The 132,299-nt window shown below is 33.5% G+C and overlaps 5 protein-coding genes across 5 annotated transcripts; 3 read left to right on the top strand and 2 right to left on the bottom strand.

Moving 5' to 3' along the window:
- Positions 1-1,550: 1,550 nt before the first annotated feature.
- Positions 1,551-74,122, bottom strand: LOC123664682 (protein Wnt-5b-like). The gene is made up of 8 exons (XM_045599191.1): positions 74,061-74,122; positions 64,728-64,929; positions 21,050-21,306; positions 16,577-16,757; positions 9,076-9,187; positions 6,924-7,026; positions 2,745-2,902; positions 1,551-1,993 (listed from the first exon to the last, which is right to left on the bottom strand). The coding sequence occupies exons 2-8, from the start codon at positions 64,841-64,843 to the stop codon at positions 1,796-1,798; spliced, it is 1,125 nt and encodes a 374-aa protein (XP_045455147.1). The 5' UTR covers positions 64,844-64,929; positions 74,061-74,122; the 3' UTR covers positions 1,551-1,795.
- On the top strand, positions 32,750-33,526 carry LOC123664684. Its single transcript, XM_045599193.1, has one exon. The coding sequence runs from the start codon at positions 32,869-32,871 to the stop codon at positions 33,235-33,237; it is 369 nt and encodes a 122-aa protein (XP_045455149.1). The 5' UTR covers positions 32,750-32,868; the 3' UTR covers positions 33,238-33,526.
- LOC123664683 lies at positions 35,540-36,167 on the bottom strand. Its single transcript, XM_045599192.1, has one exon. The coding sequence runs from the start codon at positions 36,140-36,142 to the stop codon at positions 35,681-35,683; it is 462 nt and encodes a 153-aa protein (XP_045455148.1). The 5' UTR covers positions 36,143-36,167; the 3' UTR covers positions 35,540-35,680.
- An 11,746-nt stretch (positions 74,123-85,868) lies between the features above and the next one.
- On the top strand, positions 85,869-87,834 carry LOC123664574 (F-box/LRR-repeat protein 14). Its single transcript, XM_045599100.1, has one exon. The coding sequence runs from the start codon at positions 85,869-85,871 to the stop codon at positions 87,198-87,200; it is 1,332 nt and encodes a 443-aa protein (XP_045455056.1). The 3' UTR covers positions 87,201-87,834.
- A 25,005-nt stretch (positions 87,835-112,839) lies between these two features.
- On the top strand, positions 112,840-122,667 carry LOC123664740 (odorant receptor 67c-like). Its single transcript, XM_045599232.1, has 7 exons — positions 112,840-113,440; positions 114,010-114,187; positions 114,743-114,839; positions 118,698-118,802; positions 119,384-119,472; positions 120,510-120,576; positions 122,296-122,667. Exons 1-7 carry the CDS (start codon positions 112,840-112,842, stop codon positions 122,347-122,349), a joined length of 1,191 nt encoding a protein of 396 aa, XP_045455188.1. The 3' UTR covers positions 122,350-122,667.
- The last annotated feature ends 9,632 nt before the right edge of the window (positions 122,668-132,299 follow it).

The raw sequence follows: 132,299 nt of genomic DNA on the forward strand, positions 1-132,299 counted from the left end.
AGATCTTAAAAAATGTTTATATAAATACGAAAACGGAAAAAAGAAAACATATACAAGGAACGGAAAGAATTTTGCCTTCTGTCTATCTTACTCACCGTACAAAAAGTAAGTGTGGTATATACTGTGCGACACGGTCTATCTATTAATTATTGTTATGAGCTAACTAAGAGAATCAAATTTAAAACGATTCCCATGTCATCATTCCAGCCTATTGCAGTCCACTGCTGGTCATCAGCCTCCACAAGTTCGCGCCAAAAATGCGTGAACTTTGTGTGTTGCCCATAGTCACCACGCTAGGCAGGCGGGTTGGTGACCGCAGTGCTGGCTTTGTCGCACCTAAGACGCATCCCATGTAGGAATATTAATCTTTAAATTGAATACTATAACTAATATATACAATGTTGATCATATAAATTTTTAAATAAGTTCTCTACTTTCTACTTTATCGTTCACGGTTTTTAATTAATGTTATTTTAACAAATTTTTCTATGTGTTAAATTACATTATGTGTCATTTCATAATCAAAAAGTTTCATAATCAAAGAGTCAAAGTTTTTGGTTTAGTCTCTAACGCAAGGATCTTAATAACAGTTGGGATAAATCTTTAAATTTAAAATTTCCCCATCATCACTGAGCTTGAAAAATCAAAATATCAGTAACACAAAACAGCAAACATTTTAAATAGTTTACATCTTTTTAATAGTAGGTAGTGTAGTCGTCCAGTTATATATGTAATACTAATTTTACTAATGTTTTTAAAAACACATAATCCTTTACGTAAGTAGGTTAAATCCAAAAATAATATAACTTTATAAATTATGATTATATTTATAAATTTTAATAAAATACGGCAAGACAGTAACGGTTGAAATTTTTAAATGGTAAGTAATGACTATTTATTGCCATTCCAAAAGATGACATAAATTTTAAATGTATGTTGCCATATCTCACTAAAATCTATTACAACTTACCGCTATTTCTATACAACGTGTATGTTTAAACGATTTTCATAATAATTTAGGACCTTTTGAAAATTATATCACTTAGTTAAAAACATAGAGATACAGGACATAAGATTTAAATTTTTCGCAAATTTAAAACTATGTAAGTCTCAATAGGACCAGAAAATTAATAAATATCTAACAATGTGCTATTTATTTTATTTACACTACAAAATCTTAAACACATGCATTTCTTTTCTTAAAATTATCCTTTTTAAGTTAGACAGGTTTTTAACAAGATTCTTCTAAATGTATTAGCCTCATCTCACGCATATGGCAGGTTATCTAAGGGCCTGATTCACAGGCTGGTGATAAACTTATCTGAATATTGTAGTATCCAGAAGATAGAAGTTTTGATAATAATTTCTATTTCTATTTCATTTGTCCGAGGTATCTTTTAGCAACCAGTTAATCCAAAAGTTGTAGTTCATTATTTGAAGTAAAACAAGCACTAATAGCCAGTTTTATCTCCTGCTGACAAAACCTTATCAGAAACATATTTATTAGAAAAAAACGAGTGTGCTTTAGACCATACGACTGAAGTAAAACCCCTTTAGTAATAAGCTTGCACTGTGTCTTAGATATACGAAACGTAACTGGTTTATATGAGAGAAAGAAAATATCTGCTCACACGTCTCTCTTGCTCCGTCACCCGATCACCCTTTTCGTATCTCGTCACGCATTCACCGGCTTACTCGCTAAGTCAAGCGTGCTTAAAGAAGTTTTACTTCAAAAAAATATCAGAAACTTGTAAAACAGACCTTATGAAATCTAATGTCAATCGGCGAATGTTAATTATTTACAAGTGTACACTTCTATAGTTTTAACACAAGTATTGCAATCGACTCTGCAGCACCAGTGGAATTTGCACTGGCAGTGCTCCTTGACCACGATCTTCTTGGTGTTGTAGCCTCGTCCGCAACACATGACCGCGCATCCGTCTATACCAGCTGAGGTCCTGTTGCACTCCCTACCTGTTGTCCCTAGGGATCCCTGGTTGAGATAAAATATGTTATTTTATAAAATACTGTATAGTTTTGCATATGGTTTTATAGTTTGATTGCAAAAGGACATGTTATTAGAATAAAAAGTGCTTTGTAAGGATATTGTAGTGTTCAAAGTATGATGACATATATTAAGATAGAGTACGCTACGCTTCAGCCTGTAATATCCCACTACTGGGCATAGGTCTCTTTCCCCATGTAGGAGAAGGATCAGAGCTTAATCCACCACGCTGCTCCGATGCGGGTTGGCGGATATATTCCCTACTATCAGTAACGATCGTTATCAGGTGTACATGATAACAACCGGGACCGACGGCTTAACGTGCTCTCCAAGGCACGGTGGGGAGACCCACAAGGACTGCACAAATACCCAGACCACAGCAAACACCTGTATGTCCAATACAAATGTTTATCATGTGCGGGGATCGAACCCGCAACCGCCAGCGCAACTGTATGGTCAGTACAACACATCTCGAGAGCGGGGATCGAACCCGCAGTTGCTAGCGTAGTAGCATATTACTTTAACCACTAAACCTAAACATCAACACTATCTAAACTCTATATTTAGTGATTTATTTTATAATTTATATGCCAATGCAGACAGAAGACCACTTCTATACCCCCAAGATCGCTTTTCAGCGATAAGGCAGCCCTTTCCACCTAACGGTACCGTGCAAATATCTTCTATGTAATATTTTTGTTGTGGTGTACAATAAAGTGTAGTATTCTATTTCATTTACCATAGATTCGTTCCGTACGCAATAATTAGGCGAGTCCTCCAAGTAGACGAGATCCTGCGCAGTGGGCAGGCTGTAGTTAGGGTTGCTCAGGCGAAGCTTGCCGCGCCTCGACACCTTTACCTCAGTCGCGCCTTCGTATTTATCACGCAAGTAGTCTCCTATTAATTAAAATTAATTGTTATAACTTTTATTCGTATTTGATAAAATAAAAATTACAAACAAGAATTATATATGTCTGTTTTTAATTTCTTTGTATACCTACTCCGGTGTAGAGCATATATATATATATATATATATATATATATATATATAAATATTTACTAACGCCCCGCTCGCGGCTTCGGTTCATTGTTTATGCGATTCAGTGAAAATATTCTAGTGAATTTTTTTTTCGAAAACAGTTCAATTTGTGACTTTTATTCGTTACAAACATTCATAAATATATAGCGTTAAGTGAGACAAAAAGTTTTTTTTAATCTCAAGTTTCTTAACTTAACTGACGTACAAAAATGGATAGCTTGTTAAATAAATATTTCAAAATAATTACTTAATTAATTTTTATATTCACTAAAACATTCATAGTAAAGTGTTATACTACATTCGGTTTATAAAAATAAATCTTACAAATGTATATATATAGGTTTACAACGGATTTCAGAATAAAGAGACGAAAATTAGTACGAAACACGATTATTATGATTTTAAAATATCTTATTTAACTAAAAATCATTACTCGGGCGATTCATCAAAACTGTTCTTGAAGACTTTAAAATTGAACTCTTTAAGAGACAGTTCGTAAATAATACAAAATCGTTAAGATATAAGTAAAAAATTAAAAGAACTAAATAAAATTAATCTGTAATATATATTATAATCTGAATAGCTGCAGTCGCAAAAGGTAAAATTCGGTCGGAGAGGAACTCACAACCCCTAAAGCAGAAAGCAGAGTCATTGCAAACTACGCCAACGTACTAGTCAAAGATTAAGTATTAGTACTCTGCACTACCTACTATTGAAATAATATTAAATCTTCTTTAATTATAGACTAAGGAGTATCATTAGCTTATAGCGATAATAAATACACGTTTTGACCATTCTACGTCGCCGGCGGCATACGATATTATTTATTAGACCACCCGCTAGATGTCACTGTTAAGACTTAATATCTTTTAATAACAACCTTTAGGAAGATAGTTTCTGTTATAACTAGTAATTATTTATAAATTACGACTATTATGTTTAATTTTCACTATTATTTCAAGTTAGCTTTTTATATTTCGTTAGTTGAGGAGGCTTACGCGCTTTTACCTTAATTTTTAAACATTTAGATTTAAGTCAAGTAAGAGGCGTTAAAAAATAAAAAAATATATAAGAACATTCTCAAATTAACTTATTTTATTTTTAAGGTGTAATATTTTTTTATAGTTGATTTGAATTAAGAAATTTTAAATTATGCACCAACCCCACTGGAGCAGAGTGTTCGGACTCATACTCACTCATACATACTCACACAACATCACTCGGGGAAAGAGGCGAACAGGAGTGGGATTTTACAGGTTCAATCAATCAATCTAATTGGACATTACGTGAACAATAGACAGGTTAACTTTTACTTCTTGTCTTTAAATAATGTCTGTCACTGAATGTGGCCATATAGTAAATATTTTTTATTGAATTAATATTATTTTAATGCATTTAAGAAAGAAACGAATCAATAAAAAAGAATAACTTCATTTATATAAATTGTTGGTTAAAATATATACATTAATACGTTTTATAAATAATTCTTTAAAAAAGATATTTAGGAAAGTAAGATAACGAAAAGTATTATTCTATGAGTTATCAATTTATTAATATCACATATATTAATAAAACAATCACTAGGTATCTTTTGAGAAATTTAACATTCAGATTATCCACAATTTTTATTCATAAAAGGCTTACAAAATTAATAACTCTACGAGAAATATTCATTCAATATGATAAAATTATTAATCCGCCATTCACAGTAGCAAGGTCTCGTAAAATACGCAGTCAGATTACGCTCTCAAAAGATATGGTAAAGTCGGTAAGGAACGTAAATAACTTAACTTATGTCGTATTTAGTTCATAGCTTTGGCTTAGCGTTGGCGCGTAGTGCCTTCTGTATTGATATGGTTATCTCAATCTATAAATAATCTGTATTACATACGTACTTAAGCGGGAAAAGAAAACACAAATGTCAGAATGACAGACAATCGTGTTATTTCCGCGAAATATATTTATTTTATAACTCTGCGAACTGAAAAATAGCTTTTTTGTTAAATTCTACGCGGACGAAGTCGCGGGCACAGCTAGTATGGAATATGAATTTGAATGACTTTCTTGGCTTTTTTACAATTTATTTCATTCAAAGTAGCCTAAGTTAGTCCTTATTACATCAGCTATCTGCCGGTGAAAGTCCTGTCAAAATCGTTCCAGCCGTTTAAGAGATTAGCCGGAACAAACAGACAGACAGAAAAAATTGTAAAAAATGTCATTTTGGTATATATACCGTGTTACCATCATACGGATGTACATATATATGTAGTAAAACGCCGAACGGTTATTTTAATATTACGAACAGACACTGCAATTTTATTTATTTTTATAGATGAAAGTCTAATAAAAAATAACAAGAAAAGCGATTGTTTTAGAACAAGACAATTTTATTTTTATCTGCTTGCTTCTCTATCCATGTTTAGACGCATCTTATGGATACGCGATTTATATATATTTAACATCTGGTATATCAAACTCTTCGTATCCTAAGCTATCATACATAACCAATTTACATTATACATTCAAATAGTTAAAAATCATTGACAAACCGATATCATACTACATATGTCCCTGCGGGAGTAAGATCTGATAAAGTAGGTACTTTGCATTACTCCGACACTTAATTTACATAGATGAAATTTATTTGTTAATGCTTCTCTATAACTTCTATATTTAGTATATTCTAACAAAATATGATAAATACCATAAATCTTGCCACAAACATTACAATTTTGGGTATCTGTCTTTTTTATTCGGAATTCATTCATTGTAATATTTGCATACCATGGTTTTACAGGACACACGATTGTTTTGTACCATAATGATGCCTTAGTCTTTTGGGATAAGCGAACTTTTATATTTCAAACTAGCGGTGCTCGCGACTACGTCCGCATGGAATAGTGACTTTAGATGTTCAACGTGATTCTTTAAATTGGCATAACTTTTTTATTTATGAACCAATTAACATGAGACAAACACTAAATGTTAAGCTAAACTTGCCACAATAAAAGCCGCATTCAAACCGGACAAGCCGTTTCTGAGATAAGCGTGCACAAGCGCACAGATAAACAGACAAAAATCTAACAATCATTGTTTTGGGTGCTAAACAATCAGATAAAAAAGATTCATAATTTACCTAAAAAAATGTAGTGACAGAAAGACATTAAACGAAAACCCCATGGGACCTTAACCGTTCAGTGTAGAAATTAATTTCACATGTACCAGGACAACATGAAGCGACAGGAGGATTAATAGGTCTCATTAGCTTCTTAATATCAGATAACGGAATACAATGGGAGATCATTTACTCGGTTACGGAATGTTACTTTTGGTATCTGCTTTGAATGGTTCTTAATGGAGTGATTTGTATGTGAAATGTATTGGATACGATTTATTCCAGACCTATTGGCAGGGGTTATGGCAGTTATATCGGAAATATAGAATATTTATAATAGTTATCAATATCTTGGAAAGGGAAGAGTTTTAGGGTATTTTTGTTTGAAAATTTTGTATTAAGTTAAGCTTCGTTAAACTTTACATGAAGAAATAAATAATAAGTGCAACAAAAAGCGATGCAAGCATCTATAATCGCTTCCCATGTGTATTTTTTCGCTTTGGCACTACTTTCCTGATGCGCACAGCTAAGGAATGGAACTCGTTGCCCGCGTCTGTGTTTCCCGAACGATACAATCTGGGTGCCTTCAAGGCCAGATTGAATAGGCTGTTATTAGGCAGGCATGCCCCACCTTCGACCGCATCGTCACTTAACATCAGGTGAGATTGTGGTCAAATGCTTGCCTATTTGTCATTAAAAAAAAAAAATTGGAAGCATTACCTATACACATAAGGATAACCGTTTAAATAATTTATGAAACATACCGATTTCCCTGAATGAGGCTAGTTGCTGCCAGCAGGTGATGAGACTACAGGATCCAGACACACCGTGGCATTTGCACGTGACCTGCGACTTCTTTATGACCGCCTAGTATTGCAAAAAAAAAGAAATTGAAATTATTATTATTAGGTGTTGTTATTCTTCTTATTTTGCCCTTAATGTATCTTTTATTAACTTCAAACGTTGACCCCACATACATTATATAAAAAAATATTATGTCAAATTAACTTATATGGTAAAACCGGGAGAGATGCCGCAGTGGGATAGATGCCTCATGTTCTAAAAACCTAACATCCCGAACTCACAAATAAAAATTAATCGCATAAGTAGGAGTCGAAGACACCCCGTACCTCGGATATCCACAGATATTCGTGTGGCAAGGACGCGTTTGGATCGTGTGTGTAATTTTCTCCGTGGCGAAATTTAAAAACACGTCAAAGTTTTAAAGGTTAGTATTTAAGGTTGTATAATTTTATAAATAGTAATAAATTCCGTTATATTTTTTATCACGTCTATATACTGGGTCATTGAGTCTGCATATAGTTGTAAATAGATGCTATTTTGTTTATAATTTATTTAAAAAATACGTGGGCATCTATCCCAATCACAAAGGATAGTTGCCCTGATTTTTTGAGGTATAGGTGCCCTTACCATATACAGAGTAAGTTTATATGTATAAATTTTTTTTGTGTCTGTTATGTTTTTTATGTATTTAGGTATATTTATGTTTGGATGTTTTACTGATTCTAGCAGAACTATGCCACGAAAATATAAAAGAAAGGAAGGAATGCGAGCTCGAATATGTTCTTGGACTATAGAAAACCTACAGTCAGCTGTCGATGAGAAAGTATGATTGTGCAATGTGCATGTTGACACTTGATATGAATATTTTAGACCAACAATTAAGAATTTATACTTTTGTTGAATAAATGCTTGTAAAATTTAATTAAATTATATATATATATATATATATATATATATATATATATATATATATATAGTATAGTCTGTGTGATATAAAAATTATATTCTAATTATAACAATTAAAACATATAAAAAACACAAAAAAAATTTCATTGCTATGGCCCATGTTTCTTGGAGACAATCGATGTTTTAGGAGTAGCCTAACCTAGCATTTGGTTTGGTTTTTCGTTTACACGGTTTAAAGGGCATCTATCCTACTCACTATTTTCATGGTGAGGCAACTATCCATACAGATAGGCATCTATCCTCAAAAAAAGGGTTCACGAAAAGCTAATTTCTGCTTAATCTGCATTGGCTAGGTTGAAAAAAAATAGTCATAATTCAACATAAAAGATTGAGCTAGCTATATTAATAAAAATTATTCGTATAAAAATAATATTTTTAAAATTAGGTGGCTATTTCAAAAAGTGAGGCATCATCCCGGTTTTACCCTACACTCGTTTTATTATGACTAAGTTACCACTTAAGGAGGTAGCGTAATAAAAAAATTTGTAATCTATGAACTATTTAATTATGCTATAAAGGTAAAAACAAAAACTGTTACGTTTTTCAAAATAAATTGTGACATATTTAATTCATAATGTTGTTTAACCAATATTTTGAGCTCGTTAAAGAGTGGAATAATTGGTATTGTATGTCATAAATGATATTGTATAATTATATGCTTATCGTCTGATATTAATAATTTTTGCGAAAAAAGTAGTTTGATTGAAATTCATTTTGATGTAACTAATATGTGCTGTATTTTCTTTTTTTTGTTTTTATTTTTATTTTTTATTTCTTGATTCAATGACGCGTGTGGTTTGTCTATGTAAAGTTAGAAAAAAAAGTTAAATTATTGTGTGTACAAAACTGTTTGTCAACTACTTACGGACGTAGTAGTTAATTTAATACGCATTATTCTGAACAACTGAACAGACTGACAACTAAATTGACAACTGACTAGACAACTGAAAGAGTATTCCTTAGATTTTGGTCACATTTTAATGAAATCACACGAATGAATTATCAAAGTCAGTACACCAAGTAAAAAGTTATGAAGCAAAATACACAAAGTTCACTTTAGTTGAGAACTCCCTCCTTCTTTAGAAGACTGTTAAAAATAATAATATTATACTCATGGTAAAAAATTGTATAATATATTTGACATACTCTCCTGCCAGCTTCGTTATTATGCCGGTTCATCAGCTGCCTGCCTTGCTCCCGACTACCTCGTTTTACTTTACGTTCCCGCTCTCGTATGTCCACAAAGCCTTCGGTGAACCTGTTGAAACATTTATTTCATGAGAAAACGGCAAGCTCGATACTGGATCGATTGATTTAATTAAATACAACCATTTTTAATTATAATATTTTATTACAAATAATTAATTTATTTACGTAATCTGCAGCAGCAATAAATAATAACACAATTGGACAAATTAGTTCTGGGTTTCAAGTTTTTAACTTATTTAGACCTGTTGCCTACTTAGTCAAAGAAGTGAACCTAGTCATGATGGTTCTGATTTGTTATCTAATAAACAAAATACCTAGGCAAATGTATAGAATAATGTTTAAAATAACCTTTTTTTATTTGCTAAGCAAATAGTATTTAGTATACACTATTTACTCTAGTAAATCATTTCAGGTTTTAAATAAATTTGTTCAGAAGTTTTGATGTGATGCAAGATCGGTACAGTCACATAATTGTGTTTGCTCGCAAACGAAAAAAAACCGACTTCAATTACATCGACAAGTAATACAACGTAGATCGACGAAAAAATAGTCAAGCAACTACGCGTTATCAAAGATTACTTAAAAAGTAGTTATCAGATCTCGATAAAATTTATATGTGACTACATGATAAACATCAGCTTTCGATTAAATTAAAAATTATCAAAATGGGTACACCCAGTAAAAAGTTATTGCGGATTTTCGAGAGTTTTCCTCGATTTTTCTGGGATCCCATCATCAGATCCTGGTTTCCTTATCATAGTACCAAACTAGGGATATCTCCTTTCCAACAAAAAAAGAATTGTCAAAATCGGTACATCCAGTAGAAAGTTAAGCGGTTATAATACAACGTAGGTCGACGAAAAAAGCGTCAAGTAAAAACGCATTATTAGATATAACTCGAAAAGTAGTTGTTAGATCTCAAATAAATTTAAATGGGACCAATTGGCACACACCACCTTTCGATTAAAACAAAATTTGTTGAAATCAGTCTACCTGGTCAAAAGTTCTGATGTAACATACATAAAAAAAAAAAAAAAAAAAATACAGTCGAATTGAGAACCTCCTCCTTTTTTGGAAGTCGGTTAAAAAGAGGCAGAAAAATAAAAATTTAAAGATTCATTTAATTTATAAATATTCTGTAATTTTAATTTAAAAAATCCAAACTGAATTGGACCAGTTTCAACTTTATTAAGATTAATGCAATATGTTGGTATTGGTGTATGGTCATTTCTAGTATGGCCTGATTAAGGTGGTTACAACAAGAAATTAATTATTATGCCATGGTATTGAAATCCAACGAACTGCGCCATAGCGACCCAGCCTATTATAATACTAATAAAAATAATATATGTTCCCTTCGATTCAGTACGACACATATCTTCTAAAAAAATAATTAAAACTAACTCTTTTTTAAAACTTGAATTAGTTCTTTACCGACACCAGTTAATTTAAGTTACAAGTTGAATTTTTATTAAACTTTTCACTCCAGTAATCAGACACAACTAATGTCATTTAGGCCGAGTTGCAAGAAACAAAATTAAAATTTAAGTAGAGGTTAAACTAATTTAATCACAAGAAATTCATACATTTCTTGCGATTAAATTAGTTTAATCACTACTTAAATTTTAATTTTGTTTCGTGCAACTCGGCGTAAATCTATATAATTAACTACTACAGTAATATATTTAATATTATTAGAAAATAAATAAATAAAATCACATAAAGATCACGTTTCTAAACATTTTAGCTATTATATTTCATTAATTTTTGTCATAGTAATTTATGATAAAACTAGGCAACAAATCTTGAAAACTGTTTTTATAGTATTGTATTTAGTTTTTACAAATACTTTTAAAGTTTTATAAAAATGAAATAATAATAATAACATACACTAATCTAAGTAAAAATGAGAATAGTATATTATTTTAGTTCCCTAATTATATTTTATATACATACGTATAAAATAAGCTCAACGTAGTGTCATTAGGCTAGAAGACTTATAAGTTTCATAAGCGCCTTATAACTTTATAAGTTTCTCTATCATTTATACTGCTCCTGGTACATCACAGTTCCAAATGGGAAAGGCAGGAAAATTGGAAAGAGATAGCAATAAAACGAAAGCTACCAATAAATAGAGACAGCTAAAGTTTTCACATTTTCATTGGGTTACGCCCACTGCTACGAAAGCTCTACGTCGTATCGATTAGTAGCCTGTTTACTTAATTTAGAAAACACGGCCTTGTTGTGATTGAAATAGAATTTAAGTTCCTTTGTATGATTGATGATACCATTCAAATTTATAAAAATGCGATGAAATAATAGTGTTTAGGATAAGGACAAATTAATTTATTAAAAACAGTAACATAATAAACATAATGCTTAAAATGCGGTATTTCTTTCCATTGTATATCTGAAGTTGTAGAAAATATCTTTAAAATAGTTAAGATATACATGTTAGCGTGATCCAGATTAACTATCCTCAACGGTTTATGTATTCCTGGTCGATAGTAGCGAATTTAAGCATGGTTAACGCCGTTTAAACCCGGTTTATCCGGGTTTAAGAAAAATCACCGTTCTTCGTTTACTCATTTTAACCATTACAAAGTGAACATACTTTGTTTTCGGAAAATGAGCATTATTTGTCGCACTTGTTAAGTGGTAGTCCCAAAACGAATACAATTTTGATTTAATTATTGGCTAAATTTAATTTAATCTATTAGACTTCATTTTCAGGCTCGAAATGGGTTCTATATATATACCTTCCTTTTCATATTTTACCATCCAAAAAAATGTTCATGGTAAATACAAGTTACATTATATTTTTACTATCCGGTATAACGGTTTTACCATAAATTATACATTATATTTTAAAACGAGTTAAATCATAAAAGTCACGAAATCTACGTATCATTTGAATTGCTTCACAAATTCCTTCAGACCTCTCGCAATCTGATGCTCGCCTGGTGAGAAAAATATTCGAATGCGGGAAAATCTTCTTTATGAAGTAAAGACGGTATTTCTCTCGTGGTCGGTCGGTATCCTTTGGAACATTCCTCACTCAAATTCCAATCATTCTTTAACCTCCTAACAATTCTGCGGTCCTAATTGAGAAAATTCAAACAACTGAAATATCGGAAAAGCTTTTTTAAAGTATTCGCGATAAAAATCTTAAAAAGCAGTCCAGTTTCCTTTACAGGTATTCCCCAAATACTGCTTAGTACGAATCGTATAATATAATTTAATATTAATTGGCTCATTCATACTCCATCTACGTTATGGAATCCTGGTATTTGAAGGCTTGAATTTTCCCAAAGCCGCGTGATCGTCCGTAATTTAATAAAACCGAACGTAGTCCCTCTTCGAAGCTTGATAGCGTACTGAATGAAAACAACTTGGTCTGAAATAAGCTCCTGTTCACAATGCAATATCCTTACGGTTTCTGCTCTCCCAATAATACAACCTTAAAAGTGTGGTGGCGCCTTAAATTTGCATCCCCTTTAAACGAAATAAGAGAGAAAATGCTTTAGAAAATTAAAACAAAAAATATTGCCCCTTTGTTGAGTCAATTTACTTGTAATTAGATTTTGCCGCAACTTATTTTGATGTACCTAAATTTTTTTTCCGCACGCTTGCTTAGGGAGTAAGCTGGTGAATAAGTGACGAGAACGTTACGGAAAGTGTGATCGGGCGAGGCGAACGGAAGTTAACAGGGATATAAGTTAGTGAAGGTAGAAAAAGAGAGATTTACGTTTCGTAAGTTTTACTTCAGTTGTGTGGTCTAAAGCTGACTCGTTTTTTTAAGAATATGGATCATCATCATAACTTCAGCCTATCGCAGTCCACTGTTGGACATAGGCCTGCCCAAGTTCGCGCCACACATTCCGGTCTTCCGCAATCCTCATCCAGCCTACACCGGCAACCTTACGTAGATCATCGGTCCATCGGGCCGGAGGACGTCCCACACTGCGTTTGCCAAGACGCGGTCGCGGAAGAATATGGATGGGGAGTACATATTTTGAGCGAAAAATATGTAGATATCTATTATTCAAATAATTAAAAAAAAGACTGTTTTTATGGCCCGTTGGTGGTTAACAACGACGAAATAATGTTATTTCCTCCATTGAAACAGTTTACAGTTTTCACTATGGGAGTAGCAGTAATATGACATTTGTCCTCTTGTTTATTTAAGAATTTCAGCTTAAAATAACACTACTTATTATTGAATTAGTTATTTCTAAAAATATATCTTAGATCTACATAAATAAAAATAAATCTGACCAAATTGACTGAACCAAATTCTTTTTGGCAGTTTCACGGTTTGTTTTAAAGAAAATAAAAAAATTAAAATTATTGTCAAGAAAAAAATTACAGTACTATGTTTGCCGGGTTAATGTAAATTTCTATTTATATTAACCTGCTGACAAAATCTCTCATCTCATTGGCCTTAGTCCGTCTATTGCAGACGATTTAGACAGTGTCAAAAAGACACTGTGTCGCCTAGGTCACTTTTCAGGAAAACGCAGAGTTGCCTAAGCTCTGCGCCACCCTCTCGACCTCACTGGCTAGGCCCACAAGAACGACGAGTAGATACGTGTGGAGCCAGTTCAGCTGCGGGAGTCTCTCGCATTTTAGACCTATGCCACAAATGATTGACGCAGACCCCATTCCGGGTTTCAAATGAATTTTTCCTTCTCCAGGACCCTGACGATTTTAGGCTTTAAGGTTTATTCTTCGGTCGCCTTTTACGACCCCCACGGGAAGAAAGCGGGTGGTTCTACTCGGCCGACACCACACGCCATACTAATGACAAAATCTATTACTTGAGTTGTTATAGCTATTTATAAATACTGAACTTATGTTTTATTTATTTTCGAATCACTAACAGGTTTTTTACTCAAAAAATATTATATTTTGAAAGCTTCACTTATCTTCTTTGTACATGCTTATACGTATGAAGAAATAAATTATAGGTGCCTAATTAAGAAGTTATTTAGTTTTATTCAACTGCATGTGATTTGTGTTTAGGGGACAGATAGACAGACTAACCTTTTAATTGTGGGTTTGGCCTCTGCACTCACTGTATAAATAGAGTACTGTAGAGACAATGCTTCGACGGCCAATATAAAAAATTGATATTTCTTCTATAAAAAAAAAATACTAAAACAAGAGAGAATTTTTTTTCAAAATTAGAGAAGATATTAAAAAAACTTCTTCCAAGCTTAAAACTAGTGACTTTAGGGGGACGAAAATATATTTTATGCTGCCTACTTTCTTTATTTTTGTTCAACAGAGCGCCACGGTTGAACATTTGAATGAGTAAAAGAATTTTCTTAAAATTCCATAAAAAATATGTTTTTGTACATAATATGATTCGTTCAAACATTTTATCAATGTTGTTAATATTGAAATTACTGAAGTGCGGTAAGTACCTTTTTAAAAAATATTTGATCAGATTGCATTATTTTCACATTTTCAAATTAAAATCTCCGCCATAACTGTTTCCAACGTTTAAACTCCTGTATGCGTCTGAATTCCTGGTGCGATACCTGTCGTCAGCCATGACTTGACAATCGTGAAGCGATTCTGACAGCGGAAGCTTTACTAGAATTTAATTATTTAAATAGAAAAATTATTGCGAGTCATTATTACAAAGATTTGTAGGTATTTCTTATTTTCGCCATCTTGTTCCCATACGTACAAAATTGAAAAAAGGGTACACGTACGATTTTTACATAAGATTTATAAACACTTTATTGTTCTATGGCTAAATATCATTGCCATTTTTTTTTAAATTGGGGTCTTAAGGTATATTAAAAAAAACCGTTACACCTGAGAAGAGAACAGGTGCATTTTTTACCTGTCTTGCGTTTCACCTGAGTACTAGGATATAAGAAATTTGCAGGATGTGTTTTTACCTTTGCACACACATTTTATTAGTACAGGTACACGCACACTACGGTTACACCAAGATTTGTCCGTCCAAAACAATTTTGGTTACGTTATTTAGATTGTAGTCACCAGGACATACATTTTCATTGGAACGAGAAGGTAATATTCTCTTTCTCTCTGTCTTTTTCATTAAAAACTCATAGGGAAAACCGCTACCTTGCGCCGTCCCTGTTTCACACAACGTCGGTATCTTTACCGTTGTAATGTAGAATGAACGTATTTATAGGTGTGACTGTGTGAGTAAGAGCGACAGGTAAGATTTTCCTTCTATACCTTACTGATCCCCTAGTAAGCAGGTACGAGGTAAGACAGGTGGTTTCTCCCGGTTGAAATTTTGTAATTTGGATTGAGAAAAAAAAATTGTTGTGTAAATAAATATAATAATAGATAATAAGAATGATTGTTTTAATTTGTTATAAAATTTGAGTATTGATGCATTGCTAAAATCACTAACGTCCGATAGGGCTATAATTTTTATACTTTTGCAGGATTTCTGTTTACGAATGTGAAAAATTAAAGTAAAAGAAGTGACCAGTCATTAAATACGTTTAAATTCAAACTTTTTTTGTTAGTTTTTAAATTTTAAAGAATTAATTATTTAAAAGATTAATTTTGTATGAGTAACATAAAAAATATAGTATTTAAATGGAATTGTTTCTTTTTTTTGTCTTAAAATATTTTATTGTTGCTTTAACCCTATTATGAAATTAGACACAAAATGTAAAAAATAATAATCTGGTGACAGGAAAACATAAATCATTAGCGGTGGTTTCATTTAATAGATAACAAAAATATTGAAATATTTCTATCTCTATTGTTTTAGAAATAGTGTAGTAGTCTAGTTGAAACATAGTTTGAGCTACAAGGATAACATAAGTAGAAAGATATAAAGCTAGACCGTAGTTTCACAACAAGTAAATTTTAGTATCAAGAGCTTTTATAGAATCGTGGAAACATTTTTTTTTCTTTGAAAAGTTAATGTTAAGTGAAGTAAAATTCATAATTTGCTCTACCGTAAATAAAAAAATTAGAATTTTATTTGTGTTTGAATGTTACTGTGTTTAAACTTTTTCATATTTACGTAGTTTCGTAATTACATCCAAATGTTTATTCCAAACTTCTGATAAGAAATTTAAAATAAAAAATTGTGTGTCAGGTCCGTCACGAAACTGGAATTTACTAGTTAAGAACGATTGCTGTGTTATTTATAAAATAAAATATTATATTAAATAATTTAAATTATAATTAATTAAAAAAAAATCTTAACGTAATTTGACGCTTGCAACCTATGCTGTAAAACATCACTAATTGTCAGCTTCGCTGAGCGTCAGCGTCAGTTTTTTCACATAATTTTACTTCCCATACTTTTTTTACACCACGGACTTGATACACGGGCTGTATGTTGTAGATATTTATTTATTATTTATTTATCTATTTATATATTTTTCCTATAACTCCAATAATATTCGGTGCACGCAATATTGCTTACTTGTAACCATACTCGAGGTTATCCCCGCAACCTCCCCACACCCAGTCGCTGTGTAAGTGCCGGGGCCTCGCCGCTCGGCTGCACCCACATGACGAAAGCCGACCATCTCGACAGGCACGGGATATAGCAAGCGATACTCCCGCTGCGGTGATGGCGTGAGTGAATGCAGTTTCCCTTGACGCTACAAAAAAAAAAATAGTGTATTTCAAACCATTTTTGCCATTTCCAAGCTGTAGGTCTTTTAAACCTCCAGTACAGTACACGTTTCACACTTAATGGCATCTCATAGAATGTAAATTCTGTGCTGGAGTCCCGAGACATGTGCAAAACAATCTCGAACGTCCAGACCACAACAAAAATCTAGTCTAAAACCAATATTTGTTAAGTACGCGGATCAAACCCACGACTGTTTGTGTATCAACTAGTGATTGTGACCACTGTCTGATAATACTTCGTCAAATAAAGTAACGAGTAACGTTGTTTAATAACAAAACCATATTTACTTAAGCTGAGACATTTTTATCACATTTTAATATTTAACAATATCGACTTTTTTTCTTTGGAAACAAAAGAAAACCTATACATATTATTATGTTATGTAACAAATGTTTTAACTAACAATGTAATAACAAAACTGCAACTTCGTCGGCTTGATCCTAAATAAATAAAAGAATACTTGTAAAATAAAAGCTAGAAACGCTACTATAAATCAGTTGGTGTCGACCGGTGCTACTGACATCGCTCTGAGAAGATTTAGAGCTTTCAACTACAACTTGAAAGCTCTAGGTGAAGTTAAACTTTGCACAGATAAAAAATGGATAAAAGTTTCGAATTGAATAAATTTAAAAAGATTTACAAAAGTATAATATTTTTGTATTCTGGTAAAAGTTCAACTCGTTTTATTCTTATATCTTCGGAAAGGAATATCTTGGTTAGACAACGTAAGTGATTTACAATTTACGTAAATCATAAAAAAATCAGTCTATTGTGTCAAATGATATTGCGAGGTAAATGAATTGTATCAATATACTTTTTTTTTTAAATAGAGATTATCGAGATTAAACCAATTCTTTATTGTTATTATTAACTATTGTTATTAATGTGAACAGACCCTCTATAAAAAATAAAGATAAAAAAACTATTGTTAATATATTTTATTATTTACTTACCGCCTTGGTCAATCAATTTCGTAATCTTATTAATATGTTACTAATTTTAATTACAACGAAATTTCTAACAATAGTAAGGAGAGCATATAATATAATCCTACCAAATAAACTTTGGGTATAGTTATATCATACTTATCATGACGACGACCGCTCTGGCCTAATGGTGCGTGCACCGTGTCCGCAGCACCTAAAGGCCGACGGTCGCGGATTCGAATCCCGCTTGGAGTGGATATTTGTGTGTATACAATTATTTATTTCCGGTGTGATTGTTAGTCCTTGTGGGTCTCCCTACCGTGCCTCGGAGAGCACGTTAAGCTGTCGGTCGCAGTTGTTATCATCTACTCTTGATAGCGATCGTTACTCATAGTATATATCCGCCCCATCGCCGCACCGCAGCACGATGGATTAAGCTCTGATCCTTCTCCTTCGCGCGGAAAGAGTCCTATGTCCAGCAGTGTCATATTACAGGCTGAAGCATATGTCATAAACTGGTAGAGTACATTGACCTAACCGAATACTTCTAATCTCATAGTTGTATTTAAAATCGATATCTATATTTTATAAAAAAGAGAACTATCGTGAGTAAATCTGTATGGATGGAGTATTTATATTTGACTTATTTTTATCTAATCAAACAAGTGACATTAACCCCTTTGATCTTCTGTTAAGTTGAGGTACTTCTCCAGTCAGCGTGCTACAGATTTTAAGCAAGGTATTGTCTGCTGTGTTTTTGCTTGTTAAAATAATCCATTGCCATAAGTATAGTTCCACTAAAACATTTATATCAATGTTTTGATATCTATTAAACTATCTTCACATTTGCATGGGCTTCTAAAGATGAAAACTATTGTTTTCACACTATTTTCACCCAAATTACAGAAAAAAATTGCTAGTTTAGATATGTATGGTAAATTGATAGCAATTTACTCGTATACAAACAAGTTTCATGAATATTTTAATAATATAGGTCAAAAGAAAGTAATACAAAAGAAGCAAAAATAAAAGAAACGAAATGTCCCTCTATGACGTAATAAACGGCTTTTATGATATTTTTATTGTCCTTCATTGCAAACGATTGCCTCGGCCTCCATTAGCGCATGTTTATGGATCTTGCTAGTAAATAAAATAAATGTTACCAATTATTTTACATCCACATATAGTCTATTTCACGTACGATGGGTACGGTGACACATGTCAAATTAACTCTATAGTGAGGTGACCATGCATAATTAATTGATGTAATTCGATTATCGAGTACAAATGCGGTTAACCTTTAATCGACTATATAAAAAAAAAATTTAACTGCTTATTAAAAATTAATCATCGCTATAGTGAATAAATAATATTTTAAGGGTGGTGTTAAACGCGAGAAATGAGCTATCGACAAACCATTAACACAGCTCACGTGGCAAATTATTAGTCGTTCGCCTTTACCCTCCGGTACTTTAGTCGAAGAATGAGCAGTGTCGTCTGTCCATACTTTGCCAACAGTATGATTGGCGTTCAAACATGTCTAGTCAAGGAATACTACGTTGTTCCAATCCGTAATGTTTTTCGCCTTTTCTAAGAATGTCTCAAAGTTTTCACGCACTTTTCCGTTTGTTAACTTTTTTTTTTATTTTATGGAAATCCAATTTTATTTAAAAGTCGCCATAACGATGTCACACTCCCATTAAATAATTTAGCACCTTTCAAAGACATTAATTATTGTAAAACTGTGGGTAACTCATTTCTCCGCTAACAATCATATTCAACCTCAACGACCAAACATTTATTTCCTTTGCCTCTTTTTGGGAGTCAATAACTTATTATCTTCCATATTGGTGTCACCATACTTTTCTTTACTTATTTTTGACACTAAGCTGTGTGGCTACGGCAATAAAGAATATAGCCACCAGCGTCTCTTCCCGTGAGTGTCGTAGGAGGCGACTAAGGGATAACACAGTTCCACTACCACCTTGAAAACTATAAAGCCGACCGATAGCGGGATAACCATTCAACTGCTGGCTTTGAAATACACAGGCCGAAGACGGGCAACAGCGTCTTCAGTGCGACAAAGCCAGCCCTGCGGTCACCAACCCGCCCAGCGTGGTGACTATAGGCAACACACATAAGTTCACGCCATTTTTTGGCACGAGCTTGTGGAGGCCTATGTCCAACAGTGGACTGCGATAGGCTGAAGTAATTTTTGACACTGTATTACGCTTAATTTCAAGTGCCTGTGCAACTCGATCCACTATGTGGTTGACAGATAGTAATGGACCGCTATTTTCTCACTCCCTTTCAAAGTATTCCCGAAAGCGGACAACCAATTGACTGTTTGTAACGGTCTTCTTTTGTTCTTTTCGGCATTTTAGAGAACAGTACACACACACACAAAATGAATAACTAAAAAAATAATAACAGAACTTAACAACAATAAAACAGCAACAAATACAACTTTAGCAACTGGCAAATCCAAAACACGGGAAGCATACAAGAGAGAAAGTACTGATTGAGATATCTCGAGTCAGTGAGATGACGCGATTCACAAGATAGCCGTTACGATTATTTATTTTAGCCGATTACTACGTGTCAATCCCTATCATTAAACGTTTCGTTTCATGCCTGTAATTTTAAGTTATCATTTTTTCTGTACCTTTTTTATTTTGTTTAAAATGTAAAAACGCATATATGTATAAATACAATTTCAATCTAATCAAGCATTATTATTTGCTTTGGAAACTAATTGGTGATTTTTAAAAATGTATATTTATCCGATTTGTTGAAAATAGTGAGCGTGTATTGGAACATATCAAATGTCACCGTACCCATCTTATGTGAAATAGATAATAGTCGATCTCTTTTTATCTTCTAAATTTGTTTTTGTTATATTTTTTTCTGGTTTACGTTAGAAATTATAAGGGTTTTATATAAAATAATGAATATGTTTATAATAGTAAATTAACCCAACATTAAAGCCCTAATAGTAGCCCTTAATTTGCCACATAACAAAATCACAAAAACACTTAGATCAGAACAAACTTCGTTACGGCCTTTACAAAGTTTTGTAACCTGCGAACACTAGCGCTTTAGCTTGGTACCGTGACCAGGGCGCCATCGTTAACGTGTCGTCTTATATATGACTTTAGTGTCCCGCGATTTCGCTCGCGTTGTTATATATCCTTATCCTTCTTTGGGAAATGGGCTATCCAACACAAAACGAATTTTTCAATTCAAACCAGCAGTTCCTGAAATTAGTGCATTTAAACAAACAAGCTCTTCAGCTTCATAACAGTATAGATATTAGTAGAATTATCCTTACCAATTAATGTCAAAGGTCCGAAAACAGTTTCATCTTCCGTCACAGTACAATTCCACCTTCGATTCTGGAATTGATGTTGACATTCCCTAATACCTTGCTTCACCCCCGCTCCAACAGCTGGCATGTGGTCCTTATGACGCCTGCACACTCGCCTTTGTCCAGGAGTCAGGCCTCGTAGCTTAGCACACATTCTGGACTTGTCAGAGAAAAGATCCGTCTGATTCGTCCACTCTTCGAATTCGAGTAAGCCCATGTTGCTGAAACAAAATACGATTTTATTATGATAAGTTAATAAAATATATTTTTAATTAATTTTTTATCTAATGTATAAAAATTCTGTGTCACAATATTTGCTACCGAACTCCTCCGAAACAACTTGACCGATTTTTATGAAATTTTTTTGTGTATTGGTCGATAGTTTTGAGAATGGGTCGTAGGCTATATTTTATTCCCCTAAGTGTTGACAGTGACCTTATCCATATCGCAAAACAACGTTTGCCTGATCGGCTAGTATCAATATAAAGTAATAAATATGGTTTACGAACACATACAATCGACTGTTTCTTAGGTAGACCATTTAAATTCTTTGTTTTGTAATTACCGATATAATAAATATATAATGCATAAAATATATAATATACATAATCCATTCCTAAGCCGCTTTTACAATGATTAATTTACATTTTTGTTGCGTTAGATATTTATTGAATCTCATTATAGAAACAGGTCGCTTTACTCGTATCTAGTATCTCTATGTTAAGAATGTAGATACGTATTATAGTTATCTTGGAAGACTTAGACGAAATGAACTTTTAAAAGTCGACATGTACTTGACCTTATCTTTTTTACTAGACCGCTTTGTTAACGTCAGACATTTTATGGTAGACATGGTTCATAATACTAGTCACTTGTTTCGAAATCGAAGATATGGGCCCTAAAAATAAGAGATTTTCTGAAACTCAAACAAACTCAATATCTCAATCTGCTTTCAAAACTGCAAACTATGGCGCAATATTAAAATTCCTCATTTTTTGTAATGTAAATAGAGTTACCTAAGTATACCTACTTATTATAAACCATAACAGGTCTAACATTATACATTGTAGACATTTTAAAATATTTTTTAACTCTTTGATGGAAACTCAATATGTAATTCTTCTTCACTAGTCTAAGACCTGGTCCAATTAAATGAAACTCGAAATGTACCCAAAAGCTTTTAAGGTATGGCTCATCTTAAGCCGGCTTAGACACTGCAACTAAAGGAATAGTATTCGATAACCATATTGGTTTTACGTTAATTACTTGGTCTTATACTCGTATTAGCATAGTAGTCAAAAATGCCGAACGCAAATTTTATTGCAAATATTTAATTTCTACATTGGTAAATATATTTGCACGTATATTTTAGGAGTGTCAACGAAAAATCAAGATTCGTTTGTTTATTAATTTAAATAAAGAATATTACATTTTTTTTTTAGCCTAACACATTTATACTTAAAACGAAATAAGTGAAGTTATCAACTTGTTTGTTACAATTACCATCTATCTGATTAATTTGCCGCTTTTTTGTAACTCGAACGAGTTTTGCCCTTTTCCATAAAAGTTAGTTTCATGATCAATTTTCACGGATTTGGATTATTCCTGAACTTTTTGTTAACCTTTTCTTGCTCCATAAAATAAATAAATAATTTGTTGTGATATTTAGTAATTTTAATATTCTAATAGTTGGACATTTTTATAGCTATCCCTAAAAATAGTAATTTACTTTTTATAAAATACACACTTAAACAGCGAAATATAAAATATAACTATTCATGTATGTTGTAAATATTTGACTGTCATTGTGATGAGAAACCTTTTATAAACTTATACTTAAAGTTATTATGTAGATCGTTACGAACTCAGGGTCCCGTTCACTAAACGAACATAATTAGAAGGCTGGTGGTAAATCTGACACTCACTACGCCCGTAATGTCTCATAAACTCTGTTACAAGAAAGAAGGAACTGGAACCGTATTAGATTTTCAAGATAAGAGTAGGTACTATCATAGTATTATTTCAATATTAAATATTAATTATTTTACTTACTTTATGCCACTAAAATCTAACGATTAAAAAAAATACATTATTTAAATTTAGATATATTTATTTAATCTGATACCGAAAATCGTATTAATTTGTTCGTTTTTAATTCGAAAAAAACGCTTTTTTTATTAGTAGATGTTGAGCCTTAGAATAAATATAAGGATCAAACTGGTAAAGAAACATTGAAAATACAGTAGCTGTGGTTTTAATCATAGCGCAGGTTGAGTACCTACCTCTACTTTTGTCTCCGCTGCTTCAGTAAAAATTTACTTTTTGTGTTTATTATTCTTAATCACTAGTTTCATTGCTTACATTTAAACTTACATATATTTTTACATTAACGAAAAACATTATTATTATTCCTTTCATCAACACATTACAAGTGTCAATTAATGTCAAAACTTTATTCTTAATCTTATCATAGGATACTTTAATGAACACAGACAATAATTATTTTGAAGTAGTCTGTATTCCTTATATTTAAAAAAAGGTTCGTTAACGTTAGTTTAACCTCCTTATATAAAACCTATTTAGAGATTTTTCTAAGACCGTTTCTGGTTCATGGTGTCCGTTGACCAAATGAACATCATTAGAAGCCACTGCAAATCCGATACCGACAGCTCCGTAACGGTTTACCAATTATGTTATTAAGTAACTGGAGCCTGATTATGGTATTCGAGATGATACACGGAATACTTCGAAGTTCCATTATTTTGGACCACAATAAGCTGACCAGCCGATTTTGGTACCATGTATATTTCAAGCATATTGTTTTATGTGTTTATACATTAATTCAAACTTTTCGGTTACTTGTACTTATTTATCTTCTATAATCTTCATAATTCTTATATAACACCTACAATCTTGAAATTTGGCAAGTAGACTCCTTATAGGACGTAGACATCCGCTAAGAACGGATTTTACGAAACTCGACCCCCAAGGGGGTAAAACGGGGGTTGGAAGGAAGTTAAAATGTATGCTCTATAGATGGTGAGAAGGTGTCCAAATAATGCACCGTAATCTATATATATATATATATATATAAAAGCTAAGGGGGTTTAATTGGGGTTGACAGTTTGTATGAAACATATACAGCCTGAAAATAAAACTAAAAATGTGGTGTATAGAGAGGTTTTATAAAAATAACTATTAAATTATACTAATTGTACCTTTTAAAAAGTTACTCAGTTTGATAAGCATTTCAAGTGAATGAAATAAAAAAAAATGCGTTAAACATCTTAATAGTAATGTATATCTTCATAACCACGCGGACGTAGTCGCGGGCAACAGTTAGTGTATTACAAAACACAGTCCCCAAAAGTGTATGTGATCGATTCGCTCAAAATCTACTGAACGTATTTTCATGCGGTTTCACCATTGAAGAGAGGGCTCCACCATTGGCAAGAGGAAGGTTTACGGAACGGCTAAGCCGATTTTGATGAGAGTTTCACTGGAAGTTTGTCGGAAAAACTTTGTGACAAACTAATTTCAACGCGGGCGAAGCCGCGGGCACTGCTAGTTTATATATATATGTATGGCCAAATTTAAATTAATGTTATTGATTTGTATAAAAATTGTGGAGATATAAAAAAATTGTCTGTTTCTGTAAATTACTTTCGTTCCTACACACACCCACCTTATTTAGTTTAAATAATTAGGTCATAATAATATTATGTACATTACAGACTTGTGAATATGACAGAAATGCTGTGTGGTTACGGCAGTAAAAATATATAGCTACAACCTCTCTTTCCGTGGGTGTCGTAAGAGGCAACTAAGTGATAACACAATTTCACTACTACCTCGGAACTTAAAAAGCCGACCGAAGGCGGGATAACCATCCAAATTGATGATGATAATGAATGATGATGAATGATATTAAAATAAAATAAATGATTTTTATTATTTTTAACAATGACTTTCCGTAATTATACGAAATGAGACAAGCTTAAAGTCGCTCAAAGTGCAATGGAATGGGCTATGCTTGGAGTTTCTCTCAAAGATAGGATTAGAAATGAGACTATCCCCAAGAGAACGAAAGTAATCGAAATAGTCCACAGAAGTAGCAAGTTGAAGTGGCAGTGGGCTGGTCATCTGTGTCGCAGGACCGATGGCCGTTGAAGCAGACAAGTCCTGGAGTGGAGACTGTATCTTAGCAAACGCAGTGTGGGACGTCCTCCGACCCGTTGAACCGACAATCTACATAAGATTGCCGGTGTAGGCTGGATGACGATTGCGGAAAACCGGGATGTCTGGCGCGAACTTGGGGAGGTCTATGTCCAGCAGTGGACTACCATAGGCTGAAGTGACAAAATGAGAAAAAGACAAGAGACTGTGAGTTGTATTGAACGAGGAAAATATAATCTAGAATATATCTCAGTATTTATATTAGTATTATATGTTATCTAGTCGAATGAACACTCTCGTTCAAATTGATAACGTAAGTAAACACTTAAACACTTTGAAACAAATTACATATCTAGATTTCTAAGTAAAGATGAATCATAAGAAAGAATTGTATTTTTTATTTTATTTTTTTATTTCTAGAATAATCATAAAGACTAGTATTACCAATATATATTCAAATATTTTACAAGAATTTTTAGTTATTTAATTAGTAAATTATTTTTACAAGCTAAATGTTACTTTAATTTAATATCATATCATAGATTACAGAAATCATAATGCTTAAAAACTTTAAATACGTTGTTTAAATGTTTTTATGAGATGAACAAAAAAAAAGCCCGAAGTTCGGTACAAAACTGTTTGGTGTATAAAATAACTTCCGCTTTTATTTATAAAATTATAGTCGTATTCCCATTCCATGATTTAAAAAACTTAATTTTATATTATCTTATTATTTATATTTTTAATTTATTCATACATCATGGCATCAATGGCTTTCACTACTGCCAATATAGTACAGATGGCTTAGATATAATATGCTACCTTACGTACAGAATCTTAATAAGTGGTACTTTTGGTAAGATCAGATAATTTCCTTATTAAGACCGCGAAACGTAGATCTACAATTATTTAAGGAAATAAGACAACATATAAAAATAGTATAGGCTCATAGCATATTGATTGCGTGGTTCGCATAAACAGATGTGAGGGTCAAATTGATAACCCATTTTTTTCTTTAACTAATAATATTCCATTTACCGATGTTCTCTTATTACATTTTTCTAGCATTAATATAACAATTTTATTATATATATAATTTTTATATTATTTTAATTTTTAATTTGAGATTTAACTCTTCTTAAGATAAGAGGTAAACCTCGTATTTATTTTTTTATTAAACGGTAATAACATCTTTTGCAACTTTTATAAATTAAAATTATTCATTGTTAATATAATATTAATTATTATCAATTAATAAGAAATAAGTTATTTTTTAACTTAATTTGGCAAGCGGTAATAAAGCAATGCTTTTAATTTTTTTTTTGATATATTTTTTATAAATTACTTAATTACATAATTATGTTTTAATTTTATGTTTGGATTTCTGATTTTGGATGTTTTAATTTCTGGGTTTAGTTATTGTTGATTTCATTTTTACTTTCTGCTTCTATGTCTATGTATTACTTGTTAGTGGAAACTTGTATATGCTCTATCTTATTGTTTTTCCTTATTTTATGTGATATTGATACTGATTGTTTTCCAATACTCATAGATAAGTAAAACAATATTTAGAATGTACCTTATGTATAACAGCAGCGTGTACAGTCCGTCTGTTTGATGGTAAACGGTTACGGTAGCCTACAGAAGCCTGCAACTCTAGGAGCGTTTCAAGAGCGTTGTCGACCCTTTTATTCATAAACATGTTTTCTTTTTGTAGCGTTTTGTATAAAGTATGATTGACTTTGATTATTAGAATTAGTTTGAAATTATAGCTGTAGATGATGCCATTAACTTATGAAAGATCGTCTTCTATAACTATCTTCATATCCATGTCAGACTAATATAACTAATATTAATTAACAGTTATTCACTGAATCGTGCAGAATATTTTAAATTTTAAATTGTTTAGTCATATGAAATAAAATTATATTTTGTTAAAATGCTAGTCTCTTGTATAATAAGACGTTGATAAATCAAAATAAAATAAAAAAAAACATGTATTAATGACGGAAATAAATTAACACACAAAAATGAAATTGTAATTAATTTTAATAAATAAATATATTTAATTTATTGATAAGAAATTAGTTAATTAACTTTAACTTAATTTGGCAAGCAGTAATACAAAAATATTCCATTATACGGACTAGGGCATCATAAGTTATTGGTATCTTCCGTAAATTGTAATAGTGAAGTTGAATCCGTGATTTCTTTGACTCTTGAGTTTTATCTTTGCGAAACGTTGTCCAACACCGCCGGAAGAGATAGCCGGGTATCCTCCATTCCCATCGATGTAGTGATCTTTGATGAAAATGGCTTTAATATATGCGAAGTTCTGTTGTCCTGGTTGTGGGTATTCGATGATACTGGTCCTCACTATTAGGGGAAATCCATACTTGTACTCGTTAACTTTAAAAAGAACCACGTCACCGTATGAAGCTTGCCCTATGGCCAGATCATGGCTCTGGCAAGAAGAAGCAGCAATGAAACACAGCAGGAATAATACTGTTAAAGCACGCATTTTGCTTTCGTTCGTTCGTTTAACACTAACCTGATAATTGAGAACGTATTGTTTTATATACAAAAAAGACGGTGTTATGCGAGAGTGAAACACGATTGTTAATTTATTATTATTTTTTATATTAATTAGTTTATTGATCGTGTACCCAAATGTATTTTTATTTTTCTCTATTATATTCAACATTTCAATATCCTATTTAAAGGAAAGTTAAAATTTTTGAATTTCACATGCGCTGTATATATTAAATTTGGCCCTTAAAACTTCTTCTTACTTATCTACCTGTAACAGCAATCCATCTATTCAAATACCATCTTCGCAACTCAACCCTCAACAGAATTATTTCATTGAATACAACTTTAAATATGCAAGTATTTATATTCATTTTCATATGAGTATCTACATTCACGAATGTATGTATATGTATACCTATACCTACACAAAACGACATGGTTTCGTATATTCAACGACAGCCTTTGTACACAGTACTATACTTTGCTTTGGTTTTTATTTTATGTAATTTTTATTGTTTTCATCCTTCTTTTCGATTTGTAATAATGAACACTTCTTTAAGATAATGCAAATAAATTTAAAAATTTGGTATGATCTTGCATGAAGCGATCCTTCAATGCAAATATTGTACAGTTCGCTTCATATCCATCATGAAGATATGTCATATGACGCTATTTCAGTGCCACACTCAGTAAACACTCGTCATACTTAGATTTTACATGCATTAAGACGGAGATTCCATGATATTGTAGGAAGAGTAACAAAAGCACATTATGTATATGTCAATTACTTCGTGTGACAATTTATTCGTGTGTTAAATATTGCAACTGTATTATTATTGCATGTTAAGAGGAAATTCTTACTTTGAGACATATTTAAAATACATAAAGAGTTTTTCTGTAGTGTCGTAAACGTTTAAACTAATACTTTGTTACATAGAGGATGCATAGAGGCACTACGAAACTGGAAATCTGAGATCGGAGTCAGTCAGTCAAAGTAACAATTGCATGTAGGAGAAAAAATATTTTCACCTAGGTTCTGAAGCTCATATTTTATAATTAATGCTAAGTAATTCTAGTTGAAAATGTTAACGCTAATGAACTAGAGTTATCTGATTACTATAAGGATATTAAACCCACCACAATTCATAATTATACTCATATATCACGGGGTTTTGTTTAATCTAACGAGTTACGTTAAATTCTATGAGTTTTAACTCTTTCTCTATAACAGTAATTCTTAAATGGTGGTCTGCGGACCATATGAGATCCCTGGAACTCTTGGAAGTACCCGTCGAGGTTCGTAAAGACTGGACGGGAGTGAGAGTCACTAGGCTCATTTGTTTGCGGATTCGTTCATTGTTTTTATTTGTTTAATTTTTAATTTTAAAATTCGAAAACAAAGAAACTGTATATAGAAGTACTCCAGATTTTACAACAACAAACAAACTGGTTGTAGTCCGCGGCAAAACAAATATTTTGTTAGGTGATCCCTAATCAATGAAAGGTTAAGTCTTTATAAAACAAATTTATTTTAAAAACAAACAATTAATCTTATGAATCAGTGTTTATGCAAATATATTATTTAAGTCGATTCTTCCGATAAAAATATTACTCACACGCAAGAAGCGATTGCGATGCTTCGGGGATTTCTTGAAATTAATCTGCTATCCATTAATGATGACCTTTGAAAGTCGTTAATGATATAGAACTGAAATACAAAAGTAACGTTCTCGGGGATGCCCTAAGTACATTCATGTAGAGTGCATATAAATTAGGTAACATTTTAAAGCTACAAAAATAACTTGTTTTATCACAATTTTGTTTATGTAAATACAAATAAACCGTTTGTTTCAAATAGTGTTATGAAGTACCAGCAAAGATACAAATTGTTAAAGCTATTAATGTTTGGTCGAAATGATACATTCAATATCGTAATTCCTTTATAATAATAATAATAATAATAATATATATATTAATACGTAAAGCAAAACCTTTGCACAACTTTGTACACCACTTTACGAAAATTGCTCGGACGGAGGAGTATGAAATTTCGCACACTTATAGTTTATAAGAGAAGAAGTGCAGAATGTTAATATGTTTTTAAAATTATGCATATAAATATATTAAATAAAAAAAAACATTACACACACTACCACGTATTTGACTCACACACGCATATGTATAATATCAAATCTTTTGTTGACTGTCAAACTCTGTCGTCAAAGTGAAATTTTATAAAAAAGGTTCTTTATTTTCATTATTTTTTGGTATTCTTTAATATAAATTTTCAATAATGTCCGATTTTCGACCTCTGGGCGACCACTAGTATTTAATAAAAGCCTCACGTTCGCTTTCAACGAAGCCCGAAGCCGGAGTACTATTTAAATCATGTGTCCTTTTCACCGAACAAATGGGGTGATCTGTGGGACAAATACACACATGCACAAACGCCCACACCACAAAAAACATGCAAAATTGCATAGTTTATATTTGTCATGTGCGGGGATCTTATTCATTTTTAATCTTTACCCGTACATAGATTTTTTTTTACAAATTTTCCTCTGCGTATAAATTTCAAAATATTACACTCATTCTGAAGATTTAATTTTTGTGGCGTACTACATACCCTTATGTAGTGTGTGTATGTAGAGTACTGCAAAGCCTTTTCAGATAAACAAACACTACCATAGGTATGTAAGGAGGCACCTAAATATTTGCATATATGTATTCTTACTATGAAATTGAAGGAAAAGAGGTGCAGGAATAAAGGTAAACGAAATAATTGAAAATAAAATTTTTCCTCGATGACGTCGACCTCAAAGACCAAACTTGAAGGTAACGCTTAATGTATTTGTGTGTTATCTTCAGCGATTCCTAAGAATTGTTTGCTTTAGTCTAATTAATTATGACATAATATCATAAGACAATGTCAAGACCAGATCGAGACAAATTTAAATTTTGACCTAAACAAGCTTACGTAACGATCAACATTTTTCTTGTTTACGACAATCTATTCATATATCTTACAAGTAAGAATTAAGAAGCAGCCGAATATTAAAATTAAAACCAGATTTTTTTTAGATTTTTTTTATAATTTTTTAGCCTTGTAAAAAATAGAATGTGTTTTTTTATTTAAAAAATTATATGATACAAATTGTAGACAAGATTTAATCTGTTCAGTGTTGTATTTAACAATTTGATTCTTTATTTAATATTATGTACGTGTTGTTATACATATCTATTGTCAATTATTTCTATTTGTATTTACAATAGTCTTAATTTAAATATCCGCCTTTTGGATCTGTGTACAAGGGTCTGACCAAGAAGCTTATACAAAACATCTTCTTGGGTCTGACACACACAGCGCTATCTCTTTTTCTCGACTCTGTTTAAGACGAAAGCTATCGTAGTCTCCACAAAATAAATTCAAAATTACCGCCATCGTTACACATGTAGTAGTAATTATACCGTCACGTTTGTCAAAGAAGTTCGTAATCGTGTTCGTAATCTTTTGTGTTCCATAAAGTGATACAAAACAATCAATACGCACACCATCATCATCATTACAGCCTATACAGTCCACTGCTGGACATAGGCCTCCACAAGTTTACGCCAAAAATAACGTGAACTCATGTGTTTTGCCCATAGTCACCACGCTGGGCAGGCGGGTTGGTGACCGCAGTACTGGCTTTGTCGCTAATACGCACACACTGAATAGTAAATGGAGCGTTGATATTTCACTTAAGATCGATTATTTACTTTATAGTTTTGTACTAGTCATCTCACGTAGTTTTTGACAAGTCCTTGAAGTGATTTAATGACAATAATCTTTAAATGTACTTAACATTTGAAACAAGTTGACTCGGCGAACTTCGTATCGCCATATTTATTTTATAGCTATATTATTAGGGTCGTGTAAACCTTCTTCTGCGAATACAGAATACAAAAAAGACGTATTCAATCAGATGCAGTGGGTCAAAAAAAAAATGTGCGTGCCACAACAATTTATTTTTATTAATATTGATTTTGTTACTAACATAATATATGCAACGTTTTATTAAAAGTTCTAGAAAAAGACACACACTACAGACAAGTAGGTATTATGAAATCATTGTGCTATTGACAAAAGGCAGTTAATAATTATTATTTTTAAGTTATTACTAATTCTAAAGATCTAATTTTGTCTAGAAATACGTTTAAGAAATATAAATTATATAAGCATTATTCTTTGTATTACTTACGTGTGTTCGTACGTACTAGACATTCCTCCCGGTTTCACTCGGTTTGACTTCTAAATTTATCGACGACGAAAAAATAAAAATTCTAATTTCTTTTAAAATATTAATATAAATTACAGGAATATTGGTTATCATACATTATCTTATATGGTATAATATATCTCAAATGAAATCAAATCAAAAATAACTTTATTCAAATAGGCCTCAAAAGCACTTTCGAATTTTCATTTTACAAATTAAAACTTTTAAGTCATTAATATTTTGAAAAGTAAAGCTACCACTAATTCGGAATGTAGATTCTGCAGAGATGAATCGGCAAGAAACTCCGCAGTTATTTTTTTGAAAATAATATATATACAATATATATATTTATAACTAGATCAGCAAACAAGCGTATGGCTCAAGTCTCAACTGATGGTAAGCGATTACCGTAGTATAGACGTCTGCAACACCAAAAGCATCGCAAGCGCGTTGCCGACCGTACCTCCATTCCTCCAGGACCTCTTAGGTTACCTTACTCACCAACAGGAACACAACACTGCTTGGAAACAGTATTATTTAGCTGTGATCTTCTGTAAGGTTGGTAATACCCCAGTTGTGCTGCTCCATATTTTGAGCAGGAAATTTCCTGCCAGACCTCAGTTACAATGTAACTATGTTGACTAAACTACATATACGGAATAATTATCAATTATGATGACATCACGCATCATTCATAGAATATTACATCTTCATAGATACCTGTTAATTAACTTTGCAAACAAACTTTTGGTCCAATATATATTCTAAACATCGACATTAGTATCATCAGCACTCGCATCGGCAGTCGTTTCGAAAATGTCTCAAATATTTATCATTTCGTTATTTTTGTTGATTGTTCAAACACGTTCTTACGACTTACTACTCGGCTATCCAGATACAAATTCAAATATTATCTACAGCAAAGTACACCAAGAAAATCCAGCGATATGGTATAGATCAGAAACGTTCACAGTCAACTGTTCAAAGAGTGAAGTGATCAACGCTATTAAGGTACTGGATTTAAGAGATGACCTTATGGGAGAAGTTTATTTGAAATCTGGAGGTATCGGACAGAAGTTTGTGACGCTCGAGTTAGACAGTCCAAGCATATTCCGCGGCTATAACTTCTACGTCGAAATTTACGCGATACAAAACAATGAGTTTATGTTTAAACACGGCAAGTGAAAACTTAATTTACTAGCAGTTTTGGCGAACTTGTATTGCCATACTTTCTTCGTAAATATTTATAAATTTTTTTTATACAAGCTGTGATCTGGCAATAAATAATACAAAAAAAAAGAATGTTTGAATTTGGTGCTGTCTTTGGGAAGTTATGCGCGTACGTACATTTCAACGAGTCATTCTTATTTATGTAGACAATATTTTGTATTAATATTGTTTCAAGTTTAGTGTGTTAAAACGTTACGTATTCGTGTTAATGTGTTACTGATGTAATAAAATTACTTTTGTGTTTCATGATCTTTCATTTATCAATAATATATATATTTAATGATAATGTTATTGTTTGTTATATGTAGCGTGATATGTGTGATAACTGACGTACCAACTTTGAATTCTAGTGATCTTAATTTGTATATCTATTTGTCACGTCTCTTTATATCGTTCCGTGATGTTTTTTCTACAAATCTAAGGAAAAATACAAACGTATTGTAGATTTAATCCATCATTTTAATATTGATTAACATGTTTTATTTTACCTTGAAGTAATTGAAATAACGTGTTTTATTTTATTTGACTAGTTCTAAAAATAAAAATAGGAATTACCCGCCTAATTTTTCCATTTCTATTTTTGTAAAGATATTTATAAGTTATTACAATTGTATGTGGACTCAATATTTTTCAGTCGTTATATAAAATAAATATACGTGAAACAAAGGCGAAATTTCTTTTAGCTGACTTCTTCTTTCTTTCTTTTACTATATGGTAAGAATAATTTGCATATTATTGAAATCTAATTATTAAAATCTAAACGTTTAACTGAATTTGTGTCTAAAATATTTCTGTTGAATTATTTATCAAATTACCGAAACACAAAAAAGAAAACAGTAGGTATTGATTTAAAACGTTAAAAAGATTCGCATGACCAGCATTATAATATATGTATGTATATTAATACTCTAAGGTTTAAGATGTGTGCTTTCCCTTTTTAGAAAAAACCTCACAATAACTCCATATAAATTATATGTCATTTTATTACAGTACCTGGGTGACCGAGCTTAGCTCGGTATTTTTAGTAAATCGTGTTTTTTAGAAATCATATTTAAATACGACTTACATATTGATAAAATATGAATAATATTTTCGATTTTACCGACATAATAATAAAAAATATGAACTGGCTATTTAAATAAAAAATAACGAGTGCAATTAGAAAAAAAAGGAAAAAAATAATCAATCATGGGGATTTAAACCGTGGTCTTTTCGGTCGATTTCCCACCTTACAACTTTATTGACGATTGCGAAATATACCTTCGTATTCTAACGATATTGCAGCCATTTTTTCATTGCCTAAAAACAGGGATAAAACGGTATTTTCTAAAAATGAATCCTAGGCCCTAGCTACACCGATTTACCTGCCCCGAAATCCCCTGCATACTAAATTACATGAAATCGTTGGATCCGTTTCCGAGGTTCAGATTATATGACTGACCCGTTGGCGCAGTTTGTAGTGACCCTGCTTTCTGCTCCGAGGGTTGTGGGTTCGATTCCCACCCGGAGTCTGGGTGTAATATAAATATTTATTTATATATTTATATATGTATTATTTATAAGTATGTTTATCGAAAAAAATATGTAGCTATATACCAGTCGGCTGTTACCTATAACACAAGCATTAAGTTGCTTACTTTAGGAACAGACGACCGTGTGTGTATTGTGTAGATATTTATTATTATTATTATTATATACATACAAGAATTGCTCGTTTAATAGTATAGGGTTTGCTTGCTCTACCGGCATCCACCGCTAAACAATTTAATTTATTTAAGACGGAAGGTTAAGTATGCTTTAAAAAGAAGGAAGACCATTTTTTTCCTCAAATCAACGCGGGTGAAAGCGCGAGGCCTAGCTAGTTTTGATTATTATTATAATCATTTGCAATTTATATGAATGCTTTTGCATACGTAATTGTTTTTAAGCTCAGAATAACTAAATAATACTAATCAAATGTTTAAATTATTTATAGTTATTAAATAAGGAAAATGAATTCAAGGTATGGCGTAGTTTATTACGCATTGTTGTTGTTGTTCATTTACGCTCCATTTCAATTAATTTGTCCTTGTGAACACGTAAGCGGTAAACAACTTAACCATACCCTATAAAAAACTAAATAAAACAAATTTAGAAATGAAATAAATTGATATATTAATTTATACCTTACAAATACTTATGAAATAATATGAAAATATTTATGAATGTGTGAATTTAAATCTTATAATTGGTATAAAGATAAAAATAAAATCAAATAAAAGTTTCAGTACATTTTATTCAATTTCAACAATTTTAATTATTTAATCGTTTTATAATTAAATATATTCAGATAGACCTTACCAACTTTAAACAGAGTATTTGTACGTTTGGGCACATCACAACTAATTCTGCATTAAATTTAAGCGTATATTTCGATCTGATAGTTCAATCCGGAACCTCTTTCACTTATTAGCTTGATATTTGCAAACGGGAATCCTATTCCACCTCGGTTTATTGAAGGTTCAGCCAAACCGTTATCCAAGTCCCTTATTACTATGCCTTTTATTTTCTGATCGCCGACTGGATATTCGAAATAGATCTCTTGTTCTCGTTTGAAAAAAGGTATAGCAGCGGACGATACAGGTTTTTCGAAGACTTTTCTTACGATTCCATTGTAATCGCTTACTTGTCCAACTATAACACTCTTTGATGCCACGATCGTTAGAAGCGCACATAGAAGGAATATTCTAAGAAACATCTTGATCAGTCTTGGTTTGATGTTGTAATGTATGTTGTGCACACTCAGTGAATGAGTGGCCGAGAGACGGCGCGAACGAGTGAGGTCGCATGAGTAACCTGAGGCTATCGGCACGTTGTACATGGTGCTAAGTAATACTATTTATTTAAGATACTTTTCTTTGGCTTACGTTCTAAAATATATAAAAAATAAATCTGTTTCTTCGCTTATTATTTTAAAATTAATTATGGTTTAGAGAAGGTATTTTTTGTTTGACTGTAGACAAAATTTAAAAAAACATTATTAATACTTATTTATTAATACTTTATTGCACAATACATTAAAGAATTGTACAAAAGGCGGGCTTAATGCTAAGAGCATTCTCTACCAGCCAACCTTAGGACGTACTAGAGCAGAGGTTGTAGGTGTGCAAAATCTGGTATTAGTAAAATTTAGATAAAGAAGAAAAAAAAGGGAGGAAATATAAAGTAATGTTAGTGGCTTAGTATATACATACATGAGCAAATAAATTCATATATAACCATATAAATAAATTCATAATATAACCATATAAATAAATTCATATATAACCATAAAAATAAATTCATATATAACTATAAAAATATAAACATACATAAACAGATACAACCTTGCATACATACATAAACATATACATACATACATACATACAGACATACATACACACATACATAAATGCCTACATACATACATAAATGCCTACATACATACATACATACATACATACAACATTGTTCATTATAAATAACATCAGCTGATAGTCGTAATCGTTTTGTAAACTTTCCTTAATTCAATTCAAATGTTTAACTAACAATCACAGATCGACGTCACAAATAGAGAAACACGTTAAAATAGACATATTCTCAGAAAAATCGTGACCATACTTTATTGCACGCCTCCAAGGAGACTTTGTTTTTATACCAAATACACAACAAATTATAAATTAAATATCGTTCGACGTATTTTTTCACAATATAATAGTAAAAGTAAACAATTAAATAAATATTAAGTTGGATGCGAAAATTTTGGATGTACGGATGATAGCAAAATAACGTGAGATCCACTTTACGAAATAAGCTGTTTTTTTTATTATGTCAGGACACTATTACCTAGGAAACCTATTGAATATGAAGGCTGAAAACTTTTCAAATTTCATAATAATTATTTTAACTTTTCTACCACAATTTAGGATTACGCGTGTTATCATGGCTTAAAATATAATGTTTCAAAAGAACGGACCAAAATGCCCCCAGAATATCCCACTCGTGTTCCTCTCTGGTGTACCCTGAAAAATGGTAGAGCAATTCAATTATTTAGGGCATATAGTTACCACTTGTATCAAGGATGATGCAGATACTGAGAGGGAGTGGAGGGCACTGTCAGTTGGAGCGAACATCTCGGCTCAAATGTTTGCTCGTTGCTCAGCCCAAGTAAAGATACTCGTAACACTTTTTAGAGCATACTGCACCTTGTTGTATACGTGTAGCTTGTGGACTGACTACACAAAGAAAAGATGCAATGACCTCCGCGTCCTCTAAAATAATGCATTCAGGATATCGTTGGGGCTGCCCCGATGCTGCAGCGCCTCAGGCATATTTGTAGGCACAAGAACCGACTGCTTCCACACCACCATGGGTAAGCGATGCGCATCTTTTGTGCGTAGAGTAAGGGGCAGCCCAAATAGTGTAATCTGAAGATGATCGTGGAGCGTTTTGACTGCTTTTACCTCCGGCATTGCTGGAATAGATACCTTGCGATACAAATGCCGGAGCGAAAGCTTTAAGTATTAATTATTATTTTTTATTCATATTTGACATTGTGTTATTGTAATTAGTTGTTTTAGTTTTAGTAATGAAATTATTGTTAAAATTATTTATTTGTAAAAAAATATAAATACTTAATAAGTGTTCTTGATGTTTATGATAATAATAATTAATAAATAAATTTTGACTACATGCTGTATAATCATATAAATTTTTATGGTTTTTATATAGCAAATATGAATTGCTTTATGTTCTTGTGTAAAGATATATATCATTATATTATAAGGTCGTGTATATATTTTTAACATAATGTAACCCAAGCTCAACATGGTAATTCACATTAGCTTATCAACGAGGACGGAGGCTGGGCAGAGGTCAGTATCAGAGCCATTTGGTAAATTAGCCGAATATCGCCCCTACACCAGCGAGATAGACATCATTTGACGATTAATTTGTGTAATGCACTACGCGTCAAGTGTGAGGTACTCTCTTTACATTGGCAACCGTTTGTGACTTGTGTTACAATTACTTGATTAATTGTAATACACTAGGTTTTGCTTCGTGGCTTCGCCCTCGTGTTAGTGTGATCTTACCAGTAGGTAATATAGGTTATAGCAATCTGTTGAAAGAAGAATTTTAACGATTTTAAAATGCCTGTCCTTTTTGAGTTTATTTTATATTATTTATTGAACCCACCAGTAGCAACTACATCGATACAGAGTAATAAATGTAAAATGTAAATACAAAAAGAAATTTAAAACTAAATGTGCTGCCTTTTAAGGTGAATAAAGAATGCCTGGCAACCCAGTAGTTCGTCCAGGTAAATAATAGGCAACCCAGCGGCTACTTATTCTACTTATTCTATACACTTCATACTATCAAGTCAGATTAAAATTTTCTTATTATCTTGATGTTGCAATTTTTAATAAAAATATTTCTTTTAAAAATAGTTAAAAATGATCAGTCCAGGGCTTATTTTAGGCAACCCACTTTTCTAACTAACATTTATCTATAATAAAACTTTTATGTAACTAGGCAACCCGCCCCAAATCCATCCAATTTCACTTACAAGATATACACAGCACTAATGTTGCATAATACGTCAGCTGTATAGCTACAGATATACTGCTATAAGCATGTTGGTGACGCGAATGCACGAGATATCCCCCAACCAAAACGCGTCTAACACGCACAACACAAAGCAAAAAGTGTCCAATGCGGCTACAGAAGTTTTCACATCAAAAAATTTTTAAAAATTGAATTAGAATAACAAGAATTTTCTATTAACAATAACAAACTATTATAATAATATTATTACAAACACACAAAAAAAAACATTAAAATATAAAATTATAAAAATATAGAGTTAATTCATTATAAACAAACAAAAATCAAATCTTTGCTTTTTATTAGTAATGATAGTATAAATTATAAATGTGTTTTTGGTATATTTTAGTCGTGCAAGGTTAACGGTAATAGCCCCAGGAAATTCCCATTTTAATTAGAGGAAATAATTAAAATTCACAAGAATAAAATAATAATTATAATTGCGTCTTGGCAAACGCAGTGCGGGACGTCCTCCGGCCCGTTGGACCGACGATCTACGTAAGATTGCCGGTGTGGACTGGATGAGGATTGCAGAAAACCGGGATGTTTGGCGCGAACTTGGGGAGGCCTATGTCCAGCAGTGGACTGCAATAGGCTGAGCTGCTGCTGCAATTAAAGGAAAATCTGACAAAACCTATCTTAACTGCAATAATGTTTATTAATCCAAAAAAGAAAGCTGTTGCTTTAATGTTGTAATTTATGATTGATATAGAATGATATTTTTAAAAGTTTAGATTTTTATACTGTATGATCGCTGGGGTTACACATCTCATCTGTTAGATTTATTGACGGAAAAGACGAATCAGTGTGAGCTAAAATGAATCACCTTATAAATCTTAGTCCTTGAAAACCTCCTCTTTTAATAGTTTTAATAGGAGAAAGGTGGGAACTTACCATGCTGCTACTTTATTATGCTGTCCCAATGCGGGCTGACGAATAATTTCTCCAACGCGAGTAACGATATCAATCTGATTGATGTGTATTGATATACAGCATGACTTAATTTATAAACATATACACTCAGACTAACAACAAACAGTTGTTCAAATACAAATACATACGTATGTATGTATTTGTATTTGAACAACTGTTTGTTGTTAGTGTGAGTGTTGTATACATACATATATATACCCTGAACGGGAATTAAGTGAGTAGCCAAGAACGGATCTTTTGATAAGCCTGGATTAAGGGCTCTCACAAGTTTGTATGAAAGTCCTTCATTTTTTGTGTTACATGCTTTAAATTTCACAGAAAGATCGTTACTAGTTAGTAGACGTTCAATAAGAACGCATATTGTAACAGAACTGTAATAAGGCGGTCGAAAGGCTTCCAAAAAGTTTGTATGAAAGTCCTTCATTTTTTGTGGTACAAGCTTAAATTTGGCTTAAAGATAGTTAGTAGTTAGTAGAGGTCTACTAAGAACAAATATTTCTACAGGGCATTATTAAAGAGTTCTAAGGGCTCTCGAAATATTTTATAAAAGTATTTAAATTTTTGAAAGGTTATTTAGATTTAATTTAGAAAGATTTGATTTAAAGTTGACAAAGAGGTAGTTTATAGTTTGTAAATGTCAGTCACTCAGACACTTCAGCCTATCGCAGTCCACTGCTGGACATAGGCCTCCATAAATTCTCGCCAAAAATGGCTCGAACTCATGTGTTTTATATTATTATCTTTTTTAATATGTATTTTGCCCATAGTTACCACGCTGGGCAGGCGGGTTGGTGACCGCAGGGCTGGCTTTGTCGTACCGAAGACGCTGCTGCCGGTCTTCGGACTGTGTATTTCAAATCCAGCAGTTGGATGGCTATCCCGCCATCAGTCGGCTTTTTAAGTTCCAAGGTGGTAGTGGAACTGTGTTATCCCTTAGTCCCTCTTACGACACCCACGAGAAGAGAAGGGATGGCTATATTCTTTACTGCCGTAGCCACACAGGGTATGTAAATGTCAGTCAAAAACAAATTTTGCGACAAGGCCGCATTAAGAATATCTAAGGGCTGTCGCAAGTTTCACGAAAATCATTCATTTTTTGGGTTACAAAGGCTATAAGTATACTTGGTAGACGTCCGCTAAGAACAGATTATGAAAAATTATACATCTAAGGGGTTAAAATTGGGGTTAGAAGTTTATATAGTCCGTCGAGTTCGTCATTTTTAAACTTGTTATACATCTTTGTAAATATAATCCATTTCTACACGAGTAAAGCTGCGCGTAACATCTAGTATATTAAAATACTAAAATTAGACCATTGTACTTGTAAATTACTATCTGCTTAGTGTTTATGTATTAAGACTACCAGTTGTAAAAATACTTTATATATTTTGTAGTTGAGATGAAAAGGTTTCTTAGAAATATGTAAATGTTGATTAATTTATTTTAGTTATATTATACATACGGTTTTTTAATGATTATTTACATAAATTTATTTTTTTAAATGTACGTTAGTGATCTCGTCTTTCTTTAGATAATTGATAATGTAGGTACTTAACTTTTATAAATTATTTTTTATCGATCACGTTTCTCTTAATAAAAAGAGATAAAATATATACTTCTATCGCTCGACTATCACTCATAACAAACATTATACACGTTATCAAAATTTATCAGACACGAATTTTCACTTTGTTGATTTACGTACACGTGATAGCGTTACTCGTACTTTTTTAAAATATAAGTTAATTTTCAAATTAAACCAAAAACAAAATCGAAGGCAGCTAATTTGACAGCCAAATGTCGAGAATTATTAAAATCATAATATTTTCTCTTATTTTTATCTGTGTTAATTCTGAAAGTGTTTACGACGGTGTAAGAATATTTGGTGATGTTTTGATCCACAAAAGTGAACATGTCAAAATACCATTCTTCTTCATCAGGACGTCAGATGTCGCTTTTCCGAAGTACTACGAAGACAGTGACAACGTTATTACAGCCATACATATTATAGACAACTCTGATGACGGCGGTTCTGCTGAAGTCGACTACGGTGGTGTTGGTTTTAAATTCGCCAATGTTCATTTAAGGAGCGCGCTATGGGGCGGCTTTAATTTTACAGTTGAAATTTATGGTATTAAAGTCATTGATTAAAGATATTTTATTGTTAATGTAATATAGCAAGCTATTACCAATGGATATGGACATAAAAAATATAGTGGTCTGATGTATTTGTACATTTAAGGGTCTTACAGCAATGTTCCTGGTCCTGTCATTTTTTTTCTATATTTATACCAAAAGTAAACGTATGTAACAAATGAAAGAGAATTAAAGTACTAAACGTACTAAACGTTCACATATTACACTAGTGTATTATTTTGTGAATAAATTTACAGTTGTAACACAAATGAATGTAAATGTATAATGAAAAATGAATCTGTCTCTCTTGCACGTGTGAGATCTAACGAGTGAGACAGAGAGGGAGATAATTTTTTATACATATAAAACATAAAAATTTAGAAGAAAGAAAGAAGAAGAAAGTTTAAAAAAAAATGAAAACAAATTCCTGAGCATGACTGAAACAGACGCTCATTTAAAATTAAGATAACACAATTGTTGTTTCAACTTGAGAAATTTATAATTCTTAGTTCATTTTTATTTGTGATGTCATGTATAAATGAAAAAGAATTTTGTAAAACGTATTTTTTCCATTTCAATGTTAATTTTGTTATTTTAAAATATATTGAAATTTTTGTTATGTAAATATTATTTTCTTCTAATTACTGTTGTAAAAAAAAACAATTTATATAACATTTAAACTCTGTTAAAAACACACCTCATAAAGAAACTTGGAATAAAAAAAATTAAATTTATTGAAAAACTACTTTAATTTGGGTACTTTTGTTTAAAATAATTTATTTATTTTAAATCTTTTAACATAATTATTTAGTTAAAAAATATTAAAATAAATGCTTTTGTAATCATTAACTAAGTTTAGCTAATATGCTTTTTTATTGCTATATAAAATTATTATAATAATTTAAATGAAGAATAAATATTTGTTGATAAAAACCTTTAGACAGTTAATAAATATAAAAGATTCCCTTGTATATAGACGAAGCACTTATTACTAAATGTTTGTCTAGTATACTTATTATCAACTAGCTGTACCTGCGACTTCGTCCGCGTGGAATTTAACAAAAAAGTTATTGTTCAGTTCGCAGAGTTATAAAATAAATAAATTCTTAAAATAAAAGAAGCCTAAGTTACTCCTTACTATATCAGCTATGTGTCAGTGAAAGTCGAGTGAGATTAGCCGGAACAAACAGACAGACAGACAGACAGACAAAAATTGTAAAAAATGTTATTTTGGTATATGTACCGTGATTACATCCATATACATTTAGTAAAAAGCGGTTAATTTAATATTACAAACAGACACTCGAATTTTATTTATTTGTATAGATGAATAATACGAAATAATAAACCATAGATTTCAATAAAACGATAGACGTTTGTACGAAAAACTACTTAAAAGATATTAACTAAGGATTCAGTTTTATTTTTTTTTCTTACTTGACTCTTATCTAAATATTAAAATTACTTAGCTAAAGCTATTAGTTTTAAGGAACAACTATTTTTGTACTTTTACACATAAAATTTTATAAAAGAAAATTATTCGTTTTTTTTTTTCATGCACGTGAAATACAAGCCAGAGTGTAAATAAAAATGACAAATTTGGGTCATACAACATAGTTTTAAAAATTTAAAATATTTCACAGTTTAAAGTATGTGCAAGACTCAGCAAAAAATCTTGCACAAATTCTGGAAGCGTTCAACTAGGGTGGAACCTCAACTTTACATGAGTGAGGTAGCCGGAGCTCTAGGGATGCACTATGTTGACAGCGGGAGGTAGAGTCATGTAACGCACATTTGTTAATATTTGGTTGAAAAATATTTATATAATGCGTGCTAATGACTAGCCCGTTGACGCAGTATGTAGTATGCTTTCTGCTCCGCAAGTTGCGGGTTCGATTCCCACCTGAGTCTGGGCTTAGTACTTGTATTGAAATATTTATGTATGTATTATTTTCATATATATTTATCAAAAAAAAAATAGCTATAGTAGTCGGCTGTTACCTACAACACAGGCATTAAGCTTACTTTAAGAACAAACGACTGTGTGTGAATGTAAAAAATCATTTGTATGCTTTAAAAACAAATGACTAATTGATATAACAACGTTCGTGATTATGCTAGTCGCTTTATGCAAGCATTTTACACCATAATCTTTTAGATATTTAATGCCCTTTGAAACTGCTATCTTAGGAAGATACCTTAATTTCACCAAACCCAGATCAGGATCCGGTGCTGATCAATTTTAATAAAAAGAATAAGACGAGCGCCTTATACATTTTAAAGCAAATTGATTGGTAGTAAACGAATTGCCTACCAAAATTCTTATCTGAAATATATTTTATTAATAATATTAAAATTATTAATTTTATTAATATTATATTAATATTTATTATTAATATTAATCTGAAAATATATCGTAAGAAAATGTATTCGTTACATTTCATTCGTTCGTTTAAGAGTTAGTATTTTCCTACATTTAGGAAAATGGGAAAAGTTAAGAAAACGATGTGATTATTTCACCTTCACGTGCTTGACTTTGCAAATACAAGACAACTTTTGTCAAATCAGACTAGCGTGTTTCGCTAATAATCGTGAAATATAGTAATCCAACTACGTTATGTTATAAATGCTACATTTTGTATCTGGAGGCTGCTGAAACTATCTTTAATGACATATATTTTTATTTTATCTCTCATCATATTGAACCTAACTGTTGTTATAAGCTGTTCTTAGCGGAAGATATGCTTAATCTATTTTAAGAGTTAAAATCGATAAAAGATCAATTTAAAGTGAAAAAATAATAAATTATGTACTGCCTTCGAAACTGGGTGTATCGAGTATTATATTTATCGCCCCAATAAGAAGCTGAGAGCGATTGAATTCTACAGATTGACTTTCTTAACTTTATTGAATTTATGAGAGTGGTTAAAACAACTTAATGTATTAAAAACTCAGAATATAACTAGAAGAAACTATACTGTTGGCTTATATTGTTTTGTGATATTTTATTAATCCATCAATTTGACTTATCTTGTATAAAAATGCTTTCTGGTTACGGCAGTAAGAATATAGCCTCCCCTCTCTTCCCGTGAGTGTCGTAAGTGGCGACTAAGGGATAACACAGTTCCACTACCAACTTGGAACTTATAAAGCCGACCACCGATGGAGGGATAACCAACGTGGGCAGCAGCGTCTTCGGTGCGACAAAGCCAGCCCTGCGGTCACCAACCCGCCTGCCCAGCGCGGTGACTATGGGCAACACACATTTTTGGCGTGAACTTATGGAGTGATGATGATGGTGAAAATGCAAAAAGCGCGGAACACTTGCACGAATAAGTGAGAGTATTTAAATGCTACACGGTCAGTTGATGCGAGCTATGGGCGCCGTCATTTGTCTTGGCTGCTGTGTCATGCGCTTTTCACTTTATCTCTACTCCGCGGTCAGCTGTTTAACTTTTTAATCTCGCAAAAGAAAAAAAAAACAGACTTGAATTATATCGACAAGTAATACAACGTAAGTAGACAAAAAAAAATAGTCAAGTAAAAACGCGCTATCAAATATTACAAAAAAAGTAGTGATCAGATCTCGATCAAATATAATTGGCGTACAAGACAAGTATCAGCTTTCGAATAAAACAAGAATTATCAAAATCGGTATACCCAGTGAAAAGTTTTTCGGTATAATACAACCTAGGTATATTAGATATAACTCATAAAGTACTAGTCAGATCTCAATTAAACTTAAATGGGACCATGACACGCAATACCTTTTCATTATTTTTTTTTTTATCAAAATCATTTCAACCAGTCAAAAGTTTGAGATAACATATATAAAAATAAAAAAAAAATACAATTGAATTCAGAACCTCCCCTTTTTTAGAAGTCAGTAAATTAAATAGTGTACGTCATTGTTAAAAGTTTTATAAAAACAGTCGTCCTGTGCCTCTGATATCTACTGAGTGACGAAATAGCGGTAATCTAAAAGTGATTATCGCAATAAATCCTGTTAAAATTAAAGTTATATGAGAGTTTTGTTATTTTATAGTTGAATCTATGATTTGAATAGTATTGTTTCTTTGATGAGTTCATCAACAGCTCCAAATAGTTCCATATTTGTAAGGTGAGTATAATAGGCCATTACAAAAGTAAAGTTGTCCTAATGAGGGCCTATCAAAGGGTGGGAACCGGTTCTCTGTTTTTGAATATTTCGAAAGCTTTCGTTTGTTGAGAGAGATATATGTGAAACAAAACATTCCGATTGATTTATTGTGTTCCTTTGTTTTAAGATTCGATTAAAAAGTTAGCAGTTGAAGATTACTCTCTCGAAAAATATTATACTATTTTAATCAAACGATTTATTTATATTATTTATGTACATTGTTTAATGATCAACAGTACGACGTTTACTGTACACGTTACGATAAGATACACGGTGTAACTTATATCACGGTCAAGCAACAAACAACACACTACAATCTGTACGGCTAATGCAATGCGCAGCCAGCTGCGACACAACACCAAGGTAATGCCCCAAGAATATTGGACAAACCTAACTACCTGCAGGCAGACCAAGGAAGCTCTTCCGACGATCAACCCGGATTGTCCCGCAAACTTCGCGGTTATGGGAGAGCCCAGCTCCGACTACTGGTCGGGGCTTTTACCGGACATGCCTTGCTTAACAAACACTTACACAATTTAGGTGTTACAGACAGCCCCCTATGCAGAGCGTGCATGGAGGCAGAAGAAACGGCCTTACACATCCTGCTGGAATGCGGCAGTGTGGCGAACTACAGGACGCTACACCTCGGGACACCGAGGTCGCTCCGGGAAGTCGTCGGCAACACAAGGGGTCTGCTAGGCTTCCTCAAGGAGCTAGGCTGGCATGAATAAGGTCCCCAGCCAACCACGCAAAATAGGCGCACTGAGACGTCGAGTTGCGGAGAATAGTCCGTGAAGAATCAATCAATCAACGGCTAATGCAAACAATTTTTACGTCCGAGACCCAACACGCGGCCGCTAGAACAGATGTGTCTGCCTACTTCGCCAATGCGACGCGGATAACAATTCTGATCTGCAATAGATAGCCTTACATTGCACCTATCTGTCTACGTCACTTGTTTTAATTGGTATCAGATAACACCGAAAATATAATCGATAATTTTTCCTCATATTAACAAATTTAATTAAAACAATAATGCCAATAAAGTCGATTACAAGTCAATCAATCTGAATGAAATATTAAATATAATAAACAAGAGTTTACTATGTGTAAAGGTTACTTCATAAAAGTAATTTTACTTTTTCATTATTTTCTCGTGTGCTTGTCTGTGCAGCCAGTGACAGACACAGAAATTTATTTACCAGAATTGAAAGAACAAAATGATGCCAGTGATAAAGATATAAATGGTGTAATAAAGGGATTGCTTTTTGGTACTGTTAAGAAATATTTCTGTAAAGTTAATATGAAAGAAGGTGAAGGTGAGTTATCAATGTAACCTGTCAAATATTTTGAAGTTATTATGTACGTTTTTTTTTATTGTTACATAGAGCAACGGTGAGTGTTTCTTCATAGTGACGTATTTGGGAGTTCCATACTTGAATGTCCAAAGGGATTCACTACTCAGACATCGTTTTACTGGAATAGTTACCAATAATATGAATAAAATAAAGTTAAAACTCAACATAGTTACAATAAATCCTTTTTTTAGTTTACACGTCATTTTTAAATATTTGTGTAGGTAATTACGATAATAAGGAATCGTTTTAAGTTATATGTAGTATTTAGTCAGTCAGTCAGTTCAGCCTATCGCAGTCCACTGCTGGACATAGGCCTCCCCAAGTTCGCGCCAAATATCCCTCACCCAGCCTACACCGGTAATCTTACGTAGATCGTCGGTCCAACGGGCCGGAGGACGTCCCAAACTGCGTTTGCCAAGACGCGGTCTCCACTCCAGGACCCGTCTGCTCCAACGGCCATCGGTCCTGCGACACAGATGACCAGCCCACTGCCACTTCAACTTGCTAATTCTGTGGGCTATGTCGGTTACTTTCGTTCTCTTGCAGATAATCTCATTTCTAATCCTATCTTTGAGAGAAACCCCAAGTATAGCCCGTTCTATTGCACGTTGAGCGACTTTAAATTTGTGGACCAGTCCCTTCGTCAGTGTCCACGTCTCGGCTCCGTATGTTAACACAGGCATGACGCATTGCTCGAAGACTTTTGTCTTCAAGCATTACGGAATCTTCGAAGTGAATTCGAAAAGATGCAGTATTCAATGTTCTTTCATTATATAATATATATGATATTTGTATGATTATATAGTCATATCTATTTATAAATATTATTTTACGTCGCCAACGCCGTCTCTATCTTTTCTTTATCTATTTCGGTCCTAATTTGATAAATGTTTAAGATTAATTGAATGAACGTCAAACAGTCATTTAAGCATATAGGTAATAATGTACGAAGCCCGTCTTATCGCTAAGTAGCAATCTCTTCCAGAAAACCTTTATGACCAACCAATTAGCTATGGTATCCGTTGATCATTATGCTGAGTTTCTTTGCCACATTTATAGCATGGAAAAAAAACGCCGGTTGCTTAAGATATAAAAAGTAATGTTGCTTTCAGAATCTGACTTTCTATTATACGGAACAAAGTCTTGGACGTTTCCTGCACAAGACGTATCACTTACCCTGGAGTATCCTTCGAAAAATGTAAGTTAATCTTTAATCCTTAGGGTTTTTTTTTAATTTCATTCATAAATGTTGAATTAATTATATTTAAGGTAAGGTTAGATGTAAATTTTACTATCCTCTTACACTTGAAAAATGTTAGTTTCCTATATTCATGTGTGTGTAGTCTGACGATAAGTTCATAGAACTAGCTAGTGAAGACGTAACGCTACCGGCTTTACGAGAAAATTGATATTGTTACGTGTTAGGGTTCGAAGGATTTGGAGAGAAAGACCTGCTGACTCTTTTCAAGACTTTATTCACTAGCACTAGGTCCAACACAAAGCACTAGGTTTAAACACTAAGCACTAAGTTCAAACACTAAGCACTCACGATGTCCTCAGTCGTAGCCAATGTCGTAGGTTTCGCTGGTACCACTCTTGATCACTAGTTTTCACTCTTGAAGTCGCCTCGAAGATCGCTCAAACTGAACTGTACTCGCTCGCCTCGCTGCGGCTATTTATATCGGCCGAGACGAGGCCCAGACCATTCTGGAAAGTTCGCGCATGTACCCGGTTTTCGAGACTATACTTCTATATAGTTCCACAATAGTACCTCTAACGCCATCTAGTATTGAGTAGAGAATTTCATGTTATCGCTGTCTTTGTGTGGTTTCGATGGTTACCGCTAGATGGCGCTAGTTTCTTTGTGTGTTCGTAACACTACTCCCCTCTTAGAGATGCTCGTCCCGAGCATCGTTGTTACTGCCATGGTAACGCGCCAGACGGTCTATGTGTACCACTTTGAATGTCCCTCTTGGTTGCTTTTGAATCCTGTAAGTCACATCATTCAGTCGGGTAACCACTTTGTATGGACCCTCCCACTTGGTCTGCAACTTTGGAGATTTCCCTTTCCGGCGGGTCGGGTTATGCAGCCACACCAGTGACCCTTCCTTGAAGCCGCTCGTGTTCGATTTCCGGTCGTATCTGGTTTTCATGTTCTCACTTGACTGTAACCCATTTTCCCGAATCAAGGCGTGTATATAGCTCATTTTTTCTCTTAAATCGCTGACATAGTCTTGTACGGTATTTGGTCCCTCCGGTGCCCCTCCAGTCAATAGGTCTACTGGTATTCGTAATTCTCTACCGTAATTGACATACGCCGGGGTAGCTTTTATGCTCTCATGCTCGGCGGTTCGGTACGACAGAAGGAAGAGCGGTATATACTTGTCCCAATCTTTTTGTTTATCGTCTACCAATTTCGCCAAATGCCTCTCAAGGGTCTGGTTAAATCTCTCAACCATTCCGTCAGACTGTGGATGATACGCGGTGGTCCTCGTCTTATGCATGCCCAAAATTCTGCACACTTCCTGGAATACTTGCGATTCGAAGTTCCTGCCCTGATCGGAATGGATTTCTAGAGGCACGCCAAAGCGACATATCACTTCTTCGACTAACTTAGAAGCGACTGTTGTAGCTTCTTGGTTTGGTATGGCGAACACTTCGGGCCATTTGGTGAAGTAGTCCATTACGACCATAAAATACTTGTTTCCCGATTCCGTTACAGGAAATGGTCCCGCTACGTCAACTGCAATTCGTTCCCACGGCGCACCGATGTTATACAACCGCAGATTCCCACGGCTCCTGGTCTGTGGTCCTTTTACAGCAGCGCAAGTAGTACATTTGCGGCACCAATCCTGTACATCATCTCGACAATGTAACCAGTAAAATCGTTCTCGCACTTTTGTTAACGTCCTCTTGACACCTAGATGACCTCCTGATACGCCATCATGTATTTCACGGAGAACATCTGGTACTCTTGTTCTTGGGACAATTATCTGAAGGTGGAACTCTCTGCCGTTAGTCTTCTCCCATTTCCGGTAGAGTATTCCGTTTTGAAGTATCAGACTGTCCCATTGAGCCCAGTACGCCTTAGTGACAGCGCCAGTGGGTGCAACCTCACTCCAGATTGGTTTTACGTCACCCCGTTTCTTCCATGTGATGATGTGCCGAAGGTCGTCATCTTTTTCTTGAGCTTCCCTCATAGCATCATTCTCCCAGATACCCAAAGGACTTGTTCTTGTTAGCTTTAATGTGACTTCATTAGATTCTTGCTTAACACAATGTTTGCAGTCTTCCGAACACTGCCTTCGTGAGAGTACGTTGGCATTCCCATGCATCTTTCCACTGCGGTGTTTCGTCTTGAAGTCATACTCCTGATCCCGGGCAGGAGGCGAAGCCCTTTGCTTCTTCAGCTCCTCTATTTGTTCCTCGATCTTTTTCATCCTTGCTATCTGGGTCTTCTTTTGCGGACAGTTGAGCTGAAGATGGCCCCTCTCGCCGCACTTGTAGCACATGACTCCAGAACTTTTCCTCGTAGGAGCCTTAACTACCTTGACTTCCTCAGAGACCTCGCGGATCTTATGGGTCTGCCGTATGTCATGGCGAACAGCCTCGACCTCCAAAGCATGTGCCAATGCTTCCTTTAACGACGTATGGTGACGAAGCCTCACTGCAGCTCTGACCTCCAGGTCTTTGATTCCGTCGACAAATGCTTGAACAATATTCGTGTCTACCATCTTGGTGTCTGCTCCTGGGTGTGCCTTCCTGACGAGTTTCTCAATTTCCAACGCCCACTGTTGTAGTCCTTCCTCTGAGCGTTGGACTCTGTCACGCAGTTGGGCACGGAACACGTGCTCCAAGTGTTGCTCCCCGTATCGGGATTCAAGTGCCTCCATCAAGTCTTGGAACCCGTTTCCTGTATGTGGCAGTGTTTCCAAAACCGACAAAGCTTGCCCTCTGAGCGCAACAGTGAGAGCGGTCAGGCATTGCTCTTCCGTCCATCCGTTGGTAGTAGCAACAGTCTGGAATTGTCGACGATAAGCGTTCCACGAAGTAGTGCCGTCGTATGGAGGCACTTTCACTTTTGCTCCTTGCCCCACTCCGGTAGTTCCACTAGACATCGTGATTCTCATGGTTTCAAGGCGTACTACTCTCTTCTGTAGTTCAGCGAGGCCGGTTTTCACATTTTCAAGATCCAATCCTAACCCGGTAACTCGTTTTTCCACTACGTCGACATCTTTTCGAAGCTTAGTCACCGCGTCACTAACATCTTTTACAGCCCCAAGCGTTTTTTCTTGGAGCTCTTTTTGTTGCTCTTGTAATTCTTGTAAAGCACCACGAATTTCAGCCTTTTGTTGCTCTTGTGATTTTTGCAAAGCACCACGAATTTCAGCCTTTTGTTGCTCTTGTGATTCTTGCAAAGCACGAATTTCAGCCTTTTGTTGCTCTTGTGATTCTTGCAAAGCACCACGAATTTCAGCCTTTTGTTGCTCTTGTGATTTTTGCAAAGCATCACGAATTTCAGCCTTTTGCAGCTCCATTAATTTAATTAAACTTGCTAATTGAAGAGCCACTTGAGAGTCTGTAGAAGTTACGGTGTCACTGGTGGGCGCGGTAAGGTGGACGGGTCCGGTGGGCGGGGCTTGATACAAAGTGGGCGGGGCCTGAGCCTGAGTGGGCGGGGCCTGAGTCCGAGTGGGCGGGGCCTGAGTCCGAGTGGGCGGGGCCTGTGTCCGAGTGGGCGGGGCCTGAGCCTGAGTGGGCGGGGCCTGACTCGGAGTGGGCGGGGCCTGGTGGGCGTGGTCAGTGGGCGGGGCATGATAGGCGGGGTCAGTGGGCGGGGCTTGGTCCACGGTGGGCGGAGCTTGGTCCCCAGTAGGTGTGGCCTCCGCAGCTCGTTGCGCCCTTGTCCTGACGCCCTTGACGTCCTTAAAGTCTTCTCTCGGAGTTAATGGCATCTCCAAATCCCACTTCTGACACCAGTTGTTACGTGTTAGGGTTCGAAGGATTTGGAGAGAAAGACCTGCTGACTCTTTTCAAGACTTTATTCACTAGCACTAGGTCCAACACAAAGCACTAGGTTTAAACACTAAGCACTAAGTTCAAACACTAAGCACTCACGATGTCCTCAGTCGTAGCCAATGTCGTAGGTTTCGCTGGTACCACTCTTGATCACTAGTTTTCACTCTTGAAGTCGCCTCGAAGATCGCTCAAACTGAACTGTACTCGCTCGCCTCGCTGCGGCTATTTATATCGGCCGAGACGAGGCCCAGACCATTCTGGAAAGTTCGCGCATGTACCCGGTTTTCGAGACTATACTTCTATATAGTTCCACAATAGTACCTCTAACGCCATCTAGTATTGAGTAGAGAATTTCATGTTATCGCTGTCTTTGTGTGGTTTCGATGGTTACCGCTAGATGGCGCTAGTTTCTTTGTGTGTTCGTAACAATATAAATATCGGAGAGAGCTCATAATAGAACATTTTTTTTCTTGTTATGAAAATGTTTTTTCCGTGTTATACCACATAGAATACACACGCAGTATTAATAATTTGTTTTTTTTTTTTATTTTAGCTCAAAAATAACAAGTTCTTTAGACTCGACCACATCTTGACAGAGTTCAAGGTACTGTTTTTCCTCGATGGTAATGACGGCAGAGGATTTATTTCTGAGGGAGGAATGTTACAGGTATTTACAAGCGTTCAAATCAGATCATAGTTAAAAAACCACTCACCAATCATTAAAAAGATGTTACGAAAGAATAAATTAATGAATGAGTCTTTGCAATATTATCCTTTTATCTCATACATCTCTTTAAAATGAGAGAATTGAAAATTATTACAAATTTTCTGTAGAATTAACAAATTCCACAGAAAATAATTGTTTTTCCACGATAAAAAGGGATTCCAATTCAATTTTAAATAACATTTCTTACCACACTAGTATATCGCTGATTGCTATAAAAATTATTCATATAGAAAATTTTCGTCGGTACGATTTTTATTGTATAAGTTTATATATTTTACAATTTCCTAACTAACAAAAAAAAAGTTGGAACAAAAGTTTTAGTGTTAATTTTTGTCTATGTCACTCGGTGACAAATAACATTCTCCTGATAAAAGAATTTTTAAAATTGGTTCAGTAGTTTCGTGTTTATTCATTATTACAAATCGTTAAAAATTTTAAATTACAATTTTTTTTGTTAAAGTTTAAAATAAAGATAATATAGATGATATGAGGTTACTGATTATATCAAACTTTTTATTGTTTTTTTCAGAAGAACATAAAATTGACATTCGAATTCAGAAACATCACTAGTCTATCGTACCAGTTCTACTTGTACGGTATCCCAACGAGCTCCTACACTGAAAACAACTCAAAGAATTTTTATTTATGTTAATAAATATCTTAAGCAATTAATATAAGTATAGGCTTTGATTTTGAGTTTGATGAAGTAGAAATAACCAGTTACTGCACTTTCGATTTTTGTAGGGGTGTCAAATTTTCACAAATTTTTTTATTTATTTTCTCAAAGTATACTGTATTTACATTAAAAAAATTTGCTATTGTACCCATAGTACATTTGAAGACTTTCATTACTAATTACACCAGAGTTTATTAGATAATAGAACTAATTACACCAGACTTTCATTACTACTAGGGTGGCAAACTAATGCTAATAATGATGTTCGCCTGATGGTAAGCAGAAACCTTTCAAAGGACGCCATCATGCCACCCCTGATCCTCTCCAGGAGCTCTGGCTTACTCACCACAAGATCACAACAGTACTAGAGGAGAGCAGTGTTATTTGGCTGTGATCTGAAGGCTGTAAGGTTTATAGTCCAGTCGGTTTGGTCCGGATTTGAAAAAATTTGCTACTATACTATATTTTTACTGTTGAAACGCAAACCCAAATTCTTCGTTCATAATGATTTAAATTCTGAAGTGACTTTACATTCACCGTCACATTTACAATATTAAGAAGAACTCGTAAAATGTTTAATTTATGGGCAATTATGTGTAGATATTAAAACATGGGGCGGTCTTAATACTTTAGTCGTAAAATATAATGTTTATAATTATTAAAGTTAAGTTTAATTTAAAATAATTACCATTTTTAATGTGCAGTCCTTGTGGGTCTCCCCACCGTGCCTCGGAGAGCACGTTAAGCCGTCGGTCCCGGTTGTTATCATGTACACGATACCCTGATAGCGATCGTTACTTACAGTAGGGAATATATCCGCCAACCCGCATTGGAGCAGCGTGGTGGATCAAGCTCTGATCCTTCTCCTACACGGGGAAAGAGGCCTACGCCCAGTAGTGGGATATTACAGACTGAAGCGTACCATTTTTAATGTCAATTTTGTATATATTAATCTTTAACGGTATGTATTTAAGGGGTTAGCCCCGGGACCCGGTGGTCTGAAATTTCGAAAAATCTTTTTTTTTTTTAATATTTCAAAAGTATAGTATTTCAAAAGTATACAGTTAAAATTTGGTGATGATATTTTCAGTATTTCAAGTTGTAAAACTTATTTAAAAGGTCAGCGCAAATGCAGTAGGTGCTTCGGTTTCTTTACCTGAGTTGTACTAAAGGGAAATATTTTAGTTTTGAGAGCTGAAAAAACTGGAGAAATTGAAGAGTTCAAAAGGACTAGGATATATTATATGGTGCTCGAATAACTGATTAATCGTAAGTATACGTTCAAATCCAATTTTCTTGAGAATTTCCTTGACTAAAATTTTAAGCGCGTTTATTTCAAAATTACTTTTTTCTGCCTGGCGAGCGGCAACAACAAAACACAAACTACTCGGTGGACTCGTTTCAAATTTTAATATGCTATTTAATATACTAACTACTGTACTAAAGAATGTGGCTACGGTACTAAAGAATATAGCCACCCCCTCTCTTCCCGTGGGTGTCGTAAGAAGCGACTAAGGGATAACACAGTTCCGCTACCATCTTGGAACTTAAAAAGCCGACCGGTGGCGGGATAACCATCCAACTGCTGGCTTTGAAATACACAGGCCGAAGACGGGCAGCAGCGTCTTCGGTGCGACAAAGCCAGTACTGCGGTCACCAACCCGCCTGCCCTGACTATGGGCAAAACACATGAGTTTACGTTATTTTTGGCGTAAACTTGTGGAGGTCTATGTCCAGCAGTGGACTGTATAGGCTGTAATGATTTAATATACTAACAGCTATCGCAGGACGAAAAATAATATGTTTTCGTTGAATATTTTTGGAACGAAGTTCCTTCGGCAGGCTTGACATTTGGCTAGGCGACCGAACTGAGAAAAATGTGATACTAAAACCGTAAGAAAAACATATAACGGAAGTGACGTAATATCAGTCACACGACTGTATAATATGACGTTTGTAAAACTAAAATATTACTAGTAAACTTTTTAAATTATTTATGTAATTTTATACTGTCGACAAAAATAAATGAAGACATATTTTTTTATTTCACTTAATAGTTTGAATTATTATTATTATTATTTTGTTTGATTTATTTTATTTTACGGTATTTTTTCTCTCTAAAATACTAAATTTCCTAAATACTTTTATGTACTTAATTAAAAATCAATCAACAAATTTAAAAAAAAATCAAGAACTAGAAAATTATATAAAATTCAACATTTTTTTTCAAATTGTGTTGCTTCTATTATTTTTTTACATGCAAAAGGTGACTAAAAAATCGAAATTTTCGAACTACAAATTTCAACAATCCGCCGTTTCTTCAAACATTTTTTTTTAAATATCTCGCGCCACCCTGGTTTTTTTTTAAAAGACTAACGTCACATACATAATTACTTTTAAAAACTTTTTTTTTGTTTGTAATACTGACTTTTGTATACTTAAATAGTAATAAAAGAGTCCTTTCAAAGTTTCAAAAGTTTTGGTTGTTATTAAGATATATAAAAATAAAAAAATAAATGTAAAAAGTCATGTAATTCTGAGCTTCTAGACCACCGGGTCCCCTTATGATATAAGTAAGACCAACCTTCAATAAGTTTCCGGTTCGTAATATTTCATCCAACATTAATCCTGCTATCGAGAATTTGATAAATTTAAATTTTCTTTAAATATTTAGCTCAACATTATCTATCAGTATAAAAACAGACTATATTATCAACACTACAGCGTGTTTTTTATTTATTTTGTAGGTAGTTTTTATACGTGACAAAATAAAATAAAAAAACTTGACAAGTACTCAGACCGCAGACCATAATAAAAGAAAGACCCGTAAAATTAAAACAAACACTGCGAGTTTACAAATTTATGATTTACGTTAAAAATTAAATTTAATATAATTTAAAAATTCGACATAAAAACTTTACCCTGCTAATCGTAAATCTCATAAATTCGTTTTTATTATTTCATAGCACCTGAGGCTCAGTCTAGACGTGTAATAAAACCTAGGCACATTGCAGGTCGATACTACTTTTGGCGGATTACACGAAAGAGTTTGCACCTGCCTTGTAATTAATTAGCGGTAGAACTTTAAAAGATTTGATGGTTTAACTTTTAATATTACTTTTTCAATTTCAAACATCAGGAACATTTTTTAATGTATCCACTCAAATTGAAATATATTTTTTTAAGTTGTAGTGGATGAATACTTGATGTCATTACAGTTTTTCAAATATAAATTCATTAATTAAATTTAATTAATTCAATTTACATAATTTTAAGAGGCAGAATTAAACCTCAGTACAAATCGACTCTAATTATTTATCTATCTTTATATATGGTATATATACCGTGTATATATACCATACCGTGCATTTAGTAAAAATCGGTTATTTTAAGATTACAAACAGACACTCTGATTTTATTTATTTGTATAGCTAGTCTATAACAACAGAACCTTAATAATGTTCAAACTTATAATTTAAATTAATTATAATCGAATTTCGACCACTAAAAAGTTTCAATTATCTTCTTGAATATCTTAAAACAGAAGACAAGGATTAGTCCCTGAAGCATATATACATCTTAGCTCAAAATATTTGGTAAATTTTGTTGTACGTCAAAAATATTGTAAGAAGGTAGAATATTTTCATAAAACTCACTTAATCACATTAAAACATTCTTTATTTTCGTTACAAAATCAGTTTTGACAAATTTATTTATATGCAGGTACATAAATCGTTTTCAATATTGAAACTTTACATAGGACTCAAATTATTTTTTATATTCCTTATTAAATGTATTTTCTATTTTGCACGCTTCCAAGGAGGCTGTGCTCTAACAAAATTATAAAAAATACGGGAAGCGTCTACCTTCCTACCTTTCCTTCTAGTTATCGTTTGTAATCAACAAATTCTACCTACAACGCTGCCTGGTTGCATATTTTACGCCTCTACTCAACAGATGGCATTGCCAGTACCCTATATATTTTTTTATGTATGTTCGGGGATGATTTCGTCGCTTATGAAAGGAGATTTCCCAAGTATGGCACTATGATAAGGAAACCAGAATCTGATTATTGAATCTCATAAAAATTGAAAGAAACCCTCGAAAATCGTAGTGACGGCTAATGCGTTTGTTAATTTGTTTCGTCTACTTACGTTGTATTTACTTGTCGATACAATTGAAGGCCGTTTTTTTTCGTTTGCGAGCTAACACAATTATTTTATTTTTAAATAGGTAAAAAAGGAGTTGATTTCTATTGACTATTTTTGGTGCTCATTATAGTCCAATAATATTCAGGAATCGGAAAATACACAAGAAATCTATAAAATGTATATTATTATTAAATTGTAAAATTACGATTCAAAGTGCTTTTTACCTTACACACACACACACACTCAGCCTTTAATATCCCACTGCTGGGCACAGGCCTCTTTGGGATCAGAGCTTAATCCACCACACTGCTCCAATGCGGGTTGGCGAATATATTCCCTACTATGAGTAACGATCGCTATCAGGTGTACATGATAACAACCGGGGCCGACAGCTTTTTGATAATGTTTCATGAAAGATTTGAGATTAGATTGTTGGTTGTCTGGAAAGGTTGTCTGGAAGAAATCGCTTACCTAGCGATAAGACCGCCTTTGTGCATAATATTGTTTTGCAAATTTTATTTTTAAAGATGTATGTTATGTTAGCTTGTAATATGCACAATAAAGTATATTTCTTCTTCTTCTTAGATTACTTCTCGTGGATATTAATATGGGGAAGATAATTAATATTAATTGTAGACTTGTTTCATTCAAATCACTTATTTGATGATACAGACCCCAAAAGGTAATTATTTTTTTACACACACATGTACGTATTCGAAGCTACAAATCGTTTGATTGAAAACGATAAGCTTGTAAGCATATTTCAAGCTATACATATCATGACGCGCATGTGTGTCATCGTAGTAAAAGATAAATACAGCTCATGCCCAATAATACAGACTTAAAAACGTCCAGTCGTCCGTGACTCAACGGTTCGTTTAATATACTACTCATTTACATGTGCAAACGGCACAGCTTTGACACTTCAAAAGCTTACTTTTTAAGTTTTAGTTGGTAGTATGAAAGGGGAGGGGAATTCGTAGAAATGTCATTATAGTCCAAATTATTATTTGATTATTTACTAAAAAAATGACTGGCAACAAACATAATACATAATCCCGTGCATATTCCGTTTTAAATATAAATTAAGTATTTTTATCTGATTACACTAAGCGTTTCTAAAGAAAGAGCTTAAAAAGTTGTATAGTTGCTACAGCTGATTGTACTACCTATTTTGTTTGTGTTGATTTACCATCGTCTTTGCGTAAAGGTACTTTGTCTATAGGAAGTTCTATTTGTAATTCTTGGGCTTCACCTACTTGGATTTGTAAGGAAAAGTGTTTGTAACATCCCCTTTGTACTTTGTTTAAATTGATATAAATTAAAATTAGTCTCGGAAAGGTATGTACGCGCACAACTTCTGAACGACGGAACCAAATTGTTTTTTTTTTTATCTTCGTTTTGTGGTTGTGTAAAAGAAAATTATAAAAAATTCGAATTTAATATGGAATTAAAGCGGCACGAAGTTTGCTGGTTCAGCTAGTCTTATATAAAACCAATTACCACTTTGTACTTTGATACAAACGATGATTAATTAATCGCTACACTTGCGCCTTTCATTAAATACGTAGCAATAATTCTTGGACGCAATACATCTGCATACAATAAAAATCAGGTTTGTTTACAACATTGATAAATACAAAGGCTATACGCTTGTTTGTGTGTGACCCAAGGAGAAAATATTATATGCCACATTTAAAGCCTACTAATTAAGTTGAATATGTGTGGTACTAGCCGGCTGATCATTGTACGACCCCCCAACGGTAGTCCTTACTCTACCATCAGACAGATTGACGTGTTCATGTCTAGAGTTGTATAGGGTTTTTTTCTTTCTATAGTAAGATCAGAAAGTCATAAATAGTAAAGCTATTAAAGATATGGTACATAAGTTACAGTTACTGTTTATATATACTCCTCCCGGCCGATTACGGCCACGGCGACTGCATTCAACTCCGTTTTTGTCTTTGGTGTGCTCGCGCGTGGCTTATGTAGCCAATTTTTTGTGTAAAAGTCCTCGCACACTGCGGACACGCTAGCACACCGTTAACATAATTATAGCTAAAGGTCGCTGGTGGTCGGACCTTTAGTTCATCTCGCTTGGCGTCCAGCTCATAGAGCCGCCTATCCTCAAAGTTCTGGACGCTAGCTTTAACTAGCGCCCTCCACTCTGTCCGTCCGGCTGCCTGCTGCTCCCATTGCAGCGGGTCGATGCTGCAATTTTTCATATGTCGCTTGAGCACATCTTTGTACCTGAGGAGTTGACCGCCATGCTTACGCTTGCCTTCCTCAAGTTCCGAGTAGAAGATGCGCTTAGCGACTCTTTGCTCCGCCATACGCGACACGTGTCCGCACCACCGAAGCTGACGCCGCATAAGATAAGCCTCAATGCCATCCACATTGGCTCTTCGCAGCACTTCGGTGTTCCGTACACGATCAGACCATCGAATATTGAGTATTTTACGTAGACAATTGAGGTGGAATCGGTCGAGCGTTTGTATATGACGGCGGTACACGGTCCATGTTTCGGCAGAGTAAAGAATATTGGGCAGCACAACAGCCATGTAGACGGAGATCTTAGTCGCCAGCCTCAGATCATGGGAGCTGAAGACTTTCGCATCCAACTTGCCGAACGATGCAGCAGCAGCGCCGATTCTGCTGTTGATTTCCGCATCTAGGTCACATTTAGATGAAATTGTGCTCCCCAGATAACGGAACTTGTCGACCTGCTTCAGCTCCTCCCCACCGAGTTTTATAACCAGTGTCTCATGACCTTGTATGTCTAAAGACATTATTTCCGTCTTTTTGACACTGATTTTTAAACCGAATTTTCGGCACGACTCGTCGAAAACGGACATCAGCAGCTGCAGGCCGTCTGGGGACTCTGCAACAAAGCATAGGTCATCGGCGTACATCATTTCGGTGATCAGAGCATGCGACACTTTGGTGCGGGCCTTCAGTCGAGTCAGATTAAATATACCGCCGTCCGTACGGAAACGGATGCGGACCCCTTCAGAGGTTAATTGTATGACCTCCTGTACTACAGCTGCAAAGTACAGCGCGAATAGTGTGGGTGCTAAGACACATCCCTGTTTCACCCCACAGGTAACTGCGAAAAAATCGGACTGGTCATCGTTGACAGCGACACAGCACTCCATGTCGTCATGCAGAAGTCTCAGGAGCCTCACAAACTTCTCTGTACACCCGATCTTCGCAAGTACAATCCAGAGGGCTTCTCGAGGCACACTGTCAAAGGCCTTCTCAAGGTCAACGAAGCAGAGGTATAAATTACGACCTTGCTCTCTGCTCTTCTCCTGCAGTTGACGTACAGAGAAAATGGCTTCACACGTACCTCGTTCAGGTCGGAAGCCAAACTGGGTCTCGGGCAAAAGTTGTTCAGAAAGCTTCATAAGACGGTTAAGTAGTACACGGGCAAAAACCTTTCCGGGGACCGACAGAAGTGAAACACCACGGTACGAATCGCAATCGGACCTGTCACCCTTGTTCTTATATATGGCCCTTATGCGTGATACTTTAAAAGTAGATGGGACCTGTTCTTCTTTCCACATACGATCAAAGTGTTCCCAGATAGCCAATTGCAACTCATCACCACCGTGCTTAAGCAGTTCTCCTGGTATAAAGTCAATGCCCACCGCACGCCTATTTTGCTGTTGATTGATGGCAAGAGCAATCTCCTCACACGATAATGGCTTATCCAGCTCAGTAAATATTGGGAGTTGAGGTAACGAACGAATGTGTTCCAAGTCAGCAGCCCTGTCTACATTCAGCAGAGTGCTGAAGTGTGCCGCCCAACGTTCGAGTATTTCCCCTTTGCTTTTAAGAAGACCTTTGCCGCTAGCAGGCTTAATAGGTACTTTTGCAAAAGGGGTCGTACCTATTAGCTTTCGAACCTCACCATAAAACTCTCCAACCTGGTTAGTGTCAGCGAGCCACTGAATGTGATAAGCCTTCTCCCGCCACCATTTATCCTTTGTTTCCCGAGATAGTCGCCTAAGCTCCAGGTCACTTTGTCTGATCTCCTTAGCGCTCGCACATCGGTTTGCTCCACGGTGTTGTCGGAGAAGACGTCGGTGTTTGCCGATCGCCGCCATCAGGACTGCGTCATTCTCATCAAACCAGTCCTCGGACTTTCGGACTTTTTGACCTAAAGTAGATGTAGCGGTATCTAGAATATGAGAAGACAGGGCATTCCAGTCATAATCAACTCGGCGAACATCTTTGCTGAGAGATGGTAATCCAGCGGCCAAAGTGCGAGCATACTTTTCCCTCGTCACAGGATCCTTTAGCCCGTCCACGTTAAAACTCGCATATGGCTTAGGTTTTCCAAATCGACGAGGATGCTGGAGTCGGAGACGCAGCTTAGTAACAACAAGCCTATGATCAGTCCAGCAGTGGGCACCACGCATTGCGCGGGTGACTTGGACCTGGGAAACATCTCGCTGCCGCACGATAGCGTAATCAATTAGATGCCAGTGTTTAGACCTTGGGTGCATCCAGGTGTTCTTATATTTAGCGGGAAGCCTGAACATTGTACTCGTGATGGCAAGTTGGAATTGTGCGCAGAGACTCAGTAATAGCTGTCCGTTGCTGTTCATGCACCCGACCCCATGCCTACCCAAAACCTTGGGCCATGCATCGTAGTCCCGTCCGACTCTGGCATTAAAATCACCCATCAGAAGAATCTGCTCTCTAGGCCTTACGCTTTTGATGCATTTTGCAAGTTCCTCATAAAACTTATCTTTAATATCATCAGACTTGTCTAAGGTAGGTGCATAGACGCTGATGACATTCAGATATTTGTCATTTCCAAGATGTAGACGCAGTGTGGTAACGCGATCCGAGATGTGAATAGGACACTCTTCGAGTTGCTTGACAAGCCTGTTTTTGATCGCAAATCCAACGCCTGACCGTCTCGGTTCTGAGACAGCGAGTCCTTTCCAAAAGAAAGTGTACCCGCCACCGTGTTCCACCAGTTCCCCTTCTTCCGCTAAATGTGTCTCGCTGAGGGCTGCCACATCTACATCGTAGCGAAGAAGTTCTCGGGCAACAATTGCGGTTTTCCGTTCTGGGCAGACATTTATATCGCGATCAAGGAGTGTACGCACGTTCCACGCGCCGAAAGTCATATTTGTTGTTTTTATATGCTGGTTGCGACGTCGACCGCGAATTTATCGATGCGGAGGCAGCCACGGCTGCTGCCGTCCTCAAGTGGTAGGGAGAGCAATTTTTAGGGCACCTTTTCTAGCCCCCTCCCAGGCTGAGCAGGGAAAGCAGTGCTTCCCTGAATAGGGCTGCTTTGTCACTCCAGGTGCTGCCGAACTCCCTCTGTCTCCCTATGTCAGAAGCAGAGCGACCACGATGTTTTAGAAACACCCCTGGAGCCGCCCATGTGCAGGTCTCAGACAAAGCCCGCTCTGCATCAAACCGGACCTCTCTACCTCGACCCATCGCCATGGGACTTTACGAAAATCGGAGTCCTTACTTCCGGAAGCAGTCAAGTGCGCAGGAGATATTTAGGTGCACAAACGTTTGCGCAAACGCAGGTGCACACACTCGTCTTCCCCCTTCTTTGTCCGGTGGAACGGAGAGACCGATACGACCGGAGAAGGGTTCCGATGATGTGTCTGGCCAATGGTAACTCTACGCCCTCTACCATCGCCCTAAGCCGTCCACCAGGCTTTGCTATCCCGCCGGGTCCACCTGTCTCGTTGCATATCTGCTGTGAGTTGCCTTCCCCACCGAGATAGTCTTTGTATGTCGAGCGGGAGGGAGCCGCTGCAAGGAAATCAGGAAGGAACGGTTTGGATCTTTGGAGTGGATAAGGGAAGGGATACTACTGCCTCGGATGAATGCGATTGAGACAGTAGCAGCTCGGGGAGCCGGGGTCGCGTACCCGTATAACATACCACAACTGCCGGGCAGGCCAATTGGGATGAGTATCCCCTGACGTTACTGTTTACTAAATATATAAACATAAATATGATCTTTTAACTCTAGATATTATTACCGAGCGCTTTACAATCTTTCGACATTTTACAATATCACTATATAGGTTTATTTCCTGTGTTTAATGATTTTCTTCAACTTGTTACAATTCTCCTGACATGCTCTATAATTTCTTATTATTTAAAATCAAAGTAGGTATTAGAGTTAGCACATTAATATTCACAATTACATGATACGATAGAAATATTACACCGAATAATATAGAAATTAATATTATATTAGGTACAACCTTTTATTTACAAAGACATTATATTATTGTAGGTTAACGCGATCACTATTCATATTTAAATTTATATTTTTTCGGGTGCTCACCACATGTATTGTTTTGTTAAGGTCCCTATATTTTGCCAATGTTTCAATCGCCATGATCACGGGGAAACTGAGGGGGGGGGGGGGGGGGTGGTAAGTAAGCACCCGAACAAATATAAATTTAATAATGTAAAGACATTTTTTAAAAGAAATGATTGCCATTAAAATTTTGCAAACAAAAAGATTGCATATTACTCGATAAAAAAGTGATAGTTTTGTAATGAAATCAGACTGAGAATGAATGAATGAAATATAACACTCGTATTTCAAAATTATCACATGGGGTTCGTAAATTTTTTTTATTAAAAAGTACTATACAGATACTCACAACCAGCTTCCATTGGTCCACGGCTCACGTCTTCTCCTCTTAGGGTTCTCAGCGGACAGTATCCACACCAGCGCAGCGAGTAGTATCAGAAATCTAAACACGGTACTGGACGCCATTTTGTTTTTGGTTTATAATCACTAATTTTTAACGTCACATCTTAACATTATCACTTCTTTAAAGCATACTGAATATTTTTAACTCTCTATCATTGTCGAACATAAATGAAACTGTTAAATGCTTGGTTTTTTTTTCTCTACCTATCTTTATCAAAGAAAGAGTACAGAAATTTATATATATAAAAACAAATTGCCGAAATGTATCTACGTACATAACATCCGAACGACGGCACCTAATTGAACAATTCTTTTTACGTGTTTGTTACTGTCGCGACGAGATTTCTATAAAATAAAATTTAAAAAAAGATATATTCACGACAGAAAACTATTACAGTACGAAGTTCGTCAAATAGTAGTTTTTTTTCGTTGCAAGATTTCTTTCAATAATATTAAGAAATTAACAACTGAGATTGAACTATAAAAAATTTACAATGCAGGTATGGTTATAGGTGACCTTAATTACACTAAGGCTTAAAGATTCATTGACCTGAAACATATTGTTTATTTTTATACATGTAGGGTCATTGAATCATAATTTGTTGATCATTAAATTTAATTAATAGTTATGTTTAATTAGTTTTTAGCTTAACACGCCAAGGTAATGTTTATGATTGCAATTAACAGACTTAAATTTTAATAAAAATACATCCCCTTTTAAAATTTTAATATTTATTATTTTATTAAAATTAATTTATTGCTTATGCTTAATTTATTTTAATATAGCAGCAGGTATTGTAACAAATGCTAGGTGTAATAATTATTTAATTTCTTATTCTAAAATGTATTTAAAAATGTGTGAATTAGAACCTAATAATTTTATTATATATTGTATAAAAAGAAATTACATCTGTAAGAACAATATTCTGTTTTTCTGTTACGCAATATTCTTTGAATCTACTTCATCTACTTGTTAAATCCGATTTTTCGGAAAGGGGTATGCCCATACGTGGTTTCCTCCTTCCACGTCGTTGTGCCTAAACCAAATTAATATTAAAAATTAAGTTTTTAATTTACACTAGCCATTGTAAAATACTTAGCCATAACTTCGACGGATAAGAATCCACATATTAAGCAGTAATTTATTCATTTCCGTTTTACTCGCAATTCCCAAGTATTTTTTGTTATTGACATTTGAATCCTCAGTATTGCCATTTTCGTACGAGCGTATCGACTCACCAAAGTATAATCGATACTCTTATATTTATTTTATTAAAATATCGAATTGGCAGTTCATAATAACATGTTAAATAATAAAGAAAATCAATTTTTATTTGATAATTATATGAGTTTATTTGATTAATCTATCTGAAAGTATCCTGTTTTAGTGTTTTGTCAATCATAATCGATTAATCGATCTACAACTGGCAACAATGCGACATTCACTTGAAAGATGTCAAATAAGTCAAGTGTGAAACTGTTTCGTTCCACGTGACATTGGCGAAATGATATGTGTCAAACTGACACAACTAAAAGCCATTAAGCAAAGAACTGAACTGTTTCGTTTTACTGACGTACCTAGAGTATATGCAAACTGAAGCATTAACGTACTTGCATTCAGATCATATTCAAACATTTACAAATAGTTAAAACTTCAAATGTAAATAAAAATACAAAATGAATGAAGAGGGGTAGAAAACCACTTTTGTTGTAACTTTTTTTTTCATTTTACCCGTCGAGCTAGAGAAACAGCGTTTTTTTAATTAAATGTACACTAAGGAACCTACAAAATGTTGTAAATATCATCATGGCACAAAATTTTTCAAAGCGAAACTTAAGTCCATACTGCGGTGGGCATTCTCCTTTGCATTAAAAAGCCAATGGAAATTATATCTATAAAAACATCGTGCTATGAGTCACAGGAGGGTAAGGATAGGTGTAAGTTAAAGGTAGACCAGTTTCAATGATCCATATAGGTAACTTTGAATTTGCTTACTAAATATAGAATTTTGATGTAAACTCCATACAAATCGTATCAAAAACCTATCGCTAGTAAGCAAAACCAGGGATTTTATATTATATTATTATAAAATAAATAAATAAAATAATAATAATATTCTTTATTGCACACCATTAAAAGATACAAACATAATTGTGTTTGCTCGCAAACGAAAAAAAACAGACTTCAATTACGTCGTAGTAATACAACGTAGATCGACGAAAAAATAGTCAAGTAACTACGCGTTATCAAAGATTACTCAAAAAGTAGTTATCAGATCTCGATAAAATTTATATGTGACCACATGATAAACATCAGCTTTCGATTAAATTAAAAATGATTAAAATCGGAAAAGTTATTGCGGGTTTTTGAGAGTTTCCGTCGATTTCTCTGGGATCCCATCACCAGATCCTGGTTTCCTTATCATGGTACCAAACTAGAGATATCTACTTTTCAACAAAAAAAGAATTATCAAAATCGGTACATCCAGTAGAAAGTTATGCGGTATAATACAACGTAGGTCGACGAAAAAAGCGTCAAGTAAAAACGCATTATTAGATATAACTCGAAAAGTACTTGTTAGATCTCAAATAAATTTCAATGGGACCAAATGACACACACCACCTTTCGATCAAAAATTTTTTTGTCGAAATCGGTCTACCTAGTCAAAAGTTCTGAAGTCACATACATAAAAAAATACAGTCGAATTGAGAACCTCCTCCTTTTTTGGAAGTCGGTTAAAAAGTAGTACAATTAGAGGAAGATGTACAAAGGCGGTCTTATCGCTAAAAGAGCGATTTCTTCCAGACAACCTTTGGGTATAGGACAGGGCATAGAAAAAAATAAAAATAAACGCATCACACTCAACATCTACATAACCAATACAAATGTTTGTCGTGAGCGGGGATCGAACCCGCAAACGCCAGTGCAACAGCCAAAGTTGTGATCTCTGCGCTAACGCGGCGTTTCATTATTGAAAACGGCCGTCATACGTAGACAACTGGAAACAGAATATAAATTATAGGCGGACATTGTCACTGGTTCGAAAGTCACGCAGATAAGTTATTAAAAGATATGATTAAGTTACTCACGGCAGCATAGATGAACTAATCTGGATGAAATTTTATACTACGCTAAGTTATAGACTAGTTCCTAGTTCCTGTGGTGATGATATCCACGCAAAACAAGTCACGGACAACAGTTAATTGATTACTACAATGAACATCTAATTAATACAAATGAAATAATAAAGATGATATAAAAATCTCATAATTCTGTAAAATTAAATCGTGAGACGGTCTGTAATTAGAGGCTGGTCTTTTTTTTCTTAAGTTAATTATTTGAACGAGCCCCGGCCGACTTGAAGATAACTTATTTTTTTATCTTTTTACCTGAATAGACTTAATCCTCTTTTGGGATTATGTTCAAAAGTAATTGGATAAAAAATATAAATGATGTTCGACTGTGCCTGTTGAATCGTCGGTATTTTGCGTTGAAATAGCAAATTGAATGAAAGAGTAACTTTTGAGTTGTTTTCTCTCTCTCTCTCATCGTAGCTTCCTATGTGATGCTAATAAAAATATATTATTATCCATTATTTTAAATATTTATATCATTATCTATTATTTCATTTATTTATTTATTATATATTCTTTGTTTTACATCATTGTCTTCCATGAAAATAAAGCAACTGATAAAAGAAGATATATGCAGCTTACACAGAGTACAGCCAGATTTATATATTTATTGTTTTTTTTTTTTTTTAATACTACAAACGAGCCTAACAAGCGTACACTCCATCTGATGGTTAGTTGTACCGTAGCCTATAGACGCTATATCAGGAACATTGAAAGCGCGTTGCAGACTCTATCTAACCCCTTACCTTCGACGGAGCTCTGGCCACCTTACTCACCACGATAACACAACACTACTTGACAGCAATCTGTAATGTTGTGGTACTCTCCCAGTCGGGCTGCTACAAATTTTAAGCTAGCTATTTCTTGTTTTACCTACCTCAATAACTTTCTTGACATTAATAGATACATATAATTTTATCTATTTATTTATACACGAAAATAAGTACGTTTTACGATTTATGCATAGATAATTAATGTAATCATAAACTGCATAATATTAGTTATAATGAACACCTGTGCGGTGTAAATATTCATTTCAATATTATGACAAAAATATTTATATCCAAGTAAGTAGTTATCTAAGACAGTCGTGAGCTCAAATGTATGGAATGTAATGGAGTTGCTAAGTGTCTGGCCTTCAAAATCGTAATATTATGGAATCATTTACCCTGCAAAGTTATATAACAGTTGGTGAGTATACCATAATAATAATAATAAATAATAAAATATATCCGCCAACCCGCATTGGAGCAGCGTGGTGGATTAAGCTCTGATCCTTCTCCTACATGGGGAAAGAGGCCTATGCCCAGTAGTGGGATATTACAGGCTGAAGCGTAATAATAAATATCTACACAATACACACACAGTCATCTGTTCCTAAGGTAAGCAACTTAATGCTTGTGTTATAGGTAACAGCCGACGGTATAGCTACATTTATTTATTTTTCAATAAACTTACTCATAAATAATACATGTATAAATATATCAATAAATATTTAGATTTCACCCAGACTCAGGGTGGGAATCGAACCCACTACCCTCGGAGCAGAAAGCAGGGTCGCTACAAACTACGCCAACGGGCTAATTAAAATAATTACCATAATTTGTTACTAGAAAGGTATTCAGTGTCTGTTATAAATTATGCTTCTCGAGAAGAATAAACTTTACTACACATTTATAAGAAATATTTTTACCTAAAAATAAATAAAATAAGTGGTACACTCAACAACCTCCAGTAAGATAAAGTTTTGTGTCGGGTGTCGTACACGACACAAAAACAAACAGTAAGATCAGGAGAAATATTTGTGTGGCCCACACAAACATTTGTCAAGTAGTCTGTATATTAATAAATCTAGTGAAATATATAAAATGAACAAATCGCAATATTTCTTTGTGATAATTGTCAAGTAAATAGAGCACTACTTGAAACCCATCCAGTAATTTTACCCTGATATCTGCACATCGGCAGTGATCTATCATTTTGTTTATATGGAGAATTTATTTGAACTCTGTTGAAATCTATAAAATCCACAAATAAAAAAATAATAGTAATAAACATAAATAAATTAAATTCACAGATTTTCACACACCATTTTTTTTTTTTTCAACCGTAGTATAAATATTAAAAAGTAAATTGAAACCATGTATTGGCAAAAATTTAACTTTAAAGTTTTATACCCACTGAACCATCTCGCCTGCACATTTCTTTATTATTATTAAAAGGAATTCATTATACCGACCAAAGATTAAAGTCATCCCCTATAATTTCAATTCCGACACAATAGTGCCGTCAAAAGCGTTACTAATTTCTCTATGGATGAGAAAAAGTAACATTTAAAGCGTACGACACGACTCGGACACGATATTTTATTTTATTTATTTTTTTTAGTTTAAAAAACTATTGTGTATATTGTAAATGTTTACACTGTTGATTGTACCGAAAAAAAAATTGAAATATTGAAGTTATCAAATTAAAGGTAAGTTTTATTTTAGATAAGTATCCTTTTGTTAAATTAAAGTTTGTTTAATTATTATTTTATATGTAACGTATTAAAATTAGGCTATTTTTATTGTTTATTTCAGTTTATGAATATTATTTAGTATACTTTATTTAAATTATTTTACGCACTTATACAGAAACGTCGTGGAGTATAAATAATTTTTGATACGGAATAATGGTTGTTTCGTTCCTTTTATTATTAAAATTAGTTTCAAATCTTTATTACGTCATACTTACGGATTTAATTTGATTGGATTTTATTCACCGTCCTTTGTACTATTTATTTAAACTATGTTCCCCCTTCGCGATTTTACCCGCGTGACCTCCGATCCTGTGAAAATGTCAGGATACGATGTAGACTATTTACTTTTCTGTATTTCCAGCTATCTATATACCAAGTTTCATTACTTTCGGTTTAGTACTTTTTGCGTGAATGGGTAACAAACATTCGTGTTTATAAAAAAACGAGTGTGCTTTAGACCACACAAATGAAGTAAAACTTCTTTGGGTCCAACTTCGTTGGTATGTATATATGAGAAAAAGAGAGAAGAAAAATGTGTGCTCGCACCTCTCTCTCTTGCCCCTTACCTCTCTTTCTTACAGTAATATACGAAACGTATCTTTCTTTCTATCTTCACTAACTTACTTCTCCCTCTCAACTTACGTTCGCGTCGCCCGATCACACTTTTCGTAACGATCTCGTCACGCTATCTCCAGCTTACTAGCTGAACCCTGCAGTTTCACCCGTATTTTTTCCGAACCCTTAGGAATATGGGGTTAAAAAATAGTTTGTGTATTATTCTGTATATCCAGCTTCTATGCACCAAGTAGTCTTGTGTGAAAGAACAATAAATAAACATCCATCCTCTCAAACTTTCACATTTATATTAGTACTAAGATAAGATTCATATTTCGTAAGATGTATTCAATATATAGTCTATTGCTTAAAATAATAATATGTTTTTTGTTTTTTCTTTTAAGTAAATAATTTTTGTGTCATTTAAAATTACATATATACAAGATAAAGAAGCGATATATTTATTATATTCTTCGTACTAAATGCTGTCACCAATAAATCAAGAAAGTTTATTAAACAAGTCACGTTGAAAGTGATATCGAATACGTAGTGATGTGTTGTCCTTTGGGTGTAAAAATTAAATCTTAATTATTACAAATGCGAAAGTTTACATAGATATTAGATGCATATAACTTGCTGCTCTACTCACAGACAACGCAATAGTAGAGACGACTTTAATAATTCTAATAATTATAGCTAACGAAAACAATATAATTATGATAGATCAATGAAATAAAACTTAAATAAATTAAATAAGTTATTAAAAATAAATTAAATAAATTATTAAAATAGGACAAATCAGATCCATTCTTGACAAACTTGGTTGATTCGTTTCTCAATCAATTACGCCTCAGATCTGGATGAAATTAGGCTCAGAGGTAGGTTATAGAGGTAGGTAGCGTCTGGAATAGCACAACGTTTTTATCCCAAAAAAGTGTACCACTGAGCTTTATTTTTTTTTAATAGACGAAGAGATCAACATGGTTTTGGTATAAGTTGTACATAGTTTAAGGGGCAGAGAATGACATAAATATTTTATTCTCAAAAAATCACGATTCTTATGGGATATTTATAGAGAGACGTTATTATTATTATGTATGTAATTTATTTTTCAAATTTGATGATATTGTGCAATATTATTTCTAATATATACACCATAAACTGTTTTAAGTTTTTTATTTACTATTTTTTTGGAAATTTGTTCGTTTTTCAAATGTTCTTTTTTTTTTTTAAACAATAATCTAAAGCTTGACTCTTTACAACATTATTATTTCGAGATAAAACGAAGAGAAATACAGTCAAACATAATGTTACAGTTACTTTATATGTATTTAATAGTATTATCCCGCACTATGCCTTCATATTAGTTCTTAATATAAATCCAAAGCATTCTACGAAGAAAATAAGTATCATAATAACGACCATCAGAAATCGTAAATCCTTAAACGAGTAAAAAGAAAGAACTACTTTGTTTTAAAATTAATCATTAGAGATGCTACGAGTATATTGTGTGATTATATTTTATTAAAACAAACGAAATCGATTAAAGATGTATAGTCATCAGGTGGTATTCTAAAACATTTTTTTTTTTTGGTTTCTATTAATTGGAATTATAGTATATAAAGCTAACAGTATGAAGAGATTGTAAAATTGTACATTTGTAGTACACGAAGGATATCTACTTAGTTTTATTTCTTCTTATTTGTAAATTAACATCAGGATATTAAAATGTTCTAATGTTACCAATATAACTATAAAATAAATACATATTATAAATTCTAATGTATTTTAATTAAATTCAAAAAGGTCTCACTTTGAGTGCTTTTGCAGTACACTTCCTTGAATAATTATGTTAATAATCTGAAGATAAGTTCTACATTCGATTAAAACATACTGACGAGAAAAGGCAACTATAATAATTTATGGAAAATATTAACTTTATTAATTTTTATAATATTTAATCTTAAAAAATTGTATTAATTAATAAGTAAAAAACGCTTTTAAAAAGCTATTTATAAATTTGATTAATAACGCCACCATTTTTATTTGTCATATCTTACAGTTTACAACAACTTGATTTCGAAAAAATTTCTTCTTCAATATCAAATATTTTGATATAGTTTTATGATTTATTTTCTGTGATAAAAAGGTTTAAAATATTTGAATAGTCTCTTATTTTTAATCCTAATGATTTTAACTACAAAACTTATACTTTAGCATTTTTCATATTTATTATTTAAAAAAAAAAGAAATAGGATCGCAATAGGTGAGAGAATCCACATTAAAGTTACAATAGAAAGAATCTCCTTAAATAACTTTTAAAAAAAAACGCATAACATTGAAATATTTTCACGAATCCGGAAAATAGATAATTTCATTAGAAAGTTATAACAAACCTAATTGGTTTCATGTAACAAAGAACCGCACTATTAATGTTAAGATGTATCTGCATAGCTACGAAATTTATCTGTGTCAAGATTTAGTTCAAGATCAAGTTGTTACCTCTTTTGTTACGGTACTTACATTTTAATTAATAACAGTTATACTATATGTTCATTTGATTTTTTTAATTCTTTTTTAATATTTAACTACTTAGCACTTTTTATCGGATAAGTTTTTTTGTTAATTGTTATTTAATTTGTTTGTATAATTGTTTTGTTTTCTTAACAAAGTAGTAAATTAATAATTAATTAATATTTGAAGAAAAAATACTGTGTTCAAATTAAGTTTCATCCACTACAAGTTAGATACTAATATATTTTAACTAATTTTAAATTGAATGGCTGAATAAAAAGCAATTTCACTTATGAACAAGATATATAAATATATAGGGGAAAGTTTGAATAGTAGGAATTAAAAAATATATTGTATTTTGATAAATTTAAAAGTATTGTATGGTTAAAAAACAAAGCATTGCTAATAAACTCTATAACGTACACTAGAGAATCCGAATTAGTGTGAACACGAATACAAAAACCAAAACATTTACATCACTTTTTTAACATCACAACACACTAAAAAGTTTTTATATTTGATTTTTATGTTATTATGAATGAAACGAAAACACACAGTTCTCGTAGTAGTTTGAGAGACAACGAGCGTGCGACCTCTCCGAAGAACAGCAAGCCACTGATGAAAACAAGGCATGAACTTGAAGTTCGAGGTATAGTCCTATAGTTCCAAAAACTAGTTCCTTCCTACAGCTCTACTTGTGTTTATGTTGGACTTATATTGTAAATGGACCCATGGCTCATTGGCTTCATGTTTTAAAATATGGTAGTCCTGTCAGTAGAAATAGTAAAATACATATTGAGTTCTAAAACCGAAAAGAATAATCGTAGAAACAGGTCTAGGTAAATTTTAATATTATACGTTGATTTCTTTGCATAATAAAAGACAAGCCAGCTCTATCCTTTTTTTTTAATTTTAAAAATTATGCTCATTTTATAAGTCGTAATGAACCACTGGCTGGCAGTGGATGGACACCCAAATGGACAACAAATGTCGACGAGTATGCCATAAACAGGAATCTTAGCACAAGAGATAGACGCTGACCACTGCACAAACAAAACTTCATTTGAATCATATAATCTCTACGTGAACTGGAGGTGGACTGTATGCGTGACAAATAAAATAAACAAAAACAAACAAACGAAAGTTGCGTCCTTACTTTTACAATACGCAGATATAGGTTATGTTTCAGAACTAGTTCTTCGTTACATCTTCACCTGTGTTTGTATTGGACAGTGTAATTACAATATGGCTCAAGGGCCTTATTACCTTATATCGTCCTCCTGTTTATATGTACAGGGCAAATTTAAAATTAAAAAAGATTTGTTTAACATAGACTAAATCTGAAACAATTACATCAATTCAATTACATTTTTACACCATTATTCTCTTTTGAATCTCTTCTTCGCATCGCACGCATTCAGTCTGTCATATCCCACTCTGGGCATAGACCTCTTGCTCCATGTAGGAGAAGGGGCTTAATTCACCAATGCAGGTTGGCGTATATGTTGCCTAATATGAGTAACGATCGCTACCAGGTATTTATGATAACAACCGGGACCGAAGGCTTAACATGCTCTCCGAGGCACGGTGGGGAGCCACAAGGACAGACATCCAAAACGGGAAGAAATATTTGTACAAATAAAAATATCCATCCTAGGCGAGAATCGAACCCGCATACAGTCGGTATTTCAGGCGACTACTCGCATCACTATAGAAGTGGTTAGATAGAGTGGTTGTTGGTGGTGCTTAAAGTTAAATTTACGTTCGTAAAGATAGAAAAATGGGCCCGAAATAGTGTGTAGATTAATATATTTTTTAAATATTTTCCAGACATTTTCGGAAAATTTATTTAATTCCATAACAAAAAAGAAAACATAACTTTATTGATGGTTATACAAAAAGAAAATTTATGTTCTTGCATATTTTTTACTATCGCAGACAGCCCTAGCAATAATTGTCATTTCATTTGATTACACATTTATAGACATAATGGAAAATAAATTTAAAAGTGCGTACATTTATCGTACTTAAAAATTACGTTTAGAGTCCGTGACCAATCGAATCAGAGCAACTTTTAATAGAACCTTCTATCCCTAACTACGTGATACTCGCAATAAATCTGTCCCCCGACAAATGAATTATGAAGACAGCCCCGCGGACCACAGAGGCAGTTCCGGAGTAGACAAGACGAGGGAAACGAAATAATGGTGTTTTTAAACATATGTGTACATAATTATGATTAAAATTAATTATTAAGGAAATTATTTTATATGTGTGCCAAGAATTTGACACTAACTTCAGTTGATGTTTTTAGTAGACATTGAAAGAAATCAGTCAGTCAATTCAGCCTGTTGCAGTCCACTGCTGGACATAGGCCTCCCCAAGTTAGCGCCAGATCAAGAAAGAAATCAATTGGACAGAGTTATTTGTAAAAATAATACCTACCAAATAGTACCTACTTGTTCTTAATTCCAAGTAAATCTAAATTACTTCTTGTATCTTTTGTATTTAAATGTAATTTAAGATATAAGCTAGAGACGCGAATAGACTGCAGTTTCTTTATTTAAAATAAATAATTATGAACTAAACTTCCAAGAAATTAATTAAAATAATTCATTTTTTTTAAACTAATATTTTTAATCTATTCTTGTATAATAAAGCTGAAGCTCCACTTTATTAAAGGATGCTATAAAACAACACACTCACCGAGGTAGAGCAGTAACCATAAACGCCAACGCAAGTAAAACCCATGACATCTACTGCCTACTATATTGACAATTTCTCCTTAAACGATATTAGATTTTATATGTATTTACATAATAAAATTAATCAGAAATATGACATTCACGTTGACTTGGCAAATTGTTATCATTTATTATTATAATTGCATATTATATTATTCTAAAATGTGAATAAACAAGTAAATAATTGTCAGAAACATTGAGACATTAGATTCTAGAGGCGTTTATTTTGTACACGAACGTCGAGTGTTTGGAGATGAGCCGTCGATAAATACCGCGAGTACTTCGGTTGGAGGTTTTGTTCTGCGCCGTATTTACATAGTGTTAGCTGAACAGGCACGCACTGGACTTAGTGTTGCACTTTTTTCTCTTTATCGGGGTAAACCAGTATTACAGTAAGGACCTATATCATAAACATTATGTAACCAAAAAGTACTTAAAGTGATACCAACTCTATTACCATAGATTACAAAGTTAGTAATTTAAGTAAGACAGTTCTTGAATTAAAAATATTTTATTTTTTGGTTATAATGGATAAACTCAAAAACAACTCAATATTAAATCTATATTATTACGAAGTAATTTACATATATAGGTTATACTTTATTTAAGCATTAGAAAGAAACCCGAGTCCGTCCCTGAACAGTGTCATTCTTACAGGCTCTACACGCAAGCGCACTTTAACTACAAGAGAAGTAAGGGGTAAACACTAACGTACTACGATTAGTATAAAATCATAGCCTATGAACGTTTGTTTGTCCTTTTGTTCAATCAAAGCATTACTACTATGCAAATATGTGTATTTATTTGTTACAATCCGATTTGATGAATCCAAACACGCCGGCAACGTTTTCGTGGGTCCAAAGTTAGTTATACCAAAAATTATCAAACGTCTAATTAACAAAATGGTTAGAAATAAGTAAATTGTTATAAAAAATACATACCTACATAAGATATACTTATACAAAATATCCAAGATATGTGTATGTATGTATACATGTCTCCTAACAAGTGATCCTATGACAATGAATAAAAATTTAAAATTTTCAGGGAATTATATTTTATGTATAGATGTCCTTTAAAAAGAGACTTTATCGAAAATTCAGAGAGTAGTTTGTATGAAACTTCATCGTTCTTAATTTGAAATTAATGTAACGTAATATTTTCCTCGGATTGTAAAATTGTGAAAGAAACATGTGCTTCGGATTTTTTTATGTCTTTTAATCTCAAACTTTTGTCACTTTTCTTTACTCTATGCAGTTGTGAAAACTGTAAACTGTAAGTACCGTAAGTAACCAACTGTACAACAGTAGTAAATTTTATTAAAAACTTTAAAAGCTCCCTAGACGATAAGTCTCATTTTTGAGTCTAATTTTAGTTATCTACAGACCGTCCTGGTTACAGCACCAGGTCAACGTGGCCGTATCAAAAGATCATAACGTAAAAGGAAACTACTCATTATAACTAACCAGGTAAATCTCTCTCCAGGTAAATTTCTCTGAAGACCAACCTGACTGCATCAACAGGTCAAGGTTTCTTATAGCTGTCATTTTGTGTTGTGTTGTATTTTGTCAGTTTTCAACATGAGAAGTGTTTATTAGATTAATCATACAAAAGTAAAATATAATTCCACTTTATGCCGAAAATGCCTCACATAATTTTGGAAAATAGCTGCTTCTGACTTACGACTAACTGTAGATCGTAAATCATTACGACTTTCCACCGAAAGTTCAAAATTTTTCATGCAATTATAGAAAAAAATAAGCTTAAATATTTTTTTTATTCAAGATCCGTACATAATAAACATAACCCAGATTAGAATAGCAGATTTGCATCTTTGATTTACAGTGACCCTCCGACCATGAATACTGTCTTGCAGATTGTAGAGTATAATAAAAACTGATAGAATCTGTATCACAATCAAAATAATTCTGCCTAGTAATGCGAAAAAGTGTTTTATTTTATGTATTATACATATACATATACCAACACAGATTTTTAAAGAATAAATAATGAATTATAAAAAAGCAAATAATTGTCTTTTATTCTGTTAAGCGCCATCTAGTTTCAGTAGTAGTAACTATAAATACAGCGCCACCTTGTAGCGATTTCAGAAACTGAAAACATTATTTGTAACTTAGTACTGCTATTGTCTAATAGATGTCACTATCAATTTATTACTTCTATTCAATAATAGATAGCAGGGTACTTTATTAATTTGTCCAGTTGTATTAACTGATATTATTTTTTTAAACATACATTTATGCCTCCTGTGATTAAATGATACTTGTAAAGTTACATTACTTTACACCTGTAACTTGTCTTTGTGTAAACTCTAGAAAAAAAATTCTAGCGGAATGTTTCTCAAACAAAAGGTAACGTATAACTTTTTAACTTTTTTTTGTAATGACTCGCCTTTTCATGTAATTTATATATAATAAACAATATATATAATAATAAATAATATATGATAAAATAAAAATAAATAAATTTGCGTGCGCGTAAAATGTTTTTAATTCTTAGCTATTGACCAAAACTTTACTATCTATTTTTTTTTCTAATATACCTAATTAATAAAATATTTTTTATCAAAGTTGACACTGTTGGTCGAAATGGTTCGTAAAAGTTTTCACCAAGTTTCTACTTCACAAAAATAAATAATAACACCGTCTCCTTTTGAATATCTGAGAAAAATTACAACTTTGAATAACTATCGTAAAATCATAAAATAACCGAACAATCCTTTACTCCACGTATGTATCCTTGATACAGAATATGAACGAGTTTACAAATAACACCGAAGTTCCGTACCCACCGCGTTGCGTCACAAAACCATACCATTACTATCCTTATAACTTCATAATAAAGGTAATTTTCTCTTGAATATGATCACAGTACCATATGGCATCTCAGGTAGGAGGTAAAAAAGTGTTACAAAAACCGAGCCTCCGGTCATGTCTCGTCGAGAAAAAAATTGATCGTCGCTTCGTCTTCGTGAATCGCTCAGTGCCTTCGAGGAATGCTAGCTTTGTGAGAATTTTGATATTATTTTTCAAGATATGTTTTTGACAGAATCGTAACACTAATATATTACCGTTATAAAGAATATAGTGCTCAATATTCTTTTTTGTTTTTAAAAAATGAGGAATACTAACGTTATTTAACGTGTGTTTGTATGAAAACGGAGAGTAACTCACACGCAATAGCTACAAAACAACACTTTTTTTGCATGGGAACAGCCTTTTACTTTTAGTTCACCGTGTGAGTTTTTATTGATTAAATGAACCACATAAACAAATCTCAAACAGAATGAGATAGTGCCGACAGAAGTAAGCGAAATAACAGACAACAATGTTGATAATTAAGTTAAAATCTACCAGAATGAGTATCGTGTACAGTAAACAAACAATTATAACAAAAAGCAGCTTTTTACTGGAAAAATCTACTTTCTTTTTTTTCTTCCTTTTTTTTCTTCTATTCTTCTGTGTTCTGTGTACTAACACAAAAAAAAAAAACAAGTGTGCTTTATTTACGATCACATGACTGAAGTAAAACTTATGAAACGTAACTCTCTCTCTTTCTATCTTCACTAACTTATAGCTCCCTCTCAACGTCCGTTCGCCTCACCCGATCACACTTTTCATAAAGCTCTCGCTCCACATTCACCAGCTTACTCCCCCAGTCAAGCGTGCGTAAAAAAGTTTTACTTCAATAATTGTGTTTGCTCGCAAACGAAAAAAAAACCGACTTCAATTACATCGACGAGTAATAAATACAACGTAGATCGACGAAAAAATAGTCAAGTAACTACGCGTTATCAAGGATTACACAAAAAGTAGTTATCAGATCTCAATAAAATTTGTATGTGACCTCATGACACAAATCAACTTTCGATTAAATCAAAAATTATCAAAATCGGTATACCCAGTAAAAAGTTATTGCGGATTTTCGAAAGTTTCCCTCGATTTCTCTGGGATCCCATCATCAGATCCTGGTTTCCTTATCATGGTACCAAACTATGGATATCCTATTTCCAACAAAAAAAGAATTATCAAAATCGGTACATCTAGTAGAAAGACTTCCAAAAAAGGAGGAGGTTCTCAATTCGACTGTATTTTTTTTTTTTTTTTTTTTTTTTTTTTATGTATGTTACATCAGAACTTTTGCCCGTGTGGACCGATTTCGACAAATTTTGTTTTAATCGAAAGGTGGTGTGTGCCAATTGGTCCCATTTAAATTTATTTGAGATCTAACAACTACTTTTCGAGTTATATCTAATAATGTGTTTTTACTTGACGCTTTTTTCGTCGACCTACGTTGTATTATACCGCATAACTTTCTACTGGATATACCGATTTTGATAATTCTTTTTTTGTTGGAAAGGGGATATCCCTAGTTTGGTACCGTGATAAGGAAACTAGGATCTGATGATGGGATCCCAGAGGAATCGAGGGAAACTCTCGAAAATCCGTAATAACTTTTTACTGGGTGTACCGATTTTGATAATTTTTAATTTAATCGAAAGCTGATGTTTATCATGTGGTCACATATAAATTTTATCGAATTCTGATAACTACTTTTTGAGTAACCTTTAATAATGCGTAGTTGCTTGACTATTTTTTCGTCGATCTTCGTTGTATTACTTGTCGATGTAATTGAAGTCGGTTTTTTTTTTCGTTTGCGAGCAAACACAATTATTCTGAAGTCGGTTAAAAAGAACTAATTTAATGCAGTCGTTCGTAGATTATGCGTGTATTAACTTTATTTTCATACTTAGATAAGCTGACATCTTTTCCGCAGAACAAGAAGCTGAGACCTGCTAAATTATCGTTCAGCTCACCACAAGCGACCGCGACCCCCTGCCTTTACTGGTTTCGACTATTTTATTATTATTTCGATCTCTCAAAGTAAGAGTCGGTTGATTCTGACAGAAAAAAAGAAACAATTTGACGCCGTATTTATGTTTCTCACAACGAAAATCATCCAATAGGTTATTGGTGTAATTTTGTTTCGTTAAGGGTTTATTTGACCAGTTATGGATAAAGGTTATCATACAATAACTTACGATTAAACTTTAATAGCAGGAGGTAGACTAGACCACTAGGACTTATTTCGCCTCAATGAATAGAGTACAAGCTTTAGAATTAGAGACATATTTGCGAATAGAAATATTTCACAAATACAGAGGAATTCGATAGTGAAAAAGAATAATACATCAAAAAATTGTATTTTTTGGATGACAATATCCATTTTTTTTATCCACAACTGGTGAAACAAGCCCTAAATAAATATTTTAACCGACTTCGAAAAAAGAAGCTTCCTCCTCCAATTCAACTGCATTTTTTTAGGCAACGTAAAAGGTAGTATTTTACTGGTCCTACACAGACATTGAAGTTGGTTCTTTTTCATTGGCAAGCAAACAATTATTATCATAATAAAAAATCCGTCAAGTAGGTACTTGATAGCGAATAAAAAACCTACAAGTTCTTTTTGTTATAGGTATTTCAAATTAGAAATCGGTTTTATAAAAAAATTGTGTCACAATATAAAATATACGCGAACTATTTCCGAACGTATAAAAAATTGTAATTTCAAAAACAGAACGAGTCAAGTGGAACGGCCGAGTCCACTGCACGCACGAACCACTCACACGCGCACCAGCTGATTTACATTCTATGTTTATCTTGCACACATTCAACGTAAATCTGTACCTTAATGTTTCAGCACAAGACTTACAATCACTTGTATTCACTGTTCTATTTATGTATTCTTGTTTTACAATTTTAAGCTTTAATTGTGTTGTCATAAGGTTAATTTTGGTGAGCAGTTATATAGGGCTAAGCTACAGTTGTATGCCTTTTTAATGTTATGCAATATATGGCTTTAATTTTATCAAGTTTAAGTTTAGTTTTCTTTGTCTGTAGTCAGTTTGCTATTCTTCGTGTGTCGAACACAGCTGCGTGTTCGACTATGTGTGAGTTAGTTTACCTGTATTATAATTTAAACATGGCCGACTTATTTTTATTTTATTATAATTAAAGCTCGTACGAGCTTCATATTAAATTGTCATATTATAATGATACTTATTTAATTGGTAATATTGATTTTGCCTTAGGATATCGGAAACGATTATAGCATTCATGCAATAAATCCAATAAATCTGTATTTTTATAAAACCTACATGATTATTTCATTTTTTTTAATCCATTTGTTTCAGCAGTATTTTTATAATACGTGCGCCGTAGTCATTAAGAGATATACTATCAACAGCTATATATCTGTTGTGATTAATAAGAGTTTATTTATTTTCCGTGAGTAGGTATTATGGTTTTTTTTTTCTTTGTTATACCTACGTATACCTACTTACCAATATGTACGTCACCTAATTTGTTAATTTATTTCGACACAATTATGAATGTTTGTGAGAAGAAATAAGAGAGCAGATAAAGACTGAAGTAGACTGACAAAACTGAAATAGACTGCCAAGTTTTTATAACGCATGAATCTTAGCGAGCGTCTAGTTCTGTAACAAAATTTTCTTTTCTTTTATTACTTACACAAATCTGTGTTGAAGCTTGTAAACTGCTTTTAGTTAGTTATTAACAGATTACCGACTTAAAAGAGAGGGCGTTCTCAATTCGACTGTATTTTGTTATTTCAGGTACTTTTTTATATTTGCCAGCTTTTATAACTATTGTCGTTTGATTTTTTATTTTAAATTTTTTTCTCTTATAATCTGGCAAATGTAACACTATTTATTAAACTACATATTACATATTGCGACATTATAGTTATGGCTAACTACTAATATCTACATGAACTATGGCAATATGGCTATCGATAATTTACCTTTCTAGCGATTCTAAAAAATGTTACTACACTAGTTATTTCACGTTAAATATAAGTAGGTACCTACTTAGTGATACTTTTAGAAATATTTAACCACCTTCAAGACAATAAAGGTTTGCAATTTAACTATATTTTTCAAACAAGACAATTTTCTCAATTGTAGGTGTACTTGTTAATTTAATTTATAAAATTGTTAATTTTGAATAATTACATCGTGTAAATAAAGTACTATTAAGTACTGACTATTAAAGTAAAGACGATATTTGTAAGTAGTAGGTACCTATGTAGTGTCATATCATCAGTTCAGTAATAATATTTACTGAATATAACTAGGCTTTTTAGGAATAGATTTTCTTTATCTAGACGATTTGTTAGAATAGGTGCTAATTTGACTAGCCCGTTGGCGCAGTTTGTAGTGGTCCTGCTTTCTATTCCCCGGGTTACGGTTTCGATTTCCGTCTGAGTCTAGGTGTAATATTTGTATTGATATTTTTATATATGTATTATCTCTCTCTCTCTCTCTCTATCTCTCTCTCTCTCTCTCTCTTAACGTTATCTATAATAGTCGGTTGTTACCTATAACACAAGCATTAAGTTGCTTACCTAAGGAACAGACGACCGTGTGTGTAGTTAAAAGATATTTATTTATTTATAATTACAAAATAAAACCAAAATATATTTAAAAAAAAACTTCCGTTAATAAGTTTTCTCTTACCATTTTACAGATAACATAGGTACACATACAACATACTTAATATATAATTATAATCTGTAGTTTTATTGACTTTACAAAATAAAACGAAAAACAACATACCTATTCATTTGATTTAATTTCAAATAACTAAAACTCGAGTACTACAAAGAACCTTTTTAACATAATTGTGTTTGCTCGCAAACGAAAAAAAAAACCGACTTCAATTACATCGACAAGTAATACAACGTAGATCGACGAAAAAATAGTCAAGCAACTACGCGTTATCAAAGATTACTCAAAAAGTAGTTATCAGATCTCGATAAAATTTATATGTGACCACATGATAAACATCAGCTTTCGATTAAATTAAAAATTATCAAAATCGGTACACCCAGTAAAAAGTTGTTACGGATTTTCGAGAGTTTCCCTCGATTTCTCTGGGATTCCATCACCAGATCCTGGTTTCCTTATCACGGTACCAAACTAGGGATATCCCCTTTCCAACAAAAAAAGAATTATCAAAATCGGTACATCCAGTAGAAAGTTATGCGGTATAATACAAAGTAGGTCGACGAAAAAAGCGTCAAGTAAAAACGCATTATTAGATATAACTCGAAAAGTAGTTGTTAGATCTCAAATAAATTTAAATGGGACCAATTGGCACACACAACCTTTCGATTAAAACAAAATTTGTCAAAATCGGTCTACCCAGTCAAAAGTTCTGATGTAACATACATAAAAAAAAAAAAAAAAAAAAAATACAGTCGAATTGAGAACCTCCTCCTTTTTTGGAAGTCGGTTAAAAATAGCATTGCAATGTTAATTTTTAAAACAGACTCCGGTTCTTTTCTGGGCCGATTGAATTCGAATTTCGAATATTATATTCAGCCAAGCAACCGGTTGCCCTTGTAATAGTTGGACGATGTTATCAGGCGTCCAGTCGCCATGACCGGTGTCATAGGACTATATTTTTCTTATCACAACGTCATAGAGGCTGTCACGGACAATGTAGAGGGTCTTCTTACACTGGTCCTAAACCGTCGGCAAGTGCAACGCGAACGAAAATATACGGCGCGCTGAGTTGTTTTGCCGCCTTATCACTGTAGCCATAGATTATACGTTAATAGCTGATTTTGTTTTATGCCTTATCTTTTTTAAAAATAATATTATGAAATGAGTTATATTTTAATGCTTGTTTTATCTTTATGATGTTTATTAATTTTAAAGTCAATGTCTTGTTAAGTACACAAACTTTTAGGAACATTTTTTAAAAAATCTTGTTTATGTGAAACAACACATTCTGAATCTGGTTGTAGAAAATTGTGAGTTTTTGGTGCTGATGAATTAAATATCATTTATATATTAATAGAATTAAAATATTAATTAATGCAAGACAGTGCAATGGATATTGAAAATGAAGTATGAAACTGATACTTAAAGAAATTAAGGAAATAAAGGAAACACTCAAGTAAATACACTAATATAATCGGTATGTCGCAACCAAAAAATTGGTGAAGTGCTTGTCGATCTCGCTCATGAACAATCACAAATGAAGGCAGACCTGGGCTATTTTGATTTGCCACTACTCGAATTAATGAAAAAAAGGATAGTAAATTTTCGGCTGACCTTTTTTTCATAATTTCATAAATTATTCGACTCAAGGAAAAATAATGGATAAATGTTCCGGCAGAAGGTTGTGGGCATGCCCACCGTACCCACTACGGTGGATCCGCCCATGATTAAAATATTAGTACATATAATTATTAGTTTATTTATTTAAAAATGATTGTACGTCTGCGTGTCGTGTAGTCTATGCGGCGGGCGTACGGGTCGCGCGGGGCGAAGGCGGGCTCTCGGGCCGCCAACTTAAAAATGCCGTCGCAGAGCCTCCGAATCGATACGGCGCGCGTCACGTGCCGCCGAGCGCGACCAATAGCAGCGCGGCGGGCGGGGGGGCTCCGCGCCGCCGCCAGTGCGCGACCACACGCCGAGCGAGACGGTCGTTCGCTCGCCAATCATCCACACAACGTACCGATAAACGGCCCGATGACAACTCAAGACGCGTTATAGTGTAGTGCCATGAGTGCGTGGACGGAGGAAGTGTTGTCCTGGCGCGACGAGAGGCTCGGTATCACCGAGTTGCCGAGCACGACGAGGCGGAAGAACCGCACCGCGCCTTACAGGCTCCACCGACCTCATCTATCGACAGCTCACGTGCCCGAGCCGGCCCCGGAGCCGCAGGGCACACACATCTCTCGTCTGTACCCCGAGCTATTAGCGCTGATATTCGAGAGGCTGCCGGTGCGTGACAGAGGACGGGCGGCGCAAGTTTGCCGAGCGTGGCGGGATGCAGCCGACCGTAGGTCTGTGTGGCGCGGTGTCGAGGCCGCATTACACCTTCGAAGACCAGCGCCGGTCCTATTCGCTTCGCTGGCTAGGCGGGGAGTCCGAAGACTGCAGGTTTTGTCTTTGAGACGCGGTCTCAGAGACGCAGTGGCCGCGCTACCTGGATTAGAATCTCTTTCACTCAGCGGCTGTTACAGTGTGACCGATGCCGCTCTTGCGAGTGCATTCGCGACCGAACTCCCAGCCCTGCGGCGGCTGGACCTCTCACTATGTAAACAGGTCACGGACTCGTCGCTCGGGCGAATAGCGCAGTCGCTCAAGAACCTAGAAGAATTAGAACTAGGCGGATGTTGTAACGTGACAGACACGGGACTGTTGTTGATAGCGTGGGGACTTAGGAAACTTCGCCGTTTAAACTTGAGATCGTGTTGGCACGTGAACGACGACGGGATCGCACACCTTAGCGGCGGTGGAGAAGCGAGAGGGACCCCGGAGCTAGAGCACCTGGGTCTCCAAGACTGCCAGAGACTAACGGACGAAGCTCTGAAACACGCCGCGACCGGTCTTCCTAAGTTAAAATCTATCAACCTGTCTTTCTGCGTCGCCGTTACCGACGCCGGACTGAGGCATCTCGCCAGGCTTCCACATTTAGAAGATGTCAATTTACGAGCGTGCGACGGGGTCTCGGACGCCGGCGTCGCCCACCTGGCGGAGAGCGGGCGGCTGAGGGCGCTAGATGTATCATTCTGTGATAAAGTCGGAGACGAGGCGTTGTCGCACGCGACGCTGGGCTTGTCGGGGCTCCGGTCACTGTCGCTGAGCGCTTGTCGCCTGACGGACGAAGGCCTAGAGCGAGTGGCGAGGCTTGCACAGCTGGAGACGCTCAACATAGGCCAGTGCACGCGGGTCACGGACAGGGGTCTCCGTGCGCTGGGCGAGGGCCTACGGAATCTGAAGGCGATAGACCTATATGGCTGCACGTGTATCACCCCTCAAGGCTTAGACCATATTGTGAAGTTGCCGCGTCTCAGTGTACTTAACCTCGGTCTGTGGCATGTGCGGTGACCACACACACACTAGTGTGTCCTGTGTCACGTTTGCGTGTGTGAGTGCGACGGCCATGTTGAGCGAGGAGCCGCCAAGGTTGTATATTGGACTGCGAATAAGGAATTAACCAATTATAAGATATTATTAATGAATTATAGTTAGGAAACGGGGTCGCTTTCTTGTTTATGTTTACGTTTTAAATGGTTGAATTGTCGTTGGAAGTCTGTTGTATACTGTGATTTTAAAATGTCCGTTTACCTTTACCTTAGTTGAGTTTGTGAAGGAAAGTCGCCCCGACGCCTAGTCCGTGAAAAGCTAGATCTTTTTGTCGTTAGTTTTATGTATTCGCTTGTTCCGCTGTGTATAGATATAAAACGTGTAATCTTATCGGCGATTACGAAAAGGTCTGGTTTTTCAATATAATTGCTCTATTAGTTAGATACCTAGCCATTCTAATTATTGTTTTTAATTCGACCTTGTGTTCTTTGGGAAACTTGTTTATTAATGATTCCTGAACTGTTGCTGCTAATTTTGGGGATAATTTAATTATAAATACAATTCTCTTATATATACTTCTTTAATTCATGTCTAACTTTAGTTATACTGTATCACTAAATAATTAATTTAATGAAATACATTCAGCTAAACATTCCAAGGAGTATATATTTGTGTTATATTCAATATAAACAATATTTTTAAAAACAAACTATTTAAGAGGGTTTTATAAGTACGATTGACTATTTTCCATTCCACCTTTGTGTTTAAATGTCACCGATAAGTTGACATATATTAAAATATCAAACTAATAAGAATAAAGTGAAATAATTGTGTTTGCTCGCAAACGAAAAAAAAAACGACTTCAATTACATCGACAAGTAATACAACGTAGGTAGACGAAAAAATAGTCAACCAAATACGCGTTATCAAAAGTAGTGATTAGATCTCAATAAAATTTACACCGGACTACAAGACGAGTATCAGCTTTCGAATAAAACAAGAATCATTAAAATCGGAATACTCACCTAAGCTATATTATATATACAACGTAGGTCGACGAAAAAATAGTCGGGTAAATAAGCATCATTAGATATAATTCGAAAAGTACTTGTTAGATCGCTATTAAATTTTAAATGGGACCACATGACACGAGCCACCTATCGATTAAAACAAAAATGATCAAAAGCGGTCCACCCAGTCAAAAGTTCTGAATCAAATGAGTTTTTCCCTTTGCAATATGGAGAAAAGGGCCTACGCATTAGACTATAATCAATTAATTAATCAAGAGTTTGAAAAATCGTAGAATACTCATAAAACCATAAAAAATAGTTTTAGATCAGTCATGAAAAATGACAAAAAATTAAGATCAGAACCTAAAACAATAGTTGCAAATGCAATGGTAGCATGTAAAAAGTCGAATAAATAAATAAAATTTATTACAATAGATAAAATAAATGAGATGCTTATTTTTTTGTTATAAAGGCGATAATGGACGACATTGTTTTTCAGTAATTATACACACTAGTAAATTTTTTGAATAATTCAGTTGATCAAAAGTGAATTGGGATTTTGAATCTTTTGATAAATAATTTTCAGAATTACGTTACTTATTTCCTATTTAATTTTTTTCTACATCTAATTCCGTCTTTCTTCTTCATTATATCTATTTCTGTCTTAATCTGTTACTTATTTTCTATTTAACTTTTTTCTACATCAAGTTCCGTCATTCTTCTTCATTATATCCATTTCTATCTTAATCTGATTTATCTCATATACCTATATTTATACATATTATCTTCGAATTACTATTAAAATAAATTAATTTTTAAATTTTTCGATGTGTACGAAACTAAATATATATCATTTATATTATTACCAGTTCTTCAATTCTTATACCTTCAAAATCAAAATCAAAAATAACTATTCAAATAGGCCCCAAGAGCACTTTCGAATCGTCATTTTACAAATTAAAATTTTAAGGTGTTTATTATTTTTGTAAAACTAAAGCTACCATTGATTCGGAATGTAGATTTTTTACAAAGAAAGCGAAAATGCGCCACAAGCTACATGTGACATCTGACTTTACTAGCTTTTAATTCCCCATAATTTGTTGCATTCTCGTTTATACGTAATATTTTATTTTGATATTAAATAATATTATTATTTTTATTAAGTTATTTGTGAACACAGGGTCGTATTACAAATAAGGTATTTTATTTTTTCCAACATGTTGTTTTCTGTACAAAACGAATGTAATATAGGTAAACGTGTATTAAAAGTCATCGTTTAAGTTGCAAATTATATGAGCGATTTTATTTTACCCGTTTTCCTGTTGCAATATACCTATGTATAGATATAGAAGTGTTGAGGTATGTTATTGGCAGTATACATTTATAATCATTTGAAATGATAAATTAATGCTATTGATATATTTGATTTTACTTAAAATTTAATTTGGTAGTTATATTAATCTTCAAGAATTCAATAACCAATTAATGATTCTAGAAATTTTTAAATTAATAAAAATGATACAAAGTTAGTTGTTAACTCATCACATTAAGAATAACTTGACAGATAATTATATTAAATATATTAATAAATAAATAATTTACTTTTTACTGTACACATAGAAAGAAGTTAAACATTTATAAAACAATACACAAAAATAAATGTAACAGACGATCTTATCGCCAAACAGCGGTCTCTTCCAGACAACCAGGGTGGAGGACATAATACGAAAGAAGCGGAAAGGGTGTACAGAATTAAAATTAACGGAAACAGGCAGAAAACCAAATATATAAAAATTACACATTAACAGTATTCAAAAAAAGCCTACAAATGATATATAAATTTAAAGTTTGATGTGTAGTCTGTATAAGTGTATTTTAAGCGCTTTCCTTATGTAAGAATAACGCATAGCCGTCTTGCAGGCGTGTAAGAAAGCGACTTCAATTACATCGACAAGTAACACATAGTCGGTAGATTAAAAAATTCACATAATAATCAAAAACTCACTAACTAAACTAATCACGGAATAAATCAAAAAGTGCTTGTGAGATATCGATCAAATTCAAACGGTATCATACGACAAGCACCAGCTTTCGATTAAAAAAAGAAAGAAGAAAGTCGTTACGCGCAGTAAAAAGATGTGTGATACACATAAAAAAGATATAGTCGAATTTAGAAGCTCTTTCTTTTTTGAGTCTGTTAAGAAATGTTGGTCTCACTACAATTTTGTTATATATTCCGCCAAATAAAAACAAATTATCAATTTTGTTGCAGTCGTTGGGAAGCTTTCTCGTACATATATTAAAGCGATTCATTTTTATAAATATAGATTTATCACTTCAGCCTATCACAGTCCACTGCTATACATAGGCCTCCACAAGTTCGCGCCAAAAAAGGCGTGAACTCATATGTGTTGCCCATAGTCACAACGCTGGGCAGGCGAGTTAGTGACCGCAGGGTTGGCTTTGTCGCACCGAAGGCACTGCTGCCCGTCTTCGGTCTGTATATTTCAAAGCCAGCAATTGGATGGTTATCCCTCCATCGGTCGGCTTTTTAAGTTCCAAGGTGGTTGTGGAACTATGTTATCCCTTAGTCGTCACTTACGACACCCACGTAAAGAGCGGGGGTGGCTATATTATTTACTGCCGTAACCACACAGCATAGATTTATAATTATGTATATGAAATACGACGAAAAACTGGTATCGAATGACTTGAATCCCGTGATGTCAACGAGATCGAGAATTCGTAAGGGGATAATGGTTTCTATTTATAATCCGAAAAATGTGAGACAAATCGTAAACAAAAACAATGTCCAGATAAAGAAAAAAATGTGTGGAGAAACTGATATTTTGTTATAGGATTAATTAATGTAATATTTATAACTTATATTATCTTGTTTTTAATATTATAGTATTATGTTAGGTCTTCTAGTCTTATTTTATACTTATATAAAATTCTCGTGTCACAATGTTAGTTACTATACTCCTTCGAAACGGCTGGACAGATTTTTATGAAAATTTGTGTGAATATCGAGTAGGTCTGAGAATCGGCCAACATCTATTTTTCATACCCCTAAGTTATAGGGGGGGGGGGGGATTAAGGGGGTTTAATAACATATGGCAAAACAACGTTTGCGGGGTCAGCTAGTAATATATAAAATAACAACAAACACACAAATACTCATAATCCATATACCGAAAATAAAATATTATACATTAAAATGTTTAAAAAATAATAAGTTATATTCTGTTAAATTACAAATTTTACTAAAAAATATAACGAAATAGAATGATAATTGCTAATAATATAACTATACTACCGAACTAGAAAAAGCTTAGTTTATATTTAAAACCAGACAATACCACGTCAAATTAAATACATAATTTTAGTGAAATTGTTTCCAATTTCCTTTCTTAATTATTTTTATTAGTCATTAAGAACATTCAAGATTTACGTCAGTCTCAATAATCTATCTCGAGTTTTACTAAATAGAGATACAATTTTCTATCACTAGTACGTAATATATTGATATTTAAAACTAGCAGCTCCGTAAAAAATCCATTTAATTAATTTATTTGTGGTTTTCGCATTTAAAAGTGAGCATAACATCATTTTATTAGTAGCTAAGATCGAAAATCTACTTAGGTTTCTATTATACTTAAACTAACTACAATTATTTAAAATAATTATAGTTCATTTAAGAATTAAATACATCATAAATATTATAAAAATAAATAACGTATATATACGACTACTGCACTTGTCAAAATAACTGACGATATACGATCTAGCATGGATAGGCGCGAGGTTACAGTATTGACGTTGCTTGATTTCAGTAACGCTTTCAGTACTGTAGACTTTGATATACTTTGTGACATTATGCGTTCTCTTAACATATCTCCAGAGGCCACTGATTGGTTTCAAAGTTACTTACAGGGTCGCCGGCAGCGAATTAAATTGAATGACACATTTTCAAACTGGTCATTGGTTGCTGCTGGTGTCCCCCAGGGTGGTGTGCTCTCCCCTCTATTATTTTCTATATTTATTAATTCCATTTGTAATATTATAACTTCTCTCTACCACCTCTATGCAGACGATCTCCAAATATACTCTCATTCTACTGTAAGTGACTTGCCTCAATGTGTTTCTCGTATAAATGGTGATCTACTTGCCATTACCACATGGAGTAAAGCTTACGGATTAGTAGTAAATCCAACCAAAACTAAGACTATAATTATAGGAAGTTCTAAATTAATTAGCCGTATAAATCGATCTCAACTACCTCCTGTAATTTTTAATGGTATTGTAATTCCATATAGTGAAAGTGTGAAGAATCTTGGCGTTATTTTTGATCAACATCTATCATGGGGCCCACAGATTTGTGAAGTCAGTCGTAAAGTTTTTGCTTCGGCTGGATCTCTTCGCAGGCTGCGTAATCTACTTCCAATTCCCACCAAAATTGCTCTTGCAAATAGTCTTCTATTACCAATTCTGGACTACGCAGACACATGTTATCTTGACATTACTGAAGAGCAGATTAATAAACTTGAGCGAATCCAGAATTTATGTATACGATTCGTATTTGGACTTCGTAAATATGATCATATCTCTGAATTCCGTAAAAAACTTAAGTGGCTCCCTATTCGCTTTCGCAGAAATACGCATATTCTTAACTTACTTTACTCTATTCTATTTAACCCTGTTGCACCTGCTTATCTAAAGCAACGATTTAAATTCCTTAGTGATATCCATGAACGCAGTCTTCGCTCTGAGAATACCTTACTTCTTGAAATTCCCCCTCACTCCTCTTCCTTTTATTCTAAATCTTTCACTGTTCAAGCTTCTCGACTTTGGAATTCTTTACCCTTGCATATTAGACGTGTACAATCGCTTTCTATTTTTAAAAAGGCTGTCAGGAAGCATTATCTTGATATTCAACGTGAATAAAATTATATATATATACATATGTATGTATGTTTGTATGTATGTGTTTGTGTATGTATATGTTTATGTATATATGTATGTATATGTGTATGTATGTATGTACGTATGTATGTATTTATGTATATGTTTATGTATGTATGTATGTAAATAAGTAAATATATTCAAACGTTTATGTCTCAATTTGTACACCTACACTGACACAATACCATCTCCTCTGCCCCTAGGTTGCCTGGAAGAGATCGCTTTTTAGCGATAAGGCCGCCCTTTGTGCCTGATGATACTCTGTTTAAGTTCATAATATGTATTATTTCTGTTTTGGTGTACAATAAAGTGTATTGTTGTTATGTTATGTTAATAAACGCTTTACGCTCAATGGCCCCCGATAGGATTTTCTCCTGTGTCGGGGTTCGACAACACACACAATACACCCAGACCACGACAGACATCTACATAGCCAGTACAAATGTAGGTCATGAGCGGAGATCGAATCCCAAACCACACGACCCGACCACAAGCGCAATAGCCAGTGCTGTGCCCGCTGCGCCAACTCGGTGTAAAATTGTTATTTTATTATTAAGACCGAATTAATTCGTGTTGCATTTTTTGTAACATAAATTTATATTTTAATAGAACACCGTATTACTATTAATAATGATTTCAGTTTCATTAAAATTATTGTAGAGCTTGTTTCACAAGTTGCCGAAAAGGCTATCTGACCGTACCTTATAGGTCGGTATCCAACCCATAATTTTTTATACGCTTATCTTTTCTACCAATATACTCCACATTTGTCAAGTATTTCTATTCGCAACCTGTGAAGCTAAAGGTCGTATTTTATCAAAACCTAATGGTTCGTCTATCTTCTGATAAAGACTATTAATCTCTTATTAAAACGTAAAACGTAATGTTTTCCCCGATCGTCTTTAATCATTCTAACCGATGTTTCGCTCAGTTGCAAGAGCCGTGTTTACGGATACACTTCCGGCCATCATTCCTTGTTGATAAACTTTATCTTGCACATAACCTACAGATAGGCTATCAAAGGACTAGCTGCACGTGTGGAGGTCTAAGACAAAACAAATCTCTGTGGTTTATTTTCCATATTGCAAGGCATTATTTGGAGCGTTTATAATAGATATAGTAAAAATAGGTAATAAAACGCACCAAACATACAGAGTTACAGACAAGTGTCCGCAATCTTAGGTTATTACTCAGCGTCTCCTAAGCCTAGCGATGATTTTTATATATCCTAAAAATACAACTTAATGTCAACGTTTTTGTAAATGTTTTAAAACAAGTAAATAATTATGTTTGCAGGCAAACGAAAAAAAACCGACTTTAATTACATCGACAAGTAATACAACGTAGATCGACGAAAAAATAGTCAAGTAACTACGCGTTATCAAAGATTACTCAAAAAGTAGTTATCAAATCTCGATAAAATTTAAATGTGACCACATGATGAACATCAGCTTTTGAAAGAATTATCAAAATCAGTACATCCAGTAAAAAGTTATGTGGTATAATAAATACAACGTAGGTCGACGAAAAAAGCGTCAAGTAAAAACTCATTATTAGATATAACTCGAAAAGTAGTTGTTAGATCTCAAATAAATTTAAATGGGACCAATTGACACACACCACCTTTCGATTAAAAAAAAATTGTCGAAATCGGTCCACCCGATCAAAAGTTCTGATGTAACATACATTAAAAAAATACAGTCGACTTGAGAACCTCCTCCGTTTTTGGAAGTCGGTTAAAAAGATGGCTAAATTGTTTTCATCCAGCCGGCCTAGCATGCATACAACGAGATATCTCTTGACGAAAGAGAAAGATAATGTCTACATCGAGTATTTTCTCGATTACCCTAACATGCGCACTACGAGAGACAAAATTCTCTTCCGAAGACTTCGCCTTGTCGAGTAGAGAAACATTATCAACCATAATCACAACTGAATATCATTCTTATTTCTTATGTCGTAAAGTTGAATTTACAAGGTTATTGACCAATTTCAAACGAGTGACACATGTTTTATTTAAAAATGTTCTCGGCCTTTTGGCTAAGATAAAAAGTGTATATCTAATTTAAAAAACTCTAATATGGAAAATAAAACGGCGTAAGTAAATGAATTTAATTATATATGTAAAACAATATGCTCGTGTTGTGCTTTATATCTTGTCGCACATTAGATAATTGTAATTCTATCACGCATTGTTTGTTTGTTTTTTTTTTTTTAATTTTTAAAATTTTTTGAATTTTTGATTTTTTTTTTTGATTATTGATTTTACTTTTATTCTATTTAATTTTATTTTTAGTTATTGATTTTTTTAATATAATTTTGTTTTGTTTTTTATTCTGAATGTTGTCGTGTCTTGTTGTACTAACCCAATATGGACTTATACTTTGGTCTAAAATAAAGTATTATTATTATTATTATTATTTAGAATAAGAAGCAACAGGGCGCAAATACGTTTTTTGTGTCATTATATGGCACACTTCACTCGACTTTTCGCATTTCCCGCTCTTCGTATACCGAAATTATATAATTATAATAGGGAAACGCCATGGTATACAAAAAATAGGCACCCGGTTTTATTTATTTTTTATTTATCGTCTTTCTCGTCGATAATATTGAAGACGAGAAGTTTCTCTTCCTAAAACGACAAAATTCGACAAAATTACGATGTCATGTTAGCTTCCGTAGAGATAAATATCACAGATCACTAAAATTTAATGATTATCTCTTCTTGACGTAACGAGAAGAGTATCGCGTGCACACATGTTAGCTACTGTAGACATAGAGAGATAATACGAGAAAAGGGGTCGACAAAATTTTGTCGTGGCGTGCATGCTAGGCCTGCAGGACCTCATCTAAAACATTTATAAAAGTTATTTCAAATAGAAATCATAATACATAACTTTAATGTTCAAGTAGTCTTACCTGGGTCTGTTTATGTATAAGCTAGCTGACCCGGCAAACGTTGTTTTGCTCCATATGTTTATAACCTCCTTAATCCTGCCACCTTTTAACTTAGGGGGTATGAAAAATAAGTGTTGGCTGATTCTCAGACCTACCTGATATGCACACAAAATTTTATAAAAATCAGTCTAGCCGTTTCGAAGGAGTTTGACAACAATCACAGTGACACGAGAATTTTATATATTAGATATTTAAATGACAAGTATAATAAGATAGTATTGACTTTCAAGTATTGGTTATCGTCAAGTAATAATTCGTATTAAAAAAAATCGAAATTATGTTTTAATAGTATTTTACTTATACAAAAGTTCTAAAATTAACTAAAAAACGTAATATATAAAGTAAAGAAGTACATATTGTTGTTTGCCTTTGCTCATTTATCGCTCAGGAATTGCTAATTGCGTTAGAACAAGAAAGCAGCATTCCCGCTATCGTTTCCTGTTGCATATTTTTATAATAATTTAAATGTACATAATTCTTTTATCATATACTGACTGTTAAGCGGTGTTTTATTCGCCTGGAAATATTATGTGTCAAAATGTGATAAAAATTTTAAACCTGATGTTTCTAATTTTACTAGGTAGGTAATTAATAGAATTATCGATCTCAATCTATATATAAATAAAAAATGTCTCTATAAATTGAAAATTACTCGGTAAACGTATTGCTTAGCGGAAAACTTGAGAACGGATGGACTTACTCTACTAATTTTTTAAACTTTTTCTAATACCTATTTTGTTGAAGGTTGCAAATTGCGCAGAAAATGGAATAATTTCAGGAAACATAATGATTATTTTAACCTCGAATGCTTGACAGGTCGCAAGATAGGACAACGGCTTTTGGGTCAGCTAGTTACAAATAAAATCGCCTATAGGATAAGCACACTGAATGTTTTAAAAAAATACGAGCAATTAGGAGCCCGTTGACGATATTTATTTTTAATAATACTGATGTTATGTCATAGGAACTGTACATTTTTCCATAATAACAATTATTGCGCTTTCCCAGGCTATAACCTCCTTTTGTGCCAAATTTCATCCAGATTCATTTAGCTGGTCTGGTGTGATTGAGCTACAAGCATCAATCCAAACTTTCGTATTTATAATATTAAATTAGTATCATTTATTATTTTATTAACGATAACTCAAAGGTATTTCCATGGTAGATATATCACGGTTATGATGGATAAATGCTAAATAATCGAATAACATGAAAGTCATGTCGCTTCGCTTCAGCCTGTAATATCCCACTACTGGGCATAGGCCTCTTTCCCCGCTGCTTCAATGCGGGTAGGCGGATATATTCCCTACTATGAGTAACGATCGCATCAGGTGTACATGATAACAACCGGGACCGACAGCTTAACGTACTCTCCGAGGCACGGTGGGAAGACCCACAAGGACTGCACAAACACCCACACCACGGCAAACACCTGTATGGCCAATACAAATGTTTGTCATGTGCGGGGATCGAACCCGCAACCGCCAGCGCAACAGGTACAATCCATGGCTGTAACCATTTGCACCAACGCGGCGTCATGTCGCTTAAGAACAACATACAATAAATTATGGTCTGATTATGTAATGTACACATTTTTAATATTTAATCGTATTAAAATGATTAAATTACAAGTTATATTAATTTAATAAAGGATTATTATTATCAGTAGATAATAAAACAGTGTAAGCGGAACAAACAGACCGGACACTAGATGAGCAGTTTTTATTCGCATTATAAATTATGTTTTTTTTTTTTAGTAACGTTACGCTAGTTACATTAATTATATTTTTAATTACTACGCGCTAAATTATATACTACACATAATAAAACTATAAACGACCGATGTCTGTATATGAGAAATGATTAAGAAAAAATAATTTATAGGGTCCAAAGAGAAACAATTATTTTTAGTATATCTTAATCTATCAGTATGTTGGGTATTACTCTAAAATTTTCAGCACAAAACTGGATATAGTTTTCAGTTTTACTTTTGGAACTTAAAGTCAGATGTAGGTTTCATCTGATACATGATTAGAAGTCGAGTTTTTACTCTATAAACAATTGTAGGAAAATCATAACCCAGTCATTTTTAACCGACTTTGAAACCTCCTCCAGGTTCCCAATTCGATTACAAAACCTACCTTTTATAAAGAAAATCATAACCTACCCTATTGTGCCTTACCTCTAACCTATGACCTAAAGTTCTGTATTCGGTCCTAAAAGATTACTTTTATTCTAGCAAATATCTATATAATTATAATTATACCTATTTAATTATTTTACGAGTATACAAATTCGTAACAATAATTATTTGTTATTATTTTAACAGTTTTAATATAAGATTTTAGATTAACATGATTACTTCTATTACTAAAACCAAAACTAAAAAAACTATTCGAAAACGGGATATTTACCATGTTTTTTATTCTCATTCTTTCTAAAATCCGTTTAGACTGTTTTAATTGTTTATATTTAAATTGCTCTAGTTTGGTACAATAGTCATAATTTATGTGAATCATATTTTAGTTGTATTCTTCTATTTATGGATACCCTATAAAATAGCTTGAATTGAAGAAAAGAAATGTATTGTATTGAAAACTCCCACAACTTTCTACTTTACTTGAAAGAGAAATTTTGCAGCTTCAACGTTCGTGACGGACCTTTCTTAGACGTTACAATAAAACATATCGATACTCATTGAAAAAAAATCTTCGTTCAAACTTCATCTAAAAAGGGTTTTTATTCTGTGACAATGATGTGGATGTGTAGACTTGAGTTGGAGATAAAGCTTGATGTCTCTCTCACACTCATGCACTACCACACTCCACGTATATTTATCCTTGTCTCTCACAGGTACACGACCAGCCGTCGTCGAACAGGCACCCGGTGAATGAGATGGAACTATATAAAATAGATTTTGCAAGAAAGAGATAGTCGTAACCAAAAATGTCAACGGACGTCTTGTGTTGTCTTTAAAAATAAAGTATAGTATTAAATCCGTAGCGAAGTTCGGAAATATTTTCAAATAAAAAAAAAAAAAAAAAAAAAACAAAAAATCTTCATTATAAATTTTAAAGTTTCTTAATTATTGCCGTTATTCACGATCATTGTTGTTATAAACGATTTTATTATTCTCTTTGTGAAGCGAAGAATTATCCAATGTCAAATAGGCATTTCATTGTTTTATGTTAAAATTTTGAAAAGCTACAGCTATTTTATGACTTTATGATGGATATTTTGAAACATTTAGCATATTTATTATGGGACAATAGAACCGTCTCAAATTTTTAAAATTGTACTCGAACGAACGAATAAACAAATTCAGCCTGTAGCATCCCACTGTTGGGCATAGGTCTTTTTCTCAATGTAGGATGGAAACAACTAACAAGTGAAATATAAATTTTACGTTTATAAATATCTAGTTTCAATTGTTTTTTTACTTATACATTGTTCTTTTGTTGTTGTCAAACAGTAGATAGCTTGTAGCTAAGCGAGGTCAAAGTCCTTATACATGCCGCATTACGCATTACGTATGCCGAGCGTAGTTTATACGTGTGTATTTGTTTACTATGGTACCTATATACACGTAGATTTTTCTAAATTTAAAGTAAAACCTCTTTACGCACGCTTGACTTGGGGAGTAAGCTGGTGAATGCGTGACGAGAGCGTTACGAAAAGTGTGATCGGGCGAGGCGAACGGAGCAAGAGAGAGAGGTGCGAGCAACATTTTCTTTCTTCAACATTTTTTTTCTTTCTTTATTTCTTTCTCTCATAGCCAGTTACGTTGCGTATATCTAAGACACGAGTACATAGTATAAGTTTTACTTCAGTCGTGTGGTCTAAAGCACACTCGTTTTTCTTTCTTTCTCTTTTTGTCTTTTTCTATTTTTATTACAGGAATCAAATGGAACAAATAGAATACAACAGTTTAATTTGATTATTTGGTTTTTTGGGTAAAGTTTTAGTTATATTATATATCTTGGTATATGTCTATTTAGGACCGGTTTCATAAGTTACGGATAAAGTTTATCCTACAAATACATTACAAATAATATACTTTGACAACAGGAGGCAGAACAGTAAAACCTGTTTCTCCTCAAAAAATAATAATAAACTTTAGTATAGTATAATATATGTAGTTTTAACTGAGGTAGGGCACAGCAAGAAATTTCCTGCTCAAAATATGGAGCAACCCGACTGGGATAGTACCTTACAGAAGATCACAGCTAAATAATACTGTTTTCAAGCAGTGTTGTGTTCCTGTTGGTGAGTAAGGTGACCATAGCTCCCGGGGGGGGGGGGGGGTCGGCAACGCGTTTGTGATGCTTCTGTGGTTGCTGTCTATAAGCCAACCTAATCGTTTACCATCAGGTGAACCGTACGCTTGTTTGCCGACCTAGTTGCATAAAAAAAGGATTTTGAAAACAAGGCCATAGTAGGGGAACACCGGGCAAGATGGGGTAGTTAAGGTTTAAAGCTCCAGAAATCGTAGCGGTTCATGGTTTCATAATCATATTTATTCTTAATCAGGCTTGTAGTTATCAATCTTACATATTAAATTTAAATCAGGAACACAGCACCACAGAATTGTTAATAATATAACAAAATGTAAAATATGACATATCACCCCATCATGCCCGATAGGTCGGGTAAGATGGGGTGGGCCTAATGGGCAAGATGGGGTATAGCCATTCTCTCGACTATTCAGGAGTGCAGAACTCGCAAATGAATGTTGCTTCGGCATCATTATCATCCACTCCTGCGCAGCCATAATGTAACCATTTACCACAAGAAGAATAAGCAATCCAACCATTCTTGGAGTCGAAATATATTTCTGTAGAATGTAGGCATGGAGTGTTTTCGGTTTCAACATCACTCTTTTCAGAAAACGACTGTCTAATACGTTTCTTTGAATTATATTTCTTTGTGGCTTTAGTTTTGAAATAGGTTTTGTTTCTCTTCCTTTTTCTGTTTTCGCTCCTTTTTTCTCTGTCTGTTTTCCTTGTTTTGCTTATTTAACTTTTCTGTCACATTTTTTTAAATAAATTCTTCTAACTTAACTCTTAACAACTTCTGTTTATTGGGTGAAGAGGTTATGATAGTAGTTTTACCGCATTTTTTCGTCACTTTTAATGTTTTGTTGGTCACTGGAAGAGGCAATAGTTGCTTTGGGCTGGCTAATGCACTAAATTAGGCCAATAAGAAAATCTAGGGGAAGGACTCAAATTTAAATATGTGTTAATTTCAGTTGTACTAGTTGTCACAACTCTTGAAGTAGCAGGATCTGTAACAACAACTGCAGTGCTCGTTGCTGTTGTTGTAAGAGGTGCTGCCATAATGTTTCATAACAAAACAAGTTATTACCTGTTACTGCAGGATATAAGAAATTTTAATACGAACAAACGAAATCTACTTTTCGACGATAACTAAAACAAATGAATAGCCGCCATGTTAGTACTCGTGTGACTAAGAGCTGTCGTGGCAGCCAGTAGCGAGATGGCAGAGCGAATGAGATTGATAAATTTAAATCACCTGAAAAGCCTGATGCCCCGTCTTGCCCACCACCCCGTCTTGCCCGGTGTTCCCTTATAGTCCCTTTTTTACGATACAAACGTGTATTTATTGCGATATTTTATGAAAGTGAATACTCAATATTGTCACAGTCTTGACAAATAGCCTTTAACAGTCAACTGCTGGACGTAAGCCTCCCTAAGGTACGTCACAAGACCCGCCTTAGCCATCCAGTCATTGCCAACTACCCTTCTCAAGCCGTCGGTCCATCTGGCTGGAGGGTGTCCAACACTACGTTAGCCGAGCCATGGCCTCCATTCGAAAATGAGAGATAGTAATATGCACATCTAGAATATCGTTATATACTTAATAACTTTAACCTATATCTCTCTTTACTTATTATATAATAGAGTGACGTCCTTATCAAGGGTTAATTATTGGCTCGTGATAACCGCACTGAGGACTGCGTGAATAAATAACTCGCGTTTACTTAGTTTGCAATACAAGTTTTAGTAAAGTATTCATATTATTTACAACTAATTAAATAGCCCTTAGAAAATTATTAAATTTTTAATATTTTATTTATTAAAATTTTGAGAATTGCAACACTGAATTTATGAGTATTCATTGAATAAACAGCGACTCACACTTAGTAGCACCAAGAACCAACCAGACTCCCGTCCCAGATTACTAAATAGTTACTTACGTAACTCCCGTGTTGGGTGTCCGAAAAGTGCCCAAAACACAAATGACACTCGTGCAAACGCTCAAAAATCTGTTAGTCGTGTCCGTATATCGAAACTAAGACCGCTATTAACACAACTAGTTTCTGTGACTACTGCGCCAACCCAACGTCACATTATGAAACTTAGGTCAAAATTGTTATTTTAGTACATACGTGTCACAGCTAGATTAGGCTGTAAAAATCATAACTATGTTATGTATTCAATGTTATTTTATGTACTAATTTTACCACAACTATGAATACTATAATACAGAATAAAATAGAAATTGGAGTGAAATCACGAAGCATATAGCTTGTACGAGGCAGTAGTGTCTCAGATTCGCTTCCCAGTGTTTTGTAAAAGAGGTAATGCAATAAGTGATTGTTTCCGTTATTCGCATTGTTTCGCGTCGGCTCGAGACCTCGGTATCAACTATCAATGCAACTTGTTTGTGGTCTGAGTGAGGTTACAAAAACAAATATCATGGTAGTTGCATGTTCAAATATGATTGTATTAGATTTCTGTATTATATCCTTCTTTGTCGGGGTCTAAAAACATACGCCCAGAATATAGCAAACATCTGTATGGCCTAGACAAATGTTTCCCATGAGCAGGGTGGTAACCTCCAGCGTAACAGCCAGTCACGACAATGTGTGGTCAAAATGCAGATTGCTGGTCGACAACAACGACGAAATGTTTTTTTAATCGACTTCCAAAAAAGGAGGAGGTCCTTAATTCGATTGTATTTTTTTATATATGTTACTTTAAAAAAAGTTCTGACTTTTTACTGGGGGGATCGATTTCGATTAAAACATATTTACCCAAAGGTGGTGCGTGTCATTTGGTTGGTTGGTGGATTGGTTGGTTGGTTTGGTTTGAATTTATTTGAGATCTAACAATTACTAAACTACAACAAATTTCATCGAGATTTGATTACAACTTTTTAAGTAATCTTTGATAACGCGTATTTATTTGACTATTTTTTCGTCCACCTACGTTATATTACTTGTCGATGTAATTAAAATGTTTTTTTTCGTTTACGAGCAAACACAAATATTAACCAGTACAGAAATAAAATTGTAAGTATTAATATTCTTAAATAGGCGCTTCATATAACATTTTTGCAACCTATCAGTGACTTACGTTATCAACAACAGGCGAAAGACGCCTTGAAGTTATTGATCGGCTCTTTTCAAAAATCTAGAATTTACCTCTGCCTCTGATCAAAGTAATGCCCTTAACAATTCAAAGTCCTTGAATGAACTACACCTACTTAAATTTTGAATGATCTTTACTTCTCACGATTTCTATGTATTGATTACCTTTTATTTTACAGCCGAAGACGATTTATGGTTATTTTAAATTATTATTTTAAATGTGAAATCAAATTAAAGGTGAAGTTTATATTAACATTTATTATATTAAATAAATCGTGACGAGGAAGTCCGGAGGCTACCTGTTAATAATATAAAATGTTATTTTTATTAACATTGTTTTAAATTGAGTTTTTAATAATTTAAGCTTAGATGTAGATATAGACAGTCATAGTTTTAAAGCTTTTGTTTACAAAAAAGTTATATTTATCTAAGCTTAGGTCAAAATTAAAAAAAAATAAAGAAATGGTAGATATGATCTATGTGTAAAACGATATAGTTAACACGTTTATTATTGGTCATTTAAAGTTCCCGATATGTCCGATTTCAAAGCGTAGTACGATAACAAAATTGGCAAATATCCCGGTTAAGAGACAAATCATAGCGTTAGTGAACGTGGGAATGTCGGAAAAAAGTATCCTATGTGTTATTCTGGCTCTCCAGTTATCTACGTACCAAGTTTTATTACAATTAATTTGACAGTTTTTACGTGAAAGAGTAATAAATCCATTCATCCATCAAAAACATTCGCACTTGTTTATTAGTAGGCGATACTTATTGCGGTCACCAACCAGCCTGCCCAGCGTGGTGACTATGGGCAAAACACATGAGTTCACGTTATTTTTGGCGTAAACTTGTGGAGGCCTATGTCCAGCAGTGGACTGTATAGGCTGTAATGATGATGATGATTATACTTATTATTCAATTCAACTGGTTTTGAATGAAAATTATTTCAAACCTTCTTTTTTAAGCAGTTATTGTCAGTCATAAAATAACGGTTACGAAATATGGTCGCTAATCATAGATCTCACAAGATTTAAGATCACTTATCGATAGAGGTATATTAAAAATCGACGAATCTGTAGGTGGCTGAATTAGAATTAAGTATGTACTTAGATGTTCTGGAGTAAACAACATTACGTGTTACGATGACTGATGCTGAACCTTGCATGGAGAAACTGCTTTCGCAGATCAACAACTTGCTGAAATGATGACTTATTAAAAAGTGATAATTTTGTTTTCTTTTCAAAGACAAAAGTTCGCGAGCTTTTAGAGATTTATTTGTGCATATAATGGGCAAACAAACTAGCAAAATAAAATCGACATGACGACGCGTTGGTTACTGATCTGGTTGCTATGCTTGCGGTCGCGGGTTCAACCCCCGCACATGACAAACATTTGTATAGGCCATACAGATGTTTGTTGTGGTCTGGCATTTGTGTATTGTGTTTGTTTCCGGACCCCCGACGAGTGTGAAGCTTTTTAATATTTATTATTTAATACCGAATTTTTCGATTACTTTATAAATGTTCTCCTTTAGCTGACTTATTTGGAGAGTTCTAAACATTATTGGTATTATAGGTATATTGATCTATAAATTGATAGGAAAAGGTATTTATGTATATAAACATAAATAATGGACATGATATTAAATTCAATGGTAAGACAGTATGATTTGTTTAATATGATCTAGTATTAATGAACTTATAAACCTAAGATTAGGGTTTTCTAGATATAATCTCCTGCTTTATAATACGACATTATATTTATACTTATAACTGTGCGATTATACGAAATAAAAATGAAAGTTGGTATCATTTAATTACTCCACTCAAAACACAGCGTTTTATAAATCGTCGTAATATGTTAATTTTATTATGCATGTCAATATTAAATTTTACAACATTAATATTAGATTATGATTAAACATATTTTTATATTTTTAAGCGTAATTTAGTTTTAGTTTAACCTATCTCAAACCAATTTGAAGATCTCTTTTACGTATTACGATTGAAGGGAAGGCCAGATAGCAAGGTTATGGCTCATTTATCGCGTACATAGATTGCAATTGTAGTCAATTTATTTAAATAAAGATAACAATGTCGCAAAAAAATTTAGTTTCCAATAAACAGTTTTTAAGTTCTTTGTGGCTGTTTAGGTTTTTAATTTTTCTCTGGCAGCTTGTTTAGCTAGGTCGAACTGGATGAGATGGACAAGTACCGGGGTTTTTTAAGCCTCAGAGGCTTTTTTGTGGTCTCGATATAAATATAACACTTATTTTAGTATACAGTATCTATCAAATAAAACGAATAAAGTTTGCCCACATATTTTAAATTAATTTTAACTATTATAGAAAATACATACAACATACTTATTCCACCGTTTATTTACTTATTGTTAAAATTTTGTTCCGAAGTTTCATAGGAATGAAAAGAAACAAACAAACATTTCCTCTTTACAATAATAGTACAGATAAGGAGAAATATTGTTTACAACTTGAGCGAAACTCTAACATCAACAATATCTCTCGATATGTAGGTACATAACTATCTATGTGATGATAAATAGAATGACGAAGAATATTTATCTTTATTACATAAAATGGTACATTAAAATTATTATTAAAATATATTAAAATTATAAGCAGTTAAGTTATGTCAAGAATCACTGATCTATTTTCTATATTTTATCTATATTGCAAACGGGATATTTTCCGTGTCTGTTGTCGCACTGAGGACTCTAGCCCTTGATATGGTGCCGGGATATCGGTGACTAAAAATGACCAGAAACTGATATATTTAATTATTCAACAACATGGTTAAATAAAATTAATACCTAAAACACCTTTTTAATTTACAAAACGACGCCAGTTTCACTGCCGCGCAGTCGTCGACACGATTGCCGATGTGTAAAACGCGCCATTTCGAAATTTAATTCAGATCGAATATAGTCTGCCAGTGACACACCCGTCCCCCGCGCCAGTTCGACGCGCCAGTCACTGCCGTGTCTTTGAACTGTCTCCACGCAAACATTTTGCGCTACTCGCCAATATGACGCGAAAATTCACCGAAGAGGAAACGCTTAGACTCGTGCAGCTTTACAGACAGCACGAATGCTTGTGGGATACTCGATGTAAGGCGTACAAAAACAAACATATGCGAATAGCCGCGTTAAAGCATATCCGAGACGCGATGGACATAGAGGGGTTTAATGTCGACGACATTAAAACTAAAATTAAGATAATTAGAAGCGCATATTACTTGGAGTTGAATAAAATAGAGAAGTCTACGAGATCGGGCGCTGGCAACGTATATGTTCCGCGGGTAAAATGGTTCAACGAATTGAATTCGTTTATCAAGACTGTGGCGTCGAGACGACCGACACCGGTACTAAGAATTTATGGTATTATTCAGACAATGCGTATCTATATTACGATATATGTATATTTTTATTAAAATTATGGATATTCTACACTCCTAAAGGCATGTTTCACTTACTTACTGATAATGTCTATTTCATCCCATAAGTTACTAACCGACTTTATCAGCAGGAGGTAATACAAGTGACCAGTCCTTAGGATAACGCGTTGGCGCATCGGTCACTGTCAACGGTTTGTTGCTGTTGCGCTGGCGGTTGCAAGTTCGATCCTCGCACATGACAAACATTTTTATTGGCCATACAGATGTTTACCGTGATCCGGGTGTCTGTGCTGTCCTTGTGGTTCTCCCCACCGTGCCTTGGAGAGCACGTTAAGCCGTCGGTCCCGGTCGGTGGCGGATATATTCCCTATGAGTAACTATCGCTATCAGGTGCACATGATAATAACCGGGACCGACGGCTTAACGTGCTCTCCGAGGCACGGTGGGGAGACCCACAAAGACTGCAGTCTTATTAATTACCAGTGACAAAAATTTGACAAATTCTACTATTTTATATAGCTGGCTGGTTGAATTCGTAGAAAAAGTCGCATGTCATGTCATGAGACATTCGTCACCTACCGAAATGTTGACGATCAATGATATAATTAATAGACTACGAAATAATATAAAACTGAGTGTGTCAGATCTGACACGCGACTGGAAGACCGACTATTCAAATAATTTATTCAAACAATAGAACTCGAAAATCAAAACAAATTGACGCTTGCTATTTTTTCGGTACAGTGAATGTACCTATATCTTCCTACAGCTCAAAAGCTCTGTAAAGCGCCACTCTTAGCTTATCTCTACGTCACTACTGTTTCCTTGTATCACACGGTTTCCCGCCATATTTTTTAATTCAACTCCAAAAAAGGAGGTTGGGTCGGCAACGCGTTTTTGACGGTGGTGTTACAGGCGTCTATAGGCGGACCATACGCTTGTTTTCAAACCTAGACCTTAAAAATACCGACTTCAAAACTAAAAAGCAAAACATAACCTAAGAAAGATTATCTCAAACACGTCTTCTTATGTAAACCTACTTACCTTTAAGCATCAAACAAAAAAACAGTCACATAAATCGGATCAGAAGCCTCGCTGTAATTGATGTACATATGCATATATTAAAAAATCCAATCGAATTGACAACCTCCTCCTCTTTGAAGTTGGTTAAAAAGTATCTTATTACAGGAACGTGTTTTCTAACGTATCTGTTAATATTGTGTATTTTCAGAGTCTTACGGAGAGCAACGAAGAGAACGAATCAGGAACATCCATGACTATTCAGGTTGCCCCACAATGTTTAATTCCTACACCACCAGCAAGAGTTAAACGCAAATTATCACAGAGATTTGTTAAGCGTTTGAAGCCCAAACAAGGCGATGTATCAAGAACAGAGGAAGAAAGCGATTACGAATCGTTTGGTAAAAGCGTTTCATCACAATTAAAGAAGCTGTCAGAAGAGCAGGCAGCGATAGCGCAAGAAAGCATACAAAGTATTCTAACACAGTGCAAATTAGCTGATATAGCAGCTAGGAAATCCAACTCTGTCTTCCCGTTCCATTCTCCTCTATTAACTCAATCTTTGCAGCATGACTGTACACGGTATCGGTCAAATTATCAACTCTTAAAGTATCCTCCTACGGATACAAGTCCAGTCAGTAGTTCTAGTTTTACTTTCCAAAATTCTAGCAACGATGCAACTAATCCTACTGGTGATATTCCTCACGCAAGCACTTGAAACTGACTTAACTTAGACTTATGGCCGTTTCTTTTCTATCTTTAATTTAACATACTAACTTAAGGGTCAAATCAGTATTGATTACCATTCTCAAAGTTATTATGGATTATATCTACTTAGACCATAGCATTCAACTAGGCCGAAACTACTTTGAGAAGGAAGGCTTCATTGAGTATTCACTTCCGCAATGCTTGAAGATAAGTCTTCCAGCAATATCTCCTGCCTGTCTTATGATACCATGCCGAGACGTGGATACTGACGAAGGGACTAGTTCACAAGTTTAAAAATGCCCAATATGCAATAGAACGGGCTGAGCCTAACCGCTAGAGAACGAAAGTAACGACATAGCCTGTAGAATAAGTTGAAGAGGCAGTGGGCTGGTCACCTGTGTCCCAGGACCGATGGCCGTAGGAGCAGACGTACCTTGAAGTAAAGACCGCGTGTTGGCAAACGTAGTGTGGGACATCTTCCGGCCCGCTGGACCGACGATCTACTTAATATTGCTGGTGGAGGCAGGATAAGGATTGCGGAGGACCAGGATGCTTGGCGCGAACTTGGGGAGGCCTATGTCCAGCTGTGGAGTGCGATAGGCTGAAGTAGTAGAAGTAGATAAAGTTTTTTTTTTCTAAGTTTTCACATGGTTACGTTAACCAACAGATAAAATATTCACTACTCAACTATCAGATATGTCTATTCGCAGCCTATGTATTTATGAAATGGTGAAACCCAAAGTTGCAGTTTACTTTGAACTGACTGATAGACTGTTATATCCTTTAGCAGTGGTGGGAAAAAGACCCTTAAAATTTAGAATTACGAATTTGACGAAAATATTGACCTTAACCACAGATACCTAATATTTATATCATTTTATAGGGATTGCCAAAAGATCTCAGGTAATTTTAAGAACATAGAATGCCAACGCGATATCACTCGCGGTCCGTGGTTAACTTTTACGGTTTCTCAAATATGTTATATTGTGATGTAAAATATATACTATAAAGTTTCACATTAAATAGGATTTATATCTAACTAATATTATGTCATCGATATATGATTTATGAGCCGATATGATGATTCGATATTTGAATGTATGCTGTGTATAACGTTATAAGTATTTAGGTTACTTGTAAATAAATATATTACATTCATTAATTGTTTTAATTACTGTTCCCGTAAAACTAGGTGTACACTTACCTACATGAAGGTGATTCAATTCCAGTTTTATATTTGCTTAGAATGCTTCATGTCTTTATCATCATGACTTTGTAAATCATCATGTCAAGTATATCATTATCATGACACAGAAGATTAAGTACTAGTACGTCATAATATTTGAACTTTATTACCTACTTGACGTCGTAAATTTTGAGTCATATTTGACCATCAATATTTGTAACTTAAACAGAACCGAATTTAAAAAAAAAAAACTCTTTCCTTAAGACTAAGTATCTCCAGGCCATACTTTTTTTAAAGGGAGTAGATGGGTGTGTTTGAAAAACAACTCTTTATGGGGTCCATGCCCTTTTGTGACAAATGATGTCGACGACAATTTTATTAATTTCTGTTAGTTATTTTATTTATTTATTTATTTTTGTGATATTTTGCGTATTTGGTGGCAATAAATGAATTTTCCATTTTATTTCAAGTGATTTTTTTTTTCAATTTTTATTCCAAACTAGCTGACCCGGCGAACTTCGTATCGCCTAACACAAACTTTATCGTATGGTATTAAAGTTCAAATTGACTTTTAAGTATTATCACAAATCTTTTGTATGGGACTATAGAAAAGTGTTGTTTTTAAACTTTTGGAGGAAATTTAAATTTTTTTTTTTTTAGAATTTTTCTCTCCGTAAGAACCATCCTCGTACTTCAAGGAATATTTAAAAAAAGAATTAGCGAAATCGGTCCAACCGTTTTCGAGTTTTGCGCTTAGCAACACATTCAGCGATTCATTTTTATATTATAGATATTCATATTTTTTGTCACTTTTTCTACTGTTATTGTAGTAATTTTCTTAATACAGTTTATTTCAAGTTGTATAAGTTTTTTTAATTACAAAACTATTAAACGAATATACAAAGAAAAGATCATGCCTAAGTAATCTTAATGGAAAATAAACTTCTCTGTTTCTCTTCATTCATTCATTTAAGTATATCTCGAGTCATACACGCCACTATTACTGTCCTAACAATAGTCTAACCTGATTCACTTTAAAAACGCGGTACTAAACAAGGAATCAAAAGTTTGAATTTCATATTCCCCTTCGAAATCCTCGTCAATTTTTTGTTATGGAATGCCTAACACAAAAGCAGCCGAAAGCCGTCGCTAGTCTCACAGCGAGTTTTCAAGCCACGCTTGCGATATCGCCCTAACGGCAAACATCAAAATATCTTTTGTAACAGCCGACTCTGAATCGAGTTCCTACAAGTGAGAAGTTTTTGCTAATATTTCGGTAGGATCAAAGTTACGTCTATATAAGTATTTGTTTGACACTTCGACGACAATTATAGCATACAAATTGGATTCAAAAAGAGGATATGACACCAGTTTATTATGTTCATTGTTTCTTTAAATTACGATGGTCAATAACACCTCAATATAAGTTAATTGTGGTTACGGCATTAAGAATATAGCCACCTCCTCTCTTCCCGTGGGTATCGTAAGAGGCGACTAAGGGATAACACATTACCACTACCACCTTGGAACTTATAAAGCCGAGCGATGGCGGGTGTTATGATGTTTATTATTAAAACACTCAAGCCATTTTTGGCGCGAACTTGTGGAGGTCTATGACCAGCCGTGCACTGTATTAGGCTGAGGTGAAGTGACTCAACACGTGAAATGAAAATGTACCTAATTTGTCTGTCTATACATTAATATTTAATAAATAAACAAACTAACAGCTAGGATTTGTAATAGAAAATAAAATGTCCGAAATGTTTCTTATAGAATATCTGTCTGTAAGTTTTTCCCACATTACATAAAAAGTATTGCACCCAGTTTTGGTTGAATTGAAATGCCGATGAGGTTTTCTCACTTGTACTTCTGAAAGTCTAAGTTAATATCTCCTGTATATTTTATTTTTATACTCTATCTCCAGTAAAAAGTATAGAAAAGATAACTCTAACATCTCACTACTGGGCATAGGTGTCTTTCTACATGTAAGAGAAGGATTGGAGCTCAATCCACCACGCCGTTCAACTGCGGGTTGGCAGAGAGCGGTTGAGATAATATTAAAGAATAGGTATTATAGATATTATTGTGTGATTTCCTCATAATTATAAGACTTATTTTATTTATTTATAATTTTGTTTTGTGTATATATTTACTCTATTTTTCTTGCAAATTAGAATAAAACGATAAACTTATTTCCAAATCCCGTCTACGAAATCCGTAAAAAGTATTAAACAATTAAATAAATACTAAATTATCAATTTTTCTTATTTTACAGCTTTAAATGCGATAGACATTCATCTTTCTAAGAAAAGCAAATATGTATTTTAATACTTTTTATGTAATACAAGATACTAAAATACACTTAGATACTTTACTTTCATAAGTCCATCTACACTACGTAGTCTGATGTAAGATTTTATTACTGTGTTATTTATTCTATGTTTTACTACTACCAATAAACGTTATGACCAATTACTTAATGAGTATTTATTAAGTTATTAGCTAACTTTTTTTAGAAAACAAAATTCAAATACATCGTTTTAAAAATAATTATTATTTACACTTATATATCAAATATATATGAAACGTTAAAATACATACACATATTATTAAATTAAATCAAATTTAGTGTATTAATAATATCAAAGTTTCTTTTGAAGATTAATAGAAAAATAAATTGATATTCAAAGAGAAATTCTAATACCTATTATAAATCCTAATGATACGTTCAATATCCGATGGCAGTGGGCAGAACTAGTATCATATACCTCCTTTTAATTACTGTCAAACCTGTCTCGACAGTTGAGAGAATTCGAAAGTGAAATATTTTTTTTAAACGCACAAAACGGAATATAAAACGACGTATTTTATTATTCCTTTTGTCATTCGATGGTAGTAATTAATTCTGTTTAAAGTGAATCTAAATAATTCAATATTTTTATCATTAGCTTTCTAGTTCTAAACGAGATCGCTTCGACATTTCTAGCAAATTGAAAAAAAAATGTTAGACGAGAACGACGTTGACATTCCGATTAAATTAACGAAACATGCATTACTGTTGGCCGGAATATCTATTGGAGATCAACGAATGAAGTTTTTAATAAATCTCTTCTATTATTTTAATCTGGTTTGGCTGTACACGGACGTGATCGGCGAATTTTTTTGGTTGACCGATGGGATAAAGTTGGGTAAAAGTTTAGATGAGTTATCAATGATAGCGCCTTGCAGCACGATTTGTTTGCTGGCGACAGCTAAATCTTTACCGATTTTCTTTAATAAAGATACTTTAGAAACTGCAGTTGCAAATTTAAGAAATATACATTTGAAAGCACTTAACAATATTGAAACTACAGATGGGAGTTTCGAAAGAAAAACCGTCGAAGACTCGCTTAAATTTCTAAATTTCATTGTATATTTTCTGGCGATGCTCTGTGCTGTTGTGGTGGTGATATTCTCGAGTTTACCACTCATGTTGATGGGCTACGATTATTACTATAACGGTGAAATGGACTTGAAGCTGCCGTTCTTGATTCAATATTTCTTTGACGCTTACGCCAACACGACGATTTGGGGCCTTGTTTACTTTCATCAGGTCTGGTCGAGTAAGTACATATTAGAGATGCAACGTTAGTGTGTCATTTTACCGTTGGGATTATGCATTTTCGTCAAGTGTTATTTTAATGCAAACAGATTTACGGGCGAAAGACACATTTAATTTAATTTCCAATCCGTTTAAAATTATTCGAAAATTAATAACAATTTCTCAAAAACAATATCTTAAAGTAAATATTTAATTGATTTCCTCACTGATGTAAATGGTTATTAAATAAACAATATACCATAATCTACATACATCACCAAAGTCACCAAGAGGTACGAAAATATTTCAAGTTTTAAATACTTATTACAAAAAAAAAAAAAAAAAAAAAAAACTTAAAATATTGCGTATGATAAACGCCAACGTTAGTTCAACTGCCTCACTAATCGGCTAGTTTTATATGAACTAAAGTGAAATCAAACAATTTTCAAATGTCCTCCTGCTGATCAAAGGATCAATTCTTTAATAAGATAAGATTTTTAGAGAGATAGATTGGCGAATAAGTTTTAGCTTAATTTAGCACGCTTTATATTGTATGGTTTACCCGACGGCTGTACTTGTAACTTTTTTCAGCAACAAATGTATGTATGAATATATTTGCTGTGGACACATTGTTTTACGCGTTCTGCACGTATATACAAGTCCATTTTTATATCCTCGGCCACCATTTTGAGAATGTCATCTGCGATTCGCACGACAAGACAAGGGAAAGGATGCGTCAATGCATAAAGAGGCACCAGGAACTTATAAAGTTAGCTATATGATTTGAATTTTATCTTTTTTTAACTTTATGATGCCAGGATATTTGTTCTAGTATCAGCGTATATATAGGTCTTCATTGTTATAGAAATATTTTCGAATATTCTGTAACACTATTATTATTTCTACATGTTTGTGGTAACTCATTCATTTCGGCACGGTTGCAATAAAATGTTATGGTCAATCTTTCTTTCTCTTTTACATTTTATAACCTTTTTAATATGTAATGGCCACTAAAATTCTATTAAAACATAGAATAGGCCGTCCTACTATTAATTTTAATAATGAAATTTGACGCCGATATATCAAAAACTCAGAACGATTCGCAAACATGATTGAAATCTTGTATTACATGTGTTAGTAACTCTGATAATTTAAAAATTTATTCTATAATGGTTTCAAACGAAGATTTTGAGAAGATTTTGCTGTTAATTAGAATAAAGGCAGTTTATAAAATGGACCGTATTTACCTAAATAATATAATTTACAAGTAGGATGTTAGTATTTTTTTCGATCTATAACTTTAGTAAAATGTTTTATTTCACAGATTGGTCGATCAGTTAGAGATATTGTACTCGAAATCGACCCTATTCAATATATTGAGCAGTTCGCTTTTAATATGTTTAAGTGGATTTAACATAACGGTAAATACTATTATTTATTTTATTATATTATTAATATTTTCTTAGATATAGGTAATAGTCGACTTCTACGAAGTACGAACATCAACTATAGTTTATGTTGTAATTTATACTGTACTTTAATTTGACATATTCGTTTATTATTATTTAGTACCTGGGTGACTGAGCTTAGCTCGGTATTTTTTAGTAAATCATGTTTTTTGAAAATTATATTTAAATACGAATTATATATTGATAAAATATGAATAATATTTTTCGAACATACCGACATAATAAAAAAAATATGAACTGGTTATTTTAATAAAAAATCACGAGTGCAATTAGAAAAAAGGGACAAAAATCGATCTCATGAGGGTTTGAAACGTTGTCTTCTCAGTCGGTCCCGACCGGCCGATTTCCCACCTGAACTATTTAAACTTTATAGACGATTTCGAAATTTACCTTCGTATTCTAATGATATTGTAGCCATTTTTTCATTGTCTAAAAACAGGCACAAATCGACATTTTTAAAAAACGAATCCTACCTAGATCGATCTATCGCCACCGAAATCCCCTGCATACTAAATTTCATGAAAATCGTTGGAGCCGTTTGCGAGATTCAGATTTTGAATCTGAATTCTGAATCTCGGAAACTATATATATTGCAAGAATTGCTCGTTAAAGATATTTGATTTAACCTATATTTTTTTCCGAAAAAGTTGTTTAAATTATTTACAGTACCAGATTTAGCTGGTACCTTACATGTAAAAAAAAAATTGCCGTATAGCGATATTAAATAAATGACACTAAATTCCAGGTGCCAATATTTGGTAAATTATAAATTTTGAACATATAGCGTTGGAAATTTAACGGATAGTATGAAAAAACGAAACGTTTTTGAATATAACTGGCTTAAATCATGCTTGATCAAGTTGAGATGATTACATTATATTCTACTGTAGTAGTCAAACGACTTTTATTTATGTATTTAAAGTCACAGTCTCACCTTACATAATATTGATTCGTATAAACATAATTAGCAATTTCAATTCAGTTGAAACCAGTTATATTAATAAGCTGATAGGGAAATAAATATTAATTATTAGTTAACATGTTGCCCGTGACTGTTCGCGTTAATATTTTAAAGTTTTGCTTATACCGTGCGTTTTCCGGAATGTCAATGTAGCCTATGTCATTCTGTGACCAATAAACTACTACTATGGAAATAATATCGTTTACTCTGCTTACGACAGAAACACATGTATCTATCCTATATTATACTGTACCTATATTTTCCGAAACAAAAATTTGTCTGAATTCTAGTAGTCGATACTCGGTAGTCTAGACTATGAATGCATGATGTATGTAATAAGCATGGTATATTTGTATTCATCAAGTTCCTTCCAAAAATCGTCAACTGTTGGTGTAATCGAGTAACAAACATTCAAACTTTCGTATTTGTAATATAAGTGGGAATATTTTAAAACATTGAATGCTAAAAACTAAAAGGTAACGTATTAGTCACAGCTACCAATCTGTTTGAGTCACTTTTATTACGTAGTAGCAATGTAAACGTAATGTAACCACACGTCTTGTTTGTTTAGGATTCTAATTAAAATTATCTTATTAGAATTACAATATAAAATATGCCTAAAATTTTACTTAGCTTAATACTTACGCGTGTAATCGTGAATTAATTAAATTAATACAAAATATGTCAAAAATTAGTCGAATCAATCGAATTTAATCGAAGTAACCTTATAAAGAGCTTACGTCGATCATTCTAGAATATATCTTTATTATGTTACTGTGTAAAGTCTATTCTGATGGATTTGACCTTCAAGATGTTTAAAAAACCTACTCTGATTTTATATCATCTAACATAATATTTTTCACCTTATTGACGTCATATCATAGCTGATATTGAGAAAAAAATACTCCTAAATACTTAGCCTAATTGGAATCGCTTAAGTATTTTTTCAGAAGAGTTCAGTGGCCCATAGCAGAAAATATCCTGCTCAAATCTGAAGCAGTCCGACTTAGGTTACAACCCCCACCTTACAAAATATCACACCTATATACCGCTTTTAAGCAGTGTTCTGTTTCTGTGGTAAGTAAGATGACCAGAGTTCCTGGCCTGAAGGATTGGGGGTAGTATTGGCAACATGCTTGTGATACTGCTGGTATTACAAGCGTCTATAAGCTTTGGTAATTACTTAGCATCAGGTAAGCCGAAAGCGTTGGGAGACCTATTTGTACCTATGAAAAATACCTTCATCACTAGAAATACAGAATTGTGAGAATAGTGTAGATGTTATAATAAAGACTGATCAATAAAGACACTTAAATAAGGAAGTCTTAATTTAAAAAAAAAAACACGATTATGTTGTCCTGTTTTTGATGCTAAAGATGTAAGCCCCATTTTTAAAGCGATAACCTTTAAAAAGTGACAAATAAACAAATATTTTACGTTTTTTATTACACATCTTATGAGTACAATATTTTAAATACATATGTGTATCAAACAAAAATCTATTTATTATAGGTATTATGTAAGGATCACTTTATAGAATTGCGCATTTATTTTGTTTAACTAGCGTTTGGTCGCAAATGTAAGTAATGGAAAATATTTAGATTCTTTTAAATTAAAACAGAGTATTTTGTATTTTGGTTTTGGTGGTTAAAGAAGAAATAATTACAAACTAACAATATCTAAATAATTACCTACTTAAGAATAAATAGAAGAAGATTTCTTTAAGATATTTTCTACCCATGTATGAAATGTTTCTTTAAAAAAACTTACGGACTTCAAATTAGCAAGACTAAACTTGAACCCGCGACCTTTCTACTAATATCCGCGTGCTCTATCCACAAGGCCATCTTGACCGCTCAAGTGGGTACTACTTAGCTAAATTAAATACCTAGATAATTTAAGATATTTCCATATAAAACACTATCAGTACAAGCGAAGGTAATACTCCTAAGTTTGTTTTTTTTTTATTATTAATAATTGTGTTTGCTAGCAAACGAAAAAAAACCGACTTCAATTACATCGACAAGTAATACAACGTAGGTAGACGAAAAAATTGTCAAGTAAATACGCAAAAGTCAAAGATTACTCCAAAAGTTATTATCAGGTCTCTATGAAATTTAAATGTGACCACATAATAAACATGGGTTTTCGATTAAATTAAAAATCATCAAAATCGGTACACCCAGTAAAAAGCCATGTGGATTGTCGAGGGTTTCCCTCGATTTCTCTGGGATCCCATCATCAGATCCTAGTTTCCTTATCATGGTACCATACTAAGGATATCTCCTTTCCAATAAAAAAAAAAAGAATTATCAAAATCAGTTCATAAACGACGAAGTTATCCCCGAACATATATATACAGTCGAATTGAGTAACCTCCTCTTTTGCAGTCCGTTAAAAAAAGGATATTCACTTTTAAAAATTACATAGTATCTTATCAATTTACTGTACTTACTAATTTTTTATCATAAAATAACCCTCTGGCGCTGAAGGGTCGCTGAAATCTATGAAGGATTTTCCCCACGTAAAAAAAAGAAAAAAATGTTACAGCAGGAAATACCGTGCTCAAATCTGGAGCAGCCCGTTTGGGGAAGTACCTCGACCGTAAGGTCATAAGATCACAGTTAAGTAATACTGCTAACTACAAATTTTATATATATTCCTCCTCACACTCAACTACCCCAATGTATATGATAGAACCCTATTTTGGGCAGTTGGGTTACAAACTTCTGCCTATACAAACGTTGATCGAACTCATGACCGCTAGCGCACAATCTATGTAGTTGATGTGACCACTGCTACACTAAAATATATTTATTTCTGCTACTTTTCTTAAAACCTAAATCTAGATCGTGGCGGAGACGAGCGCCATGTTGGCGTTCACACCTTTCCTCGTCGTGAGCCTGTCGCAGATATCTCTCATGTGCTTCTACGGGGACATGCTCATGGCTTCGGTGAGATCTACTTATAACTTATAATTTATTATAATTAATTATAATTATGTATACAAGTGTGTGAGTGTGTGTGTGTGTGAGTGTGTGTGTGTGTGTGTGTGTGTGTGTGTGTGTGTGTGTGTGCGTGAGTGTGTGTGTGTGTGTGTGTGTGTGTGTGTGTGTGTGTATGTGTGTGTGTGTGTGTGTGCGCGTGTGCGCGTGTGTGCGTGTGAGTGTGTGTGTGTGTGTGTGTGTGTGTGTGTGTGTGTGTGTGTGTGTCTGTGACGTTTATATATACGTAGTACATATACTAGTAGTAGTACCTACTACACTACGACGCCGAACGGAATAATTGTATTTGCTCGCAAACGAAAAAAACCGACTTCAATTACATCGACAAGTAATACAACGTAAGTAAACGCACTAGTCGTCACTACGATTTTCAAGGGTTTCCCTCGATTTCTCTTGGATCCCATCATCAGATCCTGGTTTCCTTATTTTCTCCTATTCCTATTTCCTTATTAAATGTGTATTTTTACGTATTAATCATAATATAAACTAACATTAAAGTTTTAAAAGTTAATCATAATGTTTTTGCCTAGAGTACGAGTATATGTGACGCGATCTACAAGTGCCGCTGGTACGACGCCTCCCTAGACATCAAGAAAAGTATCACGATAGTCCTATTTAGGTAACTTTTACTTACGTCATGTAAAAAAGCACACATATGTATAAAAACATATATACGTAGAAAGAGATAGCTAAATAGTTATGACTCTGATGAGATTATTTCAAAAGGCGATATTTATGGGTATAAATAAATGTCAAGTTAATAATAAGTAAATGACACGAAATGTCAAGTTGTCAAACTACACAAACATAGGTAACATGTTTATTTTTGTATTAGGATTACTCCACTTTTTGATTAACCATTCAAGGAAAATGTTACTTATTTCGCTCTTAAAATTCATTCGATTACCCTTATGTGAGAATGTTTAATATAAAAATTATAAATGCATAGTTTTATGAACGGTTTTATATTCATAAATTATTAAAATGCATAATAATCAACTTGAACTAAATTGGATTGAGCGTGTGTATAACAATCAGAATATTCGATTCTGTGCTCAGGGCATAATATAAAACTTTTGAAATAAAAAATGTTTTAATTTTTTTGATATTTTGATTGGTGATGCAGATGATGAGGATGCAGTGAGCAGAGACATTTATTTACGCAGAATGTTATTTTTGCAAAACATTTAGTATTATTAATAACTTAAGCTTTATAATTTCTAAGCGTTAAACGTATGTACCTATTCAAATTTATTTACTATTTTTGTATCTCAAAATAGTGTTGTGTAGAATACTGATTACACTAATATTAATCAAACCCTTGAAGTAGAAAAAGTGAACCTGTGTTAAACAATAAATTTTGGAAATATGGTACTTATGGTTTGAGGTCCTATGCTCAAAGAGTGCACAGTTTCATACAATGACTTTCAAATCATTGTATGAGCTTGTAGTACGTATACGTATATATATAGCTTTAAATATATAAAAAAATAATTCTTTATTCATATCTTAACGAATGCGTAGTTAATACGTAATTACAATTACGTTATTATGTTTATAAAAATACCTAATGTGGAGTTAAGCGTAATTTTAAGATATAAATAAATATATAAATTTTATTAACATTCGTTAATTATTTTTAATGTTTATTCACAGAGCAAGAAAGCCTTGCAAAGTGACTGCCGCTAACTTTGCAGTTCTTAACTTGAGTGCTTTTACGACGGTGAGTAATGTTATTTGAAGAAAAGTATATAAAGATATTAATAAAGATATTATAAAAAAAAGATAGATAAGACCCACGTGATGCGCGAAGTGGGCGAGGTTGAGATTGAAATGGCACGGTTACGATTTACTTGCGAATGAAAACATGTATAATAACAAAAATATCTCTCATAAAAACAACTATAAATAGAACATTTTTTTTAGGTAAAATAAAAATAACTGTAACGTTATAACATACACTTAAATAAGATTAAAGTTAATATCTAAGATTTTATTTTTGTGTTACCCACATTAGGAATTCTAAACATTTTTGAATATCATATCAAAAATTGACCGCTCCAGCGGGGTTCGAACCCGCGTCTCCGACGTACCATACTACGACGACGTATAATATTAATTAATATATAATATTAAAAATAGCACGGTGTCGTCTCCTGTCAAAGATTTTCATTGTAATATGAAACTTTGAATAGTTACGGGTTTCTGTAAAGAGCTCACTATAGACGGCGCCACGGTTCGCTTAAACCGTAATTTAAAATTATCATATCGAAAATTTCGCTCGAGCGGGTGTATCGTTCCATAGCTTAATTGGCTAGAGCGCCGACACGGTACGTCGGAGACGCGGGTTCGAACCCCGCTGGAGCGGTCAATTTTTGATATGATATTCAAAAATGTTAAGATTAAAGTTTTTATATGGAATGCCCAAATGGGCTTTTTATTAAAACGTTTACATGAAAATTTCAACAAAACAGTTTTTAATTTTTTTTTTACATATTCTGGCACTAAAAACAGTATGACGATTCCGATTTTGTGACGAATAATTTAGGCCATTTATATTTTAGAAAAAAGAATAGACCAGACAATAGACAATCTAGTTCATTTTGACAAAATTACACGCAAAACCAGTCGCGAGTGCGAGTGCGAGCTTGTGCAAACACGAAGTTTCGTTGGTATTTCGTCTGTGGCGTATCCTGATTACAGCACTAGACAGGCTCAACGAGGCACAGTGTTCGTCTATTTTTAGACGTGATTCAGATATTTAGTCTCAATTGGATGGTTATTCTCATTTCATGTGACTGCTGAGAAATGTTAATTAATAATACCTATACAGTTTTGTCTAATATGAATGTAGAAATAAAGCCGGTACATGTCGATGGTTATAATTCTGCCGTTTACTGACAAATTTAATTGCCAAATGGTCAATTAGTACACTACTACACTACTTGAGAGTAGGGTCTGAACATTGGCTATGTTATAATTTTGGAGATACAGAGAAGTTTTCGTACCTACTTTTGTCTGGAGGTTGAAAATTTACTTGTGATTTTTTTTATATATGTCATATTAAGGTGGTAAGGATAAACAAGAATCCAGAATTATTGATATAAGTGTAACATAATTTACAAATTGTACTTTTGATTGTAGAAGTAGTACATATTAGGAAACGGAAGTTATGAATTGAGGACGAATTGACAACGGGTTGGCGTAGTGGTCATAGACTTTGACTGTTACCTTGTGGGTTGCGGGTTCGAACTCCCATTTTACAAATTTTATATGTAGGTCATACAGGTGCTTATCATGGTCTGAGCGTTTGTGTTGTATCATTGTATGTAATGTATATTTTGAGATTCCCGACACAGGATTTTTTGGCGAACTGGTGATTGTAAAGTATAAGGTTTTTGTTATTTATTTATGACTAAGAAATATTTTTATTTGATTTCAGATCCTAAGCCGTTCGTGGTCTTATTTCGCTCTGTTAAAGACCATGTACGATTAGATAAAAAACAACAAACACATAATCTTTCTTTATCTTTAATTGTTTAGCCACGCACGTAGTTTCAACATTCTGTGATTAACTTTTATTGTGGATTTACTTCATCATGCACACACACACACACATACACGGTTTATATTTTGATTTTCAAGCTCGGAGTAATGGTGTCAGAGAAGATATCGTGAAAATTGCTGAAAATGTTAGCTTGTCTGCATTAAAAAAAATTATTGAGTTATTAAGTATGCATTATATTTAAACAGAATACAAAATATTGTAACAAGACGGAATTAGTGAAATAAATTTTTACAACACTGCTAAAAATATTTTTTGTTTATTTTAATTATACTCACTCCCACGTTAGTTTGTATTTGATTTAGACAGCTTAATGCATTTGTTTTAGGTAAAAGTCGACTGAAATACAAAATTAAACAGAAATATAATTAAGTCGTTAACGCTATTTGACAGATTACGGTATCCGACGTTTAAAAGTTTACGATAATTCTTTTTCACCGTCGAACTTCACTTTATTTATGGCATATTTCTATTCGCAACTGGAAATATAATATTTTAGTTCCTTAATTTGGGCGAAACAGCCTAATGGCCTATTCTACCTCGTACGACCTACTATTAAATTATATTCGTAAGTTATATGCAAGATAAACTTTGTCTAAGACTGGTAAAAGTTGAAACAGACCTAGAATCTCGTACAATTTTTGTTTAACACCTGACGAGATTAGATTATTATTATTTAAAAAATGCAGTGGTTTTAGCGGCTGTTTATGCTAGCGGTTGTGTCCAATTCACGCTAATGACAAATATTTGTATGCGATGTATGCGATATACAGATGTTTGTCATCTTCGCCTTTGTGTTTGTGTTGTGTGAGTTTCCGAACCGACAGAAATATGTTGACACTTCTTCGCTCCTTAAGCAAAAAAAAACAAGTTGCTTACATACAGTAACAAATACTGCAATACATATATACAATAAAATACAAAAGATGATAGAGCAGTTAAGGTGCGATTAAATTAAGACACTGAAAAAAAATTCTACCACATACAAATACATATAAACACCATCATTATCAACAATACCTATGCGTTTTTTATTCTGGGTAAAATATAGGTACATTGAATATTATTACAGTGGTAGTGGAAATGTGTCAATAAAACGGAGTTTGTGTATCTCAGTAATAAGGTTCAGTTGGCATTATTTGAATAAGTAAATAAAAAATAAGAATAACCTAAAATCTTTGCTAAAAAATATACGTCATACGTAAAAAACGTGTCTAATTTAGAACCTTCTACTTTTTCTATATTGTAAAATGTCTGTCAAATTTGTACCGCCATTTTCAACAACAATGACACACGTTTTTTTTCTAAATTGAATTTAATTTATACATATATCTAGCCAATAAATGTTTCAGACTAGATCTTGTTACGTGTATTTAGGTCACTGTCTTCAATACTAGACGTGAGACCATTCCGTAACACGTTGTCCATAAAGAAAACGGCCCGGCCCCGGTCCGATACGATTTCAAGGGTTCATTTACAAAATTAGAAAGATACTTATAAACTACCTTATATCTGTAGCTGTAAAGTTGAAATCAATACATTCGAACGCAATATTTATTTGCAAATCGATCGTCTTTTAGAAAACATTTCATTTTGAACTTAAAGTTAATGGCCATAAAGTAGAGTTTTAAGGGTCTTCCAACTTTGTACTGTTATTCGTTCAAACGCAGTGCCATAAAGGCTACTTTCGAATAACCGAAACAGCGTTCCATCGGTGCGGTGTGAATAGAAGAAATACCAAGTTGAAGTTTTTGTTTACATGAGTCTGTGGATCGTATTACAAGTCGATAAGGTTTATTTTAATTTGTAATAGCGATATAGTTATTTTTGTTTACGACGTGACAGCGGGTACTCGTGTGCGACGGAATGCAACGAATCATGGCTACACACGAGATTGATGAGAATTATTTTTTTAATTACATTTAAATTTAGAACGCGTATTCGATGTTCAATAACTTTAGTAATTTTTATTATCTTTAATCATTTATTTTTACTCATTTTCATATTATACTTTATCGCATTCCTATTGATTTTTCATTCAGTAACTGCTTTCAAAAAGATATTTGTTCTGAAATTTATCTCGAGATTTATTCAACAAAGCTAATCTCGTATATGATATGCGGTTTGTATATGAGACAGGCGATGGCTACCTTTTTTGCTTTTCCTTACGAAACCGTACCTACATAGTGCACTGCATGGAGTTTTTCACGTGAGCAAAAACAGAATTGGACCTCGGCAAAAAACGGCGAAAGTTCTCGATTAATATTACACCAAGTTTCTTGTCGCAGACTGCATAATATCCTTACGGTGAAATTAACATTTACTGTTGGTATATTTAGTACTAAACTTACTCGTATAGTTGAGGTTTAATTTTTTGGAACTTAAATCTGTTATTACTATTAAAATACACATTTATTCAAAGTAAAGATTTTATTCTACATGGGGCATTCGATTTTCAATATACAGATATACAGATATGTTTTTTAATTAAAATAGTGCAGATTTTTTTTTAATTTTTGGTATAAATGACTAAGTACATAACAAAAATTATAGGTTTTTATAATTTAAGGAATCCCTAAGTCCTACTACTATCAACTATTCATAATAAACTGGACCGCAAAGAAAAAGAGTCGATTAGAAAATATTAAACATCTTCAAAAGTATCTGACCTAGCTTTATGAAGTAAAGACTAAATTAAAATATATTTTGATGTTGAAATGAAAAAAAAATTCAAGGTTTTTATATTTTAATAAATGTAAAATAAATAAAAATGCCTCGATTTCCTAGTATTTTCGTAAATGCAGATCGGCTACAGATGTGCAGTTTTCACGCATTTTAGTATTTTGTGTTTCCTCCGCGAGCTCGCGATACTGCTGTTGTGCGATTTGGCATACTTTCTACTAAGTTTTTGAGGCGATGCTGCGGAATATTCTACAATTCCTCTATTAGAGCTTCATTCATTTCACGTAGCGTGATTGGCGGCGGATTCCGCTGAGGTACACGTCGTCCCATTTCGTCCCATGCATGCTCAATGGGGTTTTAAGTCGGGGCTGCGTGCTGGCCACTCCATTTATGTGATACCGACTTCTTGAAAATAGCTGTATATAAACAGAATCTGAAAACATAATACATGACCAGTCATTCAGAGTCCAATTGTCGTGTTCTCTACCATAACTTAAACTTGAGTTTCCGTGGCGTCTTTCTAGATTTTGGGCAATTTGCAGTTCTTAATTTGCTTCACTCATATTTTTATATCGCTTTTAGGTGTCTATGATAATAATGTTTACTTTTAAGAAATAATATTAATTAAGACAACTCAAATTTTGTTAAACACTAGATGATCCGTGAGTACCACTCGCATTGACGTTTACGGTTAGTAGTCTCCCCAACCTCCTCATTTATCATAGTACATATAATGAGTGATTCGTCTATAGACTGACTAAACTAAAACAGCAATTCAAATAAAACTGAACATTCCTAATTTAGCTCGTTTGAACATACGCTGTATGTACGTACCACTTTATATTTTTTGTATTAAGGAAAAAAATTGATATAGTCTAATTTTTTCACCTCTTATAAACTATATTTTCAAACAATTGTACATACATTTTTACTTTATAATTTTACTATCAAAACGAAAGAAATATGTACTTTTTCTAACTGTTGAACAACCTAAATGAGAACTGTAAATTTTTGTCAAAACTACATACCCATTCATACAAAACCGAATAACATAAGAACTATTACTTACACTATTTATTTATTTATTCATGGTTCATCAACGCAAGGTACACAAAAAACTATCTAGCGTACGAACATTTCGTTAAAATGTTCGTGTACCCGCAATTACAGATGCACGGCGTTTACAATACTGACACTCGGATAATTAATTATATAGTAATACATATTTTTACAATACGTCACATTTAAACATTATTTTACAATACTTGTAACAAATTTCCAAAAAATCGTATTTTTAATTATAGGTATTAGAAAAATAAAATTATTCTAGATTTAAAAAAAAATTACAGTTGGGTGGTTGGTTGGTACATCTTAATGATTTAAAAATTTCTTTATGTTTGTCAGACAATTAAATATTTTTAAATAATGCATGATATCAAACAATGATTAAAAATAATAATAATAAAAAATGTAACAAATAGGGAATACAGAAAACATCAAAAGTACAACAAGATTAATAAATGACAATTGCAGTTGATTTGATTAGTAATAGAAAACAATAAACAACAAGAACAAATATTTAAAATCTTAGAATCAACTGTTTAATACATTATAAAATCAAGAGAACCCTTCTATATTTCAATGGAGTTACACAATCGTTCTAAATTTTGTAAAATAGTGAATAAAACAATAAGAAAAACATTCAATTCACAATCATAATATTTTCAAAATGTCACAGCCTGTTGACAATTAATGGCCAAAAATAAAAATAAAAAGAGAAGATTAAAAATAATTGTGTTTGCTCGCTAACGAAAAAAAAACCGACTTCAATTACATCGACGAGTAGGTAGATCGACGAAAAAATAGTCAAGTAACTACGCGTTATCAAAGATTACTCAAAAAGTAGTTATCAGATCTCAATAAAATTTATATGTGACCACATGACAAACATCAGCTTTCGATTAAATTAAAAATTATTAAAATCGGTACACCCAGTAAAAAGTTATTGCGGATTTTCAAGAGTTTCCCTCGATTTCTCTGGGATCCCATCATCAGATCCTGGTTTCCTTATCATGGTACTAAACTAGGGATATCTCCTTTCTTACAAAAAAAGAATTATCAAAATCGGTACATCCAGTAGAAAGTTATGCGGTATAATACAACGTAGGTCGACGAAAAAAGTGTCAAGTAAAAACGCATTATTAAATATAACTCGAAAAGTAGTTGTTAGATCTCAAATAAATTTAAATGGGACTAATTGGCACACACCACCTTTCGATTAAAACAAAATTTGTCGAAATCGGTCAACCCGGTCAAAAGTTCTGATGTAACATACAATAAAAAAAAAAGAAAAAAAAATACAGTCGAATTGAGAACCTCCTCCTTTTTTGGAAGTCGGTTAAAAAACAGAACTACTACAAGAAAACGTTTAATATATCAAATACCTTTCTCAGAAGCAATAAATTGCAGTTCAAATATACTAACGTCTACTTCATTATAAAAAAATATTAACCAAAAATCAAGAAATCGGTTTTATACTATTTTACGAAAAACGCTTCAACATAAACGTAACATTGGACTTTGGTTTTTATCTTCATAATTATACGGTGCATATTTATACCTTATTTAAATTATTTACAAAATTATAAATGCCCTTGATATAATATTAACGCGGTAGTAATAAGGTTGAATTTAAAATAAATAACTATAAGTAATTTTGTTATTGATGGCCCACAAATGTATGGACCCTAAAGAACAGGTTCCTTTGAATTTATGGCTTGTCAATTTTTTGTGTGCGTGTCTGATTGCTTGCGTGTGTGCACTTGCCAAACACTGCAGGGGCTTGACGGGTAAGGGTGTGACGTACTTGTAGGGCTGACGCTTAGGGACTGGTGGATTTATATTATTTTTATTAACATTTAAAAAGAAATATAATTATAGATGATGTGTATTTATTAATTTAATTTTTTTTATCTTTACAAGTTTATTTTGCAGGTGTATTATACATGTATGTTTGCTTGTAAAGATGTATTGATACATTTTTAAACTGTCTTAACTACTGTATTCAACAAATCTATAGTATAGTAGAACTTGGATCACGCTGTGGATTACAAATTCCGTTGTAAAAAAGCACAAGATCGCGTGTTCAAAATACAGACAAAAAATGTAACTAATATTCAATGTTATTGTCTACTGCAATACTAGCGTGTAACTTAGATGTTTTTTATTTCTAGCAAATTTAATTGCGTATTATCGGATGAGTTTGCTTGTATGGCATGTTCCATTGCTGCTATTCCTGCATTATTTGGATCTATTGTGTGTAGTGTAGTATTAACTTAAAATGCTTCAGCCTGTAATGTCCCACAGCTGGGCATAGGCCTCTTTCCCCATGTACGTGTACTTTTATAGTATAATACTTAGAAAATAACGTCACATATTTATATTATTGTTACATCTAATTTCATGATCATGGCTTCATGTCGCATTCTGTATATTTTTTCGTTTGCGAGCAAACACGATTATTCGCGAACAAATTTATTTATTTACGAACCTTACGATGTAGATATAGAAAAGGATATTCTCGTGACAAAATTTACAGATTTACGCGACACAGGTGATATAGGTAGGTATCATTTGAGATATGATCTCATCACCCATATTCTACGAATGTCGTGTCTACTTTGTCTTTGATTCGCTCCGGTGACGGCTGCTGCGGTGGCTCTTGGAATGAGTGTGACTAACGATAAGAAGCATACAATATTATTCTGAATAATGACAAATAAAAAATACTGCACAAAATAACTGTACTATATTTTGTTATTCTAAAGATTTTTGGACAGAATTTGTATATTATAAATTTGATTTAATTCTTGCTATTTGTATTAGTGACTAGCCTGTTAGCGCAGTTTGTAGTGACCCTGCTTTCTGCTCTGGGGTTGTGGGTTCGATTCCCACCCCGAGTCTGAGTGTAATATATATAAATATTTATATATGTATTATTTATGTGTAGGTATACTTATCGAAAAAAAATATGTAGCTATACCAGTCGGCTTTTACCTATAACAAAAACATGTAAGTTGCTTACTTTAGGAACAGACGACCGTGTGTGTATGTTGTAGATATTTATTTATTTATATATTATCAATGTGCCTGCCTACTGTAGCGTCCAACTGATTTTTTTAATACCTACCTGGGCATGTACGCCAACTTTACGGAAAATCATTCTGCTCTCAAGTAGTTCTGTGTTCCTGTTGTGAGTAATGGCTAAAGCTGATTAGGATGTTTTGTGTTGACATAGCGGGGTTAGGATCAGCAAAGCGTTTGTGATGATCCTGTTGTTTTCCTACCATAACCGTTTACCATTATTGCTATAGATGGATGGTACGCTTGTTTAACATCCTCGAGGAACAAAAAATACTTTTAAATTTTATTTAAATTAAAGAGTAACTAATAAGAAAAAATAATATTATATTATAAGACTTATTTCCGATCATACTTTTTTAAAAACTTAAACATATTTTTAATTATTGCATGTACAATTAAAAGTTTTTAAGCGATTATTATTAAAAACAATATTCATGAAATTTAAACACTTTTGAAGTTATACTTCTTTTGACGCGTTAGGGAAAAATTATGAGAGTAAATTTTTACGATGCGCGCGCACACCGTCACAACAAAACGACACCCTTATGTTAGCTAGTCACCGAAGAAGACGTTAGCAACGTGAAGTTAGCTAGCCAGAGAAGTGTAACTTCTGACGTGCGTACATAACTACAAATACACTTTTTTTAATTATAATTGTGTATCAACCCTATATCAAAATTCCCATAGTCGATACGCAGCCTGTCGCACAGCGGGGGCGCACATACACACATGCATTTAGTACAAATACTTCACTGTGTGCGTGTCCTAGACAGTATCACACAAAATTTTATATAAATACGTGAAATCTGACAACTACTGACTTTTTATGATTGATTTCAAGGGCGCACTGTCAAAATTTATTATTACTAATAATTATAAAATCTCTGAATTGACATCTTAAGTTGTACTGTCAAAATGTATAGAAATGTTTGAAAAGACTCAACTTACTTATTATTAATTAGAATTATGGGCTTTTACGTGAGTTATTATGGATGCAATCTTTACGCCTAAGGGCTTCGTTTTGTCCACGTAAATATTATTGTATTTTGTTATTACTGTTATCCATATGAGTTAACAATTTTAAGGTTAAAATTATAGTTATACTAGTCAATTTTCGATCTAATAAATCATTTCATTGGGCCTCGGCTCTATATAAAGTAAGTTTAAAAAAGTTTAAATATAATCATTAAAACAAAAATTTCAATTTGGCCAAATTAATTTTTTTACGAACAAAAGTTTTATGAACTTTTCTTTCTTACCTTTATTTCTTAAACATAAAACCAATTATAACGAAATTTATAGAAACCACAAAGTTTTATTCTACACTATCATTAACCATACAATTTTGTCGATTGTCCCTAAACCCCAATAGATAATAACCGGTTATTTTTATCGTTTAATTCAAAAACTATTGTGACGTTAATAGTTCTTTTCTGAACAACCTACTAATTTCGTACTCTTTGATTGTTAAATATCTTTGTGAGTGTTTAACAAAAATAGAGATCCTTATGTCATTATACGTACCGCAATTGTGATTATTTCCATTTTTTTATATGAGTTGTCTGAAAGAAATCGCGGTTTAGCCCTACCCCGGGGGTCAGCGGGGGGCTCAACGGGGGTCTACTTTGGCGTGACCAAAAATGTGGGTTTACTCACTACAACATTTCGACAGAGCGTATCCACCGTTGTGGGCATGTCCACAACCTTCTGACGAAATAAATATAATTTTGAAAATGGTCTATGAAAAAAAAAATGTTTGTGAACCTCTGATTTAAATAGACCTAGTTTTAACTACGGGTTACCTGGAAGAGATTTCTTTCGTAGCGTTAAGGCCGCGCTTATGTTAATTCCTATTTATTACGTATACTTTTTATTTTAACATTTTACTATATGATTGATACAAAGTATATATTAAAAAATTGGAAGTTATAGAGACTGCCGATAGAAGTAAAAACTCAAAACTTTTAGTATTAAAATTTGAAATTTCATACTAATTTTTTTTTTATTAACTACCTACCTTTAAAATTAAATGTTTACATAAGAAAGTTAAATATATATTTAAAGAGTTTTTTTAGTAATTTTTAGTAGCCACTTAGCCAACCTAGACCACAAAAGAATTTTTCGAAACCTTGTTTTCGCTCTCCTGCAAAATGATGATTTTCTAATTGTAAGCGTAGTATCATAAGGTACAAAGGGCAGCCTGATCACTGATAAGCGATCTCTTTCAGATCACTTTGGGGCAGAGAAATATAATGGTTTGATTTCTTATAATATCCAAAATATACTTGTTTTTTTTTTTATATACGGAATCCTAATAGTAGAAGTAGCTCACATTCTATAAAATCTCGTCATTGTATGCAAATTATAATTGCGTTTGTACCAAACAACGCAATGTGTATGTTAAATAGCTAGCTATAAATAAATAGTAATTGGACTTATTTATTTATACGAATTACGCCATACTTGCACTGGGAATAAGACGAAATATATTTTTTATTTTATGTAATGTAATATACAAAAAAAACTTAAATATTCATGTCTATTAATAATGTGTTTTATGTAACAAAACAACATTTAAATTTTCAACTTTCCATCCTACAGTTAGGCAGTATGAATAATTGTATAATAAAGTAGCTGATCTGACAGACGATGTGTTTTCTTGCGAATCGTTATGTTTTCTGAAATTTTACACTGTTCTGTTATTTTTTTTATTTAATTACATTCCATACAAAACAAATTCCAAAGTATTACAAAACAAAAAATTGTTCTCGAGTTTTGCGCTTAGCAACAGATTTAGCGACTCATTTTTAATTATAATTGAATTTTTCATTATTATTTATCATATTTGAAGTCTGGACGCTCGTGTCATGGCTTTTACCTATCTACAATTAGACAAGTCATTGAAGAAGAAGTTTTCTTGCTGGCCTACTGCAGTCTCGCTTTACAGTATAATAAAATTTTTATAAAGACAGAAATTCAAAGCACAAGCCATGTATGTATCTTATAAACTGTTTGTGGTTGAATGGTGATGTTATCAGTGCTGTAGTATGGCTCAA

The sequence above is a fragment of the Melitaea cinxia genome, chromosome 22, assembly GCF_905220565.1.
Source record: "Melitaea cinxia chromosome 22, ilMelCinx1.1, whole genome shotgun sequence".
Classification (NCBI taxonomy): Eukaryota; Metazoa; Arthropoda; class Insecta; order Lepidoptera; family Nymphalidae; genus Melitaea; species Melitaea cinxia.

What these genes read in the sequence shown, in the direction of transcription:
- LOC123664684 (XM_045599193.1), top strand. Translation starts at nt 32,869, where the DNA reads ATGTCTCAAATATTTATCATTTCGTTATTTTTGTTGATTGTTCAAACA.
- LOC123664683 (XM_045599192.1), bottom strand. Translation starts at nt 36,142, where the DNA reads ATGTACAACGTGCCGATAGCCTCAGGTTACTCATGCGACCTCACTCGT.
- LOC123664682 (XM_045599191.1), bottom strand. Translation starts at nt 64,843, where the DNA reads ATGGCGTCCAGTACCGTGTTTAGATTTCTGATACTACTCGCTGCGCTG. An exon ending in AACCTCGAGTATGGTTACAA is followed by an intron (nt 9,188 to 16,576) that starts GTAAGCAATATT and finishes ATGTTTCAACAG; the next exon opens with GTTCACCGAAGGCTTTGTGG. An exon ending in GCGTACGGAACGAATCTATG is followed by an intron (nt 1,994 to 2,744) that starts GTAAATGAAATA and finishes TATCTCAACCAG; the next exon opens with GGATCCCTAGGGACAACAGG.
- LOC123664574 (XM_045599100.1), top strand. Translation starts at nt 85,869, where the DNA reads ATGAGTGCGTGGACGGAGGAAGTGTTGTCCTGGCGCGACGAGAGGCTC.
- LOC123664740 (XM_045599232.1), top strand. Translation starts at nt 112,840, where the DNA reads ATGTTAGACGAGAACGACGTTGACATTCCGATTAAATTAACGAAACAT. An exon ending in AGGCACCAGGAACTTATAAA is followed by an intron (nt 114,188 to 114,742) that starts GTTAGCTATATG and finishes TTTATTTCACAG; the next exon opens with ATTGGTCGATCAGTTAGAGA. An exon ending in TAAGTGGATTTAACATAACG is followed by an intron (nt 114,840 to 118,697) that starts GTAAATACTATT and finishes ACCTAAATCTAG; the next exon opens with ATCGTGGCGGAGACGAGCGC.